The sequence below is a fragment of the Melitaea cinxia genome, chromosome 19 (assembly GCF_905220565.1).
Source record: "Melitaea cinxia chromosome 19, ilMelCinx1.1, whole genome shotgun sequence".
Classification (NCBI taxonomy): domain Eukaryota; kingdom Metazoa; phylum Arthropoda; class Insecta; order Lepidoptera; family Nymphalidae; genus Melitaea; species Melitaea cinxia.
Window position 1 is genome coordinate 5,934,771 of NC_059412.1, and position 144,179 is coordinate 6,078,949.

At 31.6% G+C, this 144,179-nt stretch overlaps 1 protein-coding gene across 1 annotated transcript; it reads right to left on the reverse strand.

Moving 5' to 3' along the window:
* Nucleotides 1-24,688: 24,688 nt before the first annotated feature.
* Nucleotides 24,689-100,986, reverse strand: LOC123662682 (head-specific guanylate cyclase). The gene is made up of 14 exons (XM_045597486.1): nt 100,801-100,986; nt 70,279-70,352; nt 68,509-68,591; nt 66,488-66,648; nt 65,890-66,101; nt 65,356-65,540; nt 59,036-59,214; nt 39,914-40,093; nt 35,754-35,892; nt 32,846-33,012; nt 31,945-32,088; nt 31,506-31,660; nt 26,322-26,463; nt 24,689-24,778 (listed from the first exon to the last, which is right to left on the reverse strand). The coding sequence occupies exons 1-14, from the start codon at nt 100,984-100,986 to the stop codon at nt 24,689-24,691; spliced, it is 2,097 nt and encodes a 698-aa protein (XP_045453442.1).
* Nucleotides 100,987-144,179: the final 43,193 nt, after the last annotated feature.

Sequence of the window (144,179 nt, forward strand, 5' to 3'; positions counted from 1 at the left end):
TCCGGTTGTTAATAGTGAGGCATTTATTGTTACTGCTAATTGCTTTCGAAGGGACAGTGAGTTATTTCTAAGTCAGTCACGCAAATTCACAGAAAGGACGTCATAAAAATATTTCTTTGTTCCACACCGTATCTATTCTTTATAAGTCTACGCTCGACCGCAGCGTAGCAGTAATTAATATACCACATACCTCTGTAGTCATTACGAAACAGAAAAGTGATAAAGGATTGTGGGGTCGGAATTTAAACTCGTAAATAAAGAGGGCGATAGAGGTGTTTGATTCATGTGATGTAGTGTTTTTAGTTGATAAAAACATCGAAGTCAAGCATTACAAAAGATTTTCAGCAGAATTTTTTAAAATATCGACTTTATTTTTGTTTGGATGTTCACAGCTAATTTTCATGGCAAGAGATGTGAATTCAAATTTCTCAATATTAAAGTTATTCCGTGGACATGCTTTGCTAATCCATTTTAAGCGTCTTAAGCGTCGTTTTAACATGTAAGACTTATTTATACTTTCTTAAATTACTAAATAATAGATAGAAGTTGACTTTTCTATCATATATATAAACAAACTAGCTGACCCGGCAAACGTTGTCTTGCCACTAAACGCTATTAAGAAATAGGGGTTGGTGGTAGAAGGGTGAAAATTTAGGGTTGTATGTATTTTTTAATGTTGTATCATAAAAAAATAGAAATTAAAAATTTTGTCTAAAAAATAAAAAAAAAATTAGGGGTGGACTACCCCTAACATTTAGGTTAAACATTTTGTTACGGGGGAGGGGGCATAATAATTAACAGAAACTTAGGGGTATGAAAAATAGATGTTGGCCGATTCTCATAGATACCGGATAAGCACAAAAAATTTCATCAAAATCGGTCAAGCCGTTTTAGAGGAGTATGGCAGCGAAAATTGTGACACGAGAATTTTATATCACTACATAGTATAAAACAAAGTCGCTTTCTCTGTCCCTGCACATGTATGTACGCTTAAATCTTTAAAACTACGCAACAGATTTTGATGCGGTTCTTTTTAATAGATAGATTGATTCAAGAGGAAGGTTTATATGTATAATAACATCCATTAAATAGTGGAGAAATACTGTTATTTTTGAGTTTTCTAATGTTATGTCGTAAATAATTATTATTTTTTCGCTTAAATTGCAAACGCAGGCTGAACCCTACGAGATTTATCAAAATAATGTACTAAGTATTGTACACATTGAAAAGGTCTACAGAAAACTCCGCGATGGTATATACCTATCTCTTATGGATATCCCACAATAACATTTTTTTGTCATTTACTTTTTACGACAAATAATGGCTAATTTTCGAAGCGATTTTAACCGATACAGCATTAATCCTTATCCAATTAAATACCTTAAATGTATTTTTTATTTAATATAGATCTATATGGCCCTTTACAGCATATGATTTAAATGAATATTTTCGAAGATATTACAGATTTAAAAATCGCGGTACGTAGCGTTTGCGGCGGTTCCGGCCGGCTTTTACTCTAAGTTAACGCGTGCGGGCCACGGGCAGTAAATAAATCAAAATTACTGGATCGATTTTAATCATTTTTTCAGTGAATGACATAGGCTATAATTATATTTTATACCCGTGCGAAGCCGGAGCGGGTCGCTAGTATTAGATAAATCTCCTTTTCAAGACGCTAATGAAATTTTAGTTCAGACAATTTAACAACAAAAATAGAACGCCACACACGTTTTACTCTTAAAAATAGACAACATACACTTCAAGTAATATCTAAACAAAAGCATGAATTATTTTTGACACTACAAAGTGCAAAGCATATTTGTTAGCAAGTTTAATAAATACCCTTTGATGTCATTTCCACTGTACTTTGTTTTCTAAATTCTCCCATTTCCTTTATCCACTGTTTGTTTTCATTCACTAGTTTATGCGGGTCGCCTCTAATGGTTAGTCTTCTATTAAATGGCCGGGAGTAAAAATAGCTATTCCCTTTTTTGTTAATGCTATGAAACGGATTATAAGGGATTTTAGAATAACTTTTACATACGTTTCACTAACTTTTATGTAGTTATTTATGTTTGTAATAAGTTTAATTTATTATAAATATTAATAAAATGCAACATTTAGTTGTTAATATGGTTTATTTTTATTTATACGTGCTTAAATAGAAAACTATTCATTTAATTTTAGAACATAGAATACTGTTTAATTGTGTACTGAGATAAAAAAGTATTAATTATGTTGATTCGGGTGGTTACCACGTTTATTGTTTCGTTGAAATCCACTATATTTCGCCAATGTTTGAGTTTCCCCGTAATCATGGCGATTGAAACATTACCGAAATATAGGGACTACAAAAAAAAAACAATTAAAGTAATACGCACCCGAACAAATACAAATTTAAATATGAAAAGTAATCACGTTAGCTTAAAACAAGGTAGTATTGATTATGAATTGATGCTAGATTTGCAATATTTATTATTCTAAAAATCTAAGCTAACACATTATACTAAAAGTATAAAACAGAAGCCAAAAGAAGTAATTTCGTTAACACTTTTTCACGTTATTCTTAAAATTACGTATTTTAAGCAATTCGAAGTACATGCTATTATAATTTCAAAGCTGGCGTCAATACTTCTGTACTAAGGGCTAAATAAAACTTAATATTCTCGTGCGACTGCTTTTTTTAGTTATTTTTTTTACATTAAGATAGTTTTTTTTTTAATTTTATTTATCAAATAAACAATAGTGTATTTATTTATTATAAATAGCAATAAATAACCACACAGGTCTATGACAATGATATTTTGTAACCGAGATCACAAATATAAAATAACACAAATATAAAATCCTATTAGAAACTTTTGTTTTTTTTTTTTTTTTTTTTTTTTAGAAAATTGCAATCAAAATATGTTAAAATATATATTTTCGTTCTACGAGAATAGATCGGAAAGTTTGCGGCCCCAAAAAAGAAACAACATTAATGCAAAAACATTTCTATTTTTCGACATAATCTTCAACAAACTCAATGTAATTTCTTCTATCTTTTATGCAATGCTTCTAAACTAGTTTTAAAAAAATATTCTTGAAGAACTGCAAAGTATTGGTTCATTGCCGCTTCAACATCCTTATTTGACGAAAATATTTCACATAAAAATCACACATACTACGGCATCAAAATTTTATACTGTGACGTCTAAAGAATGTATTGGAACTAATGAGGCTATTATAAAAATAAAATACACGTTTGTATGTCTGGCAGGTTTGTAGACATCGCGTTGGCGCAACGGTCACAGTCATGGATTGTACCTGTTGCGCTGCCGGTTGCGGGTTCGATCCCCGCACATGACAAACATTTGTATTGGCCATACAGGTGTTTGCCGTGGTCTGGGTGTTTGTGCAGTCCTTGTGGGTCTCCCCACCGTGCCTCGGAGAGCATTGTAAGCCGTCGGTTCCGGTTGTTATCATGTACACCTGATAGCGATCGTTACTCATAGTAGGGAATACATCCGCCAACCCGCATTGGAGCAGCATGGTGGATTAAGCTCTGATCCTTCCCCTACATGGGGAAATAGGCCTATGCCCAGTAGTGGGATATTACAGGCTGAAGCGTATGTCAAGCTGCGAAATTTTTAATCCACCCTCGTGTAAGTTAAAAATTATACGAAAATTTTGCTAAGGTTATATTCCTATCGTTGTCCTTATGTTATTGTTCGTATAACTCGGTTACTGATTGTCACTTTAGTCGATCATAATACGATTACGAGGCAAAGAACACGAAGCTCTGTCGTCGGAATATTGACATTCGTGCCACAGTGGACTTATCTCCAATATACACAAAAAGAGTACAATACTTATATCTGAATACTTTTATATAAATATTATGACAGAAAGTAATTTATCATCGAAAGAGATTCATAATGGGATAGTCATTTATTCTAGTTTAAAAATGAGCCTTATTGTGTCTGGTTATTCGCCACTTCATCGGACTAGCTATTTTATCATAATTAAAAACAGTCTGCTCGAAATCCTAAAAAAATATTGAGTTGTAATAAATATATACTCATTTTTCAAGTAAAAAACTTGGGGGAAGGTTGAATATGTACATAAGGTACACGCAATTTGAATATTTTACAAATCGCAAGATTGAAAATTAAATAATTAATACAACTTTTATCTAGAATATGTCATTTTATAAGTGAATAAATATACTCTTTTATCACGCTTGAAATCTTACAAAGCGGAGATGAACGAGAAGTGTTTGAAACGACAACTAATATAACATAGCCTTCAGAGAATAGCACTGAACGAAGGTATTTAGAAAGTGATACTTCTTCTTGACATATATGTATGTATACATATATCTCGTTCTGTAAATTAAGACTTACATTTTAACCACTTAAAATTTAAGATATTAACTCATGATGTTCGATTCAATTCTAATACCACAAATAGCGACTGACCGCATGGCGCTTAGTGTAACATACGTTATAATATCAAAACTGTTTTAACCACAATTATATTCGATTAGAGTGATCGTTTGCAGGTAATTAAATTTAATACATGTGGGACGTGTTAACACTACGGTATTATCCACTCAGAATATTGAATTAATTTTCACTAGCAGAATTAAGTTTAAATGGACTATTTTTAGTCGCATCCCTGACCATAAATTTATCTGGAACATTTTTATTACAAATAAATTGTTTATTTATATTTTTGATTAATTGTATTTTGTCGTATATTACAATAATTAGATTAATGATGTTATTGGACAGTTGTGCGAACTTACCTATGTACCTGCTTTCTATGTCATCCGAAAATGTTTGGTTGCATGTTTCGATGAAATAATGTCATTATTCCTTTCTTTTATATACAACTAGTTCGGAAAACAAGCGTATGGTACCGCTTAACTACCCGACTAGAAAAAAGGTTAGGCTCAACCAGATTATGTATCTGGACCGGATCAGGATAGAATGCATGCCAGATCCGGCAAGCTCTATCAGGACCAGGTCTGGTACAGAAAAGAAAAGCCTGATGTAAAATATAACCAAGTATGGTAAGGGATACTGGATCAGGACCCGGTCCGGTCCAGATAAGGACAGCCTGATTTAAAATATAGTCAAGAATGGTAAGGCATGACTGCATCAGGACCAAGTCTGGTTCAGATCAGGATAACCTGAAAGAAATTACGCGAACTGAGCCTGAATAGCCACTATCGATGTTTTTAAGCGCACTGAATATACATATATACACTTATTAGGACAGTCTAGCAGGGAGTCCATTTTTACACAGTGGAGCAGTCGTGAGTAGTAGGAAGTAGTAATTAATAGAAGTTAATAAACAAAACTTCATTAATAATATAAATAAAAATAAAAATAATTGATATTTAAAGGAAAAACAAAAATAAATAATACATTGGAAAAAATAAACGGAAATAAATACTATGATAATTATGTTAACTGACATAATATTTATAATATTAATTCACTTTTTTTTTACTAAACATTTTTTTTATACAAATCTTCTGCGTTACATACCTTATCCGGTCCAGATCGGGCATGCTCGGTCCGGTCCTTCTAAGGAACACGAAAAAATTTTTACTCGGGAAAAAATAAAATTTCATTTATACTTCTTTTATCAGTATATCCGATTTTCATCTTTTTTTGGACTACTTTAAAAAAATAACCTTCACATTGGCTCACTGGGACGGTTTGCTTTTATTTCAAGCTTTGTAGTCCTCAAATCACATACAATCGATAAACATTTTATTAAAAAACTATGGAGAAATCATAACTTTGTAAAGATACATACTACTGGCATATAACGATATTAATAACACTTAACTAAATTAGCTACCACAGTCCTCCCTTTTAGAAATGACTTGACATTTTCATGTCATCATGAAACACCCAATTTGGTTATCAAATACATTGACCGTACTAGTTTTCGCAGAACGTCCCTTGGCTATAATGAAAATAGAAAGTTATCTATCCATTTACTTTTATAACTACTATGAATATTTCGTCAAGTAATGGCATTGGTTGTATACAACGTAGGATTGGCGGATTCCTATAGCCTTCTCATATCTCACATCTTTATCGTGGTGTTGTTTCCTTCGATTAGTTTTTTTCTTTTCTTCTTTATTTTTAACCGACTTCAAAAACGGAGGAGGTTACTCAATTCGACCGTATATATATAATATTTTTTTTATGTATGTTTGGGGATAACTTCGTCGTTTATGAACCGATTTTGATAGTTCTTTTTAAGATATCCCTGGTGTGGTACCATGATTAGGAAACCAGGATCTGATGATGGGATCTCAGAGAAATCAAGGGAAGCTCGAAAATCCGCATAACTTTTTACAGGGTGTACCGATTTTGATAATTTTTAATTTAATCGAAAGCCGATGTTTATCATGTCACATTTAAATTTCGTCGAGATTTGATTACAGCTTTTGGAGTAATCTTTGATAATAATTTACTTGACTATTTTTTCGTCTACCTACGTTGTATTACTTGTCGATATAATTGAAATCGGTTTTTTTCGTTTGCCTGCAAGCACAATTATATCCAGTATACGCTTCAGCCTGTAATATCCCACTACTGGGCATAGGCCTCTTCCCCCATGTAGGAGAAGGATCAGAGCTTAATCCACCACGCTGCTCCAATGCGGGTTAGCGGATATATTCCCTACTGCGAGTAACGATCGCTATCAGGTGTACATGATAACAACCGGGACCGACGGCATAATGTGCTCACCAAGGCACGATGGGGACCCACAAGGACTGCGCAAACACCCAGACCACGGCAAACATCTGTATGGCCGATACAAATGTTTGTCACACAATAAAAAAACAACGACACAACAATGTACAAACCGTATTATATCAAATCTAGGAAGTTGTAGGCTGTTTAAATTGTGTGTGACGATGTGGTTTTTGCTTTGAAATTTTAAATATATGCCATAAATGACAAGAATTTCAACCTACAAAAATAATGAGTTTAATTTACAAGCTAGTAACGTTAATTATAGTTTATCTACGTTCTATGTCTTATATGAACGACAAATTCAGTAAAGTTTAGCGACACAATGTAAAAAAGGATATTAATCATTTATAATTTCTGTTCTTCATGTTCTCTTTGATTTACGTTATCTGAAGTATTAACCGACCCTCTTGACTATCACGTTGGCGCAGTTCTCAATGCTGCTTTTTGCTCTGGGTGTTGTGTTGTGTGTATACTACACATATTTATGTGTATCTACCACGCCCACACTCTCTGTCACACGTTCGTCTCTCAATGTCAATCATTCTTCACATCATGCATACTCACTCTTACATTCCCTTTCACGCATTCGTCTTTAAAGTTACACATCCTACATTTATTTATTATATTTGACACAGCGGCAATGAAATGAAGATTTGTATGATCTATATGAAAATTTATCATAGGCAGATACTGAATCTACTTATTTTTATGAACTTAAGAAAATATATATAAATATACAATTTAGCGTGGGAAACATTTTTTGCAAATTTTAAACTCGAATTTTCCAAAATCGTTATCAGGTCTCCCGTGTGACGAAGAATTGTGCGTCGTTTCATATAGTTTGTGTATTCGAAAGTTTGCGCAGACGATTGGAAGAGTCCCAACGACAAAATGGAGCACATCTAAACGATGTATGTATGTCCATATTTAAAAATTAAATTTAAATAAATGCTTATTATTTTATTTCTATTCATGTTTAAAAAGTGCAAAAATTTATGGCTAAACCTATACATACATACGTAATAAACGCGAAGTCTGATACCCAAATCTGTAAGGTCAGTGTTTTATTTGGGTACAGCATAAATGTTAGAATAAATCTGGTCGGTCTGATTTATTTTATCTCGGGGGAAATCAAAAACCAGATCAGTGACGTCATAGGCTTAATACGTATTCAGTTTCATTATAGTGAAATGAAGAAAAGATAAGATGATACGGAAAACGCTTAAGATATTTTATTTTTATGTCATCATCATCATCATCATCATTGTAGCCTATCGCAGTCCACTTCTGGACATAGGCCTCAACAAGTTCGGGCCAAAAAAGGCGTGAACTCATGTGTGTTGCCCATAGTCACCACGCTGGGCAGGCGGGTTGGTGACCGCCGGGCTGGCTTTGTCGCATTATTTTTATGTAATATACATGATCAATTAGATATATTGTAGTAGACAACAGAAGTAATGTGTGTTTGCTTCAACATGTTAATTTCAGGAGATTGGTGTGAGATAAATATTTTCAGTTAGTTTACTTATTAGGAGAGGCTATTGTGAAATTCATTATATTATGACAAACCTGGGTTTCTACCAGGTATAACCATGATCTAAAGGTAGTCTAATTGTATCATTTGTGCATTTTTAATTGTTTTCCTTTTTTTTGTAATTTTAAAGTATAAGCTTAATAAGGTAAATGGAGCTGAAAGATATGATCTACAAAACGTCTAAAGTGTGTGTGAAAGTGATTGGTTTAAAAATCATTTTTAATTCAGAATGGAGAATTTCACAGGGCAGTTAAACAGATTTTAGAAGTTGTTTTCCAATTTTAATTTAATTTTGATTTTTTTTAATTATTAATAATAACTTCGTTAACAAGTAAATTAATAAAAATGATATTGGTCCTTTTTAAAAGTATGTGATGCAAAAAAGATGGAATTATTAATTTTTAAGTTATATAGCCGTGTCTAGAATAGCACACAAAGACCTGTTTGCTATCATAGATATCTGATAGCTATATAGCTTATGGTAGGGGATTCATCGACCCATCTTTAGTCGAATAGCATTGTAGAATACAACTACAACCATTTTCTTATTATGAAAAGAGACTCTTGCCCAGCTGTGGGACATTTAAAGGCCGTTCAAAAGGTCATTGCTATATAATGCTTTCAAGTAGGATTGGGTTCATTTAGTGAGTAAGGTACTCACAACTCCTGGGGAGAGTCATCAACGCTCTGAAAATGCTTAGGCATTTGCAGAATCCATAAGCTACGGTATACTTTTGTAATCAAAAAGAAAGCCTGATTCATTCATTTGTTATAATTAATCAAATTATTGTCATCTATCATCGATACGTGCGACAGTCCAAACGTCACTGGCAGCTTTACCAGAATTAATTGAAAGTATACCAAGTATAATAGTTCTACTTTTATAAAATGAAAACCCTTTGTCCAATGCTACGTTAAGTTTCCCAAGATAATGATAGGCGTGTCTTCCATTTTATATAGAACTAGGTCATTCGTATGCGGTGACCTCTGGTGGATTTTATTTCGGGACTAATTTTACTAACAATTAGGAGATGAATTAAAGTGGTAAACCTTTTTTTGTGCATTTAAATTTATTTTTATCAGATGTACGTCTAGTTGGTTTAACGTAGCTGAAAGATACGATTTAAAAAACCCTGACTGAATTTTAACCACGAAAAAATGTGACATGAAAACATTATGTTTCTGTTTTTACATATTTCACAATAGTCGACAGAATTTTAATTTTTTTTTTTTAAATTAAACGTATTTTATATTTAGACGTACGCACAGTGGATTTTTTAGGACAACGTAATATTTTTGCTAATATTTTTTTTCTTATAAATTCAAAAAAGCAGCTTTTTATCAGCAGTAGCAATAAATAAATATTCAGTAAATATTTCAAATTGTACATATTACTATTTACTAATTTACGGTTTTATGAGCTTGGACAGTTAGAGTTTTGGAGGAAAAAATTGTTTAAACTAAAAACCCTAAAAACGTCATAATATGTCATAATTAATTTATTGTCATTTTCTACATTTCAGTACTCTCACGGGCACCGTATTAAGGCAGTTCTCTACATTTCCTCATAAACCTCTTTACGACTATTTTGCTATTGTAAGGTCGATTGATGAAAACCATAAAAATAGGGGCCGCACGAAAAAGGTCTGAACCTTTTGTAATAAGCTACATGTAATTTAGAAAGCAAGAGGTATGTTTGTATATTGGAATTCAAATAAAGGAAAATACAATTCCTTTTTCTCTTCCCACAAAAAATGAGACTGGCCTCTATTCACTTGAAATAACTTCCTAAATATGCTACTATAGAAATATATTGAATTTACAATAAATAGAAAAATTGAATAAGTTCACTTATTATGAATAATTCACAGCCAGATAATGATTTTTTATTCAGAAACTATGATAATTAAAACACAACTTGTCATAATAATAAAAATATCCATCAATTTGTTATGTATCACACATTTTTATAGCGTCTTTGCTTTATATACAACGAAAATCAATTCACGGCGTCCTTAGAAAATCACCTTTCTACAAAAAACTTCCAAAGCCCTTTGAAAGAAAATTATTAACCCTTCAATAGTGTTGGTATGTAACTAAAGTACGTAGAAGTTCCAAATGTGTTTACTGTAAAGAACATTTGCTTTACATTATGTTAGCAAACATTCTATTGGACCAGACCAAACTTCGATTGAAATATGTATATAAAGATTGGCTTAAAGATTCCATTCATGTCACATAACTTGCGACAGTCGCACTAATTTTTAAAAACGGTAAACTTGAGATGACTGCCTTTGCAAACCTTGTCACTTGCAATCTTGAAACAAAACGACATTTTAACAGTATAAAATAAAATAAAATTATATTATATATTTTTAATTTTACACTAAAATAATCCGTTTCATAAACGTGTTTATTTTTGTTTTGTAACATTTCACAAGATACTTATATGATGATATTATATAAAAGCTAAACTCTATTGATGATAGTTGTGTTAAATATGCTTATTTTGTGTTTATCTTGGTTATTATTAAAAAATAAATAAATGAGACGCGTATATATATAGTTTAGAATCAGAGAGTCTTGTCGTAGGGTAGGTACTTATTGGTGACACAATGTCGAGTGATTTATATGATAATAAACAATTTTATTTACAACTAAGTTTATGAGCACTTTTAATTTACAACTGAACTAAAGTTTTAAAATGTTATTTAACTTCTTATAATCGATTACGTCGCATTTTGTTAGCTCTCTAGTATGGTGCTGTCTTCTAATGAATGGTCACTTTGATATTGAGATAGGTTTTCAAAGTACCCATTTCCTTTTATTTTTTCGTGTAAAAGAAATAAAGCCGAGATAAAACGGCGGTTATTAAATATACATTAGTGTTGAAATTTATGTTGCTTTTATTGATTTTTTTTACTTTAAGATAAAATTCCATTGCATATTTTACCATCATTTTGTTATAAATAGAATGAGATAAGCTATATTTAATAAAGCATTATAAAAAAATGATATATTGTATATCAATAACTGATAAAATTAAAAAAACCTAAACCAATCTAATTTAGAAAAAACAAATATAAACGACAACCATCCTACACCAGTAAATTTTATTGAAATTGCTTCAGTAATGAAGCGATTATCGAAATTTTTAAGAAAATCTGTTTGTTTAAAAATGACGTAGTATTCCTTAAGGAGGTCGCTTCAGCCTTTAATATCCTATTGCTCAGCATATAGGCCTCATTCCCCATTTAGGAGAAGGACCAGAGCTCAATCCATCTCAAATCAAGCTCGCGGATATATTACCTACTATGAGTAACGATCGCTATCAGGTGTACATGATAACAACCGGGTCCGACGGCTGAATGTGGTCTCTGAAGCACAGCGGGGAGCCCACAATGACTGCACAAAAACCCAGACCACAGCAAAGATTTGATACAAATGGCCGTCAACGCAACAGCGCCACAAACCAGTGCTGTGACCTTTGAGCCAACGCGTCGTCGTTAAAGAGGTCGATGATATCTAATTACCAATATCTCACAATTCTTCAGTTCTGTGGTAAATTTTACAGAAAAACTATCGCATCTTCAGGTTTGAGCTTTGACATAGAAATTTAAATATATGCATTGATGTGTTCTATATAATTCTTATGTAACAAACTGATAGACTTGTACACGTAACTTTTTTCAAGCCAAGATAAACATTGATATGCGAACATTAGAGTTCATTTTCGTTTGACTCTTAATGAATCCACACGCGTTTGGGATATGATTTAGATGTATACATTTATGAACAAAGGATCGTGTTAAATATCCTTCGCTTGTTATTTGATTAAATGTGGGTGCCTAAGATTGCTGTGTGATTTCGTTGTTTTTATCCATCCTCCTATTTTTTATGAAAAAGTTAATTTATTCTCATTTAACTTTAATATCAATTTGTGAACATATAAAATTTGATTCTTTCAAGTGAGTATACGTAAAATTTATTTAAATAATTTCTTCTCAAAATCCATCATACCCTGAGAGGATAGTAAATATATTAATGAAACCTGTGTGTTTTCAATATAATGAGAACTGTGTAGAAAATCAATATCAGTTTTTTTTTAATAAGTCAACTTTAAGTAAAGAAAGACGTTTATATTTAATATCTATGGTATGTACAATTATACCAAAAAATAAAATTTTGTTTATGAGACGTGCAAACGTATAATCGTTTTGTTTTTGGTAGAATAGGGAAAGTAACTATAAAAGTTTGGTGAGAAAACATCGTCTTCGGGTCGTCTCAGCAGCACTCCTTCGAGGAATGGCTCTCTACTTACCTTAATAATACAGATTTAGACGTTTATTTTTACATATATAACTACAAATTATAAGCAAGAGTAAGTGAAAACCATAAAAGTTGGTTAGTTAGTTCAGCCTATTGCAGTCCACTGCTGGACATACGCCTCCCGCAGTTCGCGCCAGACATACCGGTTTTCCGCAATGCTCATCCAGCCCATACGAGAAATCTTACGTAGACATAAATATAATATATATAATATAACCATAAAAGACAAAACACAAATCAAGAGAAATGATAAAGAAAAACTTGTAAAAGAAAAATTGAAAAACACACATTGCAAATTGGATCTCAATCAACATAACCACACGCATCGGACAATCAGACATCATTGATAATTCAAGCTCACACGTTAACCCAAGAGAATATTATAGATGGTTTGACGATATCTAGGTAGTTATTATTCAAAGTAGCATTTCATCGGTAATAATGTTATCCCACCAAAAACATTTTCATGTAAAATGTTGCCAAGACGAGATCATATGGCTCGCACTGTCAAAAAGTTATCAGATCTCATGTAGAGCCAAGCTTCTAACTCTACACGCCCTAACTCTACAAGCCCTAACTTCACAAACTCTACACCTTAGTCAAAATATGTGGCTTGGCCGTTTCGTTACTACCGGCTGCCGATGTTGTTGATGACGACTGCTGGTGAGGTGGACTACTGCTGCTGGCTATGCTGCCCCCTGCCTCTTCATTTTGGCCCCGTCGCGGGAATATATATATATATATATATATATATATATATATATATATATATATTCTCTTTTTATTTTTATTTGTATTATATATCAATTATTATTCTTCTTTTTATTTTTTCTTTAATAGAACTATTGTACAACAGAAAAGTAATAAACAAGTTTTTCACCTCACGTGGCGGTAACGGCGGCGAAACGGCCAAGCCACATATTTTGACTAAAGTGTAGAGTTTGTGAAGTTAGGGCTTGTAGAGTTAGGGCGTGTAGAGTTAGAAGCTTGGCTCTACATGAGATCTGATAACTTTTTGACAGTGCGAGCCATATGATCTCGTCTTGGCAACATTTTACATGAAAATGTTTTTGGTGGGATTTCACTTCTTTTTGTAAGTTGCTTATGACAATATTTTGGTATTTTGTTCATTTTTTCTTTCTTTGTTTTGGGGTGTATTTCTTGCAAATCAGAGGTGCCTTTCTTCATAGATCACTCTCTATCTTTGCCTTTTTTCTTTGTTGGTTTACTGTTTATAATAAGCGATAGATCAAGGCGATACTTGGCTTTTAGGCGATTATATTCGTCTATAGCTGCCTGTTGTACTTTAATACTACTAAAGTCAATATTTATCTAATAACCGATTTTTATTTTTTATGTATTTTATTATTATTATTTATAACAATGAGCAACAAGGAGTCCCTATATCAATTTTCAGACCTCTAGCATCAAAATTTGCGGAAGTCTCATACAAACTTCCATCCCCTAGTTTAAGGGGTTGGGGGGTAAAAGTTTCAACCACCAAATTTCAGCTTTCTGGGACTTCAGCAAGTACTCTAAGAATTTTGATGATCATCAGTGAGTAACGAAATCGGGGTTTTTTAGATATCAATAAAATCTAAAGTATAAGAGCTATGCAATTGAAACTTTATATAGTTAATAAGTCCACTATTGACATCATATACCGAGAATTTTGTTTATCTAGTATAATCCGAACCCAAGTTATGAGGGTTCAAAAAAACGACGAAGCGCTTCGAGAAAAGATAGGTAGTGCTTTTCGTTTTTTTTTTTTGGCTCGTCTTGGCGGGGGCACTACCGAGCCCCCAGATAAAGAACAGTAATAACACTAAATTGACCGCAAATGACGAATACGGACAATACTCTCAATAAAAGTAATATGTGTATAATAAAACCGAACAAACAAGAAACGTAAGAAAACTGCAAAGTAGACGAAAACTTAATAGTTTATACATATAATTATAGAATAACGTTAAATAACACGAAATCCACAGCAATAAATATATCAGAAAATTACTTTGCTGTCTTGAAGAAAAACCACTATAAGAGAACTTAATAACTATGTCAAACGAAGAAATACAAATATAGAAAACACCAACTGGTTTATCTCCTTAAATACACTGACTCTATATTATCTTTCATAAATCACCAAATATTCACACCAAAAACTATTGTAATTAAGCTTTCACTCTAAATCAATAAATAAATTTTTAAGATGAAATGTCAAAAATATTTGTCGATTTTTATTTTTTATGAATTTTTTATTATTATTATTTATAACAAGAAGTAACAAGGAGTCTCTATATCAATTTTCAGACTTCTACCATCAAAATTTGCGGAAGTCTCATACAAACTTCCATCCCCTATTTTAAGAGGTTAGGGGGTAAAAGTTCCAAGTTTTAGAATTTTTTTGTTGTTTGTGTACTAATACTAGCTTGCATACCAAATTTTAGCTTTCTGGGACTTCAGGAAGTACTCTATGAATTTTGATGATCATCAGTGAGTGACGAAATCGGGGTTTTTTAGATATCAATAAAATCTAAAGTATAAGAGCTATGCAATTGAAACTTTATATGTTTATTAAGTTTACTATTGACACCATATCCCCAGAATTTTGTTTATCTGGTATAATCCAAACCCAAGTTATGAGGGTTCAAAAAAACGACGAAGCACTTCGAGAAAAGATAGGTAGTGCTTTTCGTTTTTTTTTTTTTTTTTTGTTTCGTCTTGGCGGGGGCACTACCGTGCCCCCAGATAATTAGTTTTAATGAGTTATACAACATGTATTATTAATTTTGTAATTATAGTGCTATTATGATTTGATTATCTGTGTCCGATTATTACGTTGTTGATTGTATTGATTTCGACTTTTATAACTTTACACTAATGAATTTAATCTTATTTATATATCTACATGATCCAGCATTCTAATCGATAGCACGAGTAGTTACTACATCTTGTGACAGAAATATTAACTAGAAGAACAAAAGAATCACTAAACGAAGAAATCATTCATTAAGCTACAAGATCAGTTTTGCATTATTAATGTATTACAATTATTAATGTATTATTTTTAAAGTCACAGCACTTGCGCTGGAAGCGGAACAGCATAAGGCTGAATATTAAATAAAACTTAAAGATAATAAAAATACATTACCTCAGAGTATTAATTGATTCTGCAATTCTCGTACTGTGAGTTTTATGTAGCCAGCTGCAAAAAAAAAAATTTACAATTTATTTCATAAATAATGTCAAGATCGAGGGTTTTAGAAGCAATCCCTCAGTATCTCACCTTTCTGTTTTGTTTTATTACAAGCATTTGTATGGATGTCCGAGGAAGAAAAGATTTATGTTGATGTCGTGTTTGGTAGCAAACTCAAAGCTTAAGTGCGTTGTTTGCAAATTTAATTTATTGTTCTTATTATTTTATATTATAATGCAATTTGTTTTCATATTGACTATATTGATCCTACGTGAATGCTCATTATTACCGATCATCGTGACTACTCTAGGGCCACAAATCGTAAAATTTCAATTAGTATTAGCTGCAATAATAGTAAATACACAAGTAATTTGTTTTGATTGCCTACACCATACATGAGCTATAAAATGTCGATCTGTTTTAACACGGAAATGAGCACCAAATAGAATTTCGAGCCGTAAAATTAATTTAACCGCATGCTTCCTTTTATTTGTTTTATTACTAGCTTAAAGTATTAAATTATACAAGTGACTTTATAATGCTTGTAGCATCCAACTACAGCTTTTAGACTAAGACGTAGTAAGGTCAAACTTCACTCATCTGCTTACCGGATGAAAATTATATTTTATGAAATAAAATATGATACTGAACAGGTACTAATAAAGTTGCCATAAAAATATGATCTTGGCTGTAAACAGGCTGGCAATTGTTGCTTATGAACGGATATTACAAAGCAAATCTTTACTACTGCTTTCTATTAGTAACTATTACTTTTTTTAATTTTATTGAAATCGAAATGATGAATGAAACATGATGAAATCGAAATTCTTCATTCGTAGTATACACCGCATACAGGCACATTGTTCAATAAACCAATGTAATTAATTTATGTATATAATTATCCAAAATATACTTACAAACTAGTGGTCCGCCCCGGCTTCGCACAGGTATTTAACAAAAATATCAAAATTGAAAATTATAATACACACATAAACCCTTCTATTTGCGCCAAGTTACTAAAAAAAGAAAATTGTAAAGAAAGTTTGTGTTATTATTTTAATGAACTTTTAATTTAATTTTAAAAAATTTTTAGGAAAGAATAATTTAGGTATTTTTTTTACACATTATTGGATATTTTTTTTTTTTTGAAAAAATAATACAGCCTATGTCACTTGCGAATAGTGTAGCTTTCCAACAGTGAAAGAATTTTTCAAATTGGTTCAGTAGTTTCGAAACCTATTCAACACAAACAAAAAAACAATCAAATCTGCCTCTTTATAATATTAGTATAGAGTATAGATATCACAATTTCAAACTAAATCTAATAGATTTTGACATAAATCGGTCTTCTAAAATCCTTTGTGAATAGCATAGATACACAAATCATTTTTACTCTAATGAACAAATCGTGTGTTTCAAAGCTTAGGGATGTCTAATGTGAGATTAGTGATACAGTTGCAAGTGAATGTTCCATTATTTCAAGGTACATTCAACATGAAATATACAGCACGTTTCGACTACATTCTGACCTAACTATCAATCCATGGTATTACACTACTAACCATAATGATGATTAGTTCTAATTTTATTTAGACCTCAAATTTATCGAAGCTTCACTGTCCCGTCAAAATTTTAATTTTTTAGTCTACGTAACAAGTGGGCTTTCATGTCGATTGTCAATAAGCTTGAAAGTTTATATGGAAGCTTTTAAAGTGCCTTTGTCATTTAGTAATACTGTCACATGTACATATATATCCTTCTCTGAATATTTAACCAAATTGTCTAGGTTTAGACCTACATATTTTCACTATTTTACGAAATAGTGAGTTTTGTGGCACCTTTTTTAATATTATGTAGTTTATCTTGCTTCCGGAATTACTGCTGTCTGATCATGTAAGGATTGCAAAATTGGTTTAGTTATCTACTTCATCGTCACAAAGAAACACACATTTTTTTTGTTTTTCCAATATAAGCAGTATATAAGGATTTGAAGAATTCAGAAAAAATTTCATCAAACAAATTATTCGAAAGGGACACTTATCTGAATGGAGTGACTCTTATCACGGAAAGAAATGACACTTCTTTATGCCGCTTTATTTTGATCACAAAAGGTAACATTTTTTGCACGCAAAGTAAGAAACATACAATATGTTAATTAGTCAAATAAATAATCGTGCGAATGCTGAATGAATGATTAATAAACTATAATATTATCATTACATAACCTAACAGAATCTTAGAATCAGTAATAATTAGGGTTTGATTATCTTACTAACATATTATTTCTTTTTTTAGATTTTTATCAGTATTGATTCACAGTACTATTAAGTACACTTGACATTCAAAATTTAAATACATGCATAAAAACTGCCAACCAAAGCAAAAAAAAAATCTTTTTAATTTTAATACTTTCGTGAATCAATTTTTTTCTCACAATATGTCATGAAGGAAAAAATATTTAGGGAACAAATATGAAAAACAAATTACTGATGTTATACTGATACAGATGGCGTTACGTCCCAAAGTTCTTTTACATATAAATTTCTCGTAATATTTTCGTTTAATAGCTAGCATGAGATCGTAAAAATGAAAATGAAAATAACGAGTACGCAATGACTCGTAACGTCAGGCACTTATTAAACTATAAAATAAAAATCGTTTTTTCATAATACCACTAAAGCCTGAATTAAATTTTACCCGAATGATCAATAAAAGTGGCATGTTGTGTTTAACCATAAATTTGAGCATATATTCGCTGTTTATGATGTTACGCCGTTTAAGAGTTATTTAGCGTTTATAATGTAAATACGTGAAACGAGGTTGGAATTTACGACTGAATAAACGCAATGGGAGTTTGATTTATGATGTTTGAAATTATTTTGGTCATTATTTTCTAAAAATATTTCTATGACCAAAGACTTCTTACTTTTTTTTTAATTTAATTGTTTAAACAATATGTAGAAATGTTTGTAACATTAAATAGTCATTCAACGAAGAAGGCATTTAATTTTCCATTTTAGACTTTTATTGTATATGTTACTATAAATATTAAAAAATTTCCGCTAAAGAATTCAACAACATTGAAATATTTTATGTATATCTGTTAGAATAGATTATATTACCGTGTATTGAAATAATTAGAAAAATAAATACCATAATAAATTTTTTTATGTTTAAATGAGACAGTGATATACCAACATGATCCGAAAAGACAGACACTGGAATAAAGAAGCAAAATAAAACACCTTTTTGAAAGAAACATTTTATTTCATAATTTTTTCTCTAATAGTGCAATCACAGTTACACGTTTTCACGGCAAGATCCTATGAGACATACATCGTGAAATATAAATAGCTTAATCTTAATAGTGTTTCTAACTTCAATGACGTCATTAAATCTAGAAGAAGGCCGATCAATTAGGCAATACACAGAATTCAACCTTACACTTATTCATTTTACACCTTACAAGAGAAAAGAAAGAATCACATACAATTACTTTCACAATACAGATTTCGGGTTCAAAGTATTTCTTATATTATTTTGAGTATATCAAGAATGTTTTATAATCTTTTACATATATAATAAAATAAAAATAGTTGTAAATCTTGGTGTAATTTCTAAAAGATATACAGATTTAAAAGTTTATATTGTTTTAAGTTTTAAAGCTTAGGTATTCTATACCTTAAAGATGATAATAAAGATTTTGCCTACGTTTCTATTTACAAAGCTATGTGACCTGTTTAGCATGTAGGAAGTACTATTATATAAGATTCTATACAAAGTATACATATTTCAAAAAAGCAAGTCATTGATGACATAGTTTATTCGCGTTAAAAAAGTAGTAACTCATTGTTGTCACTTCGCTAAGCTACGCGTCTTAACCAATTTAATCATCGCGATTAAGCGTGTAACATCCCACTGCTGGACATAGGCCTCATTATCCACGTAGGAAAAGGATTGAAGCTTAATCATCGTAAATTAGAAAGCCGTGTCCATATTGAGCACTTTCTAACTTACTTTGGTCTAATTGGTAAAAAAGCGTGGCTAAACTGGGTGGCAACCATGAGTCACTATCTTCTTAAAGTGAATAGACTTCCAGTTTGTTTAGGCTTAAAGTTCGTTTGTTAAGAAACAATGCCATACTAAGCTAATGAATTTGTTCCATACATGTAAACATGTTTCAGAAATCACGTTATTTTGAATAGAAATTTAGTTTAAACCATAAGAGTTTTTATTCGTTTGTAACTACAGACCTTTTCTGTAAATAGAAAATTAACTTTATTGTCTAATACATAGAGCAACTATTTACAGTACAACGCGATACTTACTAATATATGTGACTAGATGTTCCACTAACAATTTTAAGCGATATGTGATGATACTTTGAAGCATAGCATTACTATTATATTATATTATTTATTATTATTCTATGTGCATTTATGCAAGTTTATTATTTGTCAGTACAGATAAAAATAATTTAATATATTACTAATATATTTTTTCAATATTTATGACAAATTAATAATAGAGTTTTTTGGTCGAAATGTAATATAATGTAACATTTTTAGTATTTTTTTCATTATAATTAAATTTTAAATTTGTTCGAAATGTGTTTACAGTGTACGATTTTTTCTGAAAATCTTATAATAATTACACTTATCGCAGTAAGCTTTTAACTAGTTTAGAACATACGCTTTTCCATTGTTACAATATATGAAATTCCTTAATATTAATTACTATAATATTAGAAATAAAATTTTAGGCCTACTCACCATTAAATTGTTCGCTATGTTTTATTATAGTTAAGCTATACAAAAAAAAAAACAACTTTTTGGTTACAAAGAAGCATTTCCAAAATCATAAAGCTTTTTTACAATAATAATAATCCTTGAGAATAAAGGTCTTTTTTATATTATAACAGACTCTTAGTCAGAAAATTTCCTTATGTTTCTATATTTAAATAGAAAACACGTAAAGAAAGATATACAAAAAAAAATATCAAAAGTCAAGATATGTAATTACAATTAAGACAACTACATTTATTTCATTTTTATAAATATTTTAATGAAAACATAATGAAAACAAATAATCATTAAAATTATTTATTAGTGATTAATAATCCCCTACTTTTTTATTTAATTTAATTATGATAATGAAATCGAAACTCTATAATATACTACATATTTCTTATTTTTGAATGAAATGACAAGGAATGTATATATCGACTTAGCTCATATAGCTAGAACATTAGGCCAATTAGGCTAATCTATAGTCTACGTAGCTGTGTAGCATAGCCAAGATAATCCTATCAATATACATCGGCAAATGCATTATACAGTTAAATAAGTCGTAATTATCCCAGATTCAAATTTATTTACATTTCCTTATCAAATATAGCTTTATACGGAACGCTAGAACTACAACTAAATCTACAATTTTTATTATTTTACTTAAAAAATTATTTACACAATAATAGTCCACAAAGCTGTTTTTAATAAAATCTTATACAGGATTACGGGTCTAATACATATTTTTCTAAAATATTTTTACATCATTCGATACGAAATATTTGTGAAGTGCTAAACATAGACTGCTATAAGTTTCTAAATTTTCACGTTCACTATGAACATTCTTGGTTCTACGGGACTTACGGACGCTGAAATATCGGAAATTTTAAAATAATCGCGTTCGTGGACTAATTTAAGATTCAAATCACGCATTTCACGGTAATTTTTTAAATTATTACTACATTTTTACATACATATTATTTTCTAATATAGTTTATAGAGTTAACGCTTGAACGATGTAAAAGATTTAGCATGACTCGTGTTTAAAACAAATATCTACTAAATTAATAGAGCATACGATAATCTTATAATATATCGTGTCGTGTGGTGTAATGAAAAAGGTATCGCATCGAATAATGTAAAATTTCTAATGTTCACTAAATTACTGGTATATATGTTAGAAAATAGTATAAAGATACTACTCTTCGCTTATATAATGCAGGTACAGTTGACCCTCTGTATGAAGTTAGGGTTTTTAGTTACCACTTATTTAAGGAATAAGTAAGTTATATTACACTTACTCAAATCGAGCACGTATTCTAAGCCCCCGATTATAAAATATCGTTATACACAATTAGAAATAATTTTATATTTAAATATACTTCTAAAATGCAGAATCGTATCAGTAACGTTATTTTAGATACACTAGCAGCGTACCCGCGCTGCCTTGTCTAGTACAAAATGTATGAGTATAGGCACAGCCTTGATTACTCTCTTTTTATATCTGGATTCATTAGTATGCTAATAAAATCGCCAATAACGTAAGCTTTCCGAGTTTTTGGTAATTTTAAAATGTAACGCAGTTTAGTTTTCTTAAAAATGTTCCAGTTAAAATAATAACGAAATTATTTGGTTTTAATTTTAAGCTTATCTTAGTCTAGTGGAACTATGGATTATTAAAAGTAACTTGAGACGAATTTTCGATTTCATTCATTCGTTCTCCGTACTTATAGTATTTAAAAGATTACTTGAACTTATCTTGAGATCTATTTAAAGCGTTCGTGCCATTTACATTTAAAACTAATGATGTTTTAATATACATTAAGCATGTGCTGTATTTTCGATCACCTAATTAGACAGATATTGATGTGCTTAAATTAATGAAATGTTAAATGACACGATATAATTAGGCATGCAATGTTATAGTGATTCTACTCGTATAAACACTTATTGAGTATTTTAGTATATTAATACAATAATTTTTACATTCATGTTCAATTTTGGTAAATAATTAAAAGTAAAAGAAAATTTAGTATCATATATTTTTTCAAATTATGTTTTAGCTTCAAGAAATAAATGTACCTAAACATAATTGTAAAATTTATCCTCCTATTTGATGTAATATATGATCTTTGATATTTAATTTTTCAAATCATCATTGTAATTCTGGCATCAAGTAATAATAATACATAATAATAATAATAATATTGTTTCCAACACGCTATTAAACAAACAAAACTAGTACAATTAGAGGAAGCTGTACAAAGGGTTTTATAGCTAAAAGAGCGATTCCTTCCAGACAACCTTTGGGTATAGGGCAGGGCATAGAAAAGCGGTTAGGAAGTGTACAAATAATTGTTATAAAAATAAAATAAATAAAGTACTGTGACGTCATCTGCTTTGAAACAGGAAAACAATTGAAGTTACAAATTACAAAAAAAAATAACAATAAAAAAAATATTTCTTATTCGTTCAACATGCTAATTTTAAAAGTCCGGTTAAAATTATTGATTCAATATAATAAAATATACATATCGAAATATACTACTAAAATTATGAGATCGTGAAACATTTCTTAATTAAAAAATTTAACTATCATCTGGGGGCACGGTAGTGCCCCCGCCAAGACGAAACAAAAAAAAAAAAAAAAAAACGAAAAGCACTACCTATCTTTTCTCGAAGTGCTTCGTCGTTTTTTTGAACCCTCATAACTTGGGTTTGGATTATACTAGATAAACAAAATTCTGGGGATATGATATCAATAGTGAACTTATTAAACATATAAAGTTTCAATTGCATAGCTCTTATACTTTAGATTTTATTGATATCTAAAAAACCCCGATTTCGTCACTCACTGATGATCATCAAAATTCATAGAGTACTTCCTGAAGTCCCAGAAAGCTGAAACTTGGTATGTAAGCTAGTATTAGTACAAAAACAACAAAAAAATTCTAAAACTTGGAACTTTTACCCCCCAACCCCTTAAACTAGGAGATGGAAGTTTGTATGAGACTTCCGCAAATTTTGATGCTAGAGGTCTGAAAATTGATATAGGGACTCCTTGTTATTAATAATAATAATAAAATACATAAAAAAATAAAAATCGGTTATTAGTTTATGTCGAAAATTTACATTTTGTAATTTTGGTATTTAAGTTTTGGCGGAGATCACCGTTTGCATATCAGTTCAACATAAAATCAAAAACAGCGTGCTTAAACCGAATATGGTGAAGATTGGATGATATTTATGGTATAAAATGTGTCGGAGGTAAAATGCAACTATAATATTGTCATAAGCAACTTACAAAAAGAAGTGAAATCCCACCAAAAACATTTTCATGTAAAATGTTGCCAAGACGAGATCATATGGCTCGCACTGTCAAAAAGTTATCAGATCTCTTGTAGAGCCAAGCTTCTAACTCTACACGCCCTAACTCTACAAGCCCTAACTTCACAAACTCTACACCTTAGTCAAAATATGTGGCTTGGCCGTTTCGTTACTACCGGCTGCCGATGTTGTAGATGACTTTTTTTTTTTTTTTTTTTTTTTTTTTTTACGACAAATAGGCAGGCATTTGACCACAATCTCACCTGATGTTAAGTGACGATGCGGTCGAAGGTGGAGACTTTCCTGTCTCATTTATATAAATATATTTTCTCTTTTTATTTTTATTTGTATTATATGTATATCAATTATTCTTCTTCTTTTTATTTTTTCTTTAATAGAACTATTGTATGACAGAAAAGTCAAAAACAGTGAAAAAATTGTTCACCTTACACCCACGTGACGGTAGCGAAACGGCCAAGCCACATATTTTGACTAAGGTGTAGAGTTTGTGAAGTTAGGGCTTGTAGAGTTAGGGCGTGTAGAGTTAGAAGCTTGGCTCTACAAGAGATCTGATAACTTTTTGACAGTGCGAGCCATATGATCTCGTCTTGGCAACATTTTACATGAAAATGTTTTTGGTGGTATATTTTACGCTGGAGTTTCAAGTACTGAATAAAAGCACTGTGATTAAAACGTCTATTTACAATTCAATATTTCAAAATGGAATGTTAAATTATTATAATTTTTATGACGATGTTGATCCTTCATACTCCGCTTCGCTGGTCTTACCCTTTCCGATGCCAAACTCTTTTAAAGCGTCTTCTATATGTTTTACCTGTACAATAAAAAAAAAATAGCAATATAACATCCAAATAGTTTTATTAATTTTACTTGTGTGCTTTCAGATATCTCGTTAATGTTGCTGATAAATATTTACTTTAATAATTAATGATTTTTTTTAAACCAATTACGTAGAAAAACATGCGTGCGACTCACCTCGCACGCTCACCATCACGAGCGCATTGTCAACCCTACCTCCAAATTCTCCGATCCCCAGGAGCTCTAACCACCTTACTCACCACAGGAACACAACACTGCTTTAGTATTTTTTTAAACAATCGGGTCGGAAAACAATCATGTGGCTCACCTCGCACGCTCACCATCGCAAACGCATTGCCTTCACTCCAAACCCTTCAAATGCCCCCCCCAGGAGTTCGGATCACCTTACTCACCACAGGAACACAACACTGCTTGAAAACAGTATTATTTAGCTGTGTTTCACTGTACGGTCGAGGTAATTCCCCAATGAGGCTGCTCCAGATTATTTTTTTTAATATTACTTAAATATAAATATATAAAATGTATGTAATTAAATGGAGACTTTTGGTGTCGGAGGCCAAGATCCACTTCGGGTCGCTGAGCCAGAGAAGTAAGTAAGTATGTAATTAAATACTTGTATGTTAACAGTCAAATACTGTAATGGTTCATTAAGCTTATATATAACAGTAATAACAGTGAGTGTACAAAACTAACCGCAATTTGGTTAATGAAGGTTACCCATAATTCCGGACCAACCCATGTCAAAGCGAATAATACAAATGACTCACCTGTACCAGAATACATATATTTATGAGTTAAATAAACCTTATAGCGCACAAGTCATACACGATACTGAATAATGGGACATAGTTAATTTTATATTTTTGCTCTAATGTAGGTCAGTGTTATCTGATGATTTATTTATGCATGATACATTGTGGTACAAATGCGAATACCATTGTGTGGGCCTTACTTCCAAGCAGCATTTAGTTGATTAAATAGCAATAGGTAACATTTTTTGCTATGAAGTTACGAAATATTTAAAAACTAGGTAGTAGGTCCTATACACAGAAGTTTTTATTGTAACGAGTAAAAAGGAAAAAATAGAACTATCATAATTGAATTTTAATAAGAGTTAAGCGAAAAATAGAAATCCTTGGATTTTTATCTGAGAATTTCTATTGACGAAGTCACCAAACACAATACGAGCAGACTTGATGCCTGACATAAGACAATCTATTTTGCCCATAGCTCATAACACCTTCAAAGGACCCTTAAACTTATACCTGGCTTAAAAATGAAGGTAGTTTATAGGATGCTAAGGTTCAGGAAGTAAATAAGAAGAGGTTGCCTTCTGAGTGCATCACTTATTGGTATAGTCATAGGCCAATATGCCTAAGGCTAAAGCTTTAAGCTTTACTCATTGTTTGTTAAAAATTTAGATCTATTCTAAGATAATTTAATTTTAATAATTTAAATTAAGTAACATCGTTATAAGATCTATATCAATAATTAGTATAATAATCCTAGTAGTATAAAGATCCTAGTAAATAGCTTACCTGAGATGCGTCGGGATCCGTCCCCGGATGCGTGTACTTGTGTAGGAAGTAGCACGTTCCAGGTATGTCCTTTGGGAATGAATTTGGCAGACAGGATCGATCGCGTGGCTCCATTTCGAATCCCGGAAATTTTATTAGCCACCTGCGTGAAAAATTACATTATTTTACTCAAATGCCTTTTGCCGCCTTCTGCATTCGCGTTTTGCATGGATAATATTTTTGTTTATTCATCTTTTCAGTCGCACTATACGTTATTTATATTAGATTTCATATAAGTTAGGTGAAATGCCATAAAAATATAGGTTTAAAGAATATTATTTTTTTTTTAACCGACTTCCAAAAAAGGAGGAGGTTCTCAATTCGACTGTATTTTTTTTTTTTTTAATGTATGTTACATCAGAACTTTTGACGGTGTGGACCGATTTCGACAAATTTTCTTTTAATCGAAAGGTGGTGTGTGTCAATTGGTCCCATTTAAATTTATTTGAGATCTAACAACTACTTTTCGAGTTATATCTAATAATGCGTTTTTACTTGACGCTTTTTTCGTCGACCTACGTTGTATTATACCGCATAACTTTCTACTGGATGTACCGATTTTGATAATTCTTTTTTTGTTGGAAAGGGGATATCCCTAGTTTGGTACTATGATAAGGAAACCAGGAACTGATGATGGAATCCCAGAGAAATCGAGGGAAACTCTCAAAAATCCGCAATAACTTTTTACTGGGTGTACCGATTTTGATAATTTTTAATTTAATCGAAAGCTGATGTTTATCATGTGGCTACATATAAATTTTATGGAGATCTGATAACTACTTTTTGAGTAATCTTTGATAACGCGTAGTTGCTTGACTATTTTTTCGTCGATCTACGTTGTATTACTTGTCGATGTAATTGAAGTCGGTTTTTTTTTTTCGTTTGCGAGCAAACACAATTATTCTCATTGAAAACAACTTACATGAGAAACTATCAACATATTATGTGGGTAAAAATACAAAAATTATAATACAAAAATATCTGCACGCCGTTTGATTTAAACTATAAAAGATAAATACACAAATTTTATCAAAAATAACATTAAATAATTTTAAATTAATTAATGTATTAATTGATAAATACTCATATAATCTTAAGTATTTATTACTGTGAAAGTCAAATTGTGATAGCTATTTATGAACCCACATATGCTTGAATAAAACATCTTTACATCTAATTTAATAATTTAGGAGATGTTTAATTACAAGTATTTAAGATTTAACGCCTAAGATTCTTATCTAAATGAAAAATAATTGTCAAAGGAATGGAAAGGAATGGAAAGGAACATTGTCATATTAACAACAATTTCAGATGAACGTATTAAACCAGTGATATATAAAAAATATTTGTCATGCTATAACTATCATTTATTAAGGCAATCAATTAACACACTCGATAAAGTTTAACGGCCGTAGCAACGGACTTCAACATTAAAAACAATGATGCGAACTAATTGAGAATTGAATTGAGAATTGGAGGCTTAAACTTCATCGCAAAGCAAACAACAAATATTATCAGAGACATTTTAAAATTCTACTAATTGATACATCGTTGAATTACTTGATAAAATATTTTTTTAAATATAAAATTACGTGTACGTGTGAATTTGTACATGACGATTTTAAATGTAACTTCACTATTTGCATTTTCTGCAGTTATATTTATGAGTTTATAAATTAAATTAAAATCAAAATTAATAAAGTTAATAGCTTTCCTTGGTAAATATTTCTATTTGAACCAGTACTTCCTAAAATTAACACTTTAAACAAACAAACAAACTTTTTAGCTTTATAATATTAGCATAGATATTCGGTTTGCAGATAAGGATATCGTAAAATATCGTATTTGGTCCTTCAACGCAAGAAATATTTAAAAATACAGAAGACAAAAATGATCCCAGAAGCATTTACTTCATCCCTGTAGTATGTATGTATGTTGGATTTCTCAAGTATTGATCTACAAATATCCACCAATGCACCTGCCCAGCGGGGTGATTATGGGCAAAACACATGAGTTCGCGCGCCATAATGTTTGGCGCGAACTTGGGAAGTCCTATGTCCAGCAGTGGACTGCGATAGGCTAAAGTGATGATCCATTTTTATAGACATAAAAATTTAATGTTTTTATAACCGAAAAATCGATTAGAGATGAGCTATGCGCAGATATTTAACAAATTGCAAGATGTTTTCAAAAAGCACGAGCAACTAAGAGATCGTGGATGTTGTGTAATTAAAAAAATATCGACTTATCTGCCGAGAAGAAGCGTAGCGGATTATCTCACGAAATAAAAAAATAGTGGCGAAACGCACACAAGTTCCTACAATGTCTTATCACTTAATTAGAATAGTTTTTCATGTAATGAATTTCTAGTTTTGATCATACAAAATCCAAATTTTCTTTATTCAAATATACTTTAATATCACTCCTGAATTGTCATTATACAAATGAAAATTATAATTTTCATTAATTAACTGTAGTTAAGATTGAAGCTAACAACGATTTGGAATGTAAATTCTACTGAGAAAAAGCTATGTTGCATTCGTATAGTCATGGTTGGTGAACGTTTGCGGGCTTTTTGATGAATAACTAGAATGTGAACCTTGGCTACCGAATTATTTATTTATTGCAATTCGTTTCGCTTTGATAATTAAATAAATCCTACCGGGGGCCGTTGAGTGTGAGACGTTTATTTTATTTATTTATAATTTGTTATCTAAGTAGAATAGTGAATTCCACTAGATGCTAGAATGAAAGAAATATTACCAATTAAAGTATTTTATGATGTATTTTTAAACTAAATATTTGTTGTAGTTGTACGTGTGTTATTTTTTTACTATATAAATTTCAAGCAAAGCCTCATAAATATTAGTACAAAAAAGATTTAAAATGGCCCCAATAAAAAATTAAAACATACTGCATTGCTGTCAGCTATCAAACGTTAGCCAATTTGGAGTGAAACTATCTTTGCTGTTTTAGAAACGATAAAAATGTCCAAAATATGCTATTTAATAAAATTTAGTATTAAATATTATTTATAAGTCTCGGTAATATAATATTATTATGACAAAAATATTAGGGTATTTTTTTTAATTAAAAGTCAGTAAGTCTTGATAGAATCACTTGGGTATCTTTGTGCACATAAAAAATACAAATCTCAACTTCAACAATACTAACAATATTGCTATCAGTAAAGCCTTAATAAGTATATACTTTACGTCAACAGAGCACTATATATTAGGACTCGTCCGCCTATGTGATAGATTTCACATATACCCATAAAGCGTTTTCCTTTCTCGTCCTAATGCATGTCATGAAAGAGTAGAACTCTTTTCCGGCATACCCATTTCCCGCCCTAAAATCTTGGTATCTTCAAGACAAGGGTGAGTAAATGTCTACTCACCCTATCTATGCCATCTTTGTTTGTGTATTCATTAAATATACTTCTACCCATGTAGGTATGCGTTATATTCACTTATATTTGTATGTTCTAAGATGACTGTTTTTACGTTGCGGGTTCAATTCCCGCCCTAAGTGTGATTGGAATGTATCTTTTTATTGATGTATGTACCAGTTATATGTATATTAATTTAAAAAAAGTGAAGCTGTATCAGTCTGCCGTTACCTGTAACATAGGCAATTAGTTGACTACTTGGGGAGAGACAACCGTGTTTGTATGTTGAAGATTATTATTATTATTATTTATTATACATACGTAGTTTCGTGTAATTTAATTGTAATGTAAAATAAACCAAATAGACTTACAGGATTTTTACAGAGATTAGATGACTTATCTAGATGCTGACCATTTTATTTTACTTGAATGAATATTTTAATTTATGTAGAAGATTTGTACTACTACCGAATCCCGGTTAGTAATAATGAAAGATTTTGTTCTAAGGTAGAGTAACTAAAATAAAACAAATATTTTATATCGTACAAATGGCGTGGGCAACTAAAAGCCCGTGGATGTTGTGAAATATAAAAAATGTGGAGTACGTAACGTAAGAGGCAATGTCTAAAGCCACAATGTACGAGCGAGGCCAAACGTACCTTCGTTCGTTGGATGTAGAATAAGAGAAAAGATAATGCATGCGACATTTTATTATGAGTACAACTTGCTTTGAATTATTATGTTTAGGACTTGAGACTAAGTTTTCAAAAATACTTCTACTTACTAGTGCTAATTAAATGAACAATACTGTCCGTATGTCAAACAATTGAAATTGTACGTATATTATATTATGTAGCTACATTCAGTCATGTAAACAACGCTAAGTGTTGCGTGTTGTTTAGTTTCATATCAAGAAAGGTTGCTTGGAAGAGATCTCTTTAAACGGCAACTAATCCTTTGCATACTTATAGATGTGTTTGTAATGATTTTTTATTGTATTTATATGTGTGCCATATATTTTTATGTAAATAATAAATAAAATTCAACACCATATAATTCTAAGAATACATTATTTTCACAATATTTTTTTTTAAATTCTTGTTTTTGACAAGTTACCAACCATTGTCCTATAATTTAATTACTTTGGGTTGGACGCGGCCTCTCAATTATTGGAATGGAATGAATATTATTAAAAGGAGACGTTAATGAAGCAGCAACTTAATTAGTCTGGTAAGTGTCAAATAATTAAAAGTTGTAATATTTATAATACAAAAAAAGTAATGTATTTCAATATAAACAATAATAAAATTTAGTTACAATTGTGAGTTTATATTACCTATTTTGGACCAAAAACAAGTGTGAAAAATTGCGATTTTTTTGTGAGCTTGTTTTTGTTATTTCTCAACCCGTATGTTTACATCTATATGTGGTTAAAACGTAGACCATTTAATACATGTGTTGCAGACGACAGATACCTACAACAGATGCATTTAAATCGATGGAAATAATGTCCTGAATTGATTCCGCAAGATGTATGTCCTGGACAACGATTTCTTTTTCATTTTCTATTACCTCATCATTCAATCCTTTCTAACCCATATCATCTTTGACGGCATCTATCAAATTATTTTTATTCAACCTTTATCCTATAATATTTCACTCATCATATCTCATTTGACAGCTACAATAATATCTATAATTCTTATTATCTAATCTCACAACGTTTTCATAGAGATAAAAAAAATAAAACTTACTTATAAGTAGTTGGACTGACGTTGATCTTCAAAGGTTCGGATCCGGATTCAAATTTGTTAGCAAGCGTGACGTTGTGTCCAAAGAGACAATATTTCAACATTGTCTTACCAACTACGCCTGCCAGAACTGTTCCAGTATGGAGTCCAATACGCATCTGTTTAAATTAAAACAAATGTATTATAGCCTACAATACAATTATAATTATTACATCGGTAAATTTAAATATAAAATTTACATTGTTGGGATTAAAATAACAGAATGAAAATTTTCAGCAGGATTCTTGTTATATAAATAATTTATCTCAGATTATTCATTTTATTACATTTTGTTACTTTATTAAATTAATTATTTTTGTATTTATTATTAATGTAATAAAAATACAATAATGCAACAAAATAATGAAAAATTTGTATTTCTTGTATTGCATAAGCACTATACCTTAATCGGATTCCCTTCATGAGTAAGATGTTGAGCACAAGTCTCGACCATACGTAATGCCATCCAAGCTATTTGCGGCGCGTGGGTTTCGATCTTTTTATGTAGTCCACTCGCGACACAATACGCATCTCCTATTGTCTCCACCTACGAGATGTTAAACATAATTGATAGTTTATGGAAACACTCCAAGCAATCTTTTGTGTCAGTCAGTCAGATGAGTCTATTGTAGTCCACCGCTGGGCACAGGCCTGCCCATCTTCGGGAGACATAACTGTTATGCAGTAGTATCAAAATTTAAGAATAGTAACGATAATCGACACCTATCCTACTGTATGTAAAACGTTAGTAAATATTTTTAGTCTGTTGCAAACCCACAATGTGTTTCAATACAAACAAAATTTCCTTGACTAAGCCAGAGAATAGTCCGATTAATTTATTGTCGCGTTACGTCGTTAATATATTTAGAAAGGCAATAAACGTGAAGCAAGGAATAGTAGGTATCAATTGAGCAATAACTCAAATTTCAACCAAATATATAAAATGACTATCCTACCATCTTTCTCTTTACATCTAGCCTGATGATAAAATTAAATGAGAATCAAAATGTTCTCATATACCATTTTTTTACAGAAATGAAAGCAAATTAGCAGCACATATAGCACTATTTCAGCAAATACTTTGCTAGATGATGAAACTATAGAAGTATATATAGGAGTGAGATAGAAAGAAAGGAGGAATTTACCTATGCTCGCACTTTTCGAAACGGTCGATCAGATTAAATAAGCTTAAACTTTATATTTAGTCACCAAACACTAGATAACGTGGCTTGTCACGGCTAAAACTCTGACACGGTCAAAGAAATTATATATTTAATGTGTTTTAAACATGAATGTAACTTTACCTTATAAACATCCAGCTCGCCACAGAATACGTCAAACACGCTGTACAGGTCTTCCAGCATAGCTATCACCATCATAGGCGTAGCTGTCGCACAAATAGATGTGAACCCTACAATGTCACTGAACAACATCGTGACGTCATCGTGACTCTTGGCTTCGATATTTTCACCTATGATAAAGAAGTGTTGAAAGATCAAAAATTATATTTTAGTTTATAAAAAAAAAAATAGAATACTCATAATGTATATTTTGTTTTTATTATTTAATACCTAAAATCTCTCACATAATAATAATACAAAAGAATACTGTCGTCGAATATACCCTAATGTTTAAAGTTTGTTGTTTTATTGTGAATGCTATTGTGAATTTCGTGCCAATATTTTTATTTTTTATTTTATGGGACAATCTACTCACTGGTAGATATCATGACGTTTTCAGAAACGCTACTTAATAAAGACTCACCTAGATCGACCACGATCTCCGATATGTTTATACAATATATATTCATGTTACCGAATCAATTAAGAAAAATTGACTACAAGAGTTTAATTTATATCAAAATTTAGAATGCTTAATGCAGTTGTAGAATATCGAAGCAGAACGGTATACATACACCGGTATTCTTCTTTTTTTAATTGTATAAAAAAAAGTAAAGATAAGTTAGGAATAATTGAAAAAAATAATCTATTAATTATATGCATCGCAATATACAATATCCGTTTTATAAGTTATCACTTTAATAAATCTCCTTAAACCCGTAATAACTGTTCGCCGGTAACAATACACTTTTAATGGCAGAGGAAATTGGTTTACGAAGCTCATAGTCTCATGTCTGCTAAAATTTTAAATTACGATCTAAATATAAAACTCAATTTAAGCTGTATGTTCTTTTATGAAATCAACAACAGTAAATACTGATGGCTTTATTGTTAATTGCTTGCTAATTTTCGCTGTTTTTCTTTTGTTTGAATTGGTAATAAAAACAGTCTATTATATTCAATTCAAATATAGAATGTATATATGCAAACTTTTTTCGTTGACATTACAGTGATATAATCGTGACAAAGCAAAATAAACTCCTTCCATCCATCCTCACAAACTTTTGCCTTTATCATATTTATACAGATCAAGTTACATCATTACTTAAAAATTATTATACTGTAGAGTATATAACTTTTATGACGAAAATTTGTAACTGATATTGATTGATGATATGTCTGGATAACATTATAAAGTAAATGTAATAGGTTATTTTTATAATAATGTAAATAATAATTCTTATAATGTAAGTGTCCCGGTTGTTATAATATACACCTGATAGCGATCGTTACTCATAGTAGGGAATATATCCGCCAACCCGCATTGGAGCAGCGTAGTGGATTAAGCTCTTATCCTTCCCATACATGGTAAAGAGGCCTATACCCAGGAATGGGATGTTACAGGCTGAAGCGTAATATTATAAGTGTATACAGTTTAGACTAAGACAAAACTAATCAAAAAATTCAATACATCGATATAAAACAACAAGATGAATGAAACATTATATAATTATAATACTTAGGCATCCCGCTAGGACGTCACAGCGTCGCCTTTACTGTGTTTCATATTTCTAGTGCTGATTGATAGCATCACACTCACAATCAGATTATCACTAGCGCTGTCTTTGTACGTGACTTAAATATGCTCTCAACTTGATGAAATTAAAAGTAGAACACTAATGAAGAATATAAACAGATTTGAAAGTTCTTGAAATTTCGAAGTTATTAAAACTGCAATCCAATTATTTTTATTCGTAGCTCTTTAATGTAATAAAAAAGCTAATAATAAATTAATACTTGGGTTGTTTGGATGAAATGGCTAAATAGCCAAAAATCCACCCATTGCACTTCGCAGTCTGACTGACAATAAATATATGTATGTCCTACTATGAGTAACGATTGCTATGAGATGTTCATGATAACAACTGGGACCGACAGCCTAACGTGCTCTCCGATGCACGGTGGGGAGACCCACAAGGGCTAACAACCAGATCAAGGCCGCCGACACGGCACACGCACCATTACATCAAAGCGGTCGTCAATTTCAATTAATAAATCCTAATTATTTATCCACTTAATATTTATTATTTTATTTCATAAAAAAAACCGTCTACGCATTCTTACTGGTAGGTAGGTACTGTTATAACACTATATGATACCGAATTAATTTTTTTCTTCAAAATATCTACAAATTTATCCAAATCTTTTAGATTTATTTCTTAGGCGCTTAAGGTTTCTTCACGACATTTTCCTTCACCAAGAGCGAAATAAATTACTAACATAAAGACACAGGCTCTTTCGAACTGCCAACGCTTAACGTAGGTTACGAGTCATATGTTTTATCATTTCAGTCATCTTGAGCTTAACCTATGCTAGCAGAAGCGTAAAATACTTTTTAAGAGAATTTATCTAAGCTGCGACTTACGAATGGATCATTATTGTATTTAAACCACCACGTATTCTAGATTTAATTCAATATTGAGATTGTAGTGTAGGTTTTATATTTTACAATACTTTTTTTCTTACTATAGTGGTCAGATTTTAATGAACACTTATACAAAAACCTAAAGAATTTCAGTTGCTGTTATACGCTGATCTTGAAAAGTAACGCTTTGATTAATTAATTCAAGTATCAAATAAAACATTCTAAGAACGATTAATGGATAAAAACAAACACTAATAAAATCAGTAACTTTCAGAACGTATTTAAAATTTACATATATCATTATTATTATTATTACATTTGATCTTAAGATCGATCCATTACGCCCCTTATCTGAAGTATAACTACATTAAATTAATACTCTATCTTCAAACTTTTCCACTAAAATTGAGTCCAAGGTATTACCAAACTGTCTGACGTCATACTCACCGAGCCAAAGCCGTTTAGCAATATGCGGTGGAAATATTAAATGCAAGAGACTGACATTTTTCTCTCTTTCCTTGTCAACTGATTTACTGGTTTCCATTATTGAATTTTTCAATTTGTCCATCCTTTTCCTGAGTCCATCCTGTTAAATTAACAATATCCATTAACGTAATTATTTTGAAGAACTTAATTTTTTTTTTGTATTTATAAGCTAAAATAAAACTTCAGACCGAGTTGAAAATATATTATCTGAGAATAATTCATAATGATAAAAATTCATAGCTGAAGCTATATATAATAATTCGGTGCAGGATTACATAAATGATAAAGGTGTGAACTTAGTGGTGCTGTATTTCAGGCAATATATTACCAATTTTGTATTAAAACGCAGTTTTTTTAAAGTAACTGAGGATTTTTTTCCGGTTTTTCTCAGCAGAATCTACATTTCGAATTACTTTAGCTTCACTTTTAACTATAATTAAAATTTTAACTATCAAAATGACGATTTGAAGGTTTTTTAGAAGCCTATTTGAATAAATCTATTTTGATTTGATTTGACAAATATTTGCGGAAAGTATTTGCTTTAAAAAAAGCTATTAAATTACGCTCTGACCCACAGAGCTAAGAACAGAGAACTTTAACCTACTAACTGTTCCGGTCAGTTTAGAATAATGGCCACTTAACGCTAATTTTATCCCTACATTAATAAGTGTAAAATATGCGTTATTGGACAGATTTTGTTATCTGATGCTGATTTAGCAGAAGAAAGGATGCCTTGTTGATGACAAGACTCTGAGTACTTATTATACCAGAGTGCCATATGGATAAGTTCGACTACTCTTGAATAAGTCAGATTGATCTATTCTGACAGAAAAAAGAGTAGTGTGCATATACTATAAATAAATAAATTAAAAAATATCCACCGCTATGGTGTTTTCCTAATTGAAAAGTCAAATTTACACAGACAAATCATATAAAGAAAGATACAATACAAGATGTACAAAGGCGATCTTATCGCTAAATAGCGATTTCTTCCAGATGACCTTTGGGTACTGGACACGATGCAGTAGCAGCGGTTAGAAGCGTGCACAAATTAAGGAGGAAAAATCAATAATAAATAGACAAAAGCTACGATATGATAGACTTACATAATAATTAAACAAGAATTTAAATTTATTTTATTTTATTCATACTTTTATAGTGACAATATTTTATAAAATTAAAACTTTATTATGTCTTTGAAATCAATAAATGACATTTAAAACTGTTTAGTTCATATTTCAATAATTTTAAGAATTTTTTTTTTTGATTAATTATTTATGGTTTTTGGAAGATGCTGCGCTATAAAGCTTGAGGGTACAATTTTATTACTAACAGCGATTGAAACTTTGCTAATCAACAAAACTATGCAGTTTATGTACGTTTTAAAAGTTAATTAAAAGTCGTATAAATATTTAATGTGGTGTTGGCCGAGTAAAATAGCACAACCCCTTTCTTCCCGTGGGGGTCGTAAAAGACAACCGAGGTATAAACCTGGCTCAAAATCATCAGGGTTCTGGAGAAAGAAAACTTCATTTGAAACCCGGAATGGGGTCTCCGTCAAGCATTCGTGGTATAGCTCTAAAATACGAAAGACTCCTGCAGCCGAACTGGCTCCACACGTATCGACTCGTCATTCCTGCAGGCCTAACCAGTGAGGTCGAGAGGGTGGCACAGAGCTTAGGCAACTCTGCGTTATCAAACAGGGAACTTGTTCCTTTTTTGAACCTGTTCTTTATGAACTTTCTTTCATAGAAAATACACTATACGCTTATAGTATAAGTCATAAAACTACCTCTGAATGCTACTAAACACGGTCTAGGCACAATAAAGTAGCGATACGTGATGACCGATAATTGTCAGTGTCAGATACCAGGGCCGCTTCAATTTCTGTGTCAAGTATGATGATCTATTGTGCTTTCCCAGATCAAATACGATGGTATTCAATTTAAGAGTACGCTTAGGATGTCTTTAAGACACTATCGTGGAATGAAAATCCTTATCTATGTCAATGGAGACTCACGCATCCCCGCTTTGCCGACGCCATAGTGTTAATAGCATAATCATTGCAAGATCAACAAAGGATACTGTTTAGCCTCAATACTACCTTAATGCGGTGTGCACTTGGGATGAGCTTAGATACAACCAAGGTCATGTTCAACAAGCACATCACTTCCAAACCAATCTTTGTCGAAGGTATAGTACTAGAAGATGTCAAGGCGTAAATCTACCTTAGACAAATATTGCTGTTGGGTAGACACAACTCCGAGGGTGAAATCGCCAGACGAGTGAAACTGGGTTGGGTAGCGTTTGGAAAGCTGCGTCACATCTTGGGACATCCTTGCCACAATGCCTCAAGACCACGGTATACGACGAATACATCCGTTCAGTCATGACATACGGAGCCGAGACGTGGAACTTGATGGTAAAGCTATCGCACCGATTACATGTCACACAGAGAGCGATAAACAGGTCTATGCTCGAGATCTCACTAAGGGGCGAAGTCCGAAATGAGAATATTCGGCAGATTACGAAAGTGACTGAAATAGTTCAGAAAAGTAACAAACTGAAGTGGTAGTGGGCTGGTTATATCTGTCATAAAACTGGTGGTTGGTAGAGCAAGAAGGTTTTCGAATGGAGGCCATGGCTCGGTAAAGAACGTAATGCCCTCCAGCCAGACGGACCGACAATTTGATGATAATAGCTGGCAGTGACTGAATGGCTAAAGTGGGTGATCGGGTCTCGTTGCGTAATATAATGAATAATTTGTTGACCACTCTTTGCCACAAAATCTGTTGTACATTTCACCCAGGAATAAAATTTATATATTAAAAAATGCCGATATGAAAAGAAGAAGCTGTATTAGTTATTTATTAAGTAAGACGAAAAATGTAATTTCCTCACTTCATCAGTAAAGCTATGGACATACTAATTAAAAATTTTGATTACCGTTTAATATCAAAGCTTTTATTAGGCGCGGATAATATTGAAATTTCTCGTTAAGCTAAGTATTCGATCGTGAGATATTACTCTTACAAAATTAGAAACCAATCCGCTTGTTATTTTAATACATGATCTTTTCTAATATATGGTGTACAAACTAGTGAACACATACATTAATTTTCAAATACTTTACTCTGCTTACATTGATGTATATTAATTAATTTGGTAAGTGGATAAAATAACTATAAACAAATTAATATTCTAGTACCTCTATTGCATTAAAAATTATATTCAAGTAAAACCCTCACCGTTATGGAAACTATTTTTACACAATATCGATTGCATTTTTACGAAAAATTTATTAACTTGCTCTATACTGTAATTTATGTTTTGATTTAAGCTGTTTTCAATTGATCGGTCTTATATTCTAAATACAGTTTTAAAATAAAATTACAAAACCTATTTAATCTTACTAGAGCAACACTATTGCCTGGATTGCTGTTGCTTGTGTCATAAAATGGGATAGCAATAATTGTACGATTCTTGCGTTTTTAAACTACAAACGCATTTATACATTTTAGTCATAAAACTGCGCTTTAATTTATTCAAACTTATTCTTGTCCTTATTACAAAATTTAGAGGTTGTTACAAAATGTATAATATATTTCAAGGATTACGTTTTAAAATATCTATCTACATTCATCTCTCATCTGTCCTCATATAAAATTAAATGTTTTAACAAGCCAATTATTATACTCGTAAGCCCGGAGCTTTGCATGTTAAATATGAAATTACGAGAAGTATACGAATTTTCGTGCTTTAATTTCTGTTCAATTGTTTTATTAAGTTTAAATTAGTGTAAAAATTTTGTAGAGACTTATTTATATATTATATTGTTGTATCAAAGTTACGCTGTAATTTACTATATTTCAGATATTTTTTTGTTTTTTATTTTTACATTATATAGTTAATAATGTAATAAGTTTATATAATCTAACTGATCACAAAAACTTACACATTACTTACACATTACACATAACTTTTACGTAATAATCTAAAATAAAAAAATAACAGTCTTTATATTATCGTATATTCCTGCTTCGAATTCTTTAACAATAAAAATATCAAATATAATCGGTTCAGAAAATTTGCAAATGGTATCCCAAACCAAAAAAACCAACCTGAGCCCTTGTCTGTTCGCTGACTAAGATGACGTCCCTTGTCGCGTCATGTAATGGAATGTCGGATATAAATAGCCCTCGCCCCGTTAGCCCTTCGAGACCATCAAGAAAAGGCGAGCCGACAAAAAGCAGCGAATCAGACTCCGAACAGAAAACCATCTGTCCTTTTATCTCGAGGCCCTGTGAAAGAAAAAAGAATTGTTAGATTTCATAGAATTGCCTCTATCAATTCGAGAATATGAGGGATAACAATTAGTAATCATAACACAATACTTTTTGATGAATTGATAATTGAATATTGAAAGGACTTAACTTGTTATAAATTCTAATATAAACATTTTAAACAATAGATTTCAGTATAATTTTGAGCGAATGAGAGAATAAATAATATAAAAAAAATGTAACATATACTATGTACAATCCACAATTTGTATCCGTATTAAAACAAACAGGCCAACAGTTAGTGCTTATTTTTTGACCCAATATTCGCCCATGTTACCGTAAACGTTACTGTTATGGCATCATACACATCGCAGCCTTAATATGTTGTCATCTGCATGAAACTGGTATTCAAAAATTTTCAGCTCACAATGTAGTCATTGTGTTTTCAGTTGAAACAGTTTTGATATTTTCAAATTACTTTTAAAATTCTTCTGAACATTGTATTTTAGAAAGTTTCTCTTACATTATCACTTCACAAGTGAAAATGATCATTATACACTTCAGAATCAAATAACAATTGCAATCTTAAAGGAGGTCATAAAGTCGATTTGAATGCACGAGTCCTGAAGTCTACGGAAACGATTTTAAAACTTCTAATTTGGTTTAATAGCATTTTTATTACAGAGATTTATGGGTATACATATCAGTTATAAAGTTTAAGTGGAAAATATCAAAAATCAATGCCGGAAATACGACGCTATAATTTTTGTAAGGTAAAATAATTTTAATTACAAAACGCCAAACTTACGTTCACCTTATAAAGCTTAAAAATTTCAATAAACCAAACTGTCAAAAAAGTTAATGAAACTGTCTTTGGTAATAAAATAAGGGATGGAAAGTACCTATATAAAAAAATTCAAAATTACAAAAAATAAAGCAAATTGAGGTAAAAAACACAATTCAATATCTGTACTTTTATTTGAGAATATCAGATCAAACTTGACTAAACTAATAATATATCAAATGTTTTATTGCAAAGAGTTAGCAACTTCTCGATAAAATCTCCAAATATTAAAGTCTGTGTCGACGAGAAATATAATAATAAAAGATATAAAGATAACCGTTTCCGTCAAGAAATGAGAATAATACGAATATTGTCTAGACTAGACTCGGATGAAAATTTCTGGAATTCTTATTACGAGTACTAGAATTAAATTATAGGAAACAAATTAGTACAAAAGCAACGACGTCATATAACTGTTATCACAATTTACATTTAAATTAACTTTTTAATGTGTGGAAAGAAATGTCATATTGTATAAAAATATAATTTGCTTTAATTTGATTTGACTAAAATAAGTAAAATTATGTAGGGACTGATAGAAAAAAAAAACAATAAAATCTAATAATTCTACTACACTTTGTCTTTATTAAATTGACTGGCTTTAAAAATCATTCATTATTAGGGCCAATGCGGAAATATTATTGACATTGCTTTGACTGTCAAAACATTTTTAAATTCTTACTATTAGTTTACTCTCACCATATAACGTATAAGTTAAATATGTTTTTGTTGGATAAAATTATGTCAACTAGGCATTAATATGTTAACTACGCCTACGCGAAATTTAAAATTATTTTTGTGATAATTGTATTTGCTGCAAACGAAAAAATTACCAATTTTAATAATAAATCTATTATATTTAGAAAGCAATTCACTTAGAAACATCAACCCAATTAACCAAGTTACTATTGATCATGCTTTGATGAAGATTATTTTATGAAAAAAAAAAATGTTATACTTGTGTTTATTACATTAATCTCATTTATTTACACATTTTCAACGATACCTTAAAAGCTAATGCTTAAAAAACGAAAAGTAATAAACCCTCTTTTAAATTAAACATCAATATTATTCAATGGAATTAAGATAAAATTGTCAATGTAAAACAAGCGAAATAACACGAAAGGAAACAAAATCAAGATTTACATCACACAATAACATTTTAGGCTTCTACAATCTCTTTATGAGTCGGACGCTGTTTTGACTTTTTATTCGTACGAGTTATACCATACCAAGTTGGGACTTTATCCAGGATAAAATTAAAATGTTAAAATTAATAATAATACTTTATTTTCAGACTAATTTAAATTCCATATTGGGTTAGTACAACAAAAAATCAATAAGTAAAAAAAAAGTAAAAATAAAATCAAAAGTCAAAAAGTTCTAAAATTGTGTTAGTAGACAAAAACAAAAAAATAAGAAAATAAAATAAATTAACATTTTTAGAAAAGTAGACTTCAAAAGTTCTTTATAATGGTAATTTTACACATTATAATAAAATTAATCTGTTAGATTTTTTATGTTATTTTTAGTCGAAAATAATATTAATAAATCTAGCATAAGTATTAAAGTATTTAATTAAATAGATCTATTTTCTGTTTATCTATATCAACATGTTAAGATTAATTGAATCACCTTTTTTTACGACTAGGTCGGCCAACTAGCGTACGCGTAGCGTACAGACGCCTTCAGCACCAGTAGCATTTGCAAGTGCGTTCCCGACACTACCCTTGACCCTCCCAGGTGCTTTGGTAAACTTGTCAACCACAGGAACACAACACTACTATTTAACTAAAATCACTACTATTTAACCGTGATCTTCTATAAGCTTGACTTTGAGCAGGATATATTCTGCTGTATTCTACCTCAAAAGAACTTCAAAAGACGTCCAATTTTGACATTAATTTTTACTGACATATTGATGATTAATAGCCCGTTTAATAAAGAAAGTAATAGGCTATAATAATACATGGCGATACAATCAATCTGTAGGAGAAGAACATTGCAATGCAGTCAAAATAATAATTGTTGTGAGTATAATATATACAAAAAGGGTTTAAATGAGAATTTCTTGTTTACAAATATTTGTATAAAAAATTGAAAAGCAATTACTTAATCTATGTAAAATAAATATGTATATTTTTTTTAATGTTGCTGTTTCTTCTTTTAAATTAACAAACGTCTTCGGCGGATTCGATAGCTTTGAGTTTTGATATCCGTCGAGTTGATTAATGGTAGCCTATATTATATATATTAAAAAGTTCTCAATAGCAGCTCTTTGTTTAAGGATATTCTTACATTGATGGTGATTACAACATTAAAACAAAGAAAAATATTACAATTGTTGTATTTCAATAAAAAAAAAATATAACAGTATATACAATTTTTGAATATCATATCAAAAATTGACCGCTCCAGCGGGATTCGAACCCGCGTCTTCGACATACCGTGTCGACGCTCTAGCCAATTAAGCTATGGAACGATATACTCGCTAGAGCGAAACTTTTGATATGATGATTTTTACTTTCGGTTTAAGCGAGTATATACAATGTTATAAAAAACCAAATATACATAATTATTTAATACACATCTTACATTACACTACTTCATTTTATTTTAAACTAAAAACTTTCCAATCTAAAATGAAAGCCGAAATTCCTTATAACATCAAACGGTAATATCATTCAAAATACACGTTCAAAATTTTAAAAATAATCAGTTTATCAAGATAGAGAGCGAAGTGATGAATATTTCATAACTTTTGTAACGTAATAAAAACTAAGTAATATCTAAGTGACGTTTGCCAGGTAATTCGATTTAATCTCGGACGGTTTCTAAAAACACTCAGTTCGTAATTTTTTTTAAAATAAAAAACGTACCTATTTGTATGATTGATTCGCGCGTTCAAAAAACTTGATAATTTGTTGTTTGGCTATTTTCTTTTACGTAAGATTGAAATTTCATATACCGTATTATTTACTTACTTTTATTTTCATATACAACAATTTGATTAAATCTATAAAATCCCTTTACTAGGCAAAGGTCACTTTCTCCAAGGAGTTTAGTCGATAAGGGATTGCGTTTCTTCTTAGGCCAAAGTGAGTGATTGAGAATGAATTACGCAAGAAATGTATAATTATGTATAGAAAACTTACGTTTATGTAAATTCACGTATTTACGTGAGTCGACGCAAAACGTACGGTTCATATTTTGGGTTACACCTTTGAATTTTAAGTACTCAATTTGTTTTAAAATTCATGTTATGCTCGTGTGGTACAGGGAGACATGAGAAAAACTGCAGTTATCGGAGGAAAATCCTACAAAATGGCATAAATAAAATTCGAAAGCCGTGCAAAAAAATACATACAAAAACTTTTAATAAAATAGCACATTCATAGTTAAATATAAATAGTGAATGAATAAATCGAAAGAGACCTAAAATTCGCACCATTTACCGATTTCACTAACCATTGCAAGTAGATGTTGGATAACTGACGGGTACAAATAACTGTACGTACGTTTCTGACATTTACGTCAGTCAGTATTTTAGCGGCCGCCGACATTGCAACCATCGCTTCGCTGTGTAAAATTCACCGAACATCGAAAACATTTCGTGCGCCCAATTGCTAATTCCACTGGTTATGTGACTGTTCGACTAATTTGAAAAAAGAATAATGCTCGTTTTTCTTTTTCGCAAGTGAATAAAACAAATTGGTAAATTAAAACAGACAATAATATTTTTGGATATCGAATTCCACGTTATTGAAGATATTTTATAAAATAATCTTAAAAATTACTATTATATAAAATGAATTTGACGTAATTGTCGGAATGGGATTGAGAAAACATCCTGAAATCTGAAAAATTAAAAATTTAACAAAGTATTTAAAGAAATAAAACGAGTAGAAAGTTTCTTTGTTTTAATATCAAATTCAAACTTAGTTGTAAATAAAAGTTTTTGAACAAGAAAATTGAAAGCATCACGTAAACAATTTAAGAGTATCATTTTCGTTCCATTAGGTTCCAAGTTTTGTGGATGTAAAATTGTAGGGGATCGAACAAATTTTTATTTACTTTTACTATACTATTGGCTTCTACCCAATCTGATATGAATTGGGTTTCATTGATATCTAACTTGGGAGAGTAATAAAATAAGTGGTACGTTTTTACATTTACTATTTACAACATATCAACTTTATTATAACACATTACACAACATATAGTGGTTCTTTGTTTGTTTGGGTATTTCTTTACGAATTATTAACCAAATTTGTGACAGATTTGCTGTCTTTTTTATTATAATTCGCCACATCTTTACAATAGGAACGGGTAATCTTTATGGCTACAACCACCTTTGCTATAATAATTATGGTAATAATATTATCACTACGTGTGTAAAACTGAACAACGTAACTTTAGTTTATATTTATTATATATATTTATTTTTTCTTTATTATTGTAGCCCTAGGAACATTGACTTTTCCCCACTTTATAACACGTATAAATACAAAACAGTTAAAAATTTATTCTTACTGAATGTATAAAATTGATTCTAAGAATAAAAAAAAAGTTAATAATACCTGTTAACTTTTAATAGTATATATCCCTTCGAACACTCTATACGAGATCGCTCTTCAAAGTTACTCTATTCATAGAAAGAGTTATTATTATGAATTAAGATATATCACACAAAGGTTACTTTATGCCCATACAATGAAAATGTTAAGTCAATTTTTCAAGACATTTAGAATATCGATAAACACTTTGAGATAAAATTTAAACGTGTATTGAGATCCGCTTCAAATACACATTCAACGATTACTTCATGCTCAATTGAATGGTTAGATTTGTGAACCTTCTAATATGCCTTTACAGGCTTATTCGAACACAAATTACTGTTGAGTACCGTATATTTTCAACAATCTGAGATATATCAAATACTCTTAAGTTTCCTGAACATTTGTGATGTATACTACGTTTAAAGGCCTTAATGAGATGTTTTATAGCCTATGTTAAGTAAATATAAATATTGGGAAATCATCATTAAACTACCTAACTATTCAATAGTTTCAGTTTATCTATTAAAACTAAATAAAACCTTCCCTACTTGAGCAACTATTAAAGATGATGTAAATTAAACAAACACATCAAAGTTACGAAATAATTTATGAATGGCATAATAAGAGAAATTAATTATCTATATAAATTAATTTGACGATAGACATACAGAAGGTGACTTTTAAATAATTCATCTTTTACTAGTTGTACCCTAGGCGCGTTGTTACGCTTTTTTTTGGCCGCACCAACTCAAAAACCCTTGTGGGCTCATGCACGACACTTTGTTGAAGATCATGACATGATCAAATGCATACAGACAAACATTCATTTAAATATAGATAAGAATAACCCATTATTGAAAAAAAAAAGTACAACAAGCTCTATTCACGACCTAGTTCATTTTGAAGGACAGTCGAATAAAAATATCGAGTCCATAGACAAAGTATCCTTCAGAAACTTTAAAAAAAAATCCTCGTGCAGAATTGAACATGCAACAGACTTATTTATCACTTAATATGTGAATTATAGACCCATGATACCTAATTCCACAATATTTGTCGTCAATAATCGTATAGAAAGAACTTTATTTACATCATCATCAAAAAAATTTGAACTACTTCAAAAAGTATAAATATAAAATTTACGTGGGTAAAAAATCGTGTCTGTGCTTTTATTTCTATTTTTTATTAAGCTAGACGTAATTTGCGGTTTCACCTAATTCGACATTTAGAACTACTTTAAGAATGTTTTCCTTACTTACTATTTTTTGGTAATAAAAATAAAATTCAATACAAATAAGCTTTATTATACACTAAGCAATTGTGTTTGCTCGCAAACGAAAAAAAAACTTAAGTGGACGAAAAAAATTAACAAACATAGTAGTCGTCACTACGATTTTCGAGGGTTTCCCTCGATTTTTATGGGATTCCATCATCAGATCCTGGTTTCCTTATCATTGTACCCTTGGGATATCTCCTTTCCAACAAAAAGGATTTATCAAAATCGATTCATAAACGACGAAGTTATCCCCGAACATACAAAAAAGTATATATAATATACGGTCGAATTGAGTAACCTCCTCCTTTTTTGAAGTCAGTTAAAAAGACATTTCAAATCGGAAATAAATACTGAATGTAATATCTCGGTAACAGAAGAAAGTAATACACTTTGGCGTAAACCCTTTGTGTATAAATTCATTACTTAGTGTATTATAATTCACAACCTCCCAAAACACCGTAACTTTTACGTTCCATATATAAAAGTAGTTTTTGATTTATTATCACATATATGATAAACTATCATGAAATAGCGAAGGTGTTGCCCTGTTAATATTGAAGATAAATGAGCATTCATATAAATGTATTTTTATGCTAGTTCTTTAATTGCTAAATTTAAAAAAAAAAGTAAATTGTATTTGCAGTTATTCCATTTATTAATTCCTATGTACAGCGCCTTTTAAATATTAACAATGTAGTGAACTACAATTAATTAAATATGTATTTCAAGCCTATAAAATAAATATTAGCAAATAATTAAATTTCAGGCGCAAATAAAATGGCCTGTATTTCCCTATATTGCAACTTTTCGTTAAGATATAGATTCATTCTTAACTTATCATTGAAATAAAAAAAGCCATTCAAATACTTTATACTGCCTATGATTCTTTTATAAGAATTTTTCTAACATACCGACACACCTACTTTACACCCTTCATTTAATAAAATATCAAAGTTCAAACGAGGAGCAAATGTCAAGTCCAGAAAGCAGGTTAGATAGGACTCGCTCAGAATACCTAACAAACTAGGACTGGAGGCCAACAGAGCATTCGTTTTCTGAATTATAAGCAGGAACTGTGTTGATTAAATCGACTTGTTTTGTATTGACCTCGGTAATATAGTCCTTGGTGACATATTTGCATATATGATTGTAGACGGTTGACATTCAACCCTAACAATGTCATATATTATAATATCAAGACATTTCAATGTCACATACCGATCGTTTCGGTATTTGCTGAAAAGATATTGAATATTGATATGTGTACATACTTATTTATTTATTTAATAAGAACCACCAATAGAATTACATATTTAAAAAAATACGATGAGTTATATGCTTATGTATTAAATATACATATAATTCCTCTTAAAGGTAGTTACAGCATGCGCTTCAGACAATTAAGTCGTGTGCCTATTTTAAAAATTTTAAACATTATAAATTCATATTAGTGCTACATACCTTTTGAATTGAGGAATGAAGTGACTTTAACAATTTTTTCTTTAAATGTAGCCAAGTTCTCTGCAGAGATGTCTAATGACTCGTTTTAAGCTATAAATTCTCTGTAGAGTCTACTCAGTCTAGGTATGAGGGAATAATAACCGAGGTTTGTTACCTGGGTTTTATAAGCAAATAAACAAACAAAACAAACTATTACATATGAAACAAATAAACTTTGTTTCTTAAACTTTTAATATGCGCTGTAATAAAACAATTTTTATGGGATGGAGTAGGGTATATTAACTAACGTGATACATCAATATGTAGAGGTTTCTATAGAAACTGGAGTACCCGAGGGTGAGATAGGGAGGTTACACACTAGGTGGACAGATGGCATTTGACAAAGGAATTGTACAAATTCGCTGGCGTTAAATAAGATAACTAAGCATTAAAAGTCCATACAGATGCCTGTTCTCAGCAGTTAAGCTATTGCCATGACACTCAGCATGGTATCCGCCATTGGCTGACTACAATTAATATGATGATAAAAGATTTGAGTAAATATTATTCCATTAGTATAATATACTAGCTGTGCCCGCGACTTCGTCCGCGTGGAATTTGACAAAAAAAGTAAATAAATTTCTAAAATAAAAGTAGTCTAAGTTACCCCTTCTTACATCAGCTATCTGCCAGTGAAAGTCCCTTCAAAATCAGTCCAGCCGTTTCAGAGATTAGCCGGAACAAACAGACAGACAAATAGACAGACAGACAGACAACAGACAAAAATTGTAAAAAATGATATTTTGGTATAAGTACCGTGTATACATCCATATGCATATAGTAAAAAGCGGTTATTTTAATATTACAAAAAGTCACTCCAATTTTATTTATTTGTATAGATAATTAAGAACTATAATATCGTTTTTGTACGTTTGTTACCGACAAGTTCAGTTGACTCTCTAACTCCATCTCAAGTAGATATTTATGTTATACATGAAAAACACGATGAATCCAAAACATTAAAAATAGTCTCATATCAAATTTAATTATTTGATTTCTAAATAATTTTAACAGTAATCGCAGTATGAGAAATATTTCGATATCAACATTTTTAGCACACTTACGTTTTAAATCAAATGTGAATTATCTAAAAAGTAAAAAAAAATGTCGTCTTTACACAACGCAGCTTAACGTCGGTACGCAAGAAATATATTAATATAGCTCTGTTTGCCACGTGATTTCGAATTTACTTAAACGAATATATTTAAAATTGTGTACTTTGTCAAAACATTTAATTAATTTTGACCAACTTTTCGTGTCCCAACTTTTATCTTCCCATAAAGTTAAATGATTCTTAAATAAAATTTGTTGGAAGTTAAATTTGAATGTTTTGGTTTATTTTTATAGAAATTTTTTTAACTTTTATAGAAAGATAGATAGATACTCTTTATTGTACACAACAGCAATCAACACAATAACATATTACAAATAAAAAAAACAGTGTACAAAGGCGGTCTTATCGCACATATATTTAAAAAAAAACTTAAAAGTATTGCGCTGCATATTTTGTCTTAAATTTTAGGTTGCCACATTTATATACCAGTTATAAAAATAATTACTGTTAAAATCAACATTTTCTTCTTTTCATATTAGCTAGACTATTTTAAATTCGATATTCATAGAATAATATTAAATGTAACTTTTTTAGCATTTTTATATTCCCAATATAACACTTGATATATTTTGACGCTTTTCGTTCCTCGCTTGATGGACCAATCTTGGTTAAACATAGTTAAGGGTCCAGCAAACACTGGGTTTGTTTGCTCTCCCTAACAAATCCCCAATAACGAGCTCATTTCGATCACACACTTTGGTTTATAGTATTTTATCCAGTAATATAAGAAATATTTAAATCGGTTTACTGAACACAAAATTTGGTAGGGTTTGGTAACACGAAACATTAAAAAATATTTAGTAATCGTAATAAATAAGTATTACACATTAAAGTTAAAAGTTTTTAAGTAAAAACTATATAGATTATATAGTATAAAAGTATATGAGAATTATTATTTTAAAAGGAATTTTCAAAATAAAATCATACATGAACTAAGTAAATTAAAAGCGCTTCGGCAACAAATGTGATCAAAACAGCGTGACAGAGGAAACGCAACAATGACGCAATGTTTGGGAAACGATTGAAATAGTTTACAAAGGCGTTCGTATAGAAGTATTTTAAGGACTATTCAGACCGCAAAGGTATGGGAACAATGAAAGCCTAAGATCCCCATTGAATACATAGGCAGATGTAAATATTTCGTTTCAATTACGAGTTACAATTCGCTTGCCCAATACCTTTGATGCAAATTCTGAAGCCGCTATTTACTTTCTACCTAAAGTGGATCCATTAGAAGATATTTATTTTGGTGGTAAAAGTATCCCTAACGTCAATACATTTAGGATGATAGTATTAGGTGTAAAAGAAGCGATAAAATTGGCTACTTCGTGAAAAACTCTCAAATTAACAGTTTCAAATACAAGGCTTAAATCGAGCTTGGGAACGTCTAGGAGATTACTGACATAATGCAAAAAAAGGTAGATTAGTTAGTGTTTACTAAAACTTTAACTGACACTTAAACTTTTAACTGAGGTAGGGCACAGCAGGAATTTCCTGTTCAAAATATGGAGCAGCCCTACTGGGGTAGTACCTCGACCTTACAGAAGATCACAGCAAAATAATACTGTTTTCAAGCAGTATTATGTTCCTGTTGGTGAGTTAGGTGACCAGAGCTCCTGGGGGGATTGGGGATTGGGTCGGCAACGCGCTTGCGATGCTTCTGGTGTTGCAGGTGTTAATAAGCTACGGTAATCGCTTAATAATATAATATTTAATTCGCTCATCAGGTGAGCCGTACGCTTGTTTGCCGACCTAGTGACATAAAAAATAAAAAAAATAAAAAATAAAAATGATCGTTCTTAAAACGATAAGACCGCCTTTGTACACTGTTTTTTATTTATAGTACCTATGTTATTGTGCTGATTGTTGTCGTGTACAATAAAGAGTATTATTATTATTATAATAACATCAATAAGAAAGCAGTTTTATGTATTTTTGTTGGTAATTTCAATTCCTTAAGAAGATTAAATGAATTGGCATTCAACTCACAATAATGAGCCAATCAGGCTAAAATTTTTGTTGTGTTAAGCAAAGTGATATTGGCTTAAATGTTTCAATTGACTTGAGCTTCGTTATTAAGATTGTTGACGATTTGTATATTTCAATCTTTTACCGATATATTTTTTAAGAATTTTGATTTTTTTGTGCTAATTGTAGCAGTAGCTTGAAATAAAATAAAAAAAAAAAACATATAATACATGGATTTGCTTGTGTTATTGTCTAGTTACCTACAACTGTTTTATATTGCTTTATTAATAATCATGTATGTCTAGAACGCCAACGATTTGAAGTTCAATTGATTTAAAATAAAAAATGAAAAATCAATAATTAAATAGACATTAAAATTACTATACTGTTGAAAGTTCACCACCGCTTCAGAACGTACTAGTAGATCCTGATACGAGAATTTACCAAGCTACTCAACAACCTCTTAAAAATTTTCAATAATAATAAATTCACATTACGGAACATAGCAGTTCTTATAAACCTTTCGAAAATTCTATTTCGTTTATTGTTATATTCGTTTCGTTTATTGTTGCAGCGTGGTGGATTAAGCTCTGGTCCTTCTCCTACGTGGGGAAAGAGGCCTATGCCCAGCAGTGCAGCAGTGGGATATTACAGGCTGAAGCGTGTTAATTACAAAACCACAAGCTGAATTTAAACTATGCTACCAACCGCTTTTGGCTAGCTGTGTGTTGTTGATACGCTTTACTATATTTTAAAAGCAAGCCATTATCGTCTGTTATCCTGTTATAAGAATACGTGTGATTATTTACTTACCTTGTTTTCAACTATAGTTAAATTTTACAACTGTTTAAAGTTATCGTTAGTAATTTCAACAACTTTATTCATTAATAATGCTGCCAAACCAAAGCGTGAATTTCAAAGCTTTGTGTAAGTGTTCAGTGAAGTGGTAGTTCTTTAGTAAATTGAACATTTATTTGTATCTATTATTTGCGGTTTTATCTAAATTATGATTGTTTTAAATGTATCAAGCATGAGATATTCACTAAAGGTTATGAATGAGTAACACTTGAATATTATCAGGGCAATACTGTACATTAGATGGAATTATATGTTTGCTCTTCTATTAATAATCTTTTTTAATAGTATTAATTCCATGTGTTCTACATGTGTTACTAATGAATGAACGTTATCCCCTTTTTATACCATTAAAAAAGTGTACCAATCGTCTTCAAATGAGTGATCACCATAGTTTATGACGCTTTCACAAGACCATTGTTAATAAACCATGTCCTCAAAAACTCTTGCTTGCTTGGCTACGTTTACAAAAATTTATCGTTATAAATATATAAGTTTATCAGTATTATTTTTCTAGGAAATTTGTATACTGGTGTAACTTTATCGTATTTATGATAATATTAAAGAGAAACATAATGCATATATATATATAAGTATAATTTTTAATTAATTTTGTTAATTAAATACATAATTTTCAGTCTTGAAATTAATTTGATGCAGTAATTTTAATAAAAATTATTATTATTATTATTAAAATAGATATTTTAAATTTATTCTTACACGTGTAAGGTAATTTTACTTGAACTAGTTTTACATGTTAATGTGAAAGAAGAACTCCAAGTCATAATTTTCTTTCCAGCATTTCCAACTACGAGTAACCATAGCAGCTGTATTTGTACAAACTAAATAATTGAAACGTTCACGCTGAAAAGATGGAACAGTACAACGCGTTTTTATTGCAATTGTCTAGAGCTTTGTTTTTGCGAAATTGTTTAATCAATTTATTTCGTTTAGAATCTAAGATTCAAGCATTTTTTTATACATAACGATTTTACTACAATTGTGTTTGCTGCCAAACGAAAAAAAAAACCGACTTCAATTACATCGACAAGTAATACAACGTAGGTAGATGAAAAAATTGTCAAGTAAATACGCATTATCAAAGAATACTCCAAAAGATGTAATCAAATCTCGATGAAATTTAAATGTGACCACATGATAAACATCGGCTTTCGATTAAATTAAAAATCATCAAAGCGGTACACCCAGTAAAAAATTTTTAAAGATTTTCGAGAGTTTCCCTCGATTTCTCTGGGATCCCATCATCACTTAGGATATCTCTTTTCGAACAAAAAAAGAATTATCAGAATCGGTTCATAAATGAAGAAGTTATTCCCGAAAATACATAAAAATATATATACGGTCGAATTGAGTAATCTCCTTCTTTTTTGAAGTCGGTTAAAAAAGTTAGTTTAGCCACGTTCCTGGGCCAAATAAATCGTAATAAATAACAATTCCTATCTGAAAGGTAGTTACCTTTATATAAGTTTAGATAAGTTTATCAATTTATACGCGTTCTAAATTACTAATTTAATTAGTTACGAATTGCGGCTTAGCTATGTGACACGGATATGTCACTGTTATCTAAACGTGAATTTACTAGGTTTTATTTAATCACTAATAAGAATGAGTCGGGTACGTATGATTACTTTTTGTAGATGTCCATATACCATGGATAGTGGTGTTATGGGGAGCGTCACGAGTCAATTATCGGCTGTCAAGGACAGATTTTCTCAAGCTCCCATGAAATTATTTTGAGATTCACCCTATCGTCTAATTTCCTTACAAGTGGCCTTGGCCAGTAATAATACTTCTAAGTAATCAGATATCACTTGATTAAAAATTAGGACATTTTTAAAAATTCACATTCAAAAATTCTTATAATAAATGATATTCTGAAGTATTTTACTTAGTGATTACAAATTATTTTGTTTTAAGTAATAGTTATTTATATTATTTGGTTTAAAACAGATATAGATTAGAGAGTTATGAGCATCACATTTTCTATATAGCTTATATATACTCTTCCGAAATATGACTCATAAGTTCCATTAAGTCAATACTTACTTAGTTCTTCTGTTGTAATATAAGTCTTAGTACAAAGAGAGCTAAGTATTTCTTAATCTATTTATTTATAAATGTAATATACTAAAGTATCCTATATATGAGTATTAATTTTATAACTTAACAATAATATCTTCTTTTTTAACTGATGAAAAACCCAGGAGGTTTTGAAGTCGTCCCGTATATTTTTTTATGTATGACTAAGCATAATTTTTTTAGTGTAGTCCGACTTTGATAATTATATTTTAATTGAATAGGGTGTACCTTGAAATTGTTACGTACTATATAAATTTGGAAAAAATCTACCCTAAGGGTGAGAAAATAGAAAATATATTTTTCTCTTTTTAGCAGCATTTTTTGAATGCCTACCCATGTACGAAAGTCTGTTTGTCTAAAATATTTATATTGTAAAGTAAATTTTAGTTAAAATAGTATTGTATAACAATTAACAGTTAATAGATAAAGTAAGGTAAAAGTAATCAAAAATTAAGCACTAGTAATTAGTAGATATTAGCCACTAAAATTTCATCACTCATCATCACTTCAGCCTATCGCAGTCTACTGCTGGACATAGGCCATAGCCAGCTCTGCTGTAACCAACCTGCCTGCCCAGCGTAGTGCCTATGGGCAAAACACATGAGTTCGCGCCATAATGTCGGGCGCAAACTTATGGAGGCCTATGTCCAGAAGTGGACTGCGATAGACTGAAGTGACGATAGTGAACCAAATTAACAATGCAACAGAAATCTCAAGCAATAAATCGACACCAGCAATTTATACTAAGCTAACTCTTAAAAGTGAACTTTACAATAGAGGCTTATAAAAGGGAAAAACGTGATACCTTTTATATTAATTAAGAAACCTTTTTGAACTTTGGTATCTTTAATAGTTAATTTATTCATTGCAATTTCACATTTTTTTTATTACATATAAAAACACATTTTATCAAGTTCGCAAAAAAAAAACTTATCGAAAAGTCGAATTGGCGTAGTATAAATTGTTGGTGTCGAAATATTAACATGCAGTGCGCTCTCCTCACGGCCACTCGCAACGACGTGTTAGGTTGCTGTCTCGCTGACATTAACTTCGTGAACGCTCGGCATTTTTCGGCCGTCGCGCATCACGCCTAATATTATGTTATAGGTATAATTCTTTGCATCATGCTTTACGTAATTAATTAATTTGATTGCACCAATTGTCGTCATATTTTTTATTATACTCGTAATACATAGGAGTGGAAATTATAAGTTATCTAGTATTTAAAATCGACTTTAAAAAACTAAAATATGGGTTGTATACAATTATTTATGCATTTTCTCACAAAAATATATAACTTATAGCATAACAGGCAATTAATAAAGTAATTCACTTAAATTAGTTTTAGTCGGTACAATTGTTTACATTAAAATCTTATACTATTAAACGAGCAATTCTTGTATATATATATATATAGAATCTGGATCTCGGAAACGGCTCCAACGATTTTCATAAAATTTAGTATATAGGGGGTTTCGGGGGAGATAAATCTATCTAGCTAGGATTCATTTTCAGAAAATGTCGTTTTATCCCTGTTTTTAGGGAGCGAAAAAAATATCGTTAGAATGCGAAAGTAAATTTCGCATTTGTCAAGTTAGTTGCAATAGCTCGGTGGGAAATCGGTCGGTCGGGACCAACCGAGAAGATCATGGTTCAAATCCCCATGTCCCTGGTCAATTATTTTTTCTTTTTCTTTTTCTAATTGCACTGGTTATTTTTTATTTAAATAGGCTGTTCCTTTTTATTTATTTATTATGTCGGTAAAATCGAAAAATATTATTCATATTTTATCATTATTATTTTTTAATTATTTTTTATTTTTGATTTATTATTTTTATTTATAGTTTTTATTATTGTCGGTAAAAAAAATATTATTCATATTTTATAAATATGTAATTCGTAAATATGATTTTCAAAAAAAAAACGATTTGTTGGAGCGCCTATCAGTTTTGAGAGGCAATTACTCTCAATCTTGTAATTGTGTATTTTATATCAATTTTTAATTCATCGTTATTTTTTATTTTTATTTTGTGTTAATTAATTATTAGTAATTGTGTTTGCAGGCAAACGAAAAAAAAATCGACTTCAATTACATCGACAGGTAATACAATGTAGGTACACGGAAAAATAGTCGAGAAATACGCATTATCAAAGATTACTCCAAAAGTTGTAATCAGATCTCGATGAAATATGACCACATGATAAATATCGGCTTTCGATTAAGTTAAAAATCATCAAATTCAGCACACCCAGTAGTATGTTAAGTATTATGTAGTTAATGTAAAGTTATGTGGATTTTCGAGAGTTTCCCTCGATTTCTCTAGGAGCCTATCATCAGATCCTGGTTTCATTATCATGCTACCACACCAGGGATATCTTCTTTCCACCAAAAAAAGAATTATCAAAATCTTTTCATAAATGACGAAGTTATCCCTGAACATACATTAATATATATACTAGCGACCCGCTCCGGCTTCGCACGGGTATAAAATATAATTATAGCCTATGTCATTCACTGAAAAAAAAAACGATTAATATCGATCCAGTAGTTTTGATTTATTCATTACTGCCTGTGGTCCGCACGCGTTAACTTTAGAGTAAAAGCCGGCAGGAGCTGCCGCAAACGCTACGTACCGCAATTTTTAAATCTACAATATTTTCAAAAATATTTATTTAAATCATATACTGTAAAGGGCCATATAGATCTATATTAAATCAACAATGTATTTAAGGTATTTAATTAGATAAGGATTAATGCTGTATTGATTAAAATCGCTTTGAAAATTAGCCATTATTTGTCGTAAAAAGTAAATGACAAAAAAATTTTATTGTGGGATATTCATAAGAGATAGACATATATACCATAGCGGAGTTTTCTGTAGAACTTTTCAATGTGTATAATACTTAGTATATTATTTTGATAAATCTTGTAGGGTTCAGGCTGCGTTTGCAATGTAAGCGGTAAAATTGTAATTATTTACGACATCACAATAGAAACCTCAAAAATAACAGTATATCTCCACTATTTAATGGATGTTATTATAGATATAAACCTTTCTCTTCAATCACTCTATCTATTAAAAAAAACCTCATCAAAATTCGTTGCGAAGTTTTAAAGATTTAAGCATACATAGGGACATAGGGACAGACAAAGCGACTTTGTTTAATGCTATGTAGTGATATATATATCGCAACTTCGGTGCAACAAAGTCACAACAGCTTATTTCTTAATTTTACAGGAGAGGACTTTTAATTATTTTTTTTCGCTTTTACTTCCTCTTTTCTGGATTATTATTTATGGTAGGTTTGAAATCTTTATAAAATTAATAGTTTACTTTCTTTGGTATAGTTTAAAAATCTTATATTAAATTATCAAAAAGTCCTAATAAAAGACATAACAAAAAAAGTGTCCTGAATTGTGACTTTGTTGCACCGAAGGTGCGATATATATATATTGAGTTTCCTTCAGCCGAATTGAGAAACCTCCTCCTTTTTTTGAAGTCGGTTAAAAAATACTTCATTCAAACCGGCAGCGAATCATTTTAACTCTCTCTTCTACTACTAATCCTTCACGATTTACTAAAAATACCGAGCGGAGCTCGGTCACCCAGGTACTTAACTTTAATTTAAAAAAAATTAAATTTAGCCAATAAATTATTAAAAATATTAAAATAAAAATTAGTCAAACAATCATTGTTGTCGTTTATTTATGCGTTCACTAAACATTAAATGGAATTATCAGTTAAATTTCATGACTACATGTATGCATTTTAACATTAGTACGGTATTACTGTACTTTATGAAATTGAGAAACAGGATCTTACAAAATTAGTTTTGTAGTTGAAAATATTTAAACATCTACGAGTCTAACGTAACATCGATTCATATGATACTGCAATATGACACTGAGTCACTAAATTCACTTTTAAAAGTTCCCTTGCAAAGTATTCATATAGTGCTGGTTATGTTAATATTATAACAAATAAATTGTACTAGTATAGGTTTCAGCAACCCTAGCTGGCTTCAATCCAAATATATAGCTGTGCATTATTTATTATCCTAATCGCTTAGATTTCGGTTTGTTAATCACAAACCATTTTTAGGCCAACGACCTCGATTTAATGAAATTTTCAACTAAACCATTACGATTGCTTTCGTAAAAGATATTACTTTTCATCCAATCTCTTTTACGCCGTGAATTTTAATAATGAGTTTTTTACGTGCGCTATTTCTTCAAAATTTAGAATTTATACATCCATATTATATTTATTTCATTCGTTGAAGATTAATATATTGAAAAAAAAACAATTTGAATTTATTCCCTTATTTACGGCATGCTTTGACCTTGGTGTCGAAAATTCGAAGCGTAGTATTTTCTCAGTTTTATTTAGCTTACTACATTATAGTAGCAAAGACCTGACAAATTATTATCATTATTTTGGTTAAGTTAACCTTCTCCAGCTCTGAAAGGAAGCAGACAACTATCAATAACTTTCCTACTAAAAGAATGACTCATTATTTAATTTTTTTCGAAAATATAAAGAATTTTCACAAACGTACTTTAAAATAGTGCACTAAATGTCGTAGCACGTGTTCGTTATTTTACAGCGAAATGACGATTCAAAGACGACTTGACTGAAGCTTTCTTTGAATTTTAGACTATTTGATATTCGATATTATACATTTTGGCATAACAATGTAAAAATAAACTTAATTTGAAGATCAAAAGAGAGCGTTCGCTTACCTCAGCCAAAGAGTTGGAACCAGGTATCTTCAAACAGAACATAAATGGCGTGTTCAGTCTCTGAAGGATCTCGCGGAAGTCCAGAGGTACTCCTCTTGGTCTGAGCAATCTGAAGTACGTCCCAAGAGAGGAGCCGTGTGAGGAGAGGTGTGTCCCAAACAGACGCATGAAACCGCCGCCTAATGAGAGAGAAAAGTAAGAGATTTTAATACGTATAAATTATTATTAAATTTTATCATCATCATTACAGCCTATACAGTCCACTGCTGGTCATAGGCCTCCACAAGTTTACGCCAAAAATAACGTGAACTCATGAGTTTTGCCCATAGTCACCACGCTGGGCAGGCGGGTTGGTGACCGCAGTACTGGCTTTGTCGCACCGAAGACGCTGCTGCCCGTCTTCGGCCTGTGTATTTCAAAGCCATCAGTTGGATGGCTTTCCCGCCATCGGTCGGCTTTTTAAGTTCCAAGGTGGTTGTGGAACCTTCTTATCCCTTAGTCGCCTCTTACGACACCCACGGGAAAAGAGGGGGTGGCTAAATTCTTTAGTGCCGTAGCCACACAGCACAAATAATTAAATAAATTTATTTTATATTAATAAATAAATTTTATACACTCATGTATTTTATGAAAAATGTGTACCGTATAATTATGTATCTGTACTGTGCATAAGTGATATATAACCGTAACCGCAGGTTGTTAGAAATAAATTTATTAAATAATATTTATTATTCAGTCGGTAAATTTTTAGTTTGTTAACAATAATGTCTCTAACTTTTTTATTTGATATAGCTTAATTTGAAGGCGATGACAAGGCTTTACTAAAAGATATTATTTTACTCTAGATTTTTTTAGACGTATGTGCTTAATATATAATTTATTTTTATGTACTTTCTTTTGAAATCACACTTCAAAAATCACTCATTTTCACCTTTGTCTTCATGAATAGCTTTAGAAATACTAAAAACTTCCAATCCAATTGAATACTCCCTAAGGTTTATTCAGAGGCCTTCACTAAATTATCTGAGTGATAAATTCATCGCTCGAGGAAATTGAGAGATATTGGAGATGTATTTTAATAACTTTATGCCCTCAGAGATTAGTAGCGGCTATTTACTGTATTGGGATATTATTTACTTATTCTACCACCAATAAATAAGTACGTGTACACTTTTATTAATTAAAGTTGAAATTCGGAATAAAAATTTGTTTAAGAGTTCCATATTTAAAAAAATGAAAAAAATATTTTTTTAATAAGATATAATAACTAAATATATTTTTTCTAGAAATTTCACTCTTAAAGAAATCTGTCTTTACTCATAAAATTATTAAAGACAGAGGAATAATTAATTGTTTGAAGTTTTAATTGAAAATTATATTTTTGAAGTAGTAGAAATTTTTATAGGAATTTCGCCATTTCTAAATATGTGATCGTAAAACTGTATACATGACCATATAGGGTAAACGGTTCTCTTAAGTTTTAGTAAGTGATCTCGATTACCAAGTCCGAAATTTTACTATTTTTTGTACAAAACTCTGATTGCTTTTTATTGTGAAAAAAAAAACAGGTAACTTTTACTTCTTTGAGTAAATTATTGTTTACCTATTACTTTGACATGAAAAAGTATATTATGTGAAACTTTGCACTTCAATTGACTACGGTGTATTAATTGAAGTCTACAATAAATTTTAATATGAATACGAGGGACACATTAGGCTAAATCATATATAAACATTGATATTATTTGAATACACAATAGAAGTGAGACTTATTTTTGTGTTGAAGACGTGTAGAAATGTAAATTCTACATATCAGTCTGAGTGATATACCCTTAGCAATAACAATTAACTTCTAAAATTTATTTTGTAAGATAATATTAAAAAATATTAAGTACAATTTCAGTATACAACAGCACCTTTCAAGGACCAGAAACATAATACCGAGAATCACTTTATGAATTGGGGTCGTAGCGGTGACCTGTAACTTACACCAACCCCTTTCTAATAGATTTAATTAAATGGAACCCAAAACCTTCTGATAATTTAGGGAGTCATTTATGTTTTCCTCTTTGGAACTCAATTAAATATTTTTGTGTTGTTATAATAACTAGTGGTCGCCCAGTGGTCGTAATTTAAAGTAATTAATTTAAAATTAAGTCGTAATTCAACAATAATTAAACATTACAATAAATAATAAAAACAAAAATTTATTAAAATAAAGAATACCTTTTAAATTTTTTTTTAATTTGACCACAGACTTTAACTATAAACAAAAGAGTATAGCATGTGTGTGTCAAATACATAGCAGTGTGTGTAATATTTTTTTTTGTTGATTTAATGTTTTTTTTTATGTGTTATTTAATAATTAGCATTCTGCACTTTTTCTCTATATAAACTATCATTGAACGAAATTTCATACTCCTCCGTTTGCGCAATTTTCGTAAAAAAGGGTACAAAGTTTTTGCTTCACGTACTAATTATACAGAAAATAATAATTATATAAATTTATTCCGTTAACGAAAGCTGAATAATAACAGTGAAATGATAGTTAGTGCATATAATCAGCAAATTAATTCATATTATTGAGTTTGTGTTTGTATATGAAATTGCTAATTGAATGATAGTTGATATAAAATAAAATCCTTATTTCATAATGAGCGCAAATAAAACAATTGACAAATAAAAGTAAATGCATAATAACAATGATCGAGTTTACTCTTGATATTATACCTACTTTAATACTAAGCACTAGGAGATTTATAAAATTTGAACAGTTTGGAAATTTAGGAATCTCTGAAACCTATAACTTAATTATTTATGCTTATTTTTTACTGTAATTTGACGCAATTAGCACACAGTCACCCGCTGCTTTCTGGTTTAGGATACGATTCCATCTCAGTGAGCCTGGATATAATATTAGTATATAACGATCTGTATGAATTTATAGAAAAAGTATGAATATGTGTATCATTTGCTATTATTAAAAACACACGCATCAGAGTTTTTTGTCACATATATTTTAATTATTTAGTTTTGGTTACTCACTTGGTAATCTCATTTATATTGAGTATTACTTAATTGAAATAAATTATTACCAAAACAATCGAATAAATTCGATTAAATATATCAAAAAACCGTCAATAATTATTGCGTATCGTAAATAGGCTCGTAAACCCTACGAGACGTGTATTGATGCTCTCGTAAAATCAGTAAATCGTAAAAATAACTAAATCGTTACAGATAAAAGGGAGATAAAATTGTTATCAATGTTTTTATGCACGGCCAACAAACTATGAAATTGTTATTTAGATCGAAAAAGTTTATCTTTCGCAAAAATTCGTTTGTAATAATAGGTATACTACATAAAAGTAGATTTTGTAATTAATAAGTGTAACAACATGTGTATCTGTGCTAACCGGATCACGAAGGATGATTTACGCAATAGGCTACATGTTTGACAACTTTTTTTTAACATAGCAAATACCGCCAACAATTAAATTAAAAAAAAAACAAGTGCATGTTTTACTTTTAATTAATCGATGGCGTAGTTTACTGAAGAAGCTAACATTTGCATAATACACTTTTACCGTACGTATAAATATTTTAGACTTATAATTTGAACAGATTTAGAACTTATGTATATGTTTACTGAACTACGGTTTGCCATGAAAATTCGTGATTACACGTTTACGCTAAAATGTATATTACGTCAGTAACATGATCAGAATTATAAAACGCTAACTGCTGGAATATTCCAAATCGTAGTTGCAAAAAGATAAGTTTTTTAATATAGTTAAAAACAGCATTTAAATTATTTTTAATATCAAATGTATAATTTCAATATTTTGATTTTATGCGCGTAATTACTGATTTAAGCTTTAATATCTAGAACTTTTTTTAGCACGAAGTTTCGGATACAAATCAAACCACATTTAACAATATTATAAACACTATCAGTTAGTTATTTATTAGTTAGTTAGTTATTTATATTTACTACCTACACAGTCACAGCACTAGTTTGTGGCAGGTACGCTGGTGGTTGCGGGTTCGATCCCCGCACATGACAAACATTTGTATCGGCCATACAGATATTTGCCGTGGTCTGGGTGTTTGCGCAGTCCTTGTGAGTATCCCCACCGTGCCTCGGAGAGCACGTTAAGCCGTCGGTCCCGGTTGTTATCATGTACCTACACCTGAGAGTGATCGTTACTCATAGTAGGGAATATATCCGCCAAACCACATTGGAACACCGTGGTGGATTAAACTCTGATCCTTCTCTTAATTTAATTTAATTTAATTTACTCTTTATTGTAAACATAAAAAGAAGTTTACAATTTACAAAACGATTCACAAAAAGAAATTTACAAGAGGCGGTCTTATCGCTAAACAGCGAAAGACCGCCTGAACAGCTTCTCTTACATGGGAAAAGCAGAGAAGTGGGATATTATAGGCTGAAGGGTAGTTGTAATATTTACTATAGTATAAAAGAATCTAGCATTTAAAACAATTGCATTTAAAACCGTTTTAATAATAAGCAATACTTTTACAATGAAAATAAATTGTAATATTCTTACTGATGTTTCGTGCTGACAATAAAATCAAACACCAAATATAAAAGTGACGAAGAAGTCAAATCTTTTAACATAGCGTACGGCTAAAAGAAAAGTTTGCTGCATTATACAAGAAAAATGTTATGCAACACCAAAGAGAAGCGAGTCTAGGTCAAACATGAGCGTCTGTATCAAAAATAGAATTTCCAGCTATATCCTGACTGGATTGATTTAGATTCAGTATCGAGTAAACTTTATTTTACCGAAATAGGTCGAAGGCGGCTTAAAATGAAAAGTGTAAACTATGGTTACTATCCGAAAGAAATATTTACTTACACACAAAGACGTTTACATTACATTACAGAACACTTAACGTATAATATTTATTTGTTATTCATTATAGAGTAAAATAAATTTACTCTACTGAAGTAGATAGAAATCAAACTAGCAATTACTAATAATAATAATTATTATTATTTATTTATTTTGACAGAATATGGTATTCAGGTTGTCAAATTTAAAAATTTAGCCAACATATTACCGAAAGTATAAGGAAATCTCATGAAAAACTTATTAAAGTTTACAGTTTATTGTCCTAAGTTTGGGATGTGGAATTTGATACTTAGTACATTCACTAAAAAATTATATTTGTATCAGTTAGTTATAACTTTAATCACAGGTTTATTTTATTTAAAAAGCGTAAAAAATGCAGGCGCTTGTCAGCAACAATCATTTGGTAAGCCAGTTTTCTATTTACTCAGATGAAATATTAAAGTTACAATTGCGTTGCGCATCGAAAGATAATTTTTAGGGTTCCGTCCCTCAAAAGAAAAAACGAAAGCATAAATTTTTGGTTACATCATGTTTTATAATAAAAATATTTTTAATAATTTTTGTACGGAACCCTCGGTGCGCTTGGCCGACTCGCAACTGCCCGGTTTTTTTATGATTAGTAATTAAAATAAAATTTTCAAATTATTTTTAAAATACAATTTTTCTGAAAACATAAATTTTAACGACCTCTTTTAACAATGTTTTCTAGTAATTACTTCTGGAAAGTTTGAACAATAACTTAATATTAACAAGCTATTAGTGAGCGTCCGTGCGCTAGAAATACTAGAAGTTGGTATCATAAAGTAGTTCGTTTTGTCCAATTTGCCATATTCCGTAGACTTTATGTAATACTGCAGTATCGTATCTTTGAATTCAGGCGAAACTCATAAATATTTGAAATTGTTTAGGGAATGCAGCGATAGTCAGTAAATATTGTTTGTGTATTCAGTAAGCAGTATTTATGTATCTCGCTGGGTAAGGATTTACTTTTCATGGACTTTGAATTTGCAATTTTTATAATACCAAAAGTATTCATACAAAACAGCCATGGAAAAATGTTCTCATAAGATTAATAGCATTGGAAATAATTGAAAAAGAAAAATGAATATAAAGCATATTATTATTTTTATAGTTAACTAGACACTAAACCTTGTTTTAATTACCAATATTAACAAAAGAAAAAAAAAACACTCAATCAACTAGTCGTACATTATTAAAAAATAAAAAAGTAAATATTTTAGTATCAAAATGAATATTCCCTTAAAAATATTTTTATTAAACCTAAAAGCTTAATACTTAAAATATTGAGTTTCTCAGTAATCCTAATTGAAAAATTGTTTTCGAACCGTCGTTATAAGTGAAAATGTATTTAACGGCCAAACAGATTTTCAAAGGAAACAACTTAAATTATAAAACTTTCAATTTAAAATTACATACCGAGTTGTACGAGTTCCAAACGCTTGTCAGTGACGAAGTGCCAAGGAAACGCTTTGCAGAAACTGGCGACTCCGATCCGTAAATCATTTACATTGTTCGACGTTGCTAGGCTCACTGCGTCGCCGGCAGCTTCGCAATTATCTTCCTTCAATCTCTGATTTAACGGTAATACTGTTATATCATATCTGCAAAAGTAATAATAAAATAAAGGTAATAGTTAAATCTGTTTCAATTTTCAGTAAATTTGAAGATATTCATTTCAGTAATAGATAATATCCAAAATAGATTTTTTTAATGACTTGGTAATAAACTTAAAATATTTAATTACTATGTTAATAATCGGTTTTTTATAAATTAAGAGTAAGAAAAAAAAACGTTTAATTTATATTTTGAATGTAAATGATTGTAAGTATATAAATTCTAATAGCAAAGTTAGCAGTAAGTGGTAAATAAAACATTTATAGGAATATAATTAATGCAATGTTTTTGGTAAAAAAAAATCTTAGATTTGTTTTCATCTGATACCAAACTCACCTAAATCTCCTAGGATCGTTGGAATAGCTCATCAGTCTTATATCAGTCTGGGTGTCATACAGTCGCATTGCGATGGCTTTGAGACAACCGACTAGTAAATATGCTACGGGTTCACTCTCTGTAGTCAGATGTAGTTGTATCATGCCCGCGTGTGAGGTAGCACAAACGAATGCTGCTTCATTTTCTGTTGACTCGTCTTTGAGAGAATCATCCTGTTGAAATTGTATAATTAAAGGACATTTTTATTTATTTTTTTCATTGGAAATTTTAATGTTGTCATGTCAACAGATTAAAGAAAAATTAAATCAAATCGACAAATTTCAGTTTAATTATATTATCTATGTACATCGTAATATGCGTAATTATAATAACATTTTAAATAAGATATCCTTAAGCTATTAAATATTAAGTCTTCCCCTTAGGGCCATTAATTACGGCTTATGAGAAGCAATTTTAAATATTTATTATATTTTATATCCCTAATGTACGTAAATTGTTAAGTTTGCAATTTAAGTTTATTATTATTATTAATTTACTTATACCCGTAGAATATTTTTTATAATTTAAGCTGTATATTTATATAAAATGTAGTTTTTACCTGATCATGTAGAACATCGTGCACACTATCCAGTGTAGTTAGAAATTCGGTCAAATCGGTTCCTAGACATTTAAATGCTCTTTCCAATCGACAGTTATGAGAGAATGCTGTTAATATTAAATATTCACCTAACTTCGCCATAAAATCCTTAGTGCTTACACCTGGAACAAGAACCGAAATGAAATACGAGTAGCGAAAGCAAATTGTTATTGTTTCATTGTTCCTGTCAATAAGTGGCATTTCTATTGTTTTCGACCGGTAATAACATCGATATCAACTAATTAGGACAAAAATATATTATAAACTAGCTGACCCCACAAACGATGTTTTGCAATATATGTTATTAACCCCTTTAATCCCCCCCCCCCTCATCACTCTTATAACTTAGAGGGATGAAAAATAGATGTTGTTCGATTCTCAGTCCTACCCAATATGCACACAAAATTTCATGAGAATCGGTCAAGCCGTTTCGGAGGAGTTCAACTACAAACACCGCGACACGAGAATTTTATATTTTAGATAAATAACTCTATCATAGGCACACGGTACTCTGCTCCTGTGATAAGAAAAATAATACTTGTATTATAGTTAAAACAGTCTACTGATACAGCGACATTTTTTTGATAAATATATATTTAAATATTTAATATATAAATAAAGAAAAAAGCATAGGTGGATATCGAGACCACAACCCTCGGAGCAGAAAGTAGATTCGCTACAAACTACGGGCTTGTCAATTGATGAAGATGACTGTAAAACAATATTAAATAATAGAGTCTACAAGTAACAGATTAAGCCAATGCTAGTGACTTCATAAGAGAGAAATTAGTACGTCACTTAAAACTTATTACATTCCAAAGTCAATGAATTCATAAAAAGAATAGCGTAATTGTATTCATTTTTTTTTTCTTATCATGTTAGGTTCTTAAAAATCTAATTTAATTTTTGATCAAAAACTAGATAAACTTATTACAGAAAATAGACTTCGAAGATTTAAAAAATTAAATAAACATCTAGAAAGTCGAGTATTAATTATTTTTAACTATAGACATTTTTAATATTTAGTTAATCTGCTCGTGACGCTCCGAGGGAAATTGAATTAGTTCACCAAGTCATCAATCTTACTCGAATATTTTTTAACGACAAGAAAAAGATGACACGAAAATATAAAATTTATCCAAATATTGTGTAGATATTTTTTATTTATTTATTTATTACGCTCAACTTTTATTTATTTTAAATTTTAATAACAATAGTTTATTAAACATTATATTAATGAAAATATATTGATGAAAATATATTAATGAAAATATATTGATGAAAATATATTAATGAAAATATATTGATGAAATGAAATTATACAATATGACAACTTTTAAAATTTATGCAAATACCAAAAAAAAACAGACTCAATATATATACAGTAGAATTGCTTATGAGAATAATAAAAAATAATATTTATAGAGCAGAAAAACTCGACAGATACTTTCTATGATTTAAATTTGTAATACTTTTTTTGTTGCCGTAATGAAACGATTTAATCAAAAACTTTATACTTTCGCACTTTATAAATTGTTTTCATTGTTTCTCGAGGATAGGGACTGTTTACGTTTACTTTAGACTTTGATAAAAAAGTTAAACTTGAAATTCACCCGAAACTTCCAATGAGATTCACATTAGAATGTAAAATACGACTAACTTATTAAAACAGGAAATAAATAAATAATACTAATAAAGGCGTAGTACTAACAACGACTTTTGCAACAAATAAAGTCAATTATAATAGAATAAAAAGGATGAAAAGAACTGAAAAATAAGGTTTTGATTTCTATATTGATTATATTAAGAAAAAAGTACTTGTAATCGTTAAAATCTAAGAGTATATCTCTTTAGTGTAGTCCATTTTTTAATCATTAGAAAACTAAGTAAGTCAGTACGACTTACCTAAACCTACCTGATATAGAAAGCATACATTCTATATCTTATCGTTGAAATTAAATAACAATAAACTTGATACTCACTATCGGTAGCTCGTACAGCGTCATATATCTCTTGTAAGTAGGCGTAATTCCTGCATGTCCTGACGTCATCTGGTAATCTCCGTCTAGAGAAAATAAAATGATTTAAGTATTTTGTAATATATTGTACATTTAGTATTTAACTGTAAAGTGTGCCTTTGATATCTTTAGAAAAAAAAATGTAATTTACCATCAATTGTTGTTTTTATTATGGTTATTAATAATATTTTGATATGTATAATCTAAATCTTTTTCTCTATTTAATTGTTTTATGTTTGTGGATCAAAAAATATAGTATTTAAACCGAAGTTTTTCATTTAATCACTAAAGTTTATACTTGTACAAGTTGACGTGTGACGTGTAACGACTTTCAAGATAGGCTAGCATGATTTGAAATCGCGGGTATCGTGGTAACTAAATTTTATCATAAACATCATAGGCAAATAATATGTACAATCATATAATATATTTTCTAAGTCTTTCTTTTATGAAATTATAAATTGTTTATCTAGAGAATAACCCGTTTATATTCCAAATCTTCAAGTAATAATTAAATTTCCAAATCCATTTCAATCTGAGCTACACAACATTTTTGACATTAAAAATTATATACAGATAACACGCAAATTTGTGACATCAAAAGGCGAGGAGAGAGATATAATTAATCAAATAAATACGACGACGAATGATTCATTCAAAACACTTCCTCATGCAACCTAGCTTCTTAAATAAAACTCCTTAAAATGTATTACAATTTTACTTTCAGAAGTTGTATGTAGTTCATAATTATAATGAAACATTCATTTAAAATTACTAAAACGTACCTACTCTTATTTTATGAAATGCTACAATTGTAAGTACGTCGTAAACATTCAGAGGCAAAACGAAAATGCATAAGTTTCACTTGAAGCGCCTAATATCAGTGACACGGTAACAGCTAACAAATAAAAAAGCTGCTTATATTTCTGAGATTACCCTTTGATTAGACAATAAACAATTTTTATATATTTCGACATTGTTGAATAAAATAAATTTCATTATAATTGAAAATTAATAAATATTTCCTTATTTTTTTTTTTTTTTTGTATTTTTATATTTTTTTATATCGTACCATTATCGAAATTATTAATCAAAAGAGGAACTGAAATCTTTAGCTACTATTTTCTTATTACTTTATATTAATTTTTTGTTGTTATACAAATGTTTATTATAATATTACTTGAAAATTTTTATCTATAAAATAATAATTAACTCAAGCTACTAAAACGCTAACAGTAAAGAGTAATAAAAATTAAAAAGCGTGTCTTTGTAATATTATAAATATCGAGTATTGTATCATCAAATATTCAAGTATAAAGTATCAATAAGTATTAAGAACTTGCTATTAAGAATACAAATAAATTACATACATTTGTACAATTACTTACAACTCGGTGCACTCGCTTTTTTGTTTTTTTTTTTTGTTTTTTTTTTGGTTAAAGTATTTTCCTAATGAGAAAAAAAGAACAAAACAACTACATTTTTTATTACATGTACATATTTAAAGAGATCACAATAAAAACATGCTATTATATTGAGGACATTATAGCTAAAAAAAATAGACAAAAAAGATTGTAATATTCCTAAACATTAAATAAATCGTGTTTATTACGTCTACAACTAGTATAAAAACAAATCTAAATTATTCTGTAAATCCATATAATCAGAACGGTAAAAGGTAATCGAGGGCGGAGTTAATGGTGCAAAAGAAATTACAATTTTATTGGTACTCACAGGCAATCGTATTTGTCGTAATGCTCTGCCTGGTTCTTCGTTAATGACGTCACTGCGGCGTGGAGGCAGTCGTTCTGTAAAGAAAGTGCTTGTTTTATGTACTGCACATAAACGTTTCACTTTAATTTCTTATTATCACGGATTTGATACGGAAATTGGATTCCTAGTTATGGGTTTATATACACAAAACATTTTCTCGTTCTTTTTGTTTCCCCCTCGAGACTCATGACTCACTAAATTTCTCTTGTGTATAGATATAAATCTGTACTTAAGAGAAAGATCGAGATAAATTGAAAAGAAACATGTTTAATTTTGTTAATCAGAATCGGTTCTGTATAATAGCGATATCTGGTGGTTCTATTTTCTTAGAATCTCTATTTATTTATAAAGTTAAATTACATTTAGGAATGCCGTGGTCTGCGTGTTTGTGCAGTCCTTGTAGGTCTCCCCACCGTGCCTCAGAGAGCACGTTGAGCCGTCGGTCCCCTTGTTATCATGTACACCTGATAGCGATCGTTACTCATAGTAGGGAATACATCTACCAACCCGCATTGGAGCAGTGTGATAGTTTAAGCTCTGATCCTTCTCCTACATGGGGAGTGAGGCCTGATACTCAGTAGTGGGATATTACAGCCTGAAGCGTCATTTAGGAAACAAAAAGTAGGTTGGAATTGCACAGAACCTCGCACAGCCCCATTAGAAGTATAAGAAGTACGACAACTGACCGATATTGCAACTGCACGCTTAATATATTTTAGCTATTTCCATAATGTTATGTCTTACGGCCTGTTACTGTGGGGTAATGCTGCAGATATTGAGACTATATTTATCTTGCAAAAAAGGGCTATTCGCGGCATTTACGATCTTGGAGCTCGAGTCTCCCTACGGGATGTTTTCCAAAAGGTGGACATATTAACGATCGCGTAGCAGTATATTTATAACAATATTATGTATATCCACCAAAATATTCATTGTTTTGAAATAAATAGTAATAATCGCATTGTAAACACGAGACGGAATAACAAAATTGTAACTCCAAGTTTTCGACTGCGCAAAGTAAACGTTTCCTTTCTGGGTCATGGTATTCGCATGTATAATAAAATACCACAAACGATTTTGGGATTGGCTCAACATAAATTTAAAGTTTTTATTTAAAAAAAAATAATAGATAAAGCTTATTACTCGGTGCAGGATTACATAGTTGATAAAGATGTGTGGACTTAGTGACGCTGTATTTAATGCAACATGTTTCTAATTTTGTTCTAAAACACAGTTTATATATTATTTTGAAAAGAGTAACTGCGGAGTTTCTTGCCGATTCTTCTCTGCAGAATCTACATTCCGAATCGGTGGTAGCTTCACTTTTACAAAAATAATAATTAATTTCTAAAGTTTTAATTTGTAAAATGACGATTCGAAAGTGCTCTTGGAGCCTATTTGAATAAAGCAATTTTTGATTTTGATTTTAGAAACTAGCTTTCCGCTCGCAGCTTTACCCGCGTGGGTGGCATGATGTTAGCTGTTCCGTACTTCCCTAAATATAGCACATGTCGCAGCAGCGTCTCCGGTGCGACAAAGCCAGCCCTGCGGTCACCAACCCGCCTGCCCGACGTGGTGACTACGGGCAAAACACATGAGTTCACGTTATTTTTGGCGTAAAATTGTGGAGGCCTATGTCCAGCAGTGGACTGTATAGGCTGTAATGATGAAATAAATAAAAGATTAAGAAAAAATTGCATTAACGTTTTAACGAGCTCATATTATTATTAGAGTCTATTTCAAATAAATCTCTTTGTATTAAAGGTCGACTTATCGAATTATTATAGCTTATAAAACACCACATTACATATAGAAATCAAAGTCACTTACGCGGGTGAGAACGTGTAAGTCGACATCAATAAAACACGATTAAACAGTGTCAATTATAGGGTCAATATATTCGTCCGTGACACATAAGTTCTATGGAAAACATAGAACATGTAGATTTGCTATGATATACTCATAGTTTTTTTTTTTTTTTTTAAATAAGTGGAGTCCGCAATGTTAGTAGTAGGTACATTTTTCTAGTTTACTAATTTTCATAATATTGTTTTTACAGTTTGTAGCCATTTTGGTATATTACTTTAAAAATATACATTTATTTATGTGTATTTATGAAATTCGATTTGATTGATCTAATTTAATTTAAAGTACGTAATATAATTTCTAGGCTATATAATATACAAAGCAAAATTGTTTTGAGTAAATAAGTAGTTCAGTACTAGGTATTTATTTAAATAGATCATAAATCACAAACTAAATATTTACTCAAGATATCAAACCGGATAGCACAGATATGATATCAGACAGTAAAGAATACATTATATAATAATATAATATATCATATGTTTACACCTATATATTGTAATAGCGTGAAAGCCACTTTCTCACCAAGTAATTTCACACCAGCGTCCCTTGCCATAAGAGAAGATATTAAACTTTTAAAAGGTCTTTAAAAAGTATAGTATTTTTTAATCAGTTCAAAAGTCAGGGCTACACTTTCAAATATATAACAAATAAAGTGTTTTATTGTTTCTATTATTTTATACGAAATTCTTCTGATGGAAATATTTTCCTTAACAACGTCAGGGCAAAACGCCAACTGATTCGTAATAGTGCCGCGAAAAAATCGTTCGAGTATATCGCAATGACATGTGGAAGCTGGTGACAGATTTTAAAATCCTATTTTGCCCGGAAAATGTTGATAAAGGCAAATAAAATTCATGAAATTGACAGCCGTCAGTTCACGTTGAATTTGAAGCCGAGGCTAAAGTGATTTGATAAATAGATTCAACGGATTAATTTATCTTTTTTAATTTACACTTGAAGGATAACTGAGAGAAGTGTCTACTCACTACAAACGATATTTAAATTTTAGATTAGTCCGTTAATCCGATCCGATCCGATATTAGGATTGAAACTGACATTAATAATGACATTGTAATAATTAGTTAATATTTTAAAGATCAAATTTAGTTAAATTCTTGATAGTATAGGTCGTCATACCTATACTATACAATTTATTGTAATTTAGTCAGACTTATTGTTAATTTTATTCACAACAAATATGTTAAAGGTGTTAATAAATGTAAGCATATAATAAAAAAGAATATTACTGTATCAAACAAACGTAAGTAAACAAATAAGCTCGCTCAAACCGAAAATAAAAAACATCATATCAAAAATTTCGCTCTAGCGGGTATATCGTTCCATAGCTTAATTGGCTAGAGCGCCGACACGGTCAGTCGGAGACGCGGGTTCGAATCCCGCTGGAGCGGTCAATTTTTGATATGATATTCAAAAATGTTTAGAATTCCTAATGTGAGGGTAACACAAAAATAAAATCGTACTTATTAAAAATAGCATGGTGTCGTCTCCTGTCAAAGATTTTCATTGTAATATGAAACTTTGAATAGTTACGGGTCTCTGTAAAGAACTCACTATAGACGGCGCCACGGTTCGCTTAAACCGAAAATAAAAATCATCATATCAAAAATTTCGCTCTGGCGGGTACATCGTTCCATAGCTTAATTGGCTAGAGCGCCGACACGGTCAGTCGGAGACGCGGGTTCGAATCCCGCTGGAGCGGTCAATTTTTGATATGATATTCAAAAATGTTTAGAATTCCTAATGTGAGGGTAACACAAAAATAAAATCGTACTTATTAAAAATAGCATGGTGTCGTCTCCTGTCAAAGATTTTCATTGTAATATGAAACTTTGAATAGTTACGGGTCTCTGTAAAGAACTCACTATAGACGGCGCCACGGTTCGCTTAAACCGAAAATAAAAATCATCATATCAAAAATTTCGCTCTGGCGGGTACATCGTTCCATAGCTTAATTGGCTAGAGCGCCGACACGGTCAGTCGGAGACGCGGGTTCGAATCCCGCTGGAGCGGTCAATTTTTGATATGATATTCAAAAATGTTTAGAATTCCTAATGTGAGGGTAACACAAAAATAAAATCGTACTTATTAAAAATAGCATGGTGTCGTCTCCTGTCAAAGATTTTCATTGTAATATGAAACTTTGAATAGTTACGGGTCTCTGTAAAGAACTCACTATAGACGGCGCCACGGTTCGCTTAAACCGAAAATAAAAATCATCATATCAAAAATTTCGCTCTGGCGGGTACATCGTTCCATAGCTTAATTGGCTAGAGCGCCGACACGGTCAGTCGGAGACGCGGGTTCGAATCCCGCTGGAGCGGTCAATTTTTGATATGATATTCAAAAATGTTTAGAATTCCTAATGTGAGGGTAACACAAAAATAAAATCGTACTTATTAAACAAATAAGCTTCGATACATTTGTATACAGATATATATATATATATAATAACTTTTTAGCATTCCACAAATTCACCGTGCGGGTGCCGGGTCCATCGTGAGGTGTAGGTTTAAGGAGATCCCCTTTGAGATGTACATCAACGCTCACCTTCACTGCTCGAGTTGTCCGCCCTGCCTAGTCAAATTATAGATCGTAATATAATATGTAACAATTAATTCGTTTGCAAAAATTAATTATTATTGAAAGAGTCAAGGTTAAGCTACTAGCAGGGTACAACAAGTGCAAGTTAATACATAATTTTTAAAAACAGTAACTGCGGAGTTTCTTGTCGATTCTTCTCTGCAGAATCTACATTCCGAAACGGTGGTAGCTTTACTTTTACAAAAATAATAATTTATTTTTAATTTGTAAAATGACGATTCGAAAGTGCTCTTGAAGCCTATTTGAATAAAGCTGTCTTTTGATTTTGATTTTGCACCGTGCCAAGCCAGAACTAAGACTGCCTTAGCCGCGGTTACACTGGTCATTTTATACACGTCAGAATAACTCGAGTAATGGAATAAGTGAGGGTAGGTGAGTATCGAACGATGTGCTAGATGGCGGGATCGGTCATCAGTTGTTTCAAAATTCCTTGCTACCTACGATAGCGCAGGTGCCGACATATACGAATCATGAAAGAAAAATCGATTTAATCATAAAAAAAAAAGTTAAAGAATTAAAGGCTGTTAGTGATTTTCGTAGACATCAAAGTTTTCGTGCCTAAAACATTTCACACTGGAAAACCAAGGCTACACGTTTCAATAACTGTCACCAACGAACACAAATACTATCTTATTTTTTTCTTTTTAATTTTGTACCCGGTGCCCTAAAATATGGTGTGTCTATACAAATTTTGGTAGCTGGTGTTTATTCAGGGTGTCCGATCAAATCAAATCTTATTTGTATATCTGACTTACACTAATGTCACGAAAAATGGAGAAGACTATATATATTTATGTAATGCTTAACTTCTTTACTACATATTAAGGTACTCCAACCTTAGAGTAGCTCATAGTCAAATAATATTGGTCTGAAGTAGTGTTGTTATATGGTAGCCAAAATTAAAACGGCAATGCTCTAATAATACATCTGCGTGCGGGGTGTAGGTATAATAAAAATGCTAATAGGAAAGACTTGTTTGTACTATAGTTCTCAAGTAATTAAACGTTTCTGCGTCGAGTGATTCAATTTATTACCTTCTATTTGATTTTTGAGTTCGGTTGTTGAGTAGAAAGTTAAGGGCATCAGATAAAACAAACTTTTTATAAGATCCTATTTTTCCATGCAAAGTGGAAAAACCTAATAACGTAATGGAGGCACGTAGCGTATTGTTTGTTGTTTTTGTTTTACGAAATTACTATAACAATATAAAGTCCATACATACATAGACATTGTTATAATAAACATTGCAGTAAAACTTTACAAACTGTGACCAATTTGTGAAGACTTTTATTTGGCATGACATAGAAATGATTATGCTGATGCGTCAGTTGCAGAATGTCCATATTAGCAATATGAATGATACTATTACGATCAATTATCTATATTGCTATAACTAAAGCTGGATTTTACGTGCTTAACGTCTAATTTCGTAATTATTTGGGTAATGAGGAACCGGATTTAGTATGTGCCATGTATTTCCCCATGTAGGAGAAGGATCAGAGTATCTACTACGAGTAACGATCGCTGTCAGGATATTCTTATGGTCTTCAAATTTCTACTAAGGTTCTAATTTCGAACGCATTGATCAATCGCCTTCGTGTATTCTCCATTTTGTTAATATTAGCAAAGCCTTCAATTTTACTTCTATTAAATGAAATCAGCAATCCAATTGCATGAATGTATTTATTATTTTACATGAAAGAATAACAAACTTCCATCCATCTTTCCAAAATAAGTAGCTTTTTTAAATTATTAGGTTAGTGCTACGATAAAATGGACGATTTCATTTGTGTCATTTTTTTTTTAAATTAAATTTTCAGTACCAAATTTTCTATCCAAATAAAAAAGTTGTGTTATAAAAAGCTTATCTACCTCATTATTGCCTATGTCTAATATACAGTAACATTTTTATAACAAAAAAATATATATCATAAAAAGGCTCACAAAAGCAGTAACAATAAAACGCTGGTGTTACTTCACAAGTTATTATTGTCATACTTTTATTATAGCGTGACACGAGACTTAAATATCATAAAGAATAAATCTTAACCCGTAAAGAATATAACACCAGAGTATATTTATTATTAGCTAGCTTTTACCCGCGTCTTCACTAGCATTGAACTATTTTTTTAATAAAAAGTGATCGTAGTTTCTTTTGATACCGCCAACAATATGTGTACAAAGTTTCGTTATGATAGGTTTAGTAGTTTTCGCGTTAAAGCGTAACAAACAAACTTATATTCACATTTATAATATTCATTAGGATTAACACAAGGCCAGTTGTATAGAATGTAAGTGCATAACAAGTACATTATCCTCTAACGTATTTATTCTTAATTTTAGGACTTTGGTTAGAACGATTTTATTATCGTAGTACAGAGATATAACAAAAAAATTACATTAATATATTTTATAAAACATTTTTACTTAAATTTAATACAATAGTATGAACAATGTGGAAGAAAGAAAATGAAAAATTTGCTAAGAATAAATACGTTTAAATCAGAAAAAGTAAATTGAAAATTTTATGCGAGATCATTGAAAAACCCCTGGAACCTTTAAAAGTTTGAAGACCACGAGACTTGTTTATGCAAATTATTTCTAAATTATTTATCTCGATCTTAAACATAGGAATTGAATTAATAGACAGATAAAGTTTAAATCGAACGTTTTACCGAATTACAATACAAGTAGGTATTTTTATATATAGCACTCTTTGATTATTGGTTTAAAGCAACTGCTATATCAATTCCTTGTCACAGTAACTAGCTGTCGCGTCAGCGCTTTTTTGATGGTTTGATCCACGTTTATATTAATGTTTGTAAATACTACAAAATATCGTGGTCAGGACGATTGTATTTGTGTTGTATTTCCGGACCCTTTATGCAGGATTTCATCCTACTGGTGATCTTTATAATTTAAATGTTTTTATAATATTATTATTATTACTTATAAAAATTATGCCTGGGTCGTATGGACTCCCATTTGAGTATTTATCAGAAGACCATTTTGTCTCTGTTCAATTACTGAATTTGATATTTCGTATTTAAAATAGTTTCATTGACAAACGTGACTTCCTACTTCGTTAAATGTTACTGTTTTATATACAAGTCTTTGTATCTTCAATAAAAGTAATTATTTATCGTTGTGTCCATTTGTTATAAGTATTCTTTGACGATTCGCAGGAAAGTGGACATAAGGTGCCAATCAAACCACTAATTGCAAATTCATGCGACGTTTCGATCCTTTATTGGACCATCATCAGGCATCTAAAATACATACAAGCATTGAAGAAAGTTCTACAACTAATTATTCCATACAACAACAACAAAACTCTTTGGTTTGATTGGTACCTTATGTCGACTTTCCTGCGAACCGTCAAAGAATAATAAAAGTAATATTTTTAAATTCAAGAGCAGATGTACGTATCTTGTAGATACATAAAAATTACATATTTTTTTTAAATTATTTATTGCAGCCATACAGTCTTAAAGACTAAGTCGGCTGATAAAAATTACATTAAAAAAATTAATTTTAGTATTAATCAATAGCACATTACAAAAGTCGGAATTATTTCAAAAATCTTTCACGTACAAACTCTATTTTGTAATAGATTTATTATATACTCGTAGTATCTTCTGTCACTCGCAGTAAGGTCACAGAAGCCGTATAAGGCTCGACCTATATACGACACAATTATGTGAATAGTTCAAACTGAATTATGGAAGGTACCGTCTTCAAAAAACTTTATATATATTCCAAATATTATACAAAGGTAAGTAAAAGCATTTGTTATATTTAAAATAGAGGAATAATGTTATTTCGAAGAAAAAAAATCTACTTAGTAAAACTGTAGTGATCGACCGAAAACCGAAATGGGTTTAGAGGGATAAAATTTGCTCAAGGGTTCCTTGTGTGACGTATGTGAGAAATAAGAAATATTGTTTGAAAATATTTCAAGGAAATTTGTAAAATAAGGTATGAAAGTAATAAAATTCATCTTAACAATTATTTTCCTTTTTTACATTTTTTGAGTAGAATTAAATTGGTTAAGAAATCAATAACGCGAATTGTTGAGTTAAATTGGTTTCCAATTCCCTTTCTTCGGTGAAACCAAAGAATTGAAGCAGATATAGGTTAACTGAAAGACATTACTAAGATATGAAATTTTTGCCCGAGACATGTAGGTATTTATTGTTGCTTTGCTAGGCCACATCGCAGAAGATGACTTTTTGTTTAAAATACTTAAATTTTAAGGAGTTCTAAGTACAGTTTTAGCCGTAACTATCTTCTTTGAGTCTCTCTAGGCCTTATTAGTTCAGAAAACGATAGTGAATTTTTAAAGTATTGAGACATGGGTTTAGATCCAATTATGTATGGATGTATAATAAAATAGTTATGATAGTAAATGATGATATTGAAGATTAAATTACACCTATTAGAACGTTCGGGAAATTAAGGTCGAAGAACATCGTGCGTAATAGGACACCTTAAGTGATCGACCCGCATCGCAGAGATCGCATTGCGAAAGTCGGAACAAATACCATACGCATTTCGGAGTGTCGAATGACTAATGGAGCGATTTTGTACACCCTCATAACACAATATATACTACCATTATATAAATATTAATTGAAAATATTACGTAATGAAAAGTATTAATTTATTTTAGTGATGTGTGATAGTTTACAGATTATAAACACAACACTAAAAGTTAATAAAATTACTGAATATTTTTTTGTTTAATTCCAAGCGGATGAAATCGTGGGCACAGCTAATTCTAAATATAAATATTTTTTTTTTAATAAATATAGCAAAAACAGTCTAACATTAATTTCTATATCCCGTTTTAATAATGAGAAGATTTCATCCAACAAATTTAATGAATTACAACATAATATAAAGCCTTATTATTCAGTATTACTTTCAAAGATAGTCGTAATTCACAAAGAGATTTTTTCAGCTCATTTTTGCATTATTTTAGATATAAATAAAGGAAAATATAACATTGTAAAAAAAATTCCATCATTCTTTCTTTATGCTTCTACGTTTTCGAGCTTGTTATAATATATTTAATAAGGATCCGTTGACAACGCAAGTCTTTAGGGAAATGAAAAATATTTTTAAATAAACATGGAAAAACAAAAATGGTAATTAGAAGGCATATTCGCTATTTATGTTCGTTTTATTATTGTCAGTTAAAATATTAGTTTAGTAAATAATCATCAAATTTACTATTAATTAAAACAAAAATAAAATAACAAACACATTCACTAACTAAACTAACTTGTTAAAGACAACCACAAGTAATGACCTAATTCATTTTAATGTAACTTTAGTAAGATTTATTGTTAATTTTGTGTATCGTTAGCACCTCAATTAGTAAATTAATGTAGTGCAGGTTTTGTTCTGTACATTAAATGTATAAATCATTACAAAAAACGAGAAACGGTAGAATTACAATTATCCCTTGAGTAATGCGCTCCAGATGCTCTTTCAATTAAATATTGGCTCCGAATGATTGAAACGGTAATATATATATATATATTTTTTTTTTGGTATAATGCATCTTTTCGCTGTGAAATAAAAATTGAAACAAAGATTTCTATAAAATGTATTGAAGAAAAATGATGGTCCAATCACTATACTCTTTTTGCTTGCCTCGTTATTGGGTTCATTTGTAAACAGGAAATATTTCTCTTTTCTCATTTAATGGTTTATATTATTACTACTACTTCTCAATAAAAAAGTAACAAAATATTTACTTGGAAAGTTTAATCAAATATGTCCGAATTAATTTAAGGTTAAAAAAAAATTAAAAACCACGCTCTCATAGCTAATCGAACTAAAAAGTAGAAAATAATATTTAATTACAAAGACTTTCTATTACAGTAGTAGAATATCCGACAGTCAATCATAACTAATTACTTCAAAATAAAATTATAATAAAATTTAAGTTATTAAGAGAATAATTCAATTCAGAGTAAAAAGCGTGGGGTGCATTTTACTATATTTTCATAACTTTTTAATATGTTTTTATAACTCTACGCACATAGATAGTTGCAAGTAGAATAATTGTTACATTTAATATATCAATGTCTAAAAACAGGGATAAAACGACATTTTCTAAAAATGAATCCGATCCGAAATATCGATTTATCGCCCCCGAAATCATTTCAGGAAAATCGTTGAATCGAGATTCAGATTATATATACAAGAATTACTCGTGTAATAGTAATAGATATTCAAATCACGTTATATTGAAATGGAAAATGCTTCAAAAAATCAAACTGAAATGGCTGTACGCATATCACAATTCCGATACAATGCTAGTCTGAAAATTGCTCGTATCAAAATGAAAATCGAAGCTCAGAGTTTTGACAGTTTCATTTAATGCAAAATGTATATTTATCATCTTGATTAAGTTTCGACGTGAAAATGGTTTGCATGTGAAAATTGACGAATTTTTATACGTTACAGATTAAACTTTTAAATTATCATTCATTCCATATGTTCAGAATCAATTTATGTTGTCAGATCATAATTTAACGTAATGTTCATTTTAAATTACGTTTCTTTTTAATAATATTTTTTTTTTTTTTGTTAATTCAAATGTCAAAATTAAATTTTAAAACATGTTTTTAACGAACTTGTAATGGAATCCTGAAATTCTCTAAAATAATCTCAAGCGAGAAGACGTTTGCAGGTTACAATAATTGATTACCATTCATACTTCAAGTTGTTCAATATTGTTCAAAATATCAATGTTTCGATTGAATATTGAACTATTATGGTCTATAGTATTTTATTTTGCGGTTGAAATTGGATCTTCAACTATTTCAATAGGAAAATTTCTCAACGAAATAAATAAACTTTTCCGCGCGGTACTTTGCAAGGTATTTCAAGGGTCTGGTCTCAACTAAAGTAATAAAAAAGAAAAATTGCAGGTACGCTTATATAAAAACATTACATGTCCCTAGCGACTTTGCTCGCTCTGAGTTACGATACTTATAAGATTTGTTGATATTTTCGGTTACAACTTTGCACTTAGCGTAACGTCCAATATAGAAACGTGATTTTTGACAAAACAAAAAAGTTGAAACAGCTGTAGGAAGTAATCCGATATTATAAAGTTACGTTGTATACTATTAGTATAAATTATTTAGGTATAAAATATGTCTTCAAATAAATAATACACGTCAAAACCGCTAAACACCAGTCAAATGTATATTTTATATTAAAAAAAATCTTTATTGAAATTTTCGTGATATTCTTAATAGCCCTCAGGGTGCCCAATCGAAAGATATTCCATGTTAAATATCTATAGTGAAAACTTGTAAGCTATTTTAAACTATAATAGATTTTCTTAATAAATTTACAATCAATAGCGCTATATGCAATTTTATCACCATTTGCAGACCAACGTAACCTGAGATAGAACCTTATATAGAAACAATGCTCAATTGATTACCAGCAGGAACGTTGAGTCAAAAATAATTACACATCATTTATCAATGCAATGACAAATTGGACCACTATACGTGGCCTGCCGTTGGTCGAATACCGGTGATCATAAAGCACAGTAATTTACTTAATTTTAGTTATTACTTCACATACTATCAAATATCATCAAATTATAGTAAATAAATAGACAAGCGTAAATTATTCATTATACAGTTGCATTTTAGGGGATTGATTTCATTGGTGATTAAGAAATTTATTTTTATTATTACTGCAACAATTTTAAAAATATATTGTCTAAATGTGTTGCTTAGCACAAAACTTGAAAGAGAGAGTTTCTTAAATCTGGTAGATGTGGTCTCACGGCATGAAAAGGTACGAAAATTGCGCTGAAAAATTTGAAAATGTAAGAAAATAGAAATGAGATGATTCTTACTTTATTCGAAATCTGGTACTTGTCACCAATAATTCAAAAATCAAAAAGAATTAAATGATCCTTCTTTCGACTACCTACGTCGTATTACTCGTCGATGTAATTTTTTTTTATTTGGGAGCTAACCCTATTTTAAATATAATATTACGGCTGTTATTCTATTGCATCCAAACTATTGTATCCTAATCCTGAGATTACTGTCCATCATTAGTCGAATAACAAACGGTAATTGGACTGTAATTTGAATTTAGTGATCGTCAATAATACAATATTGTTCGGATGTATTGATTCCTGAACGCAGTGGTCAATGTATACATTGATTATAAACAATTAGAATACAATCGTGGGGTGATTAAATGACATATCAGGCTGACTTGAATAACGCATCTATGATGTTAAGTCTCTGAATTGTAAGTAAAATTAACTTCAAAGTAATTTTACATTACTTGCGTTTGAAAATTTTGATTTCAATCCTATCAAAAAATTTATGAAATGGTTTAAAAAATAAAAAGAAAGAAATTATAAATTTATATTAGTTTACATTTTGTTTACATATTATTGAGTAAATTCTTTCATCTTTTTTTTTTCAATATACTAATGCCACCATGAGTGAGCAAAAATGTTTAATATTACGATTTCCTGTTTTCGGATAAAAACTTTTTTTTTTATGTCACTAGGTCGGCAAACAAGCGTACTGCTCACCTGATGGTAAGCGATTACCGTAGCTTATAGACGCCTGCAACACCAGAAGCATCGCAAGCGCGTTGCCGACCCAATCCCCAATCCCCCCAGGAGCTCTAGTCACCTTACTCACCAACAGGAACACAATACTGCTTGAAAACAGTATTATTTTGCTGTGATCTTCTGTAAGGTCGAGGTACTACCCCAGTCGGGCTGCTCCATATTTTGAGCAGGAAATTCCTGCTGTGCCCTACCTCAGTTGTACTTGCAATGGTTCACTTATTTCCAAAACAATAACAATTTAATATAATATATTCGCAACGAAAACATATATAAATTTAGGTTTGGAGCCCAATAATACAAAACAATAATTATAAATTGAAAACATTAATTGTTTTAATTTAAAAACAAACTCTAAACCAATAGTTAGACAACTAACAAAACAATTGTTACAACAACAAACAAATTTGTCGTTTGTTATTGTAATGACGTTAAACCGCTCAGTTCAAATCGATATCGCTCACAGAAAAGATCTGTTAAACGCTGAAGCAATTAGTAACTGACTTAGATGACTAATAGTTCCCAAAGAATTTGGAATTTTAATTGATGATTTAATTTCATCCTGAGAATTATATCTTTATTTATTTAAAATATTAGAAATTTATATCAAGTAATATAATTTTCTTTTTGGCTACGGCAGAATAGAATATAGCCACACACTTTTTTCCTTCTTGTCGTAAGAGGCGACTATGGGATAAAAAGTTCCACTACGAACTTTGAACAATCAATTCGAACATGGACTTCGGCTCTCAGTTCCTGTCAATCCCACTATTCCCGGCTACGGCAGCGAACACAAGATCACCGGTTGAGGCTGGATGAGGACTGCAGAAAACCGGAAAGTTTGGCGCGAACTTGGAGAGGCTTATGTCCAGCAAATCTGGATTAAAACTTTAAAAACAATTTATGTTAAAAAGCTGAAAAATGAATCTTTGACTGCCCTATTCTCAAAGACGATCAGCAATTAAAAAAATATATATTTGCACTAAAAATCCATTTACTGAGAAAGATTTACCTGAAGCGTCTCATGACGACGAATTTTTATTACTTCTTCTGATATAGCTATCAGTCACTCTTATGATAAGGAATGAATGTATTATGATTATAGTAGAAATAAACGATTTTTAAAGAGTTAGTTCTCAACCATTTTTACAAAATCAGTCTTTATTGAATGGATTGTCAAAGTTAAAACTAAAATTACACAAAGGTGACAATTGCCAATCGATTTGTTCTCGTCAAGGTATAATTGTATTTCAACAAAGGCTTCGGGAAAATCCATCAGACAGTGTTGAGCATGATGACTAGACACTTTCGTTCGTTATGTTAAAGGCTTACGTGGATTTGTTTCTTTTGATATTTCATTGAATACTGTGAAATGTAGAAAAAAAAGGGTTATGCTATGTTCGTAACTAGGATCGTCCAAAAGTGTGTATTGACAAAGGCATTGCAAATATTTAATTAAATAATGTCCTGCAAGTTAATTTATTATTTATTTTTTAATTCTTTCTAATTACTTTAGGTAATGTCATTAAATTATTTTGAGCTACGTAATAAAATAAATTTTTTATTTTATTTTAAGCGGTTATATTACAATAAAAATGATGTAGTTAGGTTATGTATTAAAAGCTAAAAAATAATTCGGTAAGTCCTAGCTACCAGATCGCACCAATCTTCTCATCAATCTGGGGTATTGATCAGAAAAATATAAAATCGTTGGGCGTAGCGTATCCAGAGTAAAGATTATGATACAAAATTTCATTTTCAATGATCATTCTCGTCTGATGGTAAGCGATACGGTAGCTTATAGACGTCTACAACACCAGAAGCATCGCAAGCGCGTTGCCGACCCCATCACATTCCCCCAGGAGCTCTGGTCACCTTACTCACAAACAGGAACACAATACTGCTTGAAAACAGTATTATTTGGCTGTGATCTTCTGTAAGGTCGACGTATTGAGCCGGAATCTGCTGTGCCCTACCTCAGTTGTTATAGTATACTATTTTACACATCTTCTATATACATTGAGTATATACTGAAACATTTTCTCTCTACGCTGTTATTACATGTATGGAAACTTTAAATCCTATTGAAGGTCTATCGCATCTGTTTGTAATCCGTTTCGGTGCAAATAGAATAGCTATTGAATTTTGTTACAACACTCTCGAAGCGAGAAAACTGCATACACAGTTCGGTGGCTGTGTACATATTAAACCGAGCTTTCCCCACGTTTTGAAAGTAAATAAAATAATCCTGTGGTGATTTTGGAGGAGCTTGTTATTTTACGAGAGGACAAATAATATATTTTACTAATTTCTCAGACGTTTGTGAAAGATATTTGATAGACAAAATTAAATTGGTTATATTATTATATCGATGATATTTTAAAAATAAATGAATTATGTTCTACGATTAGTTTGTATTCATTAAAAAACCTAAAATGCAGCTGTGGATATGAAATAAATGAATAAATATGTATCTTAACGTGTATGCCGAATAAATTGTATTATTACATATTTTTTAAATTATATATATTATTATATATATATATATTATTTATTATATATATATATATATATTATTTTTCAATCAATTGTAGAAGATTGAATGTGCAGCTAGCTAAACTAAAATAAAACCTATGTGGAAACTGAGACTTGCACTTTCTCTCTTCAACTTGGACGAAGAACTTATTAGTACACAGATTACTCTTTCTGTTAGTTTTCACGCGTTTTTATATACTGTGACTAAATTCTATTTATAAGAAATAATCACTTTTTCCTCCTACAGTGACGAAAACTTTCGCGCTAATTATTATTATGGTCAAAATATAAAATTAAAATAAAAAAAAAACAGAGTAAAAAAAATTGCGAGTAAACTGACTGTTGATATAAAATTATTTGTTACAAAAACTAATTTTTATAATTCGGAAATGCTCTTTTCTTTTGCATAAATCAGTCACAGACTGCTACAGCCACGAGATGAGAGTTTTAATATGGCAGACTAATTTATTTACAAACGTCTGTCTGGCCTATAAATAACACCACACATAGTACGTTATGTAACTGTAGAAAATCCATACTAAACACTATGAAAGGTGTTGCTATTATAAATATAATATAGAAAATAGAGAGACTTCTAATATATCGATACCTTTGGGTAGAAAGGTCGTATAAACCATTTTGGCCAAATTGAGTTATATATACCATTTTTCTCAGAATTTTTTTCTCTATCGATCTGTATATACGAAATGCAGAAATTCGCACAAAAATGGTTAATACGACCCAGAAATTTTCGATCATAGTCTCTAAAAAAAGGTAAATTTTCAATGTAAAAGCCGAATGTTTTTTTTTTTTGTAGTTTTGTTATGATGTAATGACCATAATTTATATTAACTCAGGGCGTAAAAATAGTCGTTAATTGTAAATGGCTTATACGCCCTAACGTGTTAAATGCATTACTTATACATAGTTTAATTTCAACGTCGTAAATCCAAAGGCAGGTTGTGACGTTGGTGTATAAACCATGTTACTATATACTTCTTAATGAAATCAACGCATTTAGAAGTGATTCAGATAAATTATCTTTTACCAGGGCACACTTACATGCCTGTGGACTCTGTTCATGCAACTATCGAACGTGAAGTTAAAAAAATTACTGTCTGGAGTCCAACACAATGGCCATCATACATTGAGGCTGCAAGAAAAAATCCTAGGCCTTATAATGTTAATGTAATGGAGTATTCTGATTTTCTCAATTGGAATGAAATAACTGCTGCGACATTTACAAATGAAACTTCTAAAACACTGAAAATGCGAAACATCCGAATCATTACGTTGAAGAAAAAGAGTCCAAATGAAATGTACGTTAAATACTCAATGAAAGAAGAGACGTCACCTGATAAAGTAATATTATTTAAAAAATCTGGCAATAAAGAAAAATCTAAGGGTAGAGGTAAAGGAAGATCGAAAAGCCGTGCGATACTACCCGAACAAGGTGTAAGCAATGATACACACGAAAAGGTAATGACTATGTCCCCAACTGCACTTTACAAAAACAAATTGCAAATATCAGACGTAAAATATAAGGATTTAAAACGTCTATGTGATAATGGAATTATACCAAAAAGGTACCACCATGATTATTTTAACTTACCCCATGGAAATGTGGCTGACTCTCTTACGCTGACCGACGAAGAAGACGAGGAAGAGCTAATTGAATAATACATTTATTGTTTTCTAATGTTTACGCGAATTTTACTCATTTAATAAAACACTTTTTTCGGATTTTATCGCGGTTTATTGTTAACTTTTGATTCCCGACGTTTCGGATACTTTACAGCAACCATGGAGTCGTCCCGTGACCATGGTTGCTGTAAAGTATCCGAAACGTCGGGAATCAAAAGTTAACAATAAACCGCGATAAAATCCGAAAAAAGTGTTTTATTAAATACATTTATTATTATAAAAGAATAATAACTTTTCGTATTTACGTAATTTCACATTTCATTCGTTAGCAAAATAATTATTATTTAGTAAAAAAAACAAGACTGTTAAATAATTGTATTCTTTGTCACCTAAATTTATTTTTTGAAAATGTGTTTGTCAATACATAATTTATTTTAAAATATTTTATAATAATAATTAAAATAATTTATAGTAACAATTCATAAGTTATTTTAAACTAATTATGAATACAAATTTATATAATAAATAAGTTACTTTTTAGTACATAAGTTGGTCACGTTTAGTGCTTGATCGTTTTTTAATTATTTTTATTAATTGTAGTTTAATAAATTACTTAGTAAGTAAGCCTTAGAACAAAGGCTTAATACAATAATTTATTGAATTACAGTTAATTATGTACAAAAATTAAAAAAAAAACTATCAAGTCATAATTTTATAAATGATTAAAATGCCTGATTAATTTAGAAAAAGTTTGAATATTTTTTGTTTTTTTATGGCTAAGTAGATTTTTTTATTTCACTTTTCAGTGTGTTTTTATAATTGTTTTTTTAATTTAAAAATGTTAAACCTGTTAGATATGTTGTACCATTATTGAATTAATAGTAAATGTTGCTTAGAAGGTATTATAATACCTAATAAATGTTGATTTCGTATTTCAGGTAGTTTTATTTTATTTGAATCGACCATTATTGGGTATTAGAATAATAATAATTGAGTTATTACTAATTCTGGGAGTAAGATGATTGTTTATTAGTCAGAATTCAATTGATCTATGATTATAAATGGTTTTTAATACAAAAAAAACTACATCTATGGGTTTTTACGACAGTAAATGTGACCATAAGCTTAGCAAAAATGGATATACGACCTAAATAGTTTTTTTTAAGTACATTTTCATGGGGTGTATTAACCAAGAATTGATTTTTTCTTAGACGTAAATCCAAGCTAACTTTGAAACTATAGAAGATAGATAGGTTTTGATGATTTAACCGTTTTCATTCGAGAATTGTAAGAACCTTTCTCATATATCATTTTTTTATAAGTTCAAAAACAAAAAAAGTATGAATTTTTATGTAAAAAAAAAATCGTTTTTCTGCTCTCCTGAAAAGTCGGGTTTTGGTTTATACGACCTTTCTACCCAAAGGTATCGATATATATATATATATATATATATATAACATATTACGCGTATATATAAATATCTGTTAGGTTTTATGTAAGTTTATTAATTTAATTAAATTTTTTATTTATTTTTCCTTTATTAGTATCATTGTCATGAACTTACATGAAATAATTTTGTTTGCTAGCAAACGAAAAAAACCGACTTCATCACATCGACAAGTAGTACAACTTAGGTAGAGGAAAACAATTAACAAATGCACTAGTCGACACTACAATTTGCGAAGGTTTCCCTCGATTTCTTTGAGATATCATCATCAGATCATGGTTTCTTTATCATGCTACCACTCTTAGTATGTCTCCTTTTAAATAAAAAAAGAATCATCAAAACCGGTTCATAAACGACGAAAAAAATATATATACGGTCGAATTGAGTAACCTTCTACTTTTTTGAAGTCGGTTAAAAACCAGAAATGTTTATAATGAGAGTTTTTAAATCTATTAAAGGTAATATATTAAGGCTAACTATACTATATTACATTACAGGTGCACACAATTAAAAAATATAAAACTAAAAAAAGTGTGATAGTGTGTAGCAGTACATATTTGTTCCAGGAGTTATCGAGAAACATATATATTTTTACGTGATGATTATTTTAACGTAACACTTCACACAAAATACGAAAATATCGTAGATAACTGTTACGAAAGTAATGTTTTGAAAGAGTCTATTTACAGAGTGAACCTTGATGTATTTTGAAAGAAAACGTTGTTTAAAGTGTACCAGTTGAAAGGATGATGGATTGACGCACAAACGTTTAGAAAGTGACGTTAACGATGGTTAAGTCTCGAGATCATGATGAGATGTTTTTGATTTTTTTTAAATATATATATATTGCCTCGTCATTTATGAGTGATCAAATATCGGTTTTGTAAGTAACCTACCCAAAAGATGAAATGAATGAATCAGCTTGTAACGATTATCTACTGGGCAAAGCTTTTTACTGCTTCGTAGTATAGGAAAACCAAGAGTAATTTACCAAGTCTCCTTGATGATAACTAGGCTCGGCAGTTCTAAGTGTTTTCCGAGGCACTGTGAGGTAGATTCGTAGAGACATACAACTAGACCATAACAAATATTGTCCAAATACACATATCTTTTACAAGCAGTAATAGAATCCGTGGCAGCCGGTGTTTAGATGACTTCACGCATTACTACACAGATCATACTGAACTTATACTCTATGAGAAATTTATTCGATTTTCTGACATCTGCGTTCTATCCGTTTCTGAAACGGTTGTTACACTCGACTCTAACAAATGATACGATGAAAATTCTTACAATGTGCTACGTCAAAATATTTGTGAGTGATTTTTAGTTTGCGTGAGTTGTTTTTTTAAATAAGTAAAAACAAAATGATTTTTTATCCATGTTTAGAGTACAGAAATTATTAACGTAAATTAATTTAAAGTGAAATGTCAATTGTTTTAAAAAATTAATGTATATTAAAGTTTTAATTTTTTAAATTTCAGTTTGAATTTGTCTTTTATGATTTCGGTGCTAGTATATGCATGATAATAGTATTCTGTTGACTAAGATATTAAAATCCTTTAAAATTGTAGTCATAGAAACATTCTGAGTTTTGTTGTGCCACAACAATAATAAACGTATTTATATAAAACATAAGTATAGAAGTAATCAGTTAATACACTACACACCTTACTACCACTTTAATACACTACAAAATACAACGATGATGACGGCGAGGATGACTCGACAACTTGCATAAAATATATATACCTATGTTTCTTTAATAAAATTTATCTAAAACACCTACATCACTTTACGAGGTACTATGTATAGTTTTTAACACTGAATAATAAAAAATTGTTTCATAGTAGGAGAAAAAAATTGTATTGGTACTTATGTACGCACTTAAGAAGTTATACTTCATTGGCTATCTAACTTCACGTTGCTAAATTTTTCTTCGTTGAGTACCTAACTTCAGGGTGTCGTTTCTTGTGACACACACGCGTGCACATCGTAAAAATATATTCTAATCACTTCTCCTTAACGCATCAAAAGAAATATAACGAATTTAATATTTGCATACGTCCTGTATTAAAAACGCCTAAAATAAGCTCACTCAATGTTATAGTTACACCTTATTGGAGTCGTAATAAGTACTAGCCACCTTTTAGATTTAATAAAAATTTAGATATTTTATAGATTAAAATAAATATAGTTTTGATAGACTTTATATACGAGAAAAGTTTTTTGCCCCACTGTGTGAATATTTACAATTGACGAACTTCCTATTATACTAGACTATTTTATACTAATTTTAAAAAATAATTAATATATATTGAACGGAAGATAGCGAAGACAAGTTACTTATATTTTGTTACAACACAACATTACTTAGAAAAAAATATGATAAAGAAGTAATCTTAAACTTTTGCAATATATCAAAAAAGTTAGAGTTAAGAATTTTTAGTTTTTTTTTTTTCTTCTAAAAGTACAAGAAACAAGTTTTTTTTACCATAATTGAAATTACAATGAAAGATATATAAACAATATGAGTCAAATAAAAAAAGAGTGTTTGTGCAATTCACACACGGCAGAAGTGAAACTTCTTAAAAGTAGCCTACAAGAGATTCTCTCACTGAAAATATAAAATACTGTGTAACGTATTCTATATCATTCTCTCCTATACGTTTGCTTCTTTGTTGTGACGCACTTTCGTTTCGTTAAGTTTCGAATCACAACGAATCTAAAGAAGTTTTACTTCGTCAATGTTGTCTCTAAGATAAAAGTATTTAATATTTGTATCAGCGTGATCGAATTGTAAAAAAAAATATAGTTTGTATCTTCTTATATTTTTAATAACGTAATAAAAGCTCGACATATTCCCTTTATGGTATACTTATAACTTTTATAGCTTGACAAAGGCAAATAAAAGTTCAAGATGCTATGTTTTACGGTTTTGATTTTCTCTTTTAAATTCCCAACCATACTTTTGTCACTTGTTGCAGTATATTCTTTTTTTCTTAAAATACTTACATATATATTTCTATAACTAACATTATAACTTATTTTTTAAACTGTATAAATATGGTTATTTTTGTTCAAATTGTAGGAATGCATGTTATTTTAATAAAGTAGACCTCAGTAGAAAATATCTTACAATCTGGAACATTCCGAATATACCATCCGTACCGTTATGTTTATATGTTCTAATACAAAATAAATAAATAAAGACTTCTTAACCATGACAACGAACACTGGGATACTTCAATACACCGAAACAATATCACACATGTATGGGACACTGTTCATTTTACTTTAGTGCATATTTTACCGTTGTTACAATCCTAACATTTAACATTAGCGTAACATTTACTAACATTATATTTTATTTATTAAACATTTCAACATTAAAATATATTTTACTATGGCTCAGGCACCCAACAACGTCTTACATTTATTTTGCAATGCTATAACATTTTATCCTTGTTTTCTGGGATCAAAGATTACGTAAAGCCATCGAACTCGGAAGAGACACCAGACTAGATCGCTATCAAATTTCTATGATAACTAAGATTTGCACCCTCAATGGTGCAGCTTATAGGCTTAGGCGCCAACCCTATACATACATATATGTAGAGGAAGCCTTTGTTCAACAGCGTGAAGTTGACAGGCTCATTCATACATTTTTATAAAGAATGAATTTGTTTTCTAAGGCACAATTTACTGTTCGTTATTTTACATTTTAGCTTTTAAATGTCATAACGTTGAAAATATTTGTAGTCTGCAATAATATTTTTTATTGACTTAATTTTAAAAATTATAAAAATTGGAGAAAATAATATAAACTAAAACCAGTCGGAGAGGTGAAATCTACTTATATCGAATAATTTTAAAACTGATTTTATAATTTTTTCGTTTTATTTGTTTTTGTAATCATCCCAAGTATGACATCCAATAAAGTATCATTCTATGACTCATGGAGCAGAATTCATTCAATTCAACACGGTTAACCGAATGGAACAAATTCGCGTTATACTAAAAACTGAGTAACGTCAGAGTATAAAGCTGCTTAAGTACATGAAAAAATATGGCCTGTTTTCCGCTTCCTCTTACAATCTCTCCAAATTGCCTATTCGCTTTGTAAAATATATTTTTTCTAGACGAGTTTATATCCAAGGTTGTCAAGAGATTTCCTTAAATTTCGTTAATGTGATGAACTGTCATTTGTTTTTGTTTTTTTGCACCGAAGTAGTTTATTTATAAAATGTATTAAAATGTAATTATATCGTTGACAACAATTTTTTTTTTTTTTTTTTATATATGTTTCCTTATATTTTTTTAATTGGATTATAATTGCATTCAGAAAGTTGTATAACCATATCACTATACGTTTACGTATCTATACGTTTGCGAGAATTAAACTTTTACAAGAATGTAGATAGGGATACATTTTTTATGAATTTTATTGTGATACTTATACACAAAAATACACTACTACTCAGACAAGTCCCTTATAAATTAATGTGGGATTCCAAATAATAATACATTCCAAATAAAGAGACGAACGTTGTATTTCTTCACGCTAAAATTTGAAATGAAACCTACACTTTAAATAATTCAACCAGTAACCATAAATGTTAACTAATATATCAAATAAAGCAGAAGTTAAACCATGACGAATAATTAGTGCACTTAAAAGTAAAACGACGTAACAAATGCATTCGAAGGAAATAAATTCCATGCCCTTAAAAGTAGTCATGAGTGTTGTTACATTTATGCAAACATCGTAAGATCTAATCCGTTTATAGAAAATATATTTCTAGTACGTAACCATTTCCACGTAATGATGCCAAGGTCAGATATTTATATATATTACATATAATTCTAATATTTTAAGGAAAACATTTCCTGATTCTTAGCTAACTTTTAATATTAATAAGTGGGTGTGAAAGTGGGTGTACATTTTCAACGCTTTGTGAACAAATGTATAGAAATAAGATAAAGTATAATTGTGTTAGCTATTCAATAATAAGTGGAAAGCAAAAACAATTTTCTCGACCATATACGTAATACGTTATAAGTAGAAATAAGAAATTATCTAATCATAAGGCCGGCTGTTACCTGTAATACAAGCATTAAGTATCTTACATTAGGAACAGACTATGTGTGAATGTTATAAGATATTTATTTATAAGTAAAACGTTACATTTTCGTTCTGTTTAAGATTTTTATTTCGATAGTAAATTAGTGATTATTTTTCTAAAAAAATTAACTTGAATCTTAGTAAAAGTAAGCGTTGTAAATTAAACTCATGATAATTGATTGATTTTACGCCTTTCACAAATTCTCTTTTTAGTTAAACGCAATGTTGAAATATTTATTTATCATACAGTATGTACTCGAATTATAGTTATAAATCAAACAAATAAAAGTAGCCTATATTGGAAAAAATTCTAAGTAAAAAATATACAGATTGATTTGAAAATCAAATGCCTTTTAATTTCTTCAGTTAAAGAATAAATTACTTCTATATTTAATTTATTATTTTAATAAACTTCTCGTTACTCATTTTATAGTAGATATATTGGACAAGGCACAAAGTTTTTCGTACCGATTCGTTTTAATACATTCAACGTTTATGAATGAGTATCAGCTGCTATGACTCACAACTAGACGTTTTATAGCCTATTTCTTCGATAGTAAAATCTATCGTTAAACGAATCTTTTACTATTATAATATAGATTATCAAGTAGTAAAGCTAAAATTTGAAAACGGTACCGTTATTTCGAGTTCTGTCAGGAAACTACAATATCATTTTCGTCTATAACTACTAAAAATCTCTTTACAATGTGTTCAAAGAAATAGATGAGTGTGCTTATGGCAAACTTATGGTAGTTTAAAACGAGACAATAGCAAGACTAACCGAGGGAAAAAAGTCAAAATACTAAAACATTTTTGAATATCATACCAAAAAGTGACCGCTCTAGCGGGGTTCGAACCCGCATCTCCGTGTCGAAAAAATACTAGTTAAACATCGTGATTTTACGCTAGTACCGTCGTTGATAAATTACTATTTCATTATAAAAATATTTTACGAAATTAGAAACATCGAAACAATCTCGAAATTAAAAATTGAAAATACGTTATTGAAGTTGTTAGTTTATTTACTTCAGTGCATTTCACGGTAAAGAAGAAAAGAAGGAGAAAATTGTTATGAAATCGCTTCAAGGTAAGTGAATACGTGACATTTCTGCAACTTATCAGTATAAAATGTTACTCATAAAATCTGAAGTATTTCCCTTTACCAATATATAAAAAAATAAGAAATTACAAAAATAAAAATACTGAAAGGAATGTTTCTAATCTAGGGCATATTTATTTTAAATGAAACAGGTGCCTCAATTCGGTCCAATTGGTATTTCGAGTTTATTATTATTATTTTTGTGTTTGTTTGTTCTATTGTTTGAATTGTCTTGCTTTTTTTTTTGTTCATTTACATTTAATCAATTGTTCAAAATTATCAATTTTTAAAAAATATTTATTAATTTTATCAATATTAATCAAAATTTTAATCAATTGTTCAAAATTATTAATTATTAAAAAAATATTTAAAAAATAATATAATAAGTTATCTTACTTGCTTTGACATGTGAATGTTGTGTCACCTACAAATGTGCACACATCAGAATTAATTAGCATTTTCTATTACAAAAAATGTTATCATGTGTACACTGCTGGTGTCCTATTTAAATAAATAAATAAAATAAATAAATACCTGTATCTATGTACCACCATGTAAATTTTAACGACAGTTATAAGTTTCATCATTGTGATCGAGTATCCGTTTTATCTTTAAAAATAAACAAGAAAATTTGATACCAGAACGCATCATCAACAAGAGCGATCGCCTGCATAGTCATAAAATATCTAGCTGTAAATGTGAACCATACCTGAAGTTAAATAGCAGACATAAACGTCAATGTGGATGAAGTCAATTGGGACATTAGTTCAGCATAAATCACTTTTAATTTTTTTTTCAAATTTCTTAAAACTCTTTTAAAAATACAGCAAAGTAAATTTCCTTAGAAATTGTCTGTAAAATGCTATTCGAAAATACATGTTAGGATTTAATGTAAAAGTTGATACTGCAGTTTGTTCTGAAAATAAATAAAGTTATGTCACACAAAATAGGACCTTAACTTCAATAGAAAAAGTCGAAATTTAAATAACATCATAATACATCCAAGTCCAGTGTTGTTTTATAATGTCTAAAGTTAGACTATTGGGGTTAACCGCAATATTGAAACTGATTATTTTCAAATGTATGAAAAGCGCGTAAAAATGACACATTATGTACATTTTTTATATACACACGACTAGTTTCTTAGTAAATCGAGTCACTCAGACTCTGTAGTCCCTTTGTTACTAAGTCATAAGACATAAGAATATCTATCTTATGTTGCCACAGGCACCATATCAACACGTTTGACCTTCATACTATACGTATGTTTAATATCAGATATATTTTACTCTTAACGGGTTTTTTTTTACCATAGGCAAATATTGCAAAGACTCATTTGAATAGCTATTTAAAATACTTTAATTTTTTTTTTATTTATTTATTTAAAATACAAAGAATCTTTCTAAAATATTTGCATTTAACGGTGTGACAAAAATCATCGTTGATTTATCCGCACACCGGTATTCGACATTGTACGCTCACAATATCCAAAATAAATCACTAGCATAATTATAACAACTTAACAGTAACAATACGATCAACATGTTTACACAACTACCCTCCAAGTTTTATCAATCACAAAATAATACAGTCGCAGTAGCTTGTGGATACATACACACGGGGTGATTTACATTGATCGATATTATTTAATATTTATTTTTATTAAGAGCCATTTCACAAAAATCGGTAACAATCCGCGAAATTGTAATATTAAGACGTCGTTAATCTCAGTGTTGGATGCAATAATGTAATTTATATTCTTGAAATATAATAAAGCAACCTTTGTTGTAGTCCATAGTCGGATCAGAATTTTGATTTATATTATGTGTATAAAATTATTAACCTTTTCATCAGCCTCCTCCCTAGGTAAACGGTCGCAATGTATACTTTGAAGTCCTACTTTTCAATAACCTCTACGTTGAAACCATTTTAAAAAAATATCATAATATGTGGAATATAATTTTGTTGCACACTATCATAGATTTTTATTCCATTTGTATCTCTATTAAACGATAAAAAAAAATTAAAAATACGAATATTTTCCAAATAAGTACAATTTTAAAAGCGATATTTCTCTTAGAAAACTAAGAAATTTTAACGAACTATCTTCATCAAAGTAAACTTACATCATTAAGGAATACAAAAAAAAAATTAAAAGATGTAATTATTTTTAATACATTTTATATTAAATAATAAAAAGATAGTATATATTACCACCCATCAAGCCCGGTAAATCAGTCGAGCGCTAGCGCTCTTAGGGGTAAGGTCCACGCCAAATTCTGCGCAGCCGTCTCTTTCGCTCACTCGCGCCAAGCTCCTGTTGTTATAGCGGATAAAACGCATTTGATACTTTTATAATAAAATAAACATATTACGAAAACGACTGTAAAATAATATAATGATAATTTCTGTAAACAAATGTATAATTTAATTTTCTTTTCTCACACTATCAATACAAATAGGCATTTCAATCTGTTTGTCTTGTTATTTGTTAATTAATATGTTTGTCGGTGTCGATGTCATAAAATGCTATTTTATTCATATCGTAAATATTAGATTCATTCGTAAACTGAAAAAACTAAATCAATTTAAAAAAATTGTTTCATAAAATTGATTTTTTATTTTTATTTTAAATTTATTGACTGTTGTTATATAACATACTTGAAATTTTTAACAAATTAATTATGTAAAAAACATTTTATACCATAGTTATTAATTTTTATTACCTATACATTAGAAAATGATCAAGGTGGTCTTTTGGTTGTCACACTATACTTATTAGCACAAAGATCGCGCGGCTCGTACGATTCGCGCGATGCGACCAAATTTACCTAAACTTGCAGAGCGTAAAATTGTGAAATGGCTCTTAACGATAATAAATATTGTTTTAATTTATATTTTATGTTTGTTTGTGTAATTTCAATTTCAACTGTACCTAATAATAAGTTTTAAATGTTATGTTATTTTATTTATTTTAATAAAGTATAATGTAATTTTTATATACTTTAATATTACTGAAACTATTTTTTTAAATATAATTTTTGAAAATAGAATATCATTCTATAATGTCATGTATTCTGGTAACCCTATCATTATTTATCTACGTAAACACAAAATGTTTTGCAAGTGTAAACATTATGTAAAAAGCCATGGTGATTCATACTTCACTTATATTTAAATATCTGATTCATCATACCTCTTTAATACTTATGAAAATTGTCAAAAAACGCACTGTTGTTACTGCTCATTATATTATCAAAGAAATTTAAACCTTAATAACCGTTTAAAATCGAGGTTATTTTACATTGTTTTTAATATATATTTGTCAATACGGACTAATTAATTTTAAGAATATTATTTCTCGCATTTACTTGTGTTTCGGTAATTATAATAAGTAAATAAAATTATTATTAATTATTATTTTAGAGGATAAATAGATCAAAACAAAATACGTATTAATTCGATAATGGTTTCTAGTGCATTTACCCTTATGTACATTTCTTATTTATTATTAACTCCCCTTTTGTATAAGTTTACATGAATATAAGTTTATATGAATATCTATTCATATCTAGTCAGATCTTATATATAAAATTCTCGTGTCAAAATGTTAGTTAAAATACTCCTCTGAAACGGCTGGACCGATTGTTATAAATTTTGTGTGCATATCGGGTAGGTCTGAGAATCGGCCAACATCTTATACTTTCATACACCTACGTTAAAAGAGGGTTAAGGGAGCTTATGACATATATGACAAAACAACGTGTGCGGGGTCAGCTAGTTTATTTATAAATTTCGATACTGTCAAGAAAATATCAATCATTATTATAAAATCTTTGCAACTTCAAATGTAAATTGTTCACTTAACCTTTTTTTCGTTTCCATTATAGTGGCTATAACTATTTACAAAAATTATTATGTAATGACAACTTTTTTGCTGTAATAGTTTCATTAGTTAGTTTTTTAACCGACTTCCAAAAAAGGAGGAGGTTCTCAATTCGACTGTATATTTTTTTTTTTTTTTTTTATGTATGTTACATCAGAACTTTTGACCGTGTGGACCGATTTCGACAAATTTTATTTTAACTGAAAGGTGGTGTGTGCCAATTGGTCCCATTTAAATTTATTTGAGATCTAACAACTACTTTTCGAGTTATATCTAATAATGCGTTTTTACTTGACGCTTTTTTCGTCGACCTACGTTGTATTATACCGCATAACTTTCTACTGGATGTACCGATTTTGATAATTCTTTTTTTGTTGGAAAGGAGATGTCCCAAATTTAGTACCATGATAAGGAAACCAGGATCTGATGATGGGATCCCAGAGAAATCGAGGGAAACTCTTGAAAATCCGCAATAACTTTTTACTAGGTGTACCGATTTTGATAATTCTTTTTTTGTTGGAAAGAAGATATTCCTAGTTTAGTGCAATGATAAGGAAACCAGGATCTGATGATGGGATCCCAGAGAAATTGAGGGAACTTCTTGAAAATCCGCAATAACTTTTTACTGGGTGTACCGATTTTAATAATTTTTAATTTAATCGAAAGCTGATGTTTGTCATGTGGTCACATATAAGTTTTATTGAGATCTGATAACTACTTTTTGAGTAATCTTTGATAACGCGTAGTTACTTGACTATTTTTTCATCGATCTACGTTGTATTACTCGTCCATGTAATTGAAGTCGGTTTTTTTTTTTTCGTTTGCGAGCAAACACAATTATTTATTAATTTCGTTGTCATATGGAACTATAAATATTATATACCAATTTATAAAATATTATTGCTTTGTAAAAAAAATAACTTTTTCATAATGAGTAAAATGAGAATCAATATTTTTGACTATATATTGTTTAATATTGAACAATGGTTTCGACTTTCTTTAACTGCTGATAAGCGCTGCAAATTTTAATTTTTGTTAGAAAATATTTTTAATAAGTAATCTATACATAATAACCGAATCCACATTCAATTAACTTCTGGCAAATAATAATATTGTTATATATATACTAGCTGTGCCCACGACTTCGTTCGCGTGGAATTTAACAAAAAAGTTATTGTTTAGTTCGCAGACTTATAAAATAAATAAATTTCTAAAATTTTTTACATCAGCTATCTGTCAGTGAAAGTCCCGTCAGAATCGGTCCAGCTATTTCAGAGATTAGCCGGAACAAACAGACAGGCAGACAGAAAGACAGACAAAAATATGATAATATAAAAAATGATATTTTGGTATATGTACCGTGTGTATATATACATATGCATTTAGTAAAAACCGGCTATTTTAATAATATAAACAGACACTCCAATTTTATTTATTTGTATAGATTGGAAAATACTTCCAAACGCCTTAAACAACGTAAAAATCTAGTCATCTTCTTAGTGTCTATCACACTTTATTTCAATAAAATTATTTTCATTTATATATATACAAAACACATCCACCTATCCTTTGTGAGTCTATTTCAAAACTTCTATGATATATTATTTTGAAAGGCACTTACCGATGGCGCTGTCAGCAACTTCAGCGCTTCGCTTAAATGTTTCAGCGTGAGAGTATTGCTGTCCTCTTCTTCTTCCGGTCCAGGCAGGTGAACTGACGACTGCCTAGACCGAAACTCTTTTTTAACGGAAGCGCCGCCATTTGCAAATTGGTGTTGTGAGGACGCTCGGCGGAATGGACACGACATATTCAACTTTGTTTTTTGATTGTCAAGTCATAGTATATATTTTATCGCACTGGGATATCACTGCTGGGTTTTGTTACCTGAAAAAGAATTATATATTTAATTATTTATGTATATAACATCTTGGATTGCAGAATATTAATAAAATATTTTAGGCTGTATAAACCGTAGTATTTGCAAAAAAATATCTCATTTTTTTTTCTAAATACTTCAATAAAGATAAATATCAAAAATATGTCACTTGTATTCCATTTCAAGAAATTAAACACTCAACGAAACACTTTCTTTTCTCACTTCAAATCTATAGTTATTCATTCACAATACACACTTTTAACTACATGTAATAATTTACCACACCAATCACTCATACGCTACTTATCGAGCAGCAACGTTAGCCGCATAACAACTGCTTCTTCAGTTACAAATTATCATATTAATAGGACAACAATCGCACCAATAGATTACAAAATGGTGACTGATCAATCAGAAAATTATTAATAACTATTCAGAAGATGGTATCACCATCTTTATGCTATTCCGGTATTACAAAAAATAACAATCACAGTAGTTAATCAATACAGTCTTATAAAATTATTAGAAGCATAAAGTTAAGCGATCATAGTATTTATTGGGTAACTACCCTACAAAACAGATAATAAAGATGGAGACTGACTAATCGTAAATTAATATTAACCATTCGGAAGATGGTGTCGACAGCTTTGTACTGTTCCGGTATTAAACGAATAAACTATAAGAGTAATAGCAATACAAAATCCAATATTTTAATAATTGTTAGAATTAAAAATGTTAATCCTAACACACGATAGGTGGAATTAGGTCCGTTTCAAAATATTATTGCTTTGAGTCTACTGGAAAATAGAAAAATAATAGACATGTGAAAATGATGGGTAATAGAAATAATGAATATCTAAAAAATTAAACTTTATTGTATTTTGAAAAGATTCTACGTAAGATTGCCGGCGGTAGCTGGGTGGAGATTGCGGAAAACTGGAATACTTAGAGCGAACTTGGGAGGGCTATGTCCAGCAGTAGACTGCGGTAGGCTGAAGTGTATACATACTTTGAAAACAAGCTTAGTGAATATAGCATTTGATTAGCGTTATTAGACTATGTGGTAGTTGCGTCATTTTAACTTTTTAAATAAATATTTAAAAATAGAAAAATAAAACCCTTATTACACACAAAAATAATTTTTGTTTTTGTTAATTGTATTTTCCATATTTTTATTACGTATTCTTAATTAGAATACCTAACAAAAATATGAGATATTATATAATTATACATAAAAAATAAAAATGTATCAACACAGAAAAATATATATAGATATAATAGCCCGTAGCAAATCAGGTGAATGATGAATTTTAATTAATATACTGATAATAATATATCGCAAACTTCAATTCCAGTGGAATAACGAACGCTCCTAATAGGGTTAAAAGCGAGCAAGCAAATGTTTACGCGTGACAAACATTGCAAGTGTTTGTTACACGAATGAGTTAACGGAAATTCTAATGAGATACAATTTCGAGATAATTCGCTTGAGCATTGTATCAAGTAACTTGATATAAACAGATTAAAAGTTCTCTTAAACCAGAGCAAGTCGAGATGGCCTTGAAGATGGAACACGTGTATCAATCCAGCGAGATGGTTTAAATCTTGGATTGCTTGTTAAAAAAGGGCTTGTTTAGTAATGATTTAACTTGTATTAAGTATTTTATTTAGGTCTTCATTTTATGTTGAATTTAGTGAGATACATGTCTTTTGATCATCATTACAGTCCACTGCTGGACATATACCTCCACAAGTTTACGCTAAAAATAACGTGAACTCATGAGTTTTGCCTATAGTCACCGATTGGCTTTGTCGTACCGAAGACGCTGCTGCCCGTCTTCGGCCTGTGTATTTCAAAGCCAGCAGTCGGATGGTTATTCCGCCACCGGTCTGCTTTTTAAGTTCCAAGGTGGTAGCGGAACTGTGTTATCCCTTAGTAGCCTCTTACGACACCCACGGGAATAGAGGGGGTGGCTATATTCTTCATTTCCGTAGCCACACAGCACTATATACTCATTACACCTATTTTAAATTTAAACCTGAATATAATATTAAAATCTATAACTAAAATCCACGTGTTCCATTCTTGAAACGCTAGTATAGTTTAAAACATGTTTTTCTATCGCTATAATTTCAAACTGTAGTAGTATAAAAAAAGGTGCGTGTCAGCTCCGACGCACGACTGGAGTTTACTTCTTTACATCGACTGTCTAAATAATCACAAAAAAGGCAAAGTCTAACAAAAACATTAATACAATATCAAATGTAAATAGATTTATCAAATAACGCCATCTATCGGAACCCTAATGGGTTTTAAAATGTGTTTTTATTGTAATCAACTGATAAATAATGTTTTTAAAATAGTTTGATGTTGAGTATAACAGATGTTGGTTTGTGTTACATTCGTTAATATATTTACCGACCACGCGCCACGCTCGGTACAGAAATAGTTTGAGTAACTTTTATTCCGATCGAAGGAGTATTACAAATTTCTGTAACCAACATGAATCATACGCCATTTATATTTCTATAATATTTGAAACTTTAGTCAAGTTTGTCAGCGCATTGAATGAAATAAAAATAATTATATTTTTATCCTTGTTACGTGTTTAATACAACTTTGACTAGAGTAATGACGTAAAACTGATCAAATTGTGTATTTGGACAAAAAATCTAAGACTTACTGTGTCGTGTTACAAAATACTTTGGATCTTATTGGAAGATTATAGATAGATTATAGATAGATTATACATAGATATAAAGAAAGACTATACAACATTTCTCAATTATGAAAACTACATAACTTAGAAGTGCAATCCCGCAGTGTCTGAAGACGAAAGTCTTCAACCAGTGCTTGTTGCCAGTGATGACATATGAATCCGAAACGTGATCACTAAATATGGGCCTCATAAGAAGGTTAGGGCGAAGAAGAGAGGGCAATGCTCGATATTTCCCTATGTGATAGAGTCAGAAATGAAGCGATCCGTAGGAGAACCAAGGTAGCCGACATTGCTTGAAAGATCGCACAGCTGAAGTAGCAAAGGGCAAGGCACATAGCTCGAAGAAGGCGGAAAGGTTCTCGAGTGGCGACCGCGTACGAGGCGCCGACGCGTTGGCAGGCTCCTGGATGCATGCTGCGCAGGACCGATTGTCGTGGAAAACATTAGGGAAGGCTTATGTCCAGCAGTGGGCGTCCGTGAGCTGGTGTGATGAGAAGTGCAATAAATTTCAAATCCAAAATTAGACATTTACACATCAACAATAATATATCTTCGGACCATCTTACAAATTTTTGACGTTGCTCGTGCACAATTGAGCTCATACTGGCTAAAGTTATGCTTAAGTCCTTGCATATTATTAGTAACACAACAATATTCAAGTTCAAATATTTAATGACAAATATACCATGACTTTAACTAAAATTTAATGTATGGTTTTCACTTCTTCCAGCATAAATATTCTAATGAAAATATAGACATAATGATGGAAGAATATATAGAAGATTTAAAAAATGAAAATGGTGATTCTAAAATAAAAATAAAAATAATATTAAACTCAAAAACGGAAATAATAAAATATTTCAGTATTCCTTTAGCCTTGGTACAAGGAAATTAAAATGATTCGTATTTACACAAAATGTACAAATATATGTTCTGTTCTGTATCATGATGTCACCCTGAGGGAGATTATAATTAATCTCGCAAATTTCTATTACGGCCTTGATGCTGAGGTCAGACACGAATCTAATACCCATTTATCAAGAAATTCGTATCTATTAGATCAGGAAATGAGCTAAATTTTATATATGTACTTAGTAGAGACTTAAAAAATATTAAACTTAAGAAATATTAATTATTAAAATTTCTTTGCGATATTATTCAAAATCAAAATCCATAATTATTTTATGCAAGTAGGCTCCAGAAACATTATTTAATCGTCATTTTACAAATGAAAATTATGTTTGTTTTAATCTTCTAGTAGGTAAAATAATACCGATTCCAAAATCCAAATAAGTCAAACCAACAAACCAACATATCCTTTGGTGTTGTTGACAGTGTAAATGATCGCTTCTTCGTGTGAATATGTGAAACTGCAAATATAACGCCTCAAAGTTTAATAGTAGGTTAATGAAATATTGAATTGTAGGTAGCGTTAAACTTTTGTAATGGTTATCATTCTTTATTATTGAACTACTTGAATACCTGCAATTTGTTGAGTTGAGATTTGAATTACTGACATAAAGTAAAAAAATCCGTTATTTTAATATAATAATCTTAACGGTTAAATTTTTTATTTACCCTTATTATATATTTTCAAATTGAAATAATATAATTATAGATTAATTGCTATTAAATGATTTATTAACATTTCTTTAAAAAGTAACCCTATCATATGTTCGACGCCTGCTCTGGTTTGTGGATGTTGCGCTGGCGGTTTCGGGTTCGATCCCTGCACATGACAAAGATGTATATTAGCCATATAGACGATTGCCGTGGTCTGGGTGTTTGTGCAGTCCTTTTGGGCGTCTCCACCGTGCCTCGGAGAACCCGTTTTGCCGTCGGTCCCGGTTGTTATCATGTACACCTGATAGCGATAGTTACTTATAGTAAGGAATGTAGCGTGGTGACACAGAAGTGGGATGTTACAGACTGATACGTATCGTACAAACAATAATAAAAAGCAGGCGAATCCACACGAATCACCTAACTCTACAGTTTATTCATACGATCGTTGAGAGCTTCACTGCTATAAAATTATTTATAAATGTTTATTCTTCAATAAATTTCTAACATGATTTTTATAAGTCCAGAAAATATTTTCAAACGTAAAATATACTGCCACAAGTGAAATTCGAATCACGTGCACATAAAAATAAGCAAAGTAATAATATTTATACGCCAATAAATCACACGATTGACACGCAAAAAATATTAAGATCGTAAATTACTTTTACGACACACAAGCAATAACATTTTGATAAATATGTATTGAGTGGAGGAAGTAATCAGATTACGTACACGTGAAATTATTTAAGTCAATATAATTGAATAAATTAATAAGCAGTTTATTTCAAGCTTACAGTAATACTCGAAATTTCGTAGTAATTACTAATAATCCTTATTGTATATTTTCAAATCAATGGCTAACGGTTAAGAAACTATTGTAAGGATTCTGAAAATATATATTAAAATGTTTCATAATAATATTTGTTGTACATGGCGGTAACAACCTGTAATTGGCAGAAGCAAAGGGCAGGAAAACAGGGAAAGAAAACATTTTTAGTAAATATGTTAAAAGTTACCTTCATAAGCTTATTACATGCGTTTTTAATCTTAATTATCGTAATAGACTTATTACTTTTTAGTAAGTTATTGAGACATCTATACTAATATGACCTAATATTATAAAGCAATAATAAAGCATAAATAAAACCTAAAAAAGTACTACAACAATGTCATCAAAACCAAGAAAGGCAACCGACACTACATCGGTGGCATCGAAGTCGTCAGCGTCACTCAGAAAAAGAGTTTTAAAAAAAATCACCTCAACTATCGCGGCAACAACATCCGCCACTTCGCCGTTATCTGTCGGCGAGACACGGATCTGCCCAGAACAACAGCTGCAAAAAAAGAAAAACATCGCAGAGATTACCATCGTCCACACGGACACAGCATCGGAGCCCCCCATGTCCGAACTGGAGGAGGTGGAGTCCTCGTCAGTGTGTTCAGCAACATCTGCACACAGCGGAAGAACCTCCCTCCTGTATACTACACCGAGAAGAGGAACAGGAGTGGAGATGGATATGGTTACTGGAGTGGCAAATGACCTTCTGCAGCGTGGTAAAGAAGCCCTGGAGAGTGCCGGAAACATGAAGAAGGACACGAAAAACACCGTCTACGAGAGTTTGCAGGGCTTATATGAGACGGTCCTGTCACTCTCGGACTCGAGAAACCGGCATAAATGCAGCCTGGAGAAGGAGCGAGCCCGTCACGCTAAAGAGCTCGTGCAGGTAGAAAGAGCCCACAACAAGGAGCTCCAAGACATCAAAAATTCGCTCCTTTCTGGGCTGCAGTCGGCGCATGCCGACATAGCGGAGACGCTGAGGGAGACCCGGGCCGTACGCTCCTGGCTGGGGTATGAAACCGTGGAGCCTTTCCAGCAGATCCGCGACCTCCGGGAGGCTCAAATAGAGATAGAGGAGAGGACACGCAGTATACAGAAAATGTTGACATCCAGAGAACCGAGCGAGGTGACTCCACAGACTGAAGGGAAAATCCAGGAGTCATTAAAAATGGTGGGGAGCAAAATGGTCTCATTCTCCGGTAGACTGGAACAGTTGTCCAGCGAGCTGGTTGAGACTAGAGCTTACCTAGCTGAGAAACTAGAAAACATCCCACTCGTCTCAGATGAACAACCTGACAAACTCAAGGATGACACGGACTTGACAACACACTTACACACCATAATCGATAAAATAGACAACTTACAATGGTATACACATAAAGAACAAACACAAACACAAAAGGACCTGACCCCTGCTTTGGAAACGTTAGACGAGAAAATCGAGATCCTGTCCTCCGAGCTACGCACTATGCGGGACGCGAACAAGACCACAGCGTCCCCCAAGAAACCGTCTCTTGAGACCGAGCTCGCGGTCCAAGAGGTCAAGATGACTCTCGACTCAATCAAAGAAGGGGTCACAAAGTTAGCTCCACTGACGCCAACCACTTACGCCCAGGCCGCCGCCAAACCTAAGAGCGACACCATCGAGCACAGACCGAATCACACCCTAATAATTGCATCCCGGAATCCTAAGGAAACCAGCGAAAACGTCCTAAATAAAATAAGAACATCGCTGGACTTAAAGAAGTCCGGAGCAAGGGTGGAAAGAGTCAGGAAAGCGCGCGACCAAAAGGTTGTAGTGAGATGCGCGTCAAAAGAAGACATGAACAAGATCAGGGGCCAGGTTCAAAACAACAAAGAACTGACGGTACGGGAGCCCTCTTATCAGAACCCTCTAGTTTGCGTAAGGGGTGTGTTGTCGTGCTACTCTGACGAGGAGATAATTGACCACATCAAGGCCCAAAATGGCCATATCCTCGACGGAGTGGACAAGGCAGCGCTGAAAATGAAGGTGCGCTTCAGAAAACGTGCCCGAAACCCGCACGAGTGCCATCCTGTCCTGGAGCTCTCCCCCGAGGTCTGGAGGAGATTCGCGGAGAAGGGAAAAATTTATGTAGGATTCGGACGATGCCAAGTCGATGACCAGTCCCCTCTCGTGCAATGCATGAAGTGCCTAAGCTACGGTCACACCAGGGCACTCTGCAAGCAGGAAAAAGATGTTTGCAGCTACTGCGGCGGCGAGCATACGGGGGGGAACTGTCCATCGAGGGCTAAGAACGAACAACCTAGATGCGTGAACTGCTCCAGGGCCAAAAGGGCAGGCGCTGACCTAGCTCACACTGCATACAGCACAGAGTGCCAGGAACGACAAAAATGGGACAACATAGCTAGATCGAGGGTCCAATATTGCTGAGGGTGACCCGGAGGCCAAAGTGGTGGTTCCCAACGAAGATGCGGACAAAACAGGCTGCGCCTTACGCTTTATACAGGTAAACCTGCAGCGCTCGAAACTGGCTACGGATGAGCTGCGTCAGGTGGCCGCAGAAAGGAGAATATCTTTCGCCTTAGTCCAAGAACCGTACATCGGTAGAACGGGTGAAATGAGACAATACCCGGGTGCGAAAATTATCCAGTGCACCCTGGGCCGCCAGAAACCAGTTAAGGCAGCAATCGTCGTCTTCGGTGACAATGTGGAAGTCATTCACGACCCCCAGATCGTCACCGAAAACCTGGTAGCGGTCTTTGTAAAGGCCGGCAAGCTCGAGCTCGGGTTACTGTCCGTGTACTTTGAAGGGGACCAAGATATGGAAACCTATCTACAGCAGCTGAGAGCGGCAACCACAAAAATCTCCACTCACCATCTTATAGTGGCAGGTGACGTGAATGCCTGGAGTCACTGGTGGGGCAGCAGCTCCGAAAATCATCGAGGAGCACAATTCCACGGATTTATAACCGAGATGGACCTCCATATTCACAATGTAGGCAATATCCCTACATTCGAGACCTATAGAGGCGGCAAGCTTTACTCGAGCTGTGTGGACGTGACTCTGACCAGTCAGTCCCTTCTTGCAGCAATGGAGAACTGGAGGGTGGAAAGAGATCTGATTACGTCTGATCACAACGCCATCACGTTCAACCTGCGTACCGAGGGACCTCTAAAACCGCTAGAACCAATCTCGACTCGCAGATACAACACCAGTAAGGCGAGATGGACAGATTTCACCACAAACTTGAAGTCCGAGCTTGCAGAAGAAAACATAACTCAGAGTTGCGTCTCTAAGGTCCTGGACAAAGAAGAACTGGAGGATATCATCAATAACTATGTCTCCGCGATCCATCGCACTTGCGAGAAAACTATCCCGAAGATAAAGCCGTGGAAAGGCGACCCCAGACCACCATGGTGGTCTGCTGAGCTTAACTCCCTGAAAAGGGAAGCAAAAAAATACAAACGTCGCATAAAAAATGCTGCACCCAGCCGAAGGGCTTACGTTGTAGAAGAATACATACTGGCTAGGGATAAATACAAACTAGCGGCAAGCGAAGCAGCCACCCAAAGCTGGAAGGAGTTCTGTACGGCACAAGACCGTGAAAGCGTATGGGACGGTATTTACAGAGTCATCAGGAAAACATCTCGCAGAAACGAAGACACATTGCTAAGGAGCGAGGTCGGCGAAACACTTTCACCGGATCAATCGGCTGAACTCCTAGCAAACACGTTCTACCCGATGGACTCTGTGACAACCGAAACTGCCTATCACAAACAGGTCAGAGAGGCCGTAGAATACAGGACTCCTGCGGAGCTACAAGACCTTTCGGATGATGATCCACCTTTTACAGCTGCCGAGCTGGAACAAGTTCTCTTGAACCAAAATCCAAAGAAAGCTCCAGGTCCGGATGGACTAACATCTGACATATGCAGGGTGGCAATAAACTGCGATGTGGGGTTGTTTTTAGCATTGGCAAATAAATGTCTATCGCTGTCTCACTTCCCCAAGCAGTGGAAAGTCGCCCACGTATGCATTCTCCGCAAACCAGCCAAGGAAGACTACACCCACCCGAAGTCCTACAGACCTATCGGACTCCTGTCGATACTCGGAAAGACAGTCGAGAAAATGTTAATAGGTAGACTTCAGTGGAGACTATTCCCTACGCTGCACCGCAGCCAGTATGGATTCATGCCACAAAAGGGAACGGAGGACGCCCTCTACGACTTAGTCGGGCATATCAGGAGGGAAATTAAATTAAAAAAGATAGTACTTCTGGTATCGCTCGATATAGAGGGCGCCTTCGACAACGCATGGTGGCCAGCTCTCAAGAAACAGCTAGTAGAAAAACATTGCCCGAGGAACCTATACGCCTTGGTCGACTCATATCTGAAGGACCGAACAGTCATAGTAAACTATGCCAGAGCATCCTGTGAGAGGGAAACCACGAAGGGATGTGTCCAGGGATCCATAGGTGGACCGACCTTCTGGAACCTTATCCTGGATTCGCTTCTGAGAGAGGTACAAAGCATGGGAGTGTACTGCCAAGCCTTTGCGGACGATGTGGTCCTCGTTTTCTCGAGCCAGAAAACCAGCAACCTGCAAGCTTCGGCTGAAACCACCTTAGCGGCCGTACAGGACTGGGGTAAACGTAATAAATTGAACTTCGCACCGCATAAAACCAATGCGATGGTAATGACCAAGAAGCTAAAATACGATACCCCCATAGTCCACATGTCCGGCACTCAGTTGAGGCTTGTAGAAGAAATAAAACTGCTGGGGCTCATTTTGGACTCAAAGCTCACATTCAATGCGCATGTGGCCGCCGTATGCAAGAAAGCGGCTAACATTTATAAACATTTAGCGCGCGCGGCGAAGGTGTCTTGGGGTCTAAACGGAGAAATAGTCCGAACCATATACGTGGCGGTGATAGAGCCCATCGTCCTGTATGCGGCAAGCGCGTGGTCCTCAGCAGCAGAGAAGTTGTCTGTAAGGAAGCAACTAGACTCACTGCAAAGAGGCTTCGCACAGAAAATATGCAAAGCGTACAGAACGGTGTCTCTGACATCGGCACTCGTCCTCTCAGGCCTGCTCCCACTCGACCTTCGGATCCGAGAAGCGGCCATGCTGTTTAAAATTAAGAAAGGCCACTGCGAGGACCTTCTGCCACCGGGCAGAGAGCTGGAGCGCAAGGTGGGTCCGATGCAAAACCCCCATCCATCTCTACTCATGCCAACTGAGTATGAGCGCTTGGAGAGTCTGAACCCTGAAGACCTCGAAAAACACCACATCGTCGGCTCATACATCTACACCGACGGTAGCAAAATAGAGGGCAAAGTAGGAGCAGCCCTAACGTGGTGGGATCAAGGCAAGGAAGTAAGATACTCCACGTTCCGGCTTGAACCGCATAACACCGTTTTCCAATCGGAGATGTACGCACTCTTCCGAGCCGTGGACATGGCGAGGAAATCGAAAAAAAGCTCTATTAACATCTTGAGCGACTCTAGATCGTCACTTGATCTACTAAGGAGTCCTTCGGTAACCCACCCTCTGGCCATTGAGATGAAGAGTCGCATCAGGCAAATCCGAGAAGACAATAGAACGGTGCGGTTCTTTTGGTTGAAGGCCCACGTAGGTACACCGGGAAATGAAAGAGCGGACGAACTGGCTAAAAAGGCGGCCCTAACGAAAAAGACGGCACCCGACTACGACAAAGTTCCAGTGTCGTATGTCAGAAGGCGGATACGTGAAGAGACTGTCGAGTTGTGGCAAGAAAGATACAATTCTTCGGTAACTGGCTCGGTCACGAAAATCTTTCTACCAGACGTAAAGACCGCTTACAAGCTGGTAAGAAAATCGGCACTAACACCTGTCGACACACAAGTACTGACCGGTCACGGAGGATTTGCGGCGTATCTACACAGATTCCACCTTAGGGACAGCCCTTCGTGTACCTGCGACTCAAACTGTCAGGAGACAGTTCTGCACATTCTGCTGGAATGTCCGAGGTTCGGCAGAGAAAGGCTGGCTCTGGAACTCAAACTCCAGACAAAACTAGACCAGACCTCGCTCCGCACCATCTTGGAAAATGAACCGGGCAGAACGTCTTTCCTGACATTTGCGAGAAAAGCCGCTTCCTTGGCTGCAAAAAGAAATAGCACGACCGCTCTACCACAGGCTGCATTCATACCACATAGTGCCAGTACCGTCACAACAACTACCAACACAAACACAAACACAATTACACAGACACCGACACACGTTCAGGTCCGTGTCCCATATACCGTTTACCAGCCTGGGGCAACTGCTTCTCAGCCCCTGAATACCCAAACGCTGCGTGGCCAAATAACACAGACCACACCGTCTTCTCTGCAGAGTTTGTTCCAGAAGAGAGCCAATAAAAACGTACCTCCGCAACCTACTCACAGTAAAACACCAGTGGCCTTGTTCAAAGAATGGAAAGGAAGCGGTGAAGTGAGAATAAAGACCAGATGCGTGGCTCTGTTTATGGACAGCGAAGCGGAGAGAGTCGGAATGAGTTTTTGTCGCTCCGAAGGTCAGGATCGTCTGGTGGTCTCGCCGGGCCTTGCCCTGCTGATGACAGGTAGCACGCAAAACACAAGCATAAAGCGCTCTAAGATCGAGGCGCTTGCGCAAAAACCGAAGGACGACTTAATTTACCGTCTGGTGCGGTTGAAAAATAAAACAATCGTGCTTTTCGAGGAAGGAGAAAGGTCTGCCTTCGCGCAGTCAAGTTTGTGGCTACAGCGGCTGGACGAGGCCTCCGGTGGGGCTCCCGGAAGGATCAGTGTGGACTCAATGAGAGTCGGGTATGACAAAGGCAACGTATCAGACAGGTACGGGTGTCTAAAGGCCTCACTGAACAACGAGGTCATTATATACGAAGACAGGGGGGAGGATCTAGGCTACCTAAAACCCAAGATCAGCACATCTAAACCCCCCGCATCGCCGGCTCTTGAAGAGCCCACACCCAGCGGATCGGAGCGCCTACAGAAACAGGTCGAGGCCCAAAAGGCTGAGTTAAGCAATCGGACAAAAGCCACACCGAAACCGAGCCTGATGTCGATGGCGAAGTTTATCCAATCGACGATCTCCCCAAAACGAGGCAAAAAACCGCCCCATTTGTCCCCCAATCAGGTCGATACAAGAGAGCGGCAAATTAAGGCGTTGGAAAGGTTCACCGAGGACGAAAGTTCGAAGCACCCGGAGGCGCCACCAACTGTTCGAACAAGGGCCGATATGGGGCAAGTAACACCACCAAAACTTCGACCAGCGTCCACACCGTCTGAACACGCGCAAAATGCCCTTACCGAGTTCCTGGCCATAACAAAGGCAAACCGAGAGGTGAACCTGGCCACATGCAATAAGATCATGCAGACCTACCAGTACAACAACCTAAAGTTACTGGAGGTGGAACTCGAAGAAGCCGAAGCAGCCATTTACAACAACGACACTCGACAGATACTCAAAGGAAATATGTCGGGGAGGTATATGGCTGCATATAACATCACAGCAGGCTTCGTGAGCGCGGTCGAGTCTGAGGGGCAGGAACAAGAGCCTCAGATCTTCAATACACCACCAGGGGACCCGGTGGTGGTAGTGGCCAGATGCACGAGAGTAATGCTGGATGATCGGATACTCCGGATGGCTCAAACCATCACGGGGGACCGTGACGCCGATGATTCTTCCGTGGTCTGGGGGCTACCTTCACTGGAATGGATAAATGGGGTTCCAGGATGTGGCAAGACAGCTCGCATAGTCGGGGAATTCGATGAGGACGAGGAAGTCGTCATTACGACCACAGTCGAGGCTGCCAAAGAACTTAAGGAGAAGCTGGCACACCGCTATGGCGTTAAAGCCAAATCTAAGGTGCGCACTATGGCCTCCGTACTGGTCAATGGTTTTCGAGGGGGCGCAAAAATCAGCCGTCTTACGGTAGATGAAGCCCTCATGAACCACTTCGGGGCCATAGTGATGGCAGCCCGACTATCAGGGGCCAAGAAGGTGGTCCTCATCGGAGATATTAACCAGCTGCCGTACATCGACAGGGAAAACCTGTTCAAGATGCGGTACAGCAGACCAACCCTGATAACAGGCATATCGTGGGAGCTGTCTTGTACGCACCGAAACCCCAAGGATGTCGCCTTCGCCATCAGCGAGGTCTACAAAGATATTTATAGCTCAAGCCCAATAATCCGTTCCCTGCGCGTGGAAAGCTTCACGGGCGCGCAAATCTCTGCAAAACAGAACTGGACCCTATACCTGGTCTTCACGCAGGAAGAGAAGAAGTTGCTGGTGGACCGGGGATACGGGAAAGGGGAGGGGTCGCGTGTCTTGACTATCCACGAGGCGCAGGGCCAGACGAGTGAGAGTGTCATCGTCATCCAGACGAGGAGTGGGAGGCTGCGAATACATGACAGCGTTTCGCACGCGATAGTCGCGGTGACTAGACACACCAAGGCCTGTGTCTACTACACCGACTACAGAGATGACGCGATCTGTCGTTTCGTCGGGAGGGCGGCGGAGGCTACGGAAAAAGACATCCTCGAGCATAGTCTCAAGATGGCGATTCATAATAGAGACACCGCCGTCGTTGAGAGTATTCTCGAGATGTCAAAATAAAATTCGAATAGGTTGCTTTGCTTGGGAGGAGTAAGTTTGGTAGTAATATAGACAATATTAAAAAATATATTTCTAAGAAAACGATTATTACGCATGTAAATAATGTAAGATTTAGCTAGATATAAGTATAGTATTATAAGGAAATAATAATAATACAAAAAAAAAAAAAAAAAAAAAAAAATTTGTACCATAGATTAGATTAAGAACCGGTCGGTGGACTCACGTCTCTTTTGGAGACATTAAAAACAAACATAGTCTGACTTGAACAGCGATGTTGTTGACTAACGCCTACCTTGAAATAGAGAAAAAAATAAAAATAAAAATTTGCATGTATTAGAGTAAAAAAGGACATGGGTTCATAAGCCCGTGGATGTATAAGACTTGTTAAAAAAAAAAAAAAAAAAAATATTATAAAGCTGAAAATTTTGTTTCTTAGTTTAATCGCGCTTATCCCAGGAACTCCTGGTTCGAATTAAAAAATTATTTTTGTGTTGGAAAGCCCTTTTACCTGGGAAGGCTATAGGCTAATTTTGTCCTCAATTTAACGCGTGTAAAGCTGCGGAGTGCAGCTTGTATTACATATACAGATGAGACTATACGTTTTAGTATATATAGCATGTCATTATTATCTTTAAGAGAGAAAGAAATTTGTAAAGCTAAAAGAAACTTATTTTATATTTCAATATTACATTGAAATGTTACTTGTCTTGAATGTTAACTTAAATAACTTACTAAATCTTAGTATCATTCATTTTTTTTTTAATATGGGATATTTTATGTCTAGAGATAACCTTTACGATCTCATATTGACTAAGTAATGTAGGTTTCCTACCCACGTAGATGTAGTAAATAATTTGAAGAATTAAACCGTTCGAACGAACGGGTAAACAATTTTTTTATTTACGACTTTAATATCACTGAAATGTAAATAAACCATGTGACATTTATATCGGATGAAATCAATTTTGCAGCAATAAAAGGGATTTGATTTTTACTTTTCAATAAAATACCGCTCACATCATCTCAATGAAAGCAATTTTAAAATTATTTCATTAATTTAAATTTTATCGACATCGTTTTTTATACAATTTTCATTCGTCTAAGTTATAACTGTCACAATTATTGTCATTTAGAGTTACTGCGATTCTACTACAAGTAGTAGCGTGATTACGTTAGCTTGTGATTATTATAATTACTTTCAAGTTCAATTTTGTTCTTTCTGAAGTTTATTTGAGTTCGTTAAATTAAAATGTAAAGAGTGTACGATTTTATTTTTGTGTTACCCACACATTAGGAATTCTAAAAATTTTTGAATATCATATAAAAATTGACCGCTCCAGCGGGGTTTGTATCATATCAAAGCGGGCGTCATATTAAAAATTTCGATCTAGCGGGTACATCGTTCCATAGCTTAATTGGCTAGAGCGCCGACACGGTCAGTCGGAGACGCGGGTTCGAACCCCGCTGGAGTGGTCAATTTTTGATATGATATTAGAAAATGTTTAGAATTTCTAATGTGTGGGTAACACAAAAATAAAATCGTACATATTAAAAATAGTATGGTGTCGTCTCCTGTCAAAAATTTTCATTGTAATATGAAACTTTGAATAGTTACGGGTTTCTGTAAAGAACTCACTATAGACGGCGCGCGTGATTAATGGTAGTAAACGCACTGACGTTGCTTGCTAGTTCAAACATTTTCACAAAGTACATTCATTAGTGGTGAGTGATTATGCATTTATTAATGAGTGAACGCGCCTTAGTGTACACTCAACTCGTATATTGAGATAAATAATGTTGCATTTTTAAAGTTTAAATATATTTCTTTGTAGTTTTTTTTTTTATCATTAAAATGGTTAAACTTTATTGAAATGCACAATTTAAATTAAAAAGAAAAATTCATAATTATGATCTATTTATTAATAAGACTAAACAGTTATACAGAAGTGACATCACTTTTATAAAATTTACTTTTAAAAGTCTATTTATTACAGGAAGTGTTAAGGGTATTTATATCATATCGTCATAGTAAAGCAAAATAACACCCTGTAAACACGGGTGTATAGCACTGATTTACTAGTAATGGATATATCGAAAGATTTATATCTTATAGAATTTACTAAGCCAATTTTAGTTACGAGTGACCTCGTTTCGGATTGTATATGTGATATGTTTTATATTCGAGCCAAGTTTCTCGAATACACATGAAAATATTTAAAATTTATACTAAGCAAATCGTGTAGTTTTCTTTATAACTTAGTTATTTAGAAAGTTATTAATTCATGTTCTCAAATAATTATGTTTTTTTTGAAAACGAAAAAAAATCAGCTTTAAATACATCGATAAGTAATAAAAAGTAGGTAGACGAAAAAATAGTCAAGTGAATGCGCGTTATCAAAGATTACTCTAAAAGTAGTCATCGGCTTTCGATAAAATTTAAATGAAACTAAATAACAAGCATTAGGTTTCGATTAAAATAAGAACCATCAAAATCGGTACACCGAAAAAATAGTCAAGTAAATACGAATTATTACATATATCTCAAACTACTACTACTATGAGTAACGATCGCTACCAGGCGTATAACAAGCGGGACTGACGGCTTAACGTGCTCTCCGAGGCACAGCGGGGAGACCCACAAGGACTGCACAAACACCCAGACCACGGCAAACACCTTTATGGCCAATACAAATGTTTGTCATGTGCGGGGATCGAACCCGCAACCGCCAGCGCAACAGGTACAATCCATGGCTGTGACCGTTGCCCCAACGCGTGTGACTAAATAACGAAAATATAATCAATTAGACTTTTTTTACCTATAAAGGAAATTATAGTTACACTACTTTGTATACGAAAAAATATAGTTATAGCTGAAAGTACACTATTGAAAACCAGAAATATAAAAAAAAACATAGTACATCAAGAACCAAAGTCCTTACTAACGTGAAATTACTCAACGAAGCAAGTCGATAATCGTCACAAAATAAATAGATTTTAATACTCCATCAAAAACTGAATAACTGCTAATTACATTAAAATATCTTACGATACGCTGAGTTCTGTATTATTGTCCTAAATAGCACGGTATAAATCTGTACATCACAGTTATTTTATATTATATTATGTTTGGTAAACAAGACTAAAGATGACAATACAAACAGACTGACAGCGGGAGGTAGAATTGACCAGTAGGACCTGTTTCTGCTCAATTAATAAACTGCGACTTTGGGGTTAATACCTATATGCGAATGGAAATATTTTATTAATATAGTAGAATTCGATGGTAATAAATAATAATTAATAAAAAGTTTTCGACAACTGGTGAAACTGGTGTTATTAATTACGTAATACGTATACACAAATAATATGTTACTGTATATTACGAGTGTTAGTTATATCAATACAGATCATATTACTTAATGCGTAATTCAAACATAATTAGTTATGAATAACCAATTCCGTATTTGAAGTGGAAATTAACTGGAATGTCGTATTATTAATAATGTTAATATTATTCTATACACGCGTATTTGGTTTAAATTATAAGCATATCTACCTTATTAGGTATAAATGTGAAAGTAATCTTTGAATAATCTATTATATTTTTAGTACTATTTTTAATACAATCGAGTCAACATAACATATTAATATTTATATATTTTATTCTACTAAGAATATAACAAACAGTTTGGAGTCCGGAAACACATAACTACTACAAAGACGCAAAGACTTATATATTAAATCTAGCTAACGCAATAACCATTGGCTGTAACTACTAAGCCAGCTCATCTTCAGAAGAAACTCACTTCAAATTTTCTGAATCTTGATAGAAAAAGTAGACAAAAATCTATCAAGTCTCGACAAAAATGCTCGAAAGAGATAACTGCAGCTTTTGTCACAGTCATTGCAACCCCATCTGTACTGGTATTGATAAAATATTTTGACGTCGTGCAAATCCCAAAGCATATTTCCTGTTATCCAGAATTAGTTTAGACGTAGCCCCTGAATTACAGCTTCAGTGTTTGGACTTGAGTGCCAACCCTGTTTGGACTATGACTGTTCCTAAGCTGATTGAATTCCGTAGTGAATTCTCTCTCAATACATCCAATTTTGAAATGTTTTGCGCTGTTTTCGGTTGTCAAGACTTGAGAAGTAATATATATAGTACTCGAACAAACGATCGACTTACTTTAAGCTGTTTAAGATCACAACACTGCTTAGGTCCTTAAGAAAGCTGATAAAAGGATGAAGCGGAGGAGCTTTATACGTCTGTCTGTATTGTCCAACAATGTATGATGTAGACGTAAATAATTTCAACTGTACTAAAACTTACAACTGTAGTAGATAAGTAGTTATTTATAGAAAGTACTGTGGCTGTAGAATTTCAGTAAAAAAATTTCGCTGGATAATATAGGACGATATTAGTTTTTGCAGGTTATGAAACTGGGTGTTAGTATATAATTAAAAAATTTAACGTATTCTTTTATACTCACATAGTACAAAAAAAGACAAACTTTAAACTGAATCTTAAAGCTTTTGTAACTTGCATGTTTACCCTCGTAACTAAAAATTTTAAGCCATCAAATCGGGTAAAACAATCAATCAAGACATTTAATACTCATTAAAATGAAGTCCAGAATAATACGAAAACTAATTCGAAATGCGCCAAATATATGTGACTTATTAATTATATAATAGCATTACTTATATAACGTATCTGAAGAAAAATATACGTAATAGTTAGAAATATTCTGTACCATTTGTAGTCAATTAAAACACCAACGGTTTGCGGGTTCGATTCCCGCTCGGGATGGATATTTGTATTTATACAAATATTTCTTTCCGGTTTGGATATCTTTTCTTGCAGATCTCTCCACCATGCCTCGGAGAGCACGTTAAGCTGTCGATCCCAGTTGTTAATATAGACACCTGATAACGATCGTTACTCATAGTAGGGAACATATCCGCCAACCCGTAATCGAACAGCGTGATCGATTAAACTGCAATATTTAACGAGCTTTGCTGGCTCAACCCTACCGATCATTCGCCTTAGTTCTTTCTCAGTCTTACATGATATAGAAAAGATCGTCTGTGCTTATAAATATTTTAAATTAGAACATCAAATTGAATTTAAATGTTTTGTTTTGTAATATATTTTTTGAAATGTAAGATAATTGAATTCCAAAACAACTCCAAATCCGAGTGAGAAATATAAGGAAGGCTAAAATTCTTAATGTTTTACGATAACATCATTTAATGTAATAATTAAGAATGAAATCTAATTTAATACAAGAGGTTAAGAAACATTGAAGATTTTGAAATATAAAATCATTCTAACAAAGCCTTCTAAACTGACAACTTAAGTAACGTTATTTAAAACATTTACTTAATTCATTACTCGAAAGCTCTTGCGGTTCCATCCCTGTTGATGTAAAATATTTGTCAAATTTGCTTAATATTTATTAACTGCAAGACATATAAATAATAATAAGCCGTTATTTATAAATGGCACGCAGTAAACAAATGAATTAAGGCTTATTCACTAATTTGTCCAAGTTGTCAAATTAACGTTGAGTGAATTAATTGGGGTGCGGTCAATGTTCAACATGTTTGTAGGTAATTATTATTTTTAGGAGTGGAATAAATATTACTTTATCGGTTCGACAAAATTTTAACAATAATGAAAAATTACAATAATATAAATACCGCTTAAATAGCATTTTCACTTAACGAATGAATATAATAAAGTTGTTTTTATGTTAAATATGTCATTAGCTTTCAGCGAGGGTTCAAAAATAGAAAACAAATATATGACACAGATATCTGAAAATAGTTCTATTTTGTGCTCCTTGACACTTAGAGCTTGTGTTCTATATTCGTACTTTAATAACCTATATTTATGTTATTTGACCTACTATTAGCTTATATTATTTAGTTGACTTTGTATTAAGGGATAATAAATAAATATGACTATAAAAATTATTGGAACGGTACTTATTTGTTTTTTAATTATTTTCTTTACTTAGATCATGAGAGTACTTTCAACCACCCCTTCCTATACTCAGTTAACACTCTTATATTGTTATAATACTGTAATTTCTGAGGCTAACTTTTGAAAGCCTTCGTTAATATAATGAATGAATGTCAGACATGAAAATGATAAGTATCCATTTATTTTTAATTATTAATGAGACTCGGGAAACTGACTTAACTTTAGTTGAAACTTAATTAAAATGCTCTCAATAATCCGTTTTAAAAACTTTTTACTTTTTGCCACTTATCTCGTTACTGCGACAAATATTTACAAATAGTTACGGTATAAATCACATTTGCGTGGAATGGTGGCAAGAATGCTGGCAAGAATTCCCAGTTGAATGGCTACACTAATCCTCTGGGCATCCCCATTGGAGGCAATAAAACGAGGAGTTATCAATTACAATGTTTTTTTTTTATAAATCTACGTTTCTATAGGGGTGTTTCAAACATATTTATGAATAGTGACTTTACGTGTTCAACGTGTTTTTTTTTAAATTGACTTAACTTTTTTATTTCTGAACCGATCGACATGAAGACTAAGAAGACTAAGCTTGCCACAATAAACTAGTAAAAACCACATCTCAATCAAATAAGCCATTTATGAGATTAGCGTACACAAACGTACAGACAAATAGACAGACAAAAATTCTGGCAATCATTGTTTTAAGTGCTATTTGCAATTTATCCCAATAATATTTTTTCTCATATATCTTAAGTGTACAGACAGCGATCCGTTACATTTTTATTATATGTATTAATTATATACTTTTGTGCTACCAGTTAATATGGCAAATTTTGTACAATCACATCCATCTTCCACAGGCCTCCACAACTTCGAGCCAAAAATGGCGTGACCTCATGTGTTTTGCCCACAGTTCCTACGCTGGGCAGGCGGGTTGGTAACCGCAGAGCTGGCTTTGTCGCATCGAAGACGCTGCTGCCCGTCTTCGGCCTGTGTATTTCAAAGCCAGCATTTCAATGGTTATCCCGCTATCGGTCGGCTTCATGAGTTCCAAGGTGATAGGGGAGCTGTATTATCCCTTAGTCGCCTCTTACGACACCCACGGGAAGAGACGGGGTGGCTATATTGTGGCACACAGCATATTTTGTACAATATATACGTATATTTAAGATGGAAAAATGTTACCACTATTCATCAAACTATCTAGTAGTAGTATTACATAGAAAAACCAATTAGAACAGATAGGATTGAGAAATAATCCTTTTTTTTATGATTGGAGTGAAGAAAATTGAGTTTTTACGACAACGAGCTATGAGAGCTCTTGGGCCACCTGATATCGCTGTGTTGAGCTTCGTACGCTGGTATTATTTTACCGATCGTGTTACATTTGCAACACGTTTTTAATAAACAACAGACTAGCTAGCAACAAAACTATTTTGAACATTTAAATGACTCATAAACGTAAAATTCTTGTTTTTCTTTATTGTTGAAAATAAAACAAAAAGATATGCAAAATAAAATATTTTTAAAAATTATTTATTAACTTTTCAAGTTAACTAGGGAATAAGATCAATTTCAATTAAAAAAATAAATAATTAAAATAAATCCCGTAAGACATAGAAACAACAAATTATAGTATATAAGAGCGCTGTCTAAAATCTATTCAGTGTGACTTTCTTTAAAAAGCAAGTTAACTGTTTAAAATGAACGCAGATGTACAATATATATTGAGCAATGATCATGATAGCAATAGACATTTTCGGTCTTACTTATAAAAATCTCGCTAAGCAATACTTAGCCACCGCTTAGTTAAACCGCTCTTAAGCTACAAATCCATGTTTAACTTTTGTTTACTTATAAACGTTGATTAGCTGTTACTTAGTTAAGAAACAAACAAAGAATGATAATTTTTTTTTCTAACAAACACACGCAAGTAAGTAGATCAAACGTCACAATATAACAGCTGATCTAAGTGAAATCCGCCATCTTGCCGCTTAGCAGGAGTTAAACTATATCTCGGCAGTGTTTAAATTTGACGGCTATTTAAACACTACTTAACGACTTCTTAACGCTAAATAGTGTTTATAAGTGAGGTTTTTGCTAATCCGTTGCTAAGCAATTGATTAAAAATTAAGAAACGTTTATAAGTAAGACCGTTTGTGTTTATTTTTAAACGTTACAGTTACTTCTTGTTGGTTTTAATACCGTGTTTTCAAAATAACACTATAGTGATTTTGGTCGACAAAAAATAAATATACAGCTGATATACTCAAACAAATGATTAATATCCATTCGTATTTACTACGTATATTTCTTTTTTTGAACGTCTTAATAGAAAAGGAAACTTTCGTCTGTTATAACAAACGGCAACCACGGTGTGAGACATGTTAAAGTTTTTTTTTATGTTAAAGTTTTTTTGTTACGGGTTTCTGTAAAGAACTCACTATAGACGGCGCCACGGTTCGCTTAAACGGAATGTAAAAAAATCATCATATCAAAAATTGCGATCTAGTGGGTACATCGTTCCATAGCTTGATTGGCTAGAGCACCGACACGGTCAGTCGGAGATGCAGATTCGATCCCCGCTGGAACGGTCGATTTTTGATATGATATTAAAAAATGTTTAGAATTCCTAATGTATGGATAGCACAAAAATAAAATCGTACAAATTAAAATAGCATGGTTTCGTCTCCTGACAAAGATTTTCATTGTAATATGAAACTTTGAATAGTTACGGGTTTCTGTAAAAAACTCACTATAGACGGCGCCACGGGTCGCTTTAACCACCGACACGGCCAGTCGGAGATGAAGGTTCGATCCCGCTTGAACGGTCGCTTTTTGATATGATATTAAAAAAAGTTTTTTTTTCATTCTACATTGACAAAAACCTTAAACGTCTCAAGTTACTAAGATTAACTAAAGTATTATAACGTGTCATATTGAGATTCAACTGCTTGGTTCATAAATTACTTGTAAATTATATTGAAGCATCTTAGAATATCAAATATTGTTAATAATCTTAGTTGAGGTACGGCACAGCAGAAAATTTTCTTCTCTAAATATACAGCAGCCCGACTGGCTAAAATAATACTGTTTTATATTCGTGTGGTGAGTAAGGTTACCAGAGCTCCTGAGGGAAATCGGGGATAGAATCTGGTGTTGCAGACGTCTATACTCTATGATAATCGCTTGCTATCAGGTTAGCCGTAAGCTTGTTTGCCGACCTACTTATAAAAAAAAAATCTATCTGCCTACAAACACTTACAGCAACACAGTCAAAATAAATTTCAAAACAATTCTCAGATAGTATCGAAATACAAAACTGCATAGTACGCATAGGAAATGCGTTGAAAACTGCCGCAAGAAACCTTTAAACAAAGATACGACCTAACATTTTATAACGCCGGGTACTATAACTGTTTAATTAAGATACTAAAACATTTTATAGTCTTCAATTCACTTCATTCACACTTTTATTGTTACTATTTATAAGTTACCCATTGTTCTGACTTTGGAGACACTATGGATGGATATAATGTAACTATACTATCATCGTTTTCGGAACTAAAAACAATTTGATAGTACGTGCTAATGTTTATGATTTTTTAATGTCATCTTTATAGGTATGTATGTGTAATCAGTCATTCAATCAGTTATGATAGGTGTGTTATAACTAAGTATGTATTACATATATGTGTAACTGTGTATTTGTCTACCAGTAAGGATCTCTATCAAGACTCTATGATAACAACCAGAACTGACAGATTCACGTTCCTCTGAGGTATGTTACTAAGAATAGTATTTTAAACTATAATCTTATTTTCCTTAATAAGCGATACATTTTTTAACGGATCTTGTGGTATTAACAACTCCTATATTTAATGTTTTTTTTTACCTTTAACAAATCTTCCGCTAGCAAGTTAGCAGTGCATATATATTGTTTAATTCTGTAGGAAGATACAAATATGGCAATTTTGCTTTTAAATTATTCGTCATAATATTTGTAATAATAGTCCATTATGCAATTTTCATCCCACCGCAGCTGGCTGTTATCGTAGCAGCCAGTCGCGCAGAATACTATACTGCGTCAAACGTGCTCAAAATTATTTTAACTATTTTCGAGCTAGTTCTTTAATATTGTTTAAAATTTTTGGTACTCTGACTTACATTTAGCGCATCTACTTATAGCATATAAATAAATAACTACAGAAGAGTAGGGTGGCCTTTTGTGGCAAGCTACTAAATTAGTTAGTAGCTCATCTAATATTTAGTCATCACTATCGCTCACTAAAAGTCGTCATATTAGACAAAATGTTACTTCAAAACGATTATCTGTGAGAAGGTTTTGACTTAAGCCAAGCCACAACATCCATATCCGTAGTTGTTGGACACCAATTGCTACGATTCAATAAAATAAAAAATGACTATTATTAACGTGTCACGTCGAAACTTTCAGCTTTCAGCACCATGCCTCTGCCTATAAGAAATCACAAAATTAAAAAAAAAGACTATTGAATTAAGCTTCTATACTTTCTGAAATACATTGCGCCACAATAGACACAACAAAAAGACGATCCATTATGCCTTTGTCGATGTTAGATTTATAGCTGTTGTTATGTTTGCGATTCTTTAATTCAGAATCGAAGTCACAATACTTTAACAATATATGTAGCTATACCATAAACATTTTGTGAATGTCTCAGAGATAGGCAAGGGTATTTTAGTTGGCAACGCGTTTATAATACCCCTGGGGTTGTAGGCGTCCATAGGATACGACAACCTATATCATCAGCAGACATTACGTCTATTTGCCCCCATAACGGTACAAAAAATAGCTTTTTATTTTCCATATTAACAAAATGCACATTGGCAATAAACTTTGCGATATTTTAATCCGCTGCCGAGCTACATATGAATTTTTAAACCAGTCAAGCACTTCACAAGTCAATGTTTTTTGATTCTGAATAAAAGGCACTTATTATACCACGTAAGATCGAAGTAATATCATATAACCATGATACCTAACCTGTTTAAACCATCTCATTAAGATCACCGACTTTAATTGGCTGAGATTTTCGACATGACGTCATCACCTTAGCTCATAAAAACCACGTTCGATTTACGACTCCCTTAATTTAAAATCAAATATAACTAGTCGTTGTGTCTTACGATCCTCTAACGTGATCAGCCTTTTTCACATTATCTAAAATGATTGGATCAGGCTTCTTAATATCATGTCATCAGCTCGGTTTATATAAAATCGTACCAATAAAAGTAGTATTGACTCAGCGACCTTTCGTTTCGTTTCTTACAGCAATAGAGGCGTAATAAATTACTGTCGAAACTTTTTTCTATTCCATTTCATTCGCTTCATTACAATTTATTTTACGGTTCCTTGTTTAATAAAGTGTTTATGAAACAAAATTTATAACGTAGTTTTACAACTTGGTAAATGTTTTTTTAAATAAAATGAAGCCTATATTTTTTATGACTTATGTATTGCTGAAGTCTGTATTAACTTTTTTTTAAACTTGGAAAATCGTCAATGTTCTTCAACGTAGGATCTTCTTTAAATTTGTAGTACAAAAATTGCCTTCATTAAGTTCACTAAGTGAAATAAATCAAAACAGAAAAAACAATCTAATAATTTAATTACAGAAAAATTAATGGAAATTAAATTATGAATTATCGTAAAATTTTAATTTCATAGTTGTTTTACGATTGTTTAAGTATACAACGAAAACAGAGTGTATCAATTGACGTAACTGTTGAAAATTGAATAAAATATGTATGATATATGTATATATGTGTGATGTATACAATGGGACAAAGTGTGTTCGTGATAACGTCTTATAAATTGATGAACACCGGCTGCACGCACAAAAAAGTGTCACGTTCTGCCTGAGCCTGAGCGTGCAAACGAAAGCGCGGAACAAGCGACAGAGAGGCACGATCGGCCCAAGCGTTGGCTTGAGACACTTTATCTCTCTTCTCGCGTGACGTCAGAGCTATAACAATTTTCAGTTATAATAATTCAGTGATAATAATTCAATTCAATTCATTAAAAGTATGCAATTTTTTCGTCAATGTTTCTTTATGACGTTATCACGTAAAACTATCGTTTTTCCTTTAGACGATAAACTTGAATGAAAAATATTCTAAAGTGTCAAGTATTTTTTATAATATCATACTGGATGGTGAAACGTCTCAAAATAATGAAAGTGTAATATCATGCACAGTGGAGTACTATCCTATCACTTTTTAAAGCTAGTCTGAGTGCTAGGCTACGTGTTACTCAGAAATGCTTCCTTGAAGTTTATGGACTTCCTTGAAGTTTATGAACATTTTGCCCGTCAGCGCCGACAGTCAGCGTGCAGTCAACGTGACTAAAATCAGTCTGAGAGTCGCACAATAATACTGTAGTCACATTTACTACATATACCCTAAGTATTAGTTTGTTCCTTAAAACTTTACCGATTTTTACTGGATTAAAAAAGAGAAATGGCAACATCGAATGGATGCTTGAAAAAACACATTTGAAAAACGGACGTTGAACAAGCATGTCATATACAGAAGAATGTTATTTTCAGAAAATTCTTACAATTTGTGTGGAAAATAAATTTCTGTCGCACAAAGACTGATTAATATTGAGAAATCAAGATTCATCTCACCCGTCAATATAACATATTATTGTATAGTAAGCTTCTACGGCGACTTACAAAGGACAATAATGTTATTAGCAACTTTATTGTCATATTTGACAGCAAATTAATTATAATTAGTCTTCGTATAATGAAGAGAGATATTTTTCGAAAAGACAATATAACTTACTAACGATACTTTGAGAAACTTAAGACCCTAGTCTAATGAAGCTGATTTGTTCTTTGTCAAAGTTAAAATTAGATTGAATAAGTCATTTTGTAATGTTACTCCTGCACTATTGTAATGTTACTACGCAGGTACTATTTAATATTAATTCTAGCTGTTTTATTATTTTTCTCTGAGGTTATTCATTCAATTTCATGTATATATATATATATATATATATATATATATATATATATATATTGTAATTAAAGATACTATTTACTTTTAATTGAAAATTATAATAGGAGCAAAATATATGCATTTGTCCATTAAATATTTTAATGAGATGGAGATAAATATTATTAACGAATTATAATTATTACCTACTCTATCTTGTTCGATATGGTACACAATAACAATGACTTAAAAGTGCTGTTGCAGCTTACTTAAATAACGCAATTTTTAATTTTGATTTTGCTACCAATATTAAATATTCCAATTTAAGTTGATTAAGTTTATAGAAGAGTTTATAGAATGTGAAAACAATAAGTATTTGCAGTAAGGAAAATCTATATCCATTTGATATCCACCCTGCTTTCAGCTCCGAGGGTTGTGAGTTCGATTCCCACCCCGAGTCTGGGTGTAATATAAATATTTATTTATATATTTATATATGTATTATTTATAAGTATGTTTATCGAAAAAAAATATGTAGCTATATACCAGTCGGCTGTTACCTATAACGCAAGCATTAAGTTGCTTATTTAGGAACAGATGACCATGTGTATTGTGTAGATATTTATTTATTATTATTTATTTATATTTTATTTTTCTATATTGCTTATAATATAATAGAGTAAATAAATTTTAATAACTATTATACTTTTATTTTATTTTTGATTTATAAAAAATAGTTTTTAACGAAATGTCGTAGCTGGGGGGATTACGTCTATGATGCAGTTATCGCCATCTAGTGACGAGGGTACTACTTAACAATGTCATCTAATTTTAATCAAGTTTTTTGCAAGTTTAGTTATGTATAATTGTGTTTGCCAGCTAACGAAAAAAACCTATTTAAATTACATCGACAAGTAATACAATATAAGTAAGTAGACGAAAAAAATTAACAAACGCACTAGTCGCCACGTCGCCACTACGATTTTTGAAGGTTCCCCTCGATTTATCTGGAATGGCATTATCAGATCTTGTCTTCCTTATCGTGTTACGACTCTTGGAATATCTGCTTTCATAAAGCAAAAAAAAGGATCAGCAAAATTGGTTCATATGACATAATTATCCACAAACACACAAAAAAATTTATACGGTCGAATTGCGAAACCTCCTCCTTTTTTGAAGTCGGTCAAAAAGAGGAAATCTATACTCAACCAGTTCAGAAATTATTTTACTCATCAAACACTAATCGATTGAACCCGATTCCCCATCAAAATAAAGAGAAGAATACGAATTTTCCTCAAGAACGTAGACATTGTAAAAACTATTCAGAAGCTACCCTTAATTACGTTAAGACTAATCTCTTTTCTTTGAACCCTGAACCGTCGAGGGTAATAAATGGCGTTTTTTTTTTGTATTGGTTAAAGACGAGAAGCGTGATATGTGTCACCAACAGATGTTAAGCGTAACAGTATTACACGTAGCTGTATTGTAAACACATAACAATTTTGCACGATAAATATTGTATATTAAAATGGTTTGTGTTGCTACACCAAAAGAAATATGAAAACCAAAATTTCATAATAAAATATTAGTAAATGTAGATCAACGAAATATGATGAAATTGAAGAGGAGTTAATTGAAAATTTATATTAACGTGTGAGTGGTTTTCGTAGATTTATTGTTTACGGAAGGTAATCTCCGGTATCAATGAACGTACTTGATAAATTCATTCATTATTTGCAAGACTCATTATTAGAAGTAAAGATAATCTAAGTGTGTTTAATACCTATGTAACAATGTATGTTTTTGATTAAATTTTACTAAGTCTAAAAATTATGATCATAATTAACATATACATCATACATAACAACAACAACTGTATTTGTACAAATATTTCTATCCGCTTTGGATGTCTGATGTCTATTCTTATCTCCCCTCCGTACCCCCCCACCGTACCTCAGAAAGCACGTTAAGCGTTAGCAGTCGATCCCGGTTGTTATAGAGATATTGGACACCTGATAGCAATCGTTACGTAATACCTGACGAGTATGAAGTAAACTTGTCGTTTGCCATTGCCGTTACTGTGATCCTAAGAGTTTGTGGGAATATATATACATTAGCTGTAAATGTATTTAAAGTAACTGATCATTCATCTGAATCAGTTCTAAATATTATAATATAATTGGATGACAATTTTACTGATATAGCGTATGGTATATAAAGGACAGCTTAGCCGAGCTGCGCCCTCGTTTCTGTTCCAGACTTCTTGCCAAACAATCATATTTATTTTCTTTATTTTTAAAAACATTATAATTTATTGTTCTTATTCTTATTTTATTATTATTATATTGAAATTATTTTGTAATATATCTCTTTTGAAATAAAACTACTCTTGATTTCTAAAAATATTATATCGAAGTCCCTTATCTTAGAATATTTACAAAGTAAGATATTAGACAAAAAATTTCAGCAGCATTGTCCCTTTGTAACAAATGATTCATTTCTTTTAGTTTATGAAAAAAATTATATTAACGATCAGAAATGGAATGAATTTAAGAATATCAAATTGTCAGCCCACAAATGATTGAGAGCTTTTAAGAGTCGGACCGAATCAAAGGAAGTGGTTTTTACCTTCGTCGCATTGTTCGGCTTTCATTCAGAGTAGATTTATTATTACACGATTTTAAAAATATTTCAGTTCCTTAAATTTTATCAAGAAAGTCAGTAATTATGTAACTAATAACTAATAACTAAGTTACTTTACTCTAATAGATTTCATAATATGTTAATGAAGTTTCTTGTGAATACTAAATATATTTTACGACTTTAGAACATACACAATTCTTTATGATTTTACTTCCTGGCTGATATTCTTCTACTCTGTATGCGTATTACAATGGGGAAAGGAGATTTCGTATTTCTAAACTTATTAACTATGGTAGCAGCAACTTAACTATGCCACAAGTGACTCCACCAGGGTAATATTATTCTCTCACAGAAAATTCACGTAGTTTCTAGCATAGATGCATTTTGTATGATATAAGAAAGAATTGGAACTTAAAAAGCCGACCGATGGCGGAATAACCATCTAACTGCTGGTTTTGAAATATACAGGACGAAGACGGGCCAGCCCTGCGGCCACCAACCCGCCTGCCCAGTGTAATGACTATGGGCAAAACACATGAGTTCCTGCCATTTTTGGCGCGAGCTTGTGGAAGCCTGTGTCCAGCAGTAGACTATATTAGGCTAAAGTGATAAATATGATGGTGATGATGATGATGAAGGAGAAAACATTTGATACCAACATCCCTTTTCCTTTTCCCTTCATTTCCCATAATTCTCTTAACGAACAATACCTATTTTGTGTTACAAATATTTGCAAGTCGTAATGTACAAAAGCACTGTTATATATTGTATCATAAGACTTCTCTCTCTTTTAGTATTTTTTTTTATTAAAATAATTGAATCATAACACCAATTTTTTTTTTATTTTATTAGGGAATCCAACAGCGTTATGATACAATGCTATGTTATAATATAATGTATAAATATGGCCAAAATAGGATCATATTGATATAAAAAAAATATTATTATAAAATGCCTAACTAAACACTATATTCAAAAAAGTAACAAAAAGTAAAAAAAGTAAACGGCTATATTCCGTCTTATGCACTGCAGTTAGAGGTGAGTGCATGACATGAAAATGTGAATGTGTACCAATAAATACCAATGGCATTATTATAAATAAAAAATAAGAAGAGTTTGCATAAAATCATTTACATAGCTATGTTTTACACTCAATACGAGTAGTAATGAAATTTGGTTTTCAATGAAAAGAACCAGATTAGTTCGATTTATAATTATTTTTGTGTAAACCAACTTGTTCATAAACGAGGATTATATATGGATAGCCTTAGTCTGTTAATAATTATAATATAAAAACAATACTTATAAATAGGATAGCAATATATTAATTTTTAAAGTCTTGTTCTAAGACAAGTGTATTTTTAGACCAAAGAAAAAAGTAGATCAAAGCCAAAACTAAGTAAAAGTTCAAATTAACATTAACTTTCAAATATTTCCGGGCTTTAGTTATTTTAATTTGTATATTTGATTTTTTTTTTTCATTTAAAATTCTACTTTACTGTCCTATGAATGCTACTGCAATTAATAAAACGAAAAAGTATTTTTTCTTTATCCAATACCTATTATTAAAATTGTGGTAATATAAAATATAACAAAATGTGAGAATGTCAAAAATCTGTAATAGCAATCGAAGTACCGAAGTACCGAATACAGCTTCTCTATAATATAAGTTCGTCATAAGAATTAGGTTTTTTTTTTATCAGTCATTAAACACGACCATTAGGTTTGCGTTTCGAAATTACCGCATTGCGTCTGGATGTTATATAAACAAGGTTATTTTTGAAGATGATGTATTTATTTATATTAATAATCTTCTTATAGTTTATTACCAAAATAGTGAATAGTATTGACTTATGTATAGTTATATTTTTAGTATTTTATTTTTAGTTTTTCAGTTATTGTATCTTGGGAAGGTTAACGTACATGTAACGTCGAAACCAAATTGACTTGAACTATTTATATACAAATACAATTATATGCTACTTTTTATAAAAGATATACGTTGTTTTACGTTAGTGGAGAACTTTATAATGTGATTCGCTAAATTATTTACAGATGACGACAAAATAATGACGAAAAAATAATTGATTTTGAGACTTGATCAATTGTCGTCGTAAGTCTTTAATAGAAAATGAAGCAAGCATTTGTGTGACGAACAAGAACGCATTTTGTGTCACTATACGGAAACGAACAGACGCGAAAATAATTGGAAAAATTTGATATATTTTCGGAAACAAAGAAAGTCTCAAGAGTTCCAATTTTATTACTAAAGAAACAGAAGCCAATTATTTTATCTTCACATTCATGCAAGTTCTAAGAAAGAAAATTCCGCACTGTGTCGCAATACGTAATAAACTAACAATAGTTTCGCATTTGTCTGGAAATTTTTATACTTCTAAGAACGAACAATAGTTCATAATTAAGAGCGGTATAATGGCACTTTATTAGAATACAACACACGCTGCGGTGTGAGGGCGGACATGCGACTGGGTCACGCACGTCTTTAATAACTGTGCCATTTAGATGGCACGTGCGGAAGCGGAAGAGGAAGCGGGTATATTACCGATACAAGGCAATATTTTTGTACCGAAACATAAAGAGAATAATAAATAATAAATAAATAATAGTAAATAAATATCTAACACGGTCGTCTGTTCCTAAAGTAAGCAAATTAATACTTGTGCCATAGGTAACAGCCGGCTGATATAGGTGAATTTTTTATTTTCAGTACGTATACATAGAAATAATACATATATAAATATTTTACCTAGATTCAGGCGGAAATCGTGCCCACAACCTTCGGAGCAGAAAGCAGGGCTACTACAAACTGCACAAGCGGGCTAGTCAAAATAATCATTTCATAAAATGTAAAATTTCATTGAGTAGGACATAGAGCCATCTAGGGAATCTCAAAATCTGGAACGACGCATCTGGAGAAGTACCTCAACCTTTCAGAAGATGACAACTAAATAATACTGGTGTCGTATTTGTTCATGTGTGGTGAAGGTCGACAATACTCTTGCGAAGCTTTTGTCGTTGTAGGCATCTACAGGCTACGGTAATTTTTTGTTACCTTGAGCTCATACAAAAAAATTATTTACATCAACTAAGGTATTTTACAAATTGGTATAAGATTAAGTTGGCTTATAAAAATTTATTGCACAATTTGCCTATACTAATTTAGAACTAAACTTTTCAAAATTTTAACTTCTTTACCAAGCCATATTTCTTCATGTACAAGCAAACTAATTTCTAAACGATTTAATTTATTAGCTCTGGGATTTAAAGTTTTAAACAAGGGCGCGTTTAAGCACTTCATTTTCGTTCTTTCAGAATAAATTTTCAAAGTTTGACATCTTGTAAATGCGCAAATGTTCCTTTTTACTGTACGGTATTGTTTTTTTGCTTTAAAACTGACATATACATGCGTTTGCTCCATTATATGGAAATTCAATGATTTACGCTTTGACTTAGAATCATATCACATGTACTAGCCAGAATTCAAAATCGTACCTTGGTATGTGGTTTGATTATTGTGGTATTGTGGTTCAGCTAGATCAGATACAGTGAAGTTATCAATTTTGACTAAAATCAAAGAATAGTTAGTAATTAATTAGGCAGACCGTTAGTTTTTTTTATACCCATGTGACCTTAAAATATATTTTTAAACTCCAAAACTAAAAGCAAAATAAAATCCTAATAGGTACGGCCCAAAAAATATTTAGGGAACTACAAAAAAACGCTTACGCGACCGCTGTTTTCACTTTAACGTGTTAAGGGCCTTAAGTAACGCTTAGAAGCCATTCGTGTTTTAATTAACAAAGCACCGTACCAGTGAAGGTGATTTTGCGATACCATTAATAATAACGGGGGAGTAAAATTTGGAAACTGATTACTCACTTGATGAATTAGCATTTTATTAATCTTTGAAAAAAAAACTACGATTTAATATTTTATTCTTACTATTGTATTAAAATGATGAATATAGATGATTAGAAGAAAACAAAACCTAACGTTACACTAGGGGTCTGTAGACGTACATGTTTTCGATACATACTAGAGCAATTAGTACTCACTGAAATAAATTATCATTCTTATGTGTTTATAATAAAAATAAAACAAATAAAATAAATGAACGCTTCACACTCAACGGCCTCCAGTAGGATTTTCTCCAGTGTCGGGGGTCCGGAAACACACACAATACACGAGCACAAACGCCCAGACCACGACAAACATCTATATGGCTAATACAAATGTCAGCGCAACAGCCAGTTCTGTGACCGCTGCGCCAACGCGTCCAATAAATATTTGGACCGAAGGTTTTTCATGCTCCAAAACATAATCTGATGACCTATAATGGCAAACACTCAGAACGAAAACAAATATAAAGATAAAGGACCCGTCCCGAAAATCACACATGTGACCATCAAAGTTAACGAAACTTTGAATTTTATATCAAAGGGTCGTTTACTAAAACTATAATTTTATATCAAAAAATGATTAGATCACCAGAGGCGTATTAGGTTCCAAGATTTTGCAGTTTATAAATTGAAAGTCGTAATAGTTCTGCCGTACAACCACACCCTTATATTATATTTTAAGCATAGTTAAATGCCTCATCAATGATCAATATCTTATCATAACATTTATTAAATACCGTGGTTCTAATATTCTTTAACGATTTTCTAATAAATAAAAATGTATAAATAGTATACTAATTTTTAACGTATTATTTAATTTTTGTACCAATAAATAGGAACTCAATGCATTACTTTCATTAAAACGTATTAAATAGTTTACTCGTAATTATTGACTCAATTAATCTATATAAGTATTTGTGCGTACTATTATTATTATACTAAGCTTTTTATTAATTATATTTTTATCGCTTGATTATTTATACATTTATATGTAGGAAAAGAAATAAACGATGACAAAAATACTATAGAAAACACAACACAAAACAACATATTAATTTAATTTAATATACGAACATTCGAAGTAGTTATTTTTAAGTTATTAGCATAAAATAAAAAATTTCATTTTTTATAAGCATAATAAAAAATATATTTGAAATAATTTTATTAGATAGGTACATATTGTTTTTTGAACGATTGAAATCTTTACATTGAAGAAAAGAGAGTACCTAATTTACAATGTAATCTTCATTCATTCATTCACAGTCTATTTGTTAATTAAATAATTGACGAGATTTAAATTTTTAGCAAAATTAGTAATATTTTAAATTAAATAAAATATTTATATAAATATTTAAAAATAAGTATAAAATAATCTAAAACCGAAATATAGAGCGCGGTCGTAATTAACGCGTCCCTCGGGTACCCTAAATTTGTAATGCAAAGCTTGGTTTTGTTTAAATGAATATTAAAAATAGATTGGGACAGGGAAATTAAAATTAGTAATTATGCGAATAATCTAATAACAACTTTTATTATTTTTCACGTAAAATAATAGAAACAACATAAATATATTTTAGAATTTTTAATAAAAATATTAAAATAATAATGTATCAATACTATTTTTTTAAATTCAAATAAATTGCAATAATTGCACATTTTTTTAATGTTTTAATAAAATTTCCTTTTTTTTTAATAAAAAAAAATACACAAAAGTAACTAAAATAACAAATAAACATAATTAATGTCGAAAAACCAACAAAAAAATTAAATTAATGTGTAAAAATTACAAATATTTACTAACCTTTAAAACAGTCTTTTCAACAAAATAATAAACAAAACACACGCACAACACGAGACACGTAAGATGTTGACGTATAACGGTATAGACTCGTAACGCGACGCACGACACGTAGCGTTCGTAGTGGAGTCTACGCGGTACTGCTACGTCGCGACGATGCGCACGCTTAAACCGACAACCGAGCACGACTGATATTATTCTCAATTCATTATGAGTTAGGATCGTCCATTTTTTTTTTATAAAATTTATTTAGCACCAATATTGTTTATATTTTGACGCGGTATTAATTTAAATATTATTTAAAAACCGTATACTTCTCAAGGACGCTTAGAATAATAGCGATTAATTGCACATACCTCATCGTACTTTTATTGTTTTTTTTTTTTAGTATAAAGCTATATAAAATATGGTTCGAAAATACAGTAAAATATTACCTAATTTAATATTATGGTCAAACTGCTGGGTAAAGTTTTTGAACGCCTATCTTTTACAAGGATTACATTTTTATTTGTAACTAACTTGTACTGTAACTTGAATTTACTTGTAATAAGTTATACAAAAATACGCATTTATTTATGAATAAATGTTATTTTATTCAATGAACTAAACCTTTTGTAAACATTCCGTTGGTATAAAATATACGTAATGATGTAAATCAGTGGCTTACACTCGAATTTCAATCATTTTTTTCAAAGTAAAGCTTCTTAAAGTATTAGGAAAATACTTTTTTTTCTTTTAACGTAAACACGTTTTTGTTTACGGAATGTCGAACCTTTCGATTTTACTTATTTTCATTTTATAGGTTATATAAAATTCTTGGAGTGCTTTATTCCTTTTGCAAATGGAACAAATTTAGATGACTTATCAGGCGAAACTAATTGATACGTACTCCTAATTAAAAAATCTAAAAGTATAAGGATTTCATTGCTCGATAAGTAACGAGTGTGTTTTCACGATCTTGCTAATTTTATGATTTACTTGCTCGTTTATTAAAAAATATTTTTGATTTAAAACGCCTGATTACGTAGAAGTTATAAAAAAATAATAAAAAATTAACTCCACGGTTTCAGATATCTGATTAATTAGCATTGATGATTTCATCAATGCTAATTAATAAGATCTCCTTCAGACATGTTAGTACCACTAATTTTTCCGCCAGAACATCTGTGGTAAATGCTAAATTTAAAGTGCTATTGATAAAATAGTATATTACTACTTATAATAATTACGAAGTAATATTTATATATGTATATGTTATACAAATGATTTCGTCAAATAAAGGTTAAATTTATTTTCAATTAAAATCATAAAGTAAGTATATCATACAAATTTTCTATCTGCAAATTACACGATTAAAGGGTTAGATGGGTTTTTAAACTTCAAATAATCAATTTTCCTTTGTTTTGTTTTATTATTTAATAAAACAATATGTCTAGAATACTAAAATTTTAAAACGATCTGAGTTTCGTCCATCAGGCCATGTCAACCTGGCGTGTTGCAGGTATATTTAGGTCTGTTTAACTATTGTTGTTGTGTGTCGTTTATCTTTCACCCTTACCATTTCGCTTACTTTTAATTTCCACTTTTCAAATAGTTTTGATTATTTTAGTACTAAAATTTAGTTTATTTTAGCCAGTAAGTCACCACGAGGTTTATTTGGAAAGAAAACAATATTTTAATCCTACAACTGCAGAGAAAGATGAAAAACTTTAGCGTCAAGTCGAAAAACACATTCCAGAGGCTGGTAGGAGTGTAGAGTTTTTTTTTTTTAGTATTTTTAATATTTTTTACTTTCATGAAGTGCGATAGATAGTATTATAAATGAGAATGGACAGAACAAAGTGTGTTACGGTAAAGTTGAATTTAAACAGTGTTTGAAATTTGGTCTTGGTATTAAAATTCAAGTGGAATGCAAAAATTGTGAGACTAGGTATATTTTATCGTGACAAAAAAGGTTTTGTTATTATTATTGTTGTTCATGCACTTAATGGATTTGAAAAATGGTCGAAGCAGATAAGAAAGAGGATGAGAATCGCATTATTATACTAGAAAAAAAAAAACTCGACACAGACAACAGCAAAAGGACGCCCTGGATATTGCCACTGCATCAGGGTCTTTACTATATAGCGCTGGATTCGATTGATATGTTAGTTAAAAAAAAACACGTGCTATATGAATGTAAAAATTTAATCGACTTTTTCTCGAAACTCTGTTTTTGAAATCGGTAGTCAAGATTTCCAAAAAGAAAACTAGGAACCGATCTTCTTCTAATTTTGCACACTTCTATATAATATCGAAAATGGTTTTTTTTTACTTCGTTCAAGCAAGAGTACAAAAGTAATCAAAAAAGTTCTGACTGTAGATACTAAGAAAAAATTGTTTGATTTTTTAATTTAAGATGAATTAATACAGGAGGCGGCTGAAATTTTAAATGTTTTTAGTAAAAGCTTTACAAATAAAATATGTGTCTTTTATATGATAAATTGTTTGAAAAAAATGATTCATTGGATTTATAAAAAAATCGTGAAAGTGTACCCTTATCGAGCTTTTGAAATCCAACTCTTTAATTAAAAATGAACCGCACTTTTCAATCTATTCCGAAAATGCAAGATATACTTCATCATTGACATATGACTGTGACATGTCCCTGGCGCCAAGATTACGACCCTGATGAATCCGTGACACCGCAATAACAAAGACGAAATATTTAGACTTAATATTTGGATATAATAATGTAATTTCAATGAAATATTTATTTTAGTCACGTTAAGGTAATGATTGCTATAAACATGATTTATAATTATTATCAGATATCCAAATAGGATTTCAAATGTGTCTATCTTCTACAATGTCAATACAATAAAAGCCTTGTTATTCTCGTTTTTAGATTTTAAATCTAGGGAATATTGTTTAATAGGCTTATATTGTACAATTTGGCACAAGTACAAATAATTTTATATTATAACTAGCTGTGCCCGCGACTTCGTCCGCGTGGAATTTAACAAAAAAGTTATTGTTCAGTTCGCAGAGTTATAAAATAAATAAATTTCTAAAATAAAAGTAGCCTAAGTTACTCCTTACTATATCAGCTATCTGCCAGTGAAAGTCCCGTCAAAATCGACCCAGCCGTTTCAGAGATGACGGAACAAACAGACAGACAGATAAACAAAAATTTAAAAAATGCAATTTTGGCATATGTATATGCATTTAGTAAAAAGCGGTTATTTGAATATTACAAACTGACACTTCAATTTTATTTATTTGTGGAGATATAATTAGTATACAATATCTATTTTAGAAAAATTCAAATAAAATATAATGTATTTGTAAAGACACGATTGAATAAACAAATAAGATACTAAGAATTTATACAATATGTCTGCTTTCTATATCGAAAATTCTACACTTCGAAACTCTTAATCTATCTACGCTAATTATTACTGTTACGTCTTAGTCAGTCGCTGTTTGATAGTTTGTTCTCACGAATGTATTTTCTAGCCAAACAAAATATGTCAGTGAGCGTTTGAGTTTTATACATAACACACGCTGTGATAATGCGTCAATGTGTAATATAATAAACACGAAAACAATATCATAAAATGTCACTTATAATAACTCCTTCCATGACTGATAAGTCGAGTTACAAACTTTTTGTGATATAAACGTGGGCATTATCAGAAAAAATAACGAGTTTTTGGTCTAATTTGCGTTTTATTGATTATATTTACGGAATTATTATATATATTTTTCGCTATGTGATATAATTCTGTCAAAAAGTTCGTGGATATACATAGGTATTTGTCAAGTTTTGTCAGTAATGAATCACATAATGAGTTTAACTATTTTCCGTGCATCACGTGTGATTTTATTGAATTTCGCAATTAATTTTCGGAACATTTTTCGTGAATACTGATGTATCTAGAGTTATATCCTTTTAAACCTAAAACTTGTAACGACTCACGGTTAGGCGTTGTAGTTTCCCCTTGGATCATTAAAATTTGACCGGACTAGCTATGAGACATACCTATCAATTATAAATTTAATATCACAGGGACGTGAGGTCTTGTAAACCCTGGGGCGGTATAAATATCTAAAATTTATTTTAAATAGGGCACCAAGATAGTACTCCGACAAACGAATGAAGCATTTAGAATAAAAATACTCTAATTATTTATTATAGCTAAAGAAAAGATGAAATGTAGTTAAGCTACAAAAAAAAGAAAAAGAGGGTGGTTCTACAATAAATTATTTTTCCAAACAGTTACTTAATATACTAAATTCAACTAAAAAGAAACATTTACCAGATTCTATAATAATTTTCTATAATAATTTAGAATACCAAAATTTATACACTACTTGCTATTTTTAAAATTAATATATATATATATATATATCTATAATCTATAATATATATAAACGCGAAAGGTCATTCATCACGAAATCTCCGAAACTATAACACCTACAAACTTGAAATTTGGCAAGTAGGCTCCTTATAGGACGTAGACATCCGCTAAGAACGGATTTTATGAAAAACGACCCCTAAGGGGGTAAAACGGGGGTTGGAAGTTTGTATGAAAGTCCTATATTTTGAAGTAAGAGACTTGAAATTTCAAATGTAAGCTCTATAGATAGTGAAAAGGTGTCCAAATAATGTATCTTTAAAAATCAACCTCTTTTTGGGGTTAAAACGGGGGATGGTAGGTTTACTCACTCATCACGAAATCTCCGAAACTATAACACCTACAAACTTGGAATTTGGCAAATAGGCTCCTTATAAAGCGTAGACATTTGCAAAGAACGGGTTTTACAAAACTCAACCCCTAAGGGGGTAAAACGGGGGTTGGAAGTTTGTATGAAAGTCCTATGTTTTTGAAGTAAGAGACTTGAAATTTCAAATGTAAGCTCTATAGATAGTGAAAAGGTGTCCAAATAATGTATCTTTAGAAATCAACCCCTTTTTGGGGTTAAAACGGGGGATAGTAGGTTGGCTCACTCATCACGAAATCTCCGAAACTATAACAATTACAAACTTGAAATTTGGCAGAAAGGCTCCTTATAGGGCGTAGACATCCGCTAAGAACGAATTTTACGAAATTCGACCCTTAAGGGGGTAAAACGGGGCTTGGAAGTTTGTGTGAAAGTCCCATGTTTTTGAAGTAAGAGACTTGAAATTTAAAATGTATACCTTATAGATGATGAGGTGTCCAAATAATGAATCTTTAGAAATCAACTTCCTTTTGGGGTTAAAACGGGGGATGATAGGTTTACTCACTTATCACGAAATCTCCGAAACTATAACACCTACAAACTAGAAATTTAGCAAATAGGTTTCTTATAGGGCGTAGACATCCGCTGAGAACGGATTTTTGAAACTCGACCCCTAAAATGGGGGTTGGAATTTGTATCAAAGTCCTATGTTTTTGAAGTAAGAGACGAAATTTAAAATGTATGCTCTATAGATGATGAGAAGATGTCCAAATAATGCATCGTAATATATATATATATATAATAATATATTATATTATATAATATATATTATATATATATATATATATATATATATATATATATATATATATATATATATATATATATAAGAGAAAGGTCACTGACTCACTCATCACGAGAACTCAAAAACCGCTAGATGGTCCATCAATCCAGGATGGACAATGATGAAATTTGGCAGGGAGGTAGATTATAGTTAGTGGACGTCCGCTAAGAACGGATTTTGCGATATTCCTACCGCTAAGGGGGTTTAATTGGGGTTGATAGTTTGTATGAAACATATACAGCCTGAAAATAAAACTAAAAATGTGGTGTATAGAGAGGTTTTATAAAAATAACTATTAAATTATACTAAATTGTGCCTTTTAAAAAGTTACTCAGTTTGATAAGCATTTCAAGTGACTGAAATAAAAAAATAATTTGCGTTAAACATCTTAATAGTAATGCATATCTGCATAACCACGCGGACGTAATCGCGGGTAACAGTTAGTGTATTATAAAACAAAGTCTCCAAAAGTGTATGTGATCGATTCGCTCAAAATCTACTGAACGGATTTTCATGCGGTTTCACCAAAGGAGAGGGGGCTTCAAGACGAAGGTTTACGGAACGGCTAAGCCGATTTTGATGAGAGTTTCACTGGAAGTTTGCCAGGAAAACTTTGTGACACACTGATTTAAACGCGGGCGAAGCCGCGGGCACAGCTAGTATATATATATACATATATATATATATATATATTATACACAATTCACTACTTTTAGTCTTTACATCTAAATATAACTGAAAATAAATAGCACAATACCAGATATGCTCTGGATATCACCTGTAGTGATAGGCGATAGTCGCTGGGAGTCACAATAATTGGATCTCTTGGATCATGATGAGCTTCACTGACATCCCATTCTTTGCAGTATTACAGAGTGATGTCATGAATCAATAGGTGTTTTGAATAAGTATGCTTCCAGTATTATTAAAAAATTATATCTAGAATGACTAAACCCCAAAAAATATATAAAAAAAAACCCTGTGAAAAGATTTCACAATATTAGTGATTTTGGAATTTAAGTTTTATTTGTTTTATATAAATAAACGTTACAAAATAAACTCCAGAGAGAAAAACTTATGAAACTTACCACAGCATAGGCATGTGGGTTCAGATGAGGGTAATCTTGTTATCAATATGGAACATTTAATTTTAAATAAGCTGTGGAATAAAAAAAAATAAACAATATTATGAAATAATTATTCAATTAATAGAAATACATCAACCGATAAAACAGATTCAAATATCACCGGATATGACGATTGCATTTTTACATCAAGATGGCAGTCATATTTATGGAGACGCCATTATTAATATTAAAATTTAAGAAATATGGGCTCACGCCTAGAAACAAAAGAAAGAAAGCAATAAGGACAAATGATTATTGTTTAAAGAATTCGAATAATTATTTAAATAAAACAAACTCACCCAACGGACAAGAAAAATAACTTTAGGTGATCACATCTCGAGTGGATTACTGAAAATAAAATAATGAATGACACTACGACCAATCCCTTGACGTTTGACAAACCCAAAGACGTAATTAATTTTAATAAAAAATAAGTATAAGAAATTTTCTTTTTTTTAATAAATAATGGTAATGAAGGCAAAGCTCAGGACTTCTAAAGAAAATCTCAAACAACACAAAAAAAACCACACCTAAAAGTGTTACAAACTTTCATAAGGAGGTAAAATTCTGATACATTATATGAATAAACGATTGTTAGCAACAAAAAAAAATGAAATATAAAGGGTTATATCTTTATCTTTTGTTTAAGGAACTTACCACTCGGATCATTATTCTAGAGCTTACACATATACAAATTATGGGTATAAGTAATTGAACTGTACAAGTATTATATCATATCACATAATTAAACACTTACAATACACTATACTAGAAAGTGTTTTAAACCAAAAAAAGTCAAATTGAACCTAGCCCATTTAGTTCACTAATGAAAAAAATTGAAACCTTGTTATTGCTCTCCTGTAAAATGATCATTTTGACTTGTATCACTTTTCACAGGAGGCACAGAATACTTGACTTACTTAATCTCTTACTATTAATGTATATTACTATTATGTACAAGTACTAATACACATCATAAGCACAACGTGTGGTCATTAATTAGTCCAGTTCTTAACGCTTGTAGTCCTCAATATGTAAACAAAACATGACTTGTATTAATCAATACTAAATGACACAGATTGATATTAGTGGGTACTAATTCCAATACCACATATCAAATTAAACTAAAATTGGATTCAAAAATAGTTTCAGAGAATCGCTGCTTTCTGGCGTGCCAAGAATTTGAACAATTTGGGGCTTTAAACATAGGCTTTTGTCCTCAAGCCAACGTGCATCAAAAGTTGAAAACCAATTTAAGTTTACATAAGTGTTTACTTTCATTGAAATCAAGCACGACAGAATTGAGGTGATAAATGCGAATTAAACGCTGTCATAATATTTATGAATTAAAA

What these genes read in the sequence shown, in the direction of transcription:
- LOC123662682 (XM_045597486.1), bottom strand. Translation starts at nt 100,986, where the DNA reads ATGTCGTGTCCATTCCGCCGAGCGTCCTCACAACACCAATTTGCAAAT. An exon ending in ACGATGTTCTACATGATCAG is followed by an intron (nt 66,102 to 66,487) that starts GTAAAAACTACA and finishes CAATTTCAACAG; the next exon opens with GATGATTCTCTCAAAGACGA. An exon ending in ATGAAGGGAATCCGATTAAG is followed by an intron (nt 31,661 to 31,944) that starts GTATAGTGCTTA and finishes TAATTTAAACAG; the next exon opens with ATGCGTATTGGACTCCATAC.